The 111,990-nt window shown below is 36.4% G+C and overlaps 5 protein-coding genes across 5 annotated transcripts; 3 read left to right on the top strand and 2 right to left on the bottom strand.

The window, feature by feature from the left end:
- The first annotated feature begins 3,809 nt into the window (after positions 1–3,809).
- On the top strand, positions 3,810–9,854 carry LOC121420133 (40S ribosomal protein S19-like). Its single transcript, XM_041614669.1, has 4 exons — positions 3,810–3,871; positions 6,988–7,165; positions 8,103–8,171; positions 9,360–9,854. The coding sequence occupies exons 2-4, from the start codon at positions 6,988–6,990 to the stop codon at positions 9,554–9,556; spliced, it is 444 nt and encodes a 147-aa protein (XP_041470603.1). The 5' UTR covers positions 3,810–3,871; the 3' UTR covers positions 9,557–9,854.
- An 8,034-nt stretch (positions 9,855–17,888) lies between these two features.
- On the bottom strand, positions 17,889–27,273 carry LOC121420131 (tethering factor for nuclear proteasome STS1-like). Its single transcript, XM_041614668.1, has 7 exons — positions 26,830–27,273; positions 25,632–25,814; positions 24,203–24,531; positions 23,589–23,750; positions 21,561–21,664; positions 19,429–19,551; positions 17,889–18,321 (listed from the first exon to the last, which is right to left on the bottom strand). Exons 1-7 carry the CDS (start codon positions 26,894–26,896, stop codon positions 18,234–18,236), a joined length of 1,056 nt encoding a protein of 351 aa, XP_041470602.1. The 5' UTR covers positions 26,897–27,273; the 3' UTR covers positions 17,889–18,233.
- Positions 27,274–34,019: 6,746 nt separating this feature from the next.
- Positions 34,020–59,141, top strand: LOC121420130 (fibropellin-1-like). The gene is made up of 6 exons (XM_041614667.1): positions 34,020–34,657; positions 38,432–38,536; positions 51,160–51,270; positions 55,620–55,739; positions 57,663–57,785; positions 59,087–59,141. The coding sequence occupies exons 1-5, from the start codon at positions 34,588–34,590 to the stop codon at positions 57,764–57,766; spliced, it is 510 nt and encodes a 169-aa protein (XP_041470601.1). The 5' UTR covers positions 34,020–34,587; the 3' UTR covers positions 57,767–57,785; positions 59,087–59,141.
- A 3,319-nt stretch (positions 59,142–62,460) lies between these two features.
- On the top strand, positions 62,461–106,568 carry LOC121419550 (fibroblast growth factor receptor 3-like). The gene is made up of 17 exons (XM_041614005.1): positions 62,461–62,479; positions 63,708–63,812; positions 68,758–68,865; positions 70,940–71,041; positions 73,185–73,286; positions 75,125–75,241; positions 82,706–82,855; positions 87,904–88,017; positions 92,326–92,510; positions 93,067–93,292; positions 95,060–95,170; positions 96,401–96,591; positions 97,064–97,186; positions 101,164–101,275; positions 101,736–101,832; positions 102,649–102,748; positions 106,109–106,568. The coding sequence occupies exons 1-17, from the start codon at positions 62,461–62,463 to the stop codon at positions 106,208–106,210; spliced, it is 2,064 nt and encodes a 687-aa protein (XP_041469939.1). The 3' UTR covers positions 106,211–106,568.
- LOC121420129 (putative nuclease HARBI1) lies at positions 84,969–86,939 on the bottom strand. Its single transcript, XM_041614666.1, has 2 exons — positions 86,248–86,939; positions 84,969–86,142 (listed from the first exon to the last, which is right to left on the bottom strand). Exons 1-2 carry the CDS (start codon positions 86,658–86,660, stop codon positions 85,152–85,154), a joined length of 1,404 nt encoding a protein of 467 aa, XP_041470600.1. The 5' UTR covers positions 86,661–86,939; the 3' UTR covers positions 84,969–85,151.
- Positions 106,569–111,990: the final 5,422 nt, after the last annotated feature.

The raw sequence follows: 111,990 nt of genomic DNA, 5'->3' as shown, positions 1-111,990 counted from the left end.
CCCACCCACCCCCCCCCCCACGGTAAGGATTTTGTGTAAAAATGGAGTATAAAAGTTGCGTTTCTAAGTGCATTCAAAAATAAATTTCTTGAGAATTAAACAGTCTTGGAGTTCTTTTTGCTCCTTCTGTTTCCTCCCTCCTGACCCAGCCTGGTGTTTCTTCATGATGCAAGGTCGCAGTTCCAGCAAATTACGAGCCTTATTGCAAACGAAATTGTTTCAAACCAATGTAATATAGGCCTTTTAAAGACTTTAAGATGACAAACATGACCTTACGCAGCCGTGGGCCGCCGATCGAGAGGGCAAAATTCACAAAATTCACCCAAAGTGTGCACGAAATCCTTCAATTTTATTCTAGAAAATGCAAAAGCTCCCCCATCACAAATCCCCTCGCTCTTACGTTTCTTCAAAAATTTAGGTCTTGCAGCCCCACCCACTCCCGGTTTTTTTTTTTTATTTTTGCAAACGTCCATGAATAACAAAAGCTGGGATGAACCAGAGAACATAGCTGCCATCTCGATATGATTAGTAACAGGTAATGGGAATAAGTTTTGGAATCTAAAATACATAAGTGCTATATATGAGCTGAAATATTATCAGACAAGACGCCTTCCAATCATGCCAATGAAAAGGAATAGAGGAAAATATGGGGCTGTGAAAATATCTTAAGATTTTTTTTTATAGTAGAGCAGTACTGTAACTTATACTGCTTATTTTTTCTTTTATATTCTTTACATTTTTATTCATATCTCGGATAATATGAGTCCGGTCAGAAGACACTTTCACAGATGATTTTATTTTTTTCATGTCTAAACATCTCTAAGTTGCTTTCGAGTGGGATTCATCATTTTTACAAATTATAATCCTCTACACATGATTATTCTGAGTGTAATTTTCTGATATCATCTATATTGAGTTGAAATGACCTTGGTATTTTCTTTAGGGCACTGAATTGTTATTATTATTTGTTTGGCGTCACCTGTGCCTGAGAGGCGAAAAGCGAACTGAATCACTATGATCCACAGGTCTCTCCTCCCGATATAACTTACTGGGGGATGCAGGTGGACCTCGACACCGGGGTGTCCCCCTACTCTTATACGAATAGTGCAGTGGGTTCTTAACGTGCAAAGGTGGTGACTCTCCTCTTCACGGGGCCTCCATTTAACGTCCTATCCGAGGGACGGAGTGTTTTCCATTGTAACATAGCCTGTATCTATGAAACATGGGAGAGACGTTTACACACAACGCACTGACTTCAGTTACTATATCCGCCCAGGGTGGACTCGAACCCACGATCTTTGGTTCGAATTCGACGGGCAGACGCGTTATATACCGACTGAGCCATCACCGCTCTCTTGTTATCACTGTATTCACTCAATTCATATTTAGTTCAAAATGAAATAATTGAAACAAGTTTCTCGACATGTTATGATTTCTGGGCTTGACAGCTATGACATAGATTCCATATCTTGCTCGAGTAGTGTTCACGCGCGTTAGCGATATCGAGTCCGGTCTGAGCGTTTCTGGGCGACCGCGCGTTGTTAGACGACACAGCCAGCATCATAGAATTATAAACCTAATCATTGGTGGACCACTATCAATTTGCCATTCGCTTTTAGTCTGAAATGTATTCATTAAAAGGTTAAACGTTATCACACTGTAATAAGATGGAAAAGGGGCTTATCAAAGCTATGTTTCACAGAGGAACTGTTCGTCAAAAGACGCGATCAGGCTTACTATGATAATGTACTTGCCCCGTCAGGGGCAAATTTTTTCACTTTTGACAATGGAAATGACAATTTTCAGGCAGAAAAGTGCCTTCATTTACTTTTGTCCTTAAATAATTTATCATTTTTCATCTTTCAGGGGGGCACGTTGGGGGGGCAAAATCTCGTTTTGCCCCCCAAAAATTTTATTTGGGGGGGCAAGTGCCCCCCCTGCCCCCCCTCCGCTTCCGGCGCCCTTGCTGACTGATTAAAATTAAAATTGATTTAAAAAAAAATGATAAATTCGTTAAGCTGCATGTGGTTCGTTTCTCTCCACTCATTGTATTTTAATATTTAAATTAACTTTCATTGTTCATTCTTAAATTAACTATAGACAATATTAACGAAAACAAGGATGTTATTTGTAAGTGCAGTCCACTGGCGGATCCAGGGGGAGACAACGGGGACGTGCCCCCCCCCCCCTGAGAAGCAAAATTAAAATTTGTACTGTAAAACTGCCAGTAAAACAGAGATGTGCCACCTTATTTTCATTTGAAAACCTTTTTTTGCATGTCAAAATGTTCCTACGAAAAAAATTGCCCCCACCCCCTTTGCACAATCCTAGATGTGCCCCTGGTGCAGTCAGATTTCTTTATTGTCAAGATTGTCACGGTTGAATATTAATAATGAGTTTCATTTTCATTTAAATGAGAAGAAATTTGAAAGAAAGAAGGAAAGAGAGAAAGAAAGAAAGAAAGAAGGAAAGAAGGAAAGAAAGAAAGAAACATAGAGATATATTATGGCCAGAAATCACTATAACCGAGGGGGCGCTGTCCAGATTTACAAGCTTTACTATTAATTTCATTTACTTGCAATATTTGATATCGTCATTTATTAAAATTATTTTAATCTAAAAATAAAAAAAAAATGTATTAAATATTTGACAGAAAAGTATAAACAATCATTAATTTTCTTATATATATATATATATATATATATATATATATATATATATATATTTCTGTTTGAACTGATATAATGAATACGCACAGAATAGATCTGGATTGAATATGTGCGTTGGGGGACGGTACATATTTTGTTTTTGTTTGTATAAGGCCTATGTTCACCACCCCTTCTTCCTCCTCCTCTCCTTCTTCTTTTAGCTTCTTGTTTTTTATCTTCTTCTTTTTATTCTTAATCCTCCCATATCCTTTTTCTATATCCACCAGCTCCAAGAGGGGTGAAATCCCTGGTGGGGGCCGGGGGGGGGGGGATATTCAGTGATGGCTTGCTTTCGGTGATCATTATTTTTATAGTAAAACAAAAAATTGGAAAAAGATATATGACAGAAATTGTGTAGGCCTATGAATATACAAATATATATACTTGTCTTGAGTCGGCGTAGTACGCAGCTGCTTGCTGTACTCCGCCAACCGCGCTGAAAAAAGTGCCGAGTTGCATTATGTCTGAAGAGGCAGTCTAAATGGGAGGGGGGGGGGTGTCGGGCAACGAGCAAGCAGGTTATTTAGCTTAATTTATAAGCTTTTTCTAGGGACGGCCCGGGGAAGGGGGTTGGGGCACCCGGGTAAAATATGACGGAAAATACAAAAAGTTGGAATGTAGGGAGAAATTTAGTATAGGGAAACTAAAATGCTAAAATTATCATATGTGTAAAGGGGCTGACATATCCTCATTTTTTTTTAAATGTGCCACCCCAAACAATAACTCGGAACAAATTTACACTCAGAAAAGATAAATTCCACCAATTATATATAAGCACTGGCGTATAGATGGGTAGGGGAAACTTGGGGGCTATGAACCCTCCAAAGTTTTCACGACCCAGAAAAAAAAGAGAAAATGGGAAAAGGGAAATTAAAAGGGTGAATATTTCTTATTTTTTGTCAAAAGGTGAACAGTGGAAATTTCTGCTCGCTCTCCTCGCACCCTATTAGCTTTTTATTTACTTTTTATACCTCGGCTCATACTGTCTGGTCGCTTATTTTGGGGGCAGTACTGCCAAAAAGCACAGTTGTAATGGGATTCCACAAATTTGTAAAAAAAAATAAAAAATAAAAATAATAAAATAAAAAAAATCCACAAATCTCTGGCTCCCTCTAGTGTTCACCATTGTTAAGTCTTTTTCGTTGAACTCAACAGACAGCAAGGTACACGACTTGAAAATTATGGAAAAAATGATGAAATTGTATCATTTAGAACCTTGTATGCCGCCAATAAACATTACAGATTAGTTTACGAACTATCTTAGAGTGGGTCTATATACAAAATAAGAGGTTGTGTATGATATTTTGGGGATTATTGTGTAGATTTCGTAGGCAATGGAGAAATTACTGCTCTGCATGCTGTACCAAAACTACTATTGGCACACGTGTGTATGGAGTATGGTGCAGCTGCAGCGTGAATTTTTGCACAGTGCAACTTGCAATGCACGTCACGGAGAAAAACGACATGTAATGTGTATTCGTCATTTTCGTGCACTGCATTGAATCCAAGTGTCTTGTCGAATGAGTGCTGTGTGAAGTACGGTATTTGAATAAATTGTAAATGTAATTACCCTTTCGTCACCTTTACCGAGCTGCAGAGCAGTGTAACTGTGGCAGTAAGTCGGTGATGTCTGAATCAGTGAATGTTAAGGGTGTCAACTGTCATCAATTGATTTGAATTTGCCTGTTTGGTTTGATCCAGTCCGGGCATTTTCACCGACTCACGCCACTGGCATACAAATAATAGTTTCAAAAGACATGATAAAAATTAGAACAATGTAATGCTTCATGTGCTAGTGAGCATGGCAATTTTGTGGAGAGGGGGTAGGATAATTTTGAGATTTTGAACCAAAAATAAAACAAAAGAGTAGGCCTAGATGAAATTATTAAAAGAGAGAGGGGATGAGAAAGGGATTAAAGAAAGAAAAGACTTGACCATGGTCGAGCATGGTTATGTTATTTTTGTAACAAGCTTGTTTCTTGATCATGATCGACTCAAAGAGCTTTTTTGTGGGGGGAGGGGGTTGTGCGGAATTGTTATCTCCCAAAATCCATCACTAATTCTTACTATCGTATATTTGTAGGCCTACAGCTATTTCATGAAAAGTTTTTCACAGACCTGAGTTTTATATTTCTTAAAAAAAAATTATTTATTTTCAAAGATTTACATTGATTATGAAACTGATAATTAAATCTTCAATCATTAAAAAAAATCAATTTAATTTTATCAATTTTACGATAAAGAATATTTAACAGAGAAGAGAAATACGAATTCTAACAAAATGTGATTAACTCATTGAGTGCTTCGTGCACGCTACGTATCCTACTATAACATGCCACACTCGTGCTCGCACGCCTACTATTGATTGCTTTGTGCTTGCATTGTTTCCTACCCTTGCCTGCTTCGTGCATGACTGCGCACATTCGGAATTACAATCATTGTTACGCCGTTTTGCATTGTATTGCGCATCGCATGCATGCCGTAATTAGCACTATTGTGTGCAGTGCGAACTCTGCTTTTTGACAGATCAACTTACGCGGTTTACATTCGACTTTTTCGAGTATTTCTACATTTTTTAAAAGATATGGCTCCGCCTCTGAGAGGGAAGAGACCTAGGTTTTTTGATCCATACAAAACACTCCACTAAATGGAACTACTTGATACAACTCATATTTTAGCGGTAAAGATAATAACCAATCTATATAATGAGGACACCATTATAAGGGGTATGAAATTTCCTACAACTTTACTACACAATATTTTGTGGATAAACTAATCGTTAGAGAGTTATAAGCAATTGTAATCATGACTATTGAAAGGAGTGAATACGACTCGCGATCCCAAAATCAATGTGGCACAGGGGGGTTTTGTGGCTGGCACAGGGGATTAGCATCGGATTAGCACTGTGGCATTGGGTTAGTAGTGTGCTTGGCATGTTAAGAGTTAAAATGAAATGTAGACTATCATAATCAAGACTAGTTTGTGGCCATTATTAAATGATCTATTCAATAATATTTTAATTTTTTTATTGAAATATCAGGGTGAACTTCCCCTTTTAAAGAATAACAGAAAGTGTTAGGTCATTTTTAGTATTTGACAACAGGTCAAATGATAGCCAGCTCGTTAAAGCATACAATGTAATATAAGCTTTCCCAATCATAAATATAATGTAACCTGGCTACAAGTCATGTCACTGGTCTGTGCCATGGTTCCTTACCAGAGCTGAACTTTGCAGATAACTATGCCATGCAAGCTTACCTTTTTCATAATCTTTTAGAGCATTGGGTAGATACTGTATATCCAAAATGGGAGAGGTCTGTAAAAATTTGCCCTAGAGCTAATTATGAAATGATTTACTATTACACTTTAAGGGGAAGTTCACCCAGGAAAAACTTTGTTGTAAAAATAGCAGAAAAAATAGTAAAAAATATTGGTGAAGGTTTGAGGAAAATCCGTTAGAGTAAGAGAGCTATTAGAGTTCAAAGTTTTGGATTTGTGACGTCATAAACGAGCAGCTGCCCCATGTGTTATGTAATATAAAATGCATGAATTTAAAATTTTGTATGGTTCCTGATGACTTAATTTTTCTTTTCTATTCATGATCAGGTGTGAAATGATTGATCTATTTATATACAAAAGGTACAGTGAAAGCCATTTTCAATTTTCTGAGAATATGACATTTCATTGATTTTTTACCATTCGCTATACGTAGGAATGCTGCTCGCATATGACGTCACAAATCAAATAATTGAAATTCTAATAACTTTTTAAGTAGTTGATGAATTTTTCTCAAACCTTCGGCAATATTTTTTATTATTTTTTCTGCTATTTTTACAATAAACTTTTTGTTTATTTTTTTTGTCCCTTTAAGGGAATTTGATAAAAAAAGACTTGGGGGTTACTTTCTACAACCTTCTGCCTAAATCTGCAACATTGAATGTGCATTGCAGTGAACGGGGATTTTCTAGGGGTTTTTTCCTTCTATTTGGTTCTTTTGATCATTTCGGGGGCAAAATCGCCCCGAGACCCCGTGTAAATTTTCCCTGGTAGTGCAGGGGTGTGAGAGTTCAGATTTTTTTGTTTTGATTTTCAGCTTAATTTCAGCTTATTTTTGGCTTTCCTCTGTGCAAAAGTATGAGAGGTCTTTCTTTTTCAACACTTTAGATTTTTTCAGATTTTCTTTTTTGTGACCACTCACACCCCTGGTAGTGTTACACTTGTTTTTATTTGATCTAATCTGCCTATTCAGTTGACATAGACTATATTTTACTTTTTGCAGATGCCAGGCGGAGGTACGACCGTGAAGGACGTTGACCAGCAAGAGTTTGTGGTGGCGCTCGGCGCCTTCTTCAAGAAGTCTGGAAAGATGAAGGTCCCTGAGTGGGTCGATATCGTCAAGACCGGAACCCACAAGGAACTGGCTCCTGTTGATCCAGACTGGTTCTACACAAGGGCTGGTAAGTCCGAGCACACCTTAAAGGGGAATCCAGCCTTAGCCATAAAATGTTGTGTTCGAAAGAAGAAAAATAAATAAAACAGAATGGGGAAAGTTTGAAAGAGATCCTTAAGACTACATTATGTAGATTTCAAATGGGCAACTGGGTAAGTGAATTATGACAAGGGGCAAGGAGAACTTTCCCATTGGCCACATACTAATTATCAGAGGTTTGGGGTTTTTCTCCCAAATGGTCGTTGGCAGGGTACGGAAGGGGAGTGCCCCCAAAGGGGATCTTCATTTTCGATCTTGAAGACTGGAATAATGATGATCACAATTCATCAAATGGTATCAGTGTTGTACACAGAAGGTTACGCAGTTTCTTTTATACCACAAACAAACCCAGGCCTAGAAATGTCAATTTAATGCCCCTATTTAAGAAAATAAGCCAGTTCGTAGTTCCTTTCTGCGCATGATCAAAAGATTCTACGCATGATCAGAGGAAGGTCATTTGTACTAAAGTGACATGGTGGTTTAAAATCTAATGAGATAAGCACCAACTTTGATGTCTTGATTATTCATATATTCTTTTGAATTGTGGTTTTCATTTACATCCACAAAAAACAACAATGCGTCCACAAACGACTGGTATTTCACAGTTTGCCACGTACATTGTGCAACATGCTATGATTTGCATTCAAAGTAGAAATGCAACAAATACCTTCATAAAGTGTTCATTGGTGTGCTATTCTAGTCACCTGGTCTATTCAATTTCTTCATCCTGCTATGTAAGGCAAGCTTACGTAATATCTTGCTTTGAAATCTGCCTATCATAATGAAAGAAATGAAAGGTCATTTGACCAAAATTGTCCATGAAGTAACTACGAACTGGTCTATTGTACACTTTTCCTCCAGAAACATGACTAATATTTTCTTACTTCATTCACATTTCATTTTAGCTTCTACTGCCCGTCACCTTTACTACCGTGGTGGAGTAGGAGTCAATGCTATTGCCAGAATCTACGGAGGTAAGATAAGTCACTCGGTCTTTATTTTTCCAGAACCAAGATGAAAATAACCTGAGGGATGTTTCACAAAGAATTAAGTGTGATTAACAACCGTGCTTCAATGCTGACACGCACATGATATGTGTAACCCGTTATCTTATTGATTAATACGCAGTAGGGTGCATCCTCTCAACATGATTTAATCGATGCAATGATGTCTTCATCTGGGAATGTAAGTCTGAATCTAAGTCGCACTTGGATTTTTGTGAAACACCCCCCAGTATTCTCACTTTGTCATTCTGGATAAATGATACAATATTGAATTCATTCATTCTTTGGTACAACAGAAGACTATGGTGTAACAAAAGCAAGTTTCATTGACGCAATTTACATTTTGCACTCATTAGATACAGCTAGGTAGGACAAACATTGCTTGTTTGACCTTGAAACATTGCGGAATTCAGTGTACCGTAATTGAATTTCACATAAGAATTTGTGAAAATCTGTCTTGTAAGTGAATATGCAGCTGTCGACAAATAATAAGAATTATGTCACAATATTTTAATTCTATTCATCAACTTGAAAAAAAATGCAAATAGATTTATCAAAGTCAAATTTATCTTGACTATTTTGAGAGAGATTTGACTAAAGGGAGATGTCTGTTCGTACGTCAGTTTTTATGAGAGCAAAGAAAAATCATGAATAATGGTCTTGCAAAATTCCGTCAAAGAATGACAGAGTTATGAATTTGACAAGTTTTGATTTTCTTAATGTCACATTCAAGCAGCTCCTATGAAAAATGGGAGAGCATGTGATTTCACAAAATAAAAACCTTTTGAAATTTATGAGTTTATTATCATTTGATGGTGTTTTCATTAACCTGTAATGGATATTTTTCCAGTTTTCACTAAAATCAACATGTCAGGGTAGTGCCTCTGGTAAAAGAGTGGAAAAAAAACACTTTCAATTAAATTATTCTTGTATATATGTATTCAACTTGCACAGTAAACTATGCACAAGTCGACCAGATTGCATGTATGTAAGACGTTTTATTTACATTCTTTAAGTCGAATTCTAGTCGAACATATTTGTGTGAGCTGTCTAATGAGTTTTGACTAAAGGGTTACCAGTAGTAAGTTCATACCATGACCAGTTATGTTCAAATCATAGCCAAATAACAAACAATCGAATCATTCTTTCATCGTGTAGGACGCATGCGCCGTGGAACTCGCCCAAGCCATTTCAACAGGGGATCCACCTCCGTTGCCCGCAAGGTTCTCCAGGCTCTCGAAGGCCTCAACATCATCGAGAAGGAAGGCAACTGCGGACGTCGCCTTACTAGCCAAGGACAACGTGACCTTGACAGGATAGCAGCCCAGGTCAAATCAAAACAAGGAAGGAAGTAAAGTCACATGACTGACCAGCCTAGTCACATGACCATGCTATGTGATTAACAAGATCAAATGAACTTGACCATAACCCACATACTCCTGAGTCTCCTTTGACAATTCTTGAACTGTCAAATATCAACTAGTCACCATTACATCAATGACATGTTTATTTGATATGAGATGTTGTCATGGATACTCGTGCCCGATAAACTGACGATCATTTTCCCACAAACACCGCACAGTCTGTTGAAGAATTCAGGAACAGAAGGATTTGTTGAGAATTTTCAATAAATGCAGTCATTCATCAAATGTATTTCCCAATTTTTGCCTCTTATGTTTTTTAGATGAAATCTTGTGTAGTTGTGTGCATGATATTACATTCAGCTTTTTGTTTTTGCAAATTCAAGGTGGACATCGTAGTAGAGTCTGTCAGACCAGGTGGGTTTTTCATAAAGCTGTTCGTAAGTTAAGAGCAACTTAAAGAATGACTGGTGATCCTTTTTTTGCGGTAAATGGTATATTCATTGGAGAAGGTTGGCACGTAAAAAAGGTTCACCAGTCGTTCTTAACTTACGAACAGCTTTATGAAACAACACCCATGTGGGTGTTACATCAAGCTATTCATAAAGTTCCAAACAACTTTACAATTTATCGGAACATATTCTTAGCTGCAAGGTCGGTTTTAGGGGATATATCATACGGCAGTGGAAAGGGTCACCAGTCGTGCATACAGTCATTCGTAACTTACAAACAGCTTTATGAAACACCCACCAAAATGCTGAGAGCATGGTATTTACATCTTCTTGGTCAAATTTTGCGCAACTTCAACAGATCCCACCGATATGCAGATTCTACTGCAGAACCTTTGTTTGCAAAAAGGAGAAGTTCTCGAGAAACATTTGTCTGATAAAAGCTAGGTTACTTCAATCTGTGATGTGTTATTGCCTGATCTTGGTCCATGTTTTTACTGCGCAGAAGAACGACCAACTTTTGATGTGCAATACAAGTTCAGAAGAAAAAAACATCCTGCAACCATCTTCATTGTGGCATAATAAACAATGTTGTTATACATGTAGTATATTGCCCTTTTTACACAGGATTTTCTTAACCCCGGACTATCGCTAACCCCGTACTATCCTTTACCCCGTACTATTTTTTTTCCTTTTCACACATGCCAAATTGTTATTGCTAACCCCGGATAAGGAATGCTTGCTTTTCACACACGAAACTCGCTAACCCCGGACTAGTGGTTTTTGTCGATCATTCGTAGCACAAGTACTTCACTCGTACACTTTTTACACACGCTACAATTTCCTTAACCCCGTACTATAGGTGGGGCCAAATTGCCATTTAGCCCCACCTATAGTACGGGGTTAAGCTTAGCCCACTTTCGTTTTACACATGCGATCTTAACCCCGTACTATTGCTCTTAGCACCGCAATTGGTGGGATAACCCTGCTTTTTTGCAGGGCCAAATAATCCCGTACTATAGGTGGGGTTAGCCCACTTTGCAAAAATGCTGTGTAAAAAGAAAGTGGGCTAAGCTTAACCCCGTACTATAGGTGGGGCTAAATTGCCATTTAGCCCCACCTATAGTACGGGGTTAAGGAAATTTTAGCCTGTGTAAAAAGGGTATATAATTATTATGGCATCAGGGGCCTGTTTAAATGAAGACTTGTGGTTACTCTGCCATTATTGTAACTACCATGGAAACCTTGATTGTGATTGGCTGCTGAGCCCTGTTACCATGGTAGTTGCCAAAGTGGAAAAGAGTTCAAAATAATTTTTACTCTATGAAATAAGCCCAGGCCTTGTGGTCCCCATTTACAGTAATGTTGTTTGGTTGCACTCGAGAGGAAGGATAGATAGCAGTGAAGATAAGAAAGAGAACCTATAAGAGAAGGGGGGCAAGAGGATGATAGACTTGGAAACGGGCAAATCTAGGGGGTGTTTCACAAAGATTTAAGTTTGACTTGAGAGTCACACTTAAACGCTGAGTTTCTTGAGTTATAAAAGGCATGACCACATTGGTCAGATCATGCCAAGAGGACGTGCACTACTGCGTATTAATAAGATTATGTTGCATATTGTATATATGCGTCTGCATGTAAAGTGCGGCTCTAAGTCTTACTTAAATCTTTGTGAAACACCCCCCAGAAGGGTTAAAGTGAGTGAACCAGTGCGTGTGAACGAGGGAAAAATGGAAGGGAAATTACAAATGAAGAAGAGGAAAATGAAGCGATTATATATAGTAACATTTTCATTTAAAAAGAAGTGGGGCACTTATAAAAAAAAAAAAATCACCCCCTATCCTTTATCCCCCCCAAAGAAAAAAAACTGAACAAAATGGCTAGTATTCTGAAGTCTGGTTTAATTTGATAGACCATGGTCTAACTATGTGCTAAAATTATGGGAAGCCAAAAGTGTCAAAAGTTTTATGTTTCTTATATTTACTGTGCTCTTCCGTGATACTTCAATAGTGAAGACAATTATCTTTTTATACTTTCTAGACAATTATGAATGATTTGAATGCCAAATGAGCTGAAATATGACATCTCTACTGTTAGTGATTCATGAAAAATTGGCTATCCATACTTAAACAACTTTAAACCTGACTTTAAGTTAAACCGACTTCAGAATACGGGCCTATAACTTTGGCCCCTTAGTTCAGATCCTTCATATCTTATCACGAGTCTGCAGGCACAATCCTAATTGAAACTTTGATTAACAAGTGGGTCTATCCTACAAGACTTGCTAATGTGCTTGCTGTTACAATGTAGTCTGCAGGCACAGACCCTGATTGAAATTTTAATCAACAAGTGTGTCTCCATGCCAAGACTAGCTCATACAAAACTTGCTTTTTCAAAGCGAGAGGGCCTTCGGTACACAAGGCATTTATAGGCTGCGCACTCAGACCCTTAATTCGACTGAAGGGTATGCACAGCAGACTAGTTTCAATGAGCAAGGGTCTTCATTAACATACCAAGTCATTGTAGGCTGAGCATTCAGATCACTCAACTCAAAGTGAAGGATTTGCACAGCAGACTACCTTAATGTCTGCCCTGCCCCTCCCCTATCAACATCGTTTTTCTTCTGTGCCCCTCCCCTATCAACATCTCTATTCTTCTGTGCCCCTCCCCTATCAACATCTCTTTTCTTCTGTGCCCCTCCCCTATCAACATCGTTTTTCTTCTGTGCCCCTCCCCTATCAACATCGTTTTTCTTCTGTGCCCCTCCCCTATCAACATCGTTTTTCTTCTGTGCCCCTCCCCTATCAACATCTCTTTTCTTCTGTGCCCCTCCCCTATCAACATCTCTTTTCTTCTGTGCCCCTCCCCTATCAACATCTCTTTTCTTCTGTGCCCCTCCCCTATCAACATCGTTTTTCTTCTGTGCCCCTCCCCTATCAACATCGTTTTTCTTCTGTGCCCCTCCCCTATCAACATCGTTTTTCTTCTGTGCCCCTCCCCTATCAACATCTCTTTTCTTCTGTGCCCCTCCCCTATCAACATCTCTTTTGTTCTGTGCCCCTCCCCTATCAACATCTCTATTCTTCTGTGCCCCCCCCCCCCCATCCCCTCCTAATCTTTTTCTTTTCCTCTCCATCCCCCTCCTAGTCTGCAGTGCAAACCCTTCACTTGAGGAAACTTATCTGAATATGCAGCCTACATGTACATGTGAGGCCCCTACCAATGTCCAGTACAGCAAGTTGTATAGCGACAGTCTTGTGTGAAGACCCATTTACTGATCAAAGCAGGCAAACAAATCATTTTTTTGGGGGGGTACTTTTCACAAAAGAAATGACATGGGGGCTCGGGGCAAGTTTGCCTCCGAAATACTCAAAACAGCCCTGGAAAAAAATAACGAGCCCCCCAAATTCCCCAATCGCTATGTCAGAGCTTGTTCAATGATGCAGAATTAGGTAATTGGTTGTGAAAAATATCCCCCGAAAAGACACAAGCAAATTTTCCCGGTTACACAACCTACTGCCTATAACTACATGTGTCTGGATCATTTGGAAAAGCTTTTACATTGCAATGAATGGGATTTATCCAGAGCTTTTGAGCATTATTTTATTTTTACATTTTTATTTATTATTTTTTTTATTATGTTTTATTATTTTTTTGTGGGGGGGGGTGCCCGAGCCCCCATGTATGTTTTTGCCCCCTGGATCAAACTTCCAGTAAGGGTTTGAGCCTGCAGACCACCCTCTATCCCTACCAGTTTACCACACACTAAAATCTGGTCCTACATGTATTGTCTTGCACCAAAATACATGCCAACAACAGTCCCAAATAGAAATAAATGTAGATAGGCATATTTCTCTTTTTTGACATTTCTTTATTCAAACCCTGAAATCATTGATCAACAAGAATTCAATCAAAATACAATCGTCCATTAACAGACAACATACAGCTCCAATATGTACAATCATTCCAACAAATGCTAGAACTTCAACAATTATCAGTAAGTATTGATATCATACTGATGGTAAACTATGCTTTTCACATTGCCACTAGAACCACCTTAAAAGATTTTTCACTGAATGTGTGGAGTTTGGCTTACTGTAAATTTTCAAAATTAAATCAATATTTTGAAAGGAAGACATCATTGCATTAGTAAGGCATAGTTGGTTTAAAAGCAATCAATCACATCTTGATAAATTATTTTTCAGTTGCTAAAATTTTGAGTGTTCGAGCTTCATTTGTTCCAATCTATCCAATACTTTGTACATACCCTGTTTGTAGATGGACAACTTACATATCAAGTACACCTCCAAAAAGAAGTTTATTTGAATAAATAGTGAAATATCAAACATTCATTTCATTAAAATGGAATATTGAAATATTTCATTATCATAATGTGAAAAAGATTTGATTTCTCCCTGAAAATGTGGAATTATCATTGTTACATCATACAGTGATTCAATGACGAAAATTTTTTTTGTGGAATCTGCATAAACAGAAATATTCTACAATTCATATAGTATTACAAAAGAAATATTGTGTGACATCATAGGTTTATTTGCATATCAACCTTGCTTTACATGTAACTATTTTGTGAAACACTAAATGTCATAGCTTCCTTATTTAATCTGCTTCTGATAAAATTTCAGCATCATAATTTTTTTCTATTGATTCAAATCAACTTGTTGCGGGGGTGGACCCGACCTTTACATTGGCAAAGCCAACAAAGAGCCATAAGAAACGAGCCAAATTGAAGCGAAAATTCCCCTTTCAACTTCTAAACACATTTTACAATAACAAGCATAATAGAAAATATGTACTGAAATGGAAATACGTAATATCTTATCAATAATTCACAATAGCAATTATTTAAATATGTAATATCCTTCACTTGTATAGCACTTAATACATGTACGTTGTCATCTACATCTATCAATGTGCAAGAATACCACTCGATTCAATTGGGTAAAGATGAAATAAGCAATAAAGTCAGCTGAATTACATTTATATCTACATGAACATGTAGCCCTGGAAAGAAATTAGAAACAAAATGCAGAATGGAGAAAGAATAAAATGGAATGGAAAAAGAAATGTGGACTAGTCTGAAAGAAATGAATAGCTAGTATGACCAAAGAATTGCAAGGTGCAAAGTACATTAGAAAAGCAATAACAAATATTGAATATTCATGGTTTCATGAATATGTTGATATAACGCGATAAGTATGACAAAAATATTGCAACTAAATGAAAAATTAATCACTATTCATGCTGCTCTGTGTGGTTTGAATCCCGATTAGACCTTCATTTGTTGCAACCCAAATGAAGTTCTAATTGGGATTCAAACCACGCAGAGCAGCATAAGTAGCGAATAATTTTTCATTTAGTTGGCAATATTATTCTTGAAGAATTTCATGAAATTTATCTTTAAAAAAAAAGAATGAAAGATGTAGCACCGATGAAAGCCTTACTTTCATTTCCACCTTGCCTGCCTTCATGGAATTGCAGTTCATAATGAACTTACATGTATATAATGAATTTCCAGACCCGGTGATGTATGTGTTGTTGGCAATATCTTGCTTGCGACAATCAAATATCGACCAGCAATACTTGTCATTGAATAAAAAAACAACAAGACACGATAGTAAAAATATTATAAATTATAGTACATTCAAATGAGTCATTATCACTGAAGTACAGAAGAGGGAATGTTTGACTATTAAAGCCATGCGCAGCCATAATTTGAAAATGATGTATAAAGTCCCTGAACATATACATGTACCTCCAAAGACAAGTTTAGACAAATCCTGTACCTTGTAATTCTGTCACTAGTACTGTGTAAGAAGCGATTCGCTGAAAAATAAGCTTATTACAAGTTAAGGCACAATATTAATTGTAAGACAGTTACAATAGCTGAGACATAAATGAGTTTATCAGAAATATGATGACATAATGAAGTAAAACAGTAACATTGGCCAAGAAAAAAATAAGTTTATTAGAAATCAAGGCACAATAAGTTGGTAACATTATTAGCCCATGAAGAATCAATCTATCAGATATCAAGGCACAACTTTATCAAATATTAAGGCACAATAAAGGTTGGTAACAAATCATAATTCAAAATGAATTTATGCATTATAAATCAAAGTACAGTTAAGTACACATAATAGTACCATTGGCCAAGGAAGAATGAGTTTATCTTAGATTAAAGGACAAGTCCACCCCAACAAAAACTTGATTTGAATAAAAAGAGAAAAATTCAACAAGCATAACACTGAAAATTTCATCAAAATCGGATGTAAAATAAGAAAGTTATGACATTTCAAAGTTTCGCTTCATTTCACAAAAACAGTTATATGAACGAGCCAGCTACATCCAAATGAGAGAGTCAATGATGTCATTCACTCACTATTTCTTTTGTTTTTTGTTGTTTGAAATATGAAATATTTTGATTTTCTCGTCATTGTCATGTGAAATGAAGTTTCATTCCTCCCTGAACACGTGGAATTCCATTATTCTAACATTTTGTGCTTCAGGCAAGGAGGTCCTAATCGTCAAATTCGTAAAAATTGAAATATTGTATAATTCAAACAATAAAAAACAAAAGAAATAGTGAGTGAGTGACATCATCAACTCTCTCATTTGGATGTAACTGGCTCGTTCATATAACTATTTTGTTAAAAATAAGCGAAACTTTGAAATGTCATAACTTTCTTATTTTACATCCGATTTTGATGAAATCTTCAGCATTGTGCTTGTCTGATTTTTCTCTATTGATTCAAATCAACATTTTTTCTGAGGTGGACTTGACCTTTAAGGAAAAATAGTAGAACTTAATCAGTCAATAAGAATAAATTCATTACAAATCAAGACTTGACAGATGTCAAGAACTATTCCATACAAAGAAAATTTGTATTGGAGTACCATTCATATAGATACAGAGCACAGTATTAAAACATAATGTAAGTTTCAACTTCACACTATTTGTTTTAATTCAGCTGCCAGAAGTGTGCAAATTCAATGCACTATGAATAACTATTCCTTGCTACTTCTACAAAAAAAATTCATCTTCAGTAAAATGATGATCCAAGCCGAGAAAGTTCTCAATAGTATTCAACTGGAGTATAAACCAGTGTTCATAACGTTCACATACATGTACAACATTCAGGAAGTGTGACTACATCACAATTACATTTATTTCCAGTGCATGTTATTACCAATAGAGCATGTCCATAACAAACTTTGAATTTCAAAACTCTTAAAACCAATCGCTGTCTTTTATCATGTGCTTACATCACCATGGGAAGTCGAAAAGTGGATATCACTGTTTTAATAGGTCTCCATCTCCGACAGGCTGCTTGCACATTCAACTTGAATGACCCCGAAGCACCTTTCCTCTTTGTCTGGGTAAGTTTGCCCTTCTCTACGCCAGCCTTCAGAGCCTTTTGATGAATATGAGTTGTCGTTCCATCTGAACATCGAAGTTCTGCTCCATGCACTTCTTGATTGCCTGGAGCGAAGAGCCGCTGCGCTCCTTCAATTTGGTGATTGCTGTCAGAACCATCTTAGCAGCGGGCGGATGGGTTGCTGGTTTCTTCTTAGGAGCCTCCTTGGTGTCCTTCCCGGCCATCTTGGTATAAGTCTTTACAGTAGCGATGTGAACAAGATAAGTCAGAGACAGGTCTCTGCACTGATGATATCATCATCCTTCTCTAAAGGTCAACAATTATTAAGCTCACTGGCAGGGATGCAGTGGAGGCTGGCCTCGAGGCCACAACTTTCCGGCCTTGGCCCGAGTCAAATGTAAAAAGTCTATGGAAGAAGATTTCCTCCAGCAACCTCGTGACTAGAAAGTAGAGGCCTCTGCTACATCTCTGCTCACTGTTGAAGCTTCTCACCATCCTGTTCCTAAGTTTGCTCTTAATTAAACTTTCAAAGATGATGTTCAACTACTAAGTAGCAAGTCATGTCCAAAACCCAATCCTACAAAAATACAAAACCAAAACCTACACAACCTTCACTACAATTCCGATGGCTTTGCTGGTCATGAATGTTCAAACCCTCCAGACAAGCCAACATATCTGGAATTACAATCATCACAAAACTTCAAAGATGACATGCTGTACATCTGCGAAATAGTGACCAACATGTCCTAGACCCAATCCTACAAGAACTTGATTTTGTGACTCTCGAACTGCCAAACGAAGCAGGTAGTGTTCAGACCATCATTACGATTCTGATGACGTTTCCAACATGATGTTCAACCTCTGTAGACAAGCCGACATCTCTGGAGCAGCGCTGACCATAGCTTCAATCCTGTAAAACGATAAAAATAGAGGAAATAAGAATATGTGTGAATTGACCCATTGATCCACAATAGAGAACAGCATACAGATATCAGGAACGTTCATACAAGAAGAATTAAGTTCATCAACTATGCCTTACATGCAGAGGACGATAAAACTGCTGCCAATTTCAATATTCACCTCTCAGAAAGCAAGTACTAAGGAGGGATATCTTTCTCTATAACACACATTCCAATGACGGTAATCAATGTATGAAACAAGGAGATGTTGAATTTGATAACATTTTGTCGCTTAAAAATTTGTCCATTTTCAGGGAGTCTCCCCAACAATCAAGAAGACTTGGTAGCCATGCAGTTATATGCAGACAACATTTGGCGAAGATTTTGCACCCACTGATTACTTCCAATCAGACGTATAGCAACATACACATTTTTTGTGATTCATCATCGATCCTTGAGATTTTTACTGGCCGCACAGAAACGTTGTTAGGGCTAATAACGCATTAACAGAGGCCATGTTACAATCGGTAATATTGCAGCGATGCCAAATGTTACAACAATGCATTACATACATATTAAAATAACTGTTTTGATTTCACAATCCAAAAGATGTGACTGGGCTTACTGTTAGGCTAACAGTGTTTTGGTGTGGCCAAAAATTATCATTCAATACACTCCCACCAATCCATAGTGAAAAAAACCCAACAAAGCAATATCAATACAATACAACTATTGTGATTTATTCAATTCAATGTTATTTCTCCAAATGATATGAGCACTGAACAGTATTAGAAATTGAGATTACTCCAAACAAGAAAGCCAAACTGATCACAATACCCCATCTATTGTATCTAGACTGAGAAGTTAAAAGAAGGCAATCCACAAAATATTCAACCTTTTTGTATGTCCGACCCCATTTTTCTCAAGTCTAACTTCACTTCATGAACTGACCAAGTCATGGTCCTTTGAGAACATTACAGACTGTCAAAAGAAGGTCCCATATACATGTATAGGGGGTCGGATGTACATATTTTATGGAATTGCCCCTCAAGGGTTATGGCTGGTGAAGTGAAATGAATATAAATTGCATTGTTTTCTACTCAGTATTAAGCTCTTACTTTGGTTTGAATTCTTGCAATGTTTGTAAACTGAATGCTCCTTTCCTCAGAGACTCCACACACACGGCAGCAAGACCCAGATAACAGCTTGTCTTTAGACGATTGTGAGCAGGACATTCCCACCTATAAAGGAAGAATAAAAGAACAGAAGATTGATAATCAAAATAATATTTGGTTCTTGTATAGCACTTTAATATCATTTACCAACATCTCCAGGTGCTTTCATAAGGACTTGGATATCATAACAGTGGCTCTGGCTTTGGGAGTTAATTTCATATAACTAATTATTACATGATACTACATGTTTGAACAAAATTTTATGAAATAAAATCTTTCTAAAAAGAAGTGCAAGGTCCTGTTATCTCGAAATTGTATTTGCAGTTCATGTACCAAAACCTATGATAGAAAAAAATACTTATGAAGGCTGGACAGATTTGATCCATGGAAATATGTATTTTTTGTTTAAATACAGTGAAGTGCGATATGTTGGAGTGGAGCGTTGTGGCCCAGTGCAGAGCTGCCAACCTGAACAAGAACATTTCAGTATTTTGAAAGCTGAAAATCAGTATTTTGGCGAGGAAATCAGTATTTTCAAAGAAATACCATAGAACAACACATAAAACTGAAACTTGAGAAATCAGTATTTTGCATGAAACCATCAGTATTCTTCTCATTTTTCAGTACTAAATACTGAAAATCCGTACTACGTGGCAGCTCTGCCAGTGGATTAGTCTCCGGACTTTGAAACAGAGGGTTGTGGGTTCAAATCCCAGCCATGGCATAGTTTCATTCAGCAAGAAAATAATCCACATTGTGCTGAACTCAACCCAGGTGAGGTGAATGGGTACCTGGCAGGAATTTATTCCTTGAAATGCCGAGCGCGTAAAAGCTGCTTGAGCTACAGCCAGGGTAATAATATCCAAGTCCTTTGGAAGCGCATAGAGACATAAATTCGTAATGTGTTATGCGCTACACAAGAACTGACTATTATTATTATCATTATTGAGTAGTGTTGGGTGGTTGGGAAAGGACTTGATCATACAGGAAAAATACATGCTGAATAGAAATAAAAATTTGGTACAGCATCATGGTGTCTTGGGACTAGAGAAATCTGCTTGACTTTAATAGGCAAAATTAATGCATATTTTACATATTCTAATCAGAAATGCTACAACTAAGCCAGGCAATTATTTGATGTATGGAAGGTGCAATTTTGCAGTCTACTGTATTGTGGAGGTGCGACAGCTCAGTCGGAAGAGCGGGGTTTCGGATTCCGGTGACCCGGGTTTGACTCCCACTTAAAGCGCAATTGCCCTTTGGTAAGGCATTCATCTTCATAGCCAGGTCCCTCGGAGAGGACCTTAAGCCGCTGATCCTCTGGTTGCTTGATTTATTACAAGCATTCATGCTTTCTTAGCAATCAGGAAAAAAATCACCTTTTACCATATGCTTTAATTATCAACATCAAATTCCAAGAAATGCATGAGCCATACATGTATCTCAGTCTTTTCCACTGGAGGCCAATGCACTCCTACATGTAATACTTGCTGTTAAAGATTACACAGAGCATCAATTATTCTCCTTTTCAGCCAATTAGGCCAATTGTCCAATGCAGCTATTCAAAAGATTTCAAAAAGGCAAGTCTAGATCAACATCACAATAAAAGTTTCATCCTATAGAAAATGAATCCCCAAGCAAACTACTGTGGAAATGTTTTGAAGATTATTTGTAACATTAGGATTAACCATCCCTACAGTAAAGCCTCATTAAATGCATTAAAACCCCCTACTGACCACCAAACATTGACCTTTATATTCATAGTAACAAGTTGACCTTTTTATGAATGTACACAAGACAACCTGTATTATGGATGCTCTGTTGTTCATTTACAGCATATGATGTGGGCCAATATCTTCACACCTAAGAACTGAACTTCGGATTAAACATGAATTTTGTCAAATTCAAAAGAATTTCAGTAGATACTGTTCTTTACATTCTTAGAGAAGTGTGTTTGAGAATAAGAACTTATAGTCACTAATTCTTATGTCAAAGTTGACTTTTGTTTGAAAATCCAATCTTTAAAAACAAATTGTATGTCAAGTGAATTTCCCTCTTAACGAAATTATACTTACACAGGTAGTTTGTGGACCTGTTGCCAGGCAACCAGAACATATCTCATTGCAGCATCCCATGCTTTACACTTCACAAAATGGCGGCCATGTTGGATGCATTCTTTCTGTTTGGGCCAAAAAAAGAGAAGTTTTTTAAGAATTTAAATGTTGGTGGACGATGTCATCAGCTCTCTCAGTTACATAGTAACCAGTACGTGTATGTATGACTAGTGAAAGTTGAAAATATCATAACTTGTTTATTATCTCTCATCAGATGTTGGTAATTAACTAGTCACTGATTATACTTGCTTTATTTTCCTCTTTTCATTCGGACCAACTTCCTGCTGGGAGGAATTGACCTTAAAATACTTTCAGATATTGAACAAGGATTGAACAAGTATTTAAAAGCAATGCCAATTGTAAACATGTTTAATAGATCCAGATCTGACACAGGTTTACCTAACCTTGTGAAATTGCTTGTGGTGCCTATAATTAGGCAGTAATTAGGCAGTAATTTTACTGGATCCTATTCAAACTTATTATTTTTTTTTAGATTGGTACCACTATATAATGGGTTGAAATTTTTTTTTTGTAAATTATTGCAAGTTTTTAACCCAAATAACCCATGACATCTTTCAATTTTAATTTCAAAATTTTGGCAAAAATCATTCTTGTCATTTGGTTGGCCACTTTATTTGCTCTCTCAATAATAACAAAAAAATCCAATGCTTTTTAATATATATTAATAATACATTAATACATATCAACATTAATATATCAATATATATTAATACATTAATATATCAATATATTAATATATCGATTCAAATATATATTTGTGCCCCTGCCCCTCAAAATATATTTCTACATTCAGCCACAAATTACATGTAGCTACTAGCTAATGCAGCATTAACTCAACAGTCAGTTTGGACATGCATATTGAAATTCCAAACTGAAATTAGTCCCTTCATAACATCAATTTAAATCAATAGCTCTTTCCCTCACACACACACATCACATAGTTTTCTATCAAGGGCTTCGAAATACCTGCATTACATGTATAAATCTATCCCAGCTATTAGGGGTTGTGTCATGAAATTATTCCATCAACACATCACACAATGATGAATGCTTCACACAGTTCTTGGAAAGTCAACTTAATCCCTCTTTACATCACTCCCATTCACCAATGTCCAGCCTATAAACAATGGCTGGCATGGGCTCCCAACAATTCTCCCTCCACCTATTCACAGATGACCACCTCTGGACAATGGTCATCCAGATGACTCAGGCCAAGGTACAGTGTTTGGTCAAGATTAACAAATGACCTGTGTGGATTCAGAAACTCCTACACAGTAGCTGCAAGGTACCACTGCTAAATGCTTTGAACATTGGCCATTATTGTCCTAAGCTGAGAGACTTAACTTGTTATAACAATTAATGAGAATAAAAAAGGGGGTGGGGGTGGAAAATGAATGCTAATACCTCAAAGTATCAGCTACATTTCTGTAGCATGGCAACGTAGTAAAGGGGTAATGAATACCCCTTTACTACGTTGCCATGCTACAGAAATGTAGCTGATATTCAGATATCAAAAGGGAGACCGTTCCATCTATTATGTCAGCTGGATAATTTCATATTTTTTATAATTTCACACCTTTTTTGTTTCTACAAAAATCAGAAAAAAATTATTTCTTTCTGATTTTCTCTCTCCCTACTTTTGAAGATCAATTTTTATATGGAACCACCAACCTCTTCAAACATTTCATCTCCAAGATATATGTTATGAAGTGCAGATCAAAGTGCAGTATTTGTATCTTTTCTTGGATCAAATCAACATATGTGATAAATGCTATATTCTCGATTTAGATTGCAACATATATAATTACAACTGGAAAAGGACTTTCGGTTCGGACAAATTTGAGCTCAATAACTTGGGCCAGCCTATAAAAACATTTTGAAGGATGATTATAGCAATAGTTTCCCTATTTTCAAACTGGAGTGTTCATCACAGGAACAAGTAGTTAACATTTACTCAATTTTACTTACCTTGAATTTGATAATGTGTAGTCGGACCTGTCTGTATGTGAAAGCACTACGCGATGAGCTTAGTCTCTGTCGTGGCATAGCCCTGTAGATATTATGGAGCAGTTCACATATTTCTTCCTCGCATGATGATATATCGGGCTCCGGTATTAAATCTTGAAGGTCCTGAAAAAAGATGAAAGATGAAGAAATACATTCGGTTTAGTGCCGTTTAAATAATTTTGTACTAAACCTACAGTGTACTTTTAAAATGAAGGAATGCTTGGCCAAACTGATCAAAGTAACTTTTGACTGAAACTTCACCAGGGCATTTCACACTGTATGTATCACTGCTATATTGAGGGGGGGGGGGGGCTTGCCCCCCAAATGTTTCATGAGAAAAGAGAATAAAAGGGAAAGAGAGACAAAATTGTCATTTTTACAAAAATTAGATTTTTATAACAAAAGTTTTTTTCTGACACACGTAGCTTGACTTCAACTACTGTCTACTATCAATTCATCTTTAAAAAAAAAAAGAAATATTGCACATACAGCATCATGTCTGACCTCAAAAAGTTATGCTACTCCCGATTATTACTTTATAGGTCAGAATCACGAAAAAAGAAAGTACCCTGTACCTCTTCAAGATCAGGATGTTGTTTGATCAAGTCGCCAATGACTGTTGCAAGCTGATCGGCCGTCAGCGCCCTCAACCGTTTCACCAGGTCAGCCGATGACTCCCTCCTCTCCTTCCTCGCTTTCTTAGCCCTCCGTAACCACGAAACACTCTCCTGTAGGATACTCTCCTCTGCAGAACCAAGGTGGCTGTAGTAGCCCGACGATTGGTTGATGTTGCGTTTCCGTGGCGACGACCGGGGCGATGATCGGCAGGGTGAGGAAGGACCGGGGGTGCTGGACATCGGGGGTTTGAAGTCATCAAAGGTCGGCGAGACTGGGCGGTCAACATCTAAAAAATAATTTAAAGCAATGTTTTACAACATTCACCCTTTCAGAGAGAATTTACAGGGGAGATCTTTCTCGATTACACAAAATCCAAAGAAAAAAAATCAATGTACGAGTCAAGATGTTGAAAATATGCAGTTTTTCACTTGAAAAGCAGAGAATTTTCAGGGTCCCCTTGATAATCAGGGAGACTTGGCACTGTTTGTAAGTTAAGAGCGACTGGTGATTCTTTCTTATGGTAATTGATATTCACCATAAATGTTAATTGGTTATTATTTAGCGCATAAGAAATGTTCACCAGTCATTCTTAAAGTCGCTCTTAACTTACGAACAGCTTTATGAAACGGCTCCAGGTATAAGAAATAGACATTGGCAACAATAAAATGTAAACTTTTTAAATTACTGTGTATTTAAAACATTATAAATATTCGAAAAAAAAGACTTATACTTTTGAGTTTATTTCCTTGTCTCCAGTATACAAAGATTCAGGAGTCAGTAATAAGAAAAGACGGAGGATGGAGGAGAAAAGGATGACGAGTGAACAACTTGAGTGATTCCAAATTTCAACCACTTTATCAGAAGTCTAAATTATTGAGGATTTCTGTAAATTCATGATTTTATATCAAACTTGCATAACTATCGGTTAATAGAAAGACTGTGGAAGGGAAGGAGTTAACCAAAGGGATTCATTACAGGGGCGGATCAAGGATTTTCCAAAGGGGGGCACATTTTCCCCTGGAAAATTTGACAAGTAAAAAAAAAAAGTTATCAGTATCATCCGAAATGAAAGGTCATTTCGTATTTGCACCTAAGACAGTGGAGAATATGGACCCATGTTTAAGGCCAAAAATTGGGGTCATGTTTAGGGATTTTCCAGCATAAAACCATACCCCATATTTAGGGATTTCTTCCAAAAAAGCGAACAATGCCAACGGCACATTCCAGTGGCACATTCCCGTATGCCTTATTTTGTAAGTACCCCCCCCCCTGGACCAAGGTTTAGGGCTCAAACCTTGGACCTCAATATAGTCTGTAGGCCTAGACTGGATGGCAAAACATTGAGTTGAGGAATCCCATATTCCCATTTATGGCATGCATACTTACCAGGGTAAAGCTGTAGTCTTCTTCTGGTCCTGCCAGTCGCATAGAGATACTGGACCGGGGAGCAAAACGGTCCCTCTCCACCCATTGCATGGATCGGGATCCTAGGTGGACGATCAGGGCTCATCGTGATGATGGTGGTATTCCCCGATCGCATTGCTCTTCCAATGTTAGCATCACTGTCAACTGAAAAATAACGGGAGAACAATTGTAAGATCGAGTTTCAGAAGGTCTTTAACTAGATTTAACGTTAGCTGATACTTCCAGAGTTTTGGAGATTCCCGACTGATGCACTTCATTGGATTTGATCAATCTCTCAAATCTCACTTAACCAAATCTCATTCTCCGGTTAAAATGACTTGAGCATTATTTAAAGCAATGATCTTTTTCATTCTTGTATTTGTGACACTCACTTTTTCTTTACTTCCATAGTTAAGTCAAAGACTTTGTTTCTGTTGTAACTTTTCAACTTATACATCTACTACTGTTATAGACCTAAAGCTTCGGTCTCTGTTTTGTTGGTTGTTCAGCTGAACTCCGTTGGCTTCACTCACCAAATACAGAGAAGTTCTAGCACGATCTGTACAGGGGACTCAATGGCCATATGTTTATGTACTTAAGATCGGATAAAACGGGGAAGTGAATTTGCGCGACAGCCAAGGTAAGTCACTTTTTTTGTTCCTTTCAACTTCATTTTTCTGTTTTTTGGCAATTAATATCAAGAGGGAATATAAATTTGCATTTTGGTCGCGTTAATTTTCAAAATTTTTATTCATTAAAGACAAAAATTGAAGAGCCCCGACGGGGGATTTTGCAATTGCATTGCAAGTCCCTAATGGTGGCTGCACGATAGCGAGCCATCTGTGTACGAGGAGAAAAAAAAAGTTAAATGTTTAAAAAAACTCCTCGAAACAGACGGCTGCCAGCTGCCCGTCTACTAGTACTACTGTAGTTAGTGTTTGCTTTGTCTGAATTTTAACTTTAAAAATTATATACTTGACCTAGGCCTGCTTGGCCTTTGCCAAAGCCCGGCTTTGCTTAATGCCTTTATTTGTAGTGGCCCATACATCATGGACTGAGCCCACCAAGTCTTGCTCTTATTTTTAAATGGGCTAACTTACGGAAGTTACAATAACTTTTTTTTTATTTACTCTGACCCTCTGTCTGTGATTCTTTTATTCTTATTACTTATTCTACTTACTGCTTGAAACAGGTAGCTCCCGTAAGACTTCAGGTCTCGAGTTAGGATCAAACCTTCCTGGAAACATCTTGAATGCAGCTCAGGCAACAGCTTTTCCACGTCTAAGTCATGTAAGTGAAGAAAAGAATGAGATCCTTCGCTTCGCCCAGCGGTCAAGCCGGCGGTGAATGAACCCTGGACAACGACGGGGTCAATAAGCTAAGTTCAGGCAGCAAGCCCCCAATCGGAAACCTCAAAAATTATATTGCTTAACATTAACAATCAAACAACCATTGTATTCTCCTTCACCTAATCTTGATAAAGCAACAGTCGTAAACAAATATGTGGAATCAACGCAGTTTTAGAGTTAAATCTTGCCGTTAACGAGACCCAATGAGCCGCCAAAGTTCATGCTAAAAGGCCGATCTTCTATCCAGGACCATTCATTGTGTGTTGTCACCAAACAGCGCTAGCGCGGGATATAATGAGAGGCAGAATTTCGCGCGGGAGTGATCTTCAATGGGGTTGGTCAGCGCTTTGTCGTCATGATAAATATGCAAATTAATTACCCAAATTTCTTTTATAATTCACAGTTTTTGTCACAAAATCGTTTAATTATGCAATTCAATAAAGAAATCAACAATTTTTGAGGAATTTGGTATCTTCGAATATCGTATAGATTTGTAGATATAAAATTAACACGCGTTAAAAGAATGAATATCTAATGCATATTCAAAAGTTTAAAACCCATTTTGTGAATATCAAGTAGGGTGGGGAGGGAGAGGTGTGGACTCCGCGGAGTTCTCGGCAGAATAAAGGCCTACTATGATAATAAGAATTTAAAAAAAGTTTAAAAGAATGATTCCAGAAATAGATCAATTCATTTCAAGGAATGTTTAAGGATATATAGAACTCAAAAAACGAACAAAAATAAATAAACAAAGGCAAAAAAGAACATCTTAAAAATCTTTGCCATATTTTGGGAAATTATATATTACTACACTTTCAGTGTTGATCTTGCAATGGTACGTGAAAGTACTGAGTAAAGTTTCGCAGTTAGAAACAGCAAACTGCACCTCCGTATGTGCATGGATGTCAGTAGGTTGCAATGATCGTCAAAATCGAATACCCTAACATCCATTATTCTTTCTTAATCGCTTAGCTCGTATGTATAAACAAACAAGACTTTTTTTAAATAATCAAATTGACATCGAGTGCAAGAACCACCCCACCTCCTGAAAAATGATTGGAATTAAACTTTGAAGTTTGTTGTTGGAAAATCCTTATAATAAAATATCTTGAAATAAACAAATATTTGTTAAGGTAAGTCAACTTGGATAAAAGAGAGCGAGAAAAAAAAATAAACTAGCATAATGCAAAATATTTCATCAAAATTGGATGTAGAATAAGAAAGTTATGACATTTGTATTTCGCTTATTTAAACTAAGGTATATATCGTCGGCCTTATGCCAAAAGGGCCTTAACCCGATTTTAGGGGTTCTGAATATTTTATAATAAATTTAACACATTTCATGTAAAACTTAATAACTTAACACGTTTATCGAAATTGTCTTCAAAAGCAAAAAAACGACCACAAACTTTTGATTATTAGAGAGGCCAAAACCTTTATAAACGCCATTATCTCGGAATGGCCAAAAGCAGTTAAGGCCCTTTTGGCATAAGGCCGACGATATGCACAACTCAGTAATATGCAAATGACAGAGTTGATAATATCACTCACTATTTTGTATTTCGATTATTGAGTTATACAATATTTCTTCTTTTTTGTTGAAGATTTGAAAATATTAAAGCAGACAATTCAACAAATAATGGCAACTTTACGGATTCAACCTATGATTTAAATTATATTCAATGAGAAAATAAATAAATTTCGCATTTTGTGTAATAAAATACAACATGAATAGGCCTAATGGATGAGTGATGTCATTTCAATTTACCAACCAGAGTGTACACGTATACTGTTCATGTGAAATCTGAAAATAACTTTCCGACTTTGATGAAATATTTAGCATTTTCATTTTATTATCTATTTATTCATTTAGTTATTCACTTATCTATTAATTATTTTTTTTATTCATTTATCAATTGATTATTCATTTATTTGATTAATTAATAAACTAAATGATTAATATATTTATTCATTAATTTTATTCATTCATTTATTCATTTTTGTATTCAGGGCCTCGTCTTACGATCTTACGATTGACCCTAACCTTGCCTATATTGAAATCCATCATTTTTTTTCTACAGAAAATATTAACAACGTATTTTTGTAAACAAAGAGCAGGCTGAACTGTCAAGAAAACAGTGAATATGTAAAATATACATCATATTTTTATATCAAAGAAACATTTTGAACAAACAAACGCATTTTAGATGTTTATGTTGCTGGCTTTCCATAGTTGTGGTCAATTGGACCAATCGTAAGTCTTTGTGAGACATGACCCCGATCAACTACTAGTATTTTATTGAGGGTGGACTTGCCCTGTCAATTTTTAATATAACCCCCGACCCCCCCCCCCAAAAAAAAATGGACCCGAGAGGAATAAGCTTCAGATTGAATCGTACGATACTCGTTCATGGAGAGCGCCATCACACTAAATAGATTTCACCAATCACATGGTACACAACAAATATTGTCATTTTGGTACTTCTTGTATATAGTTACTATACAGTAAGTATGATTTTAGAAAGAAAATATTGATTTGAATAATGGTGTCAACCCGGAGGTCATAACAAGGTGGATACTGGCGTACAAATTATGTGGGGGTATATTGGTGACACTAACATTTTCACGACCAAGAAAAAAAAAGGGGAGGGGGATATCCAAGGAAATGGAATGAATTAGGCTTGTTATTTTCTGATTATTTTTATTTTCATTTTTTCATTCCAAATAAACATTTACTTTCTCCCATTTTCATAGGACATTATTTCAATATAAATTATACTACTATATTTTAATTATAGGGGAAGGCGGGGTAAGTTGTGACAGTTTTTGCTTTTTGCATGTTAGAATTGATATGATTAATAACCTTGTCGAAATAAGTACCTTGCCTTGAAATTTAATTCTTCTGAAATATTTTCCACCTTTATATAAATTTCTATCCCCACACTGAAAGTCATCGTGACCTTTGAAAAAAACGATGTCAAATGGCTCAACTTGCCCCATATATGGGGTAAGTTTGAGCCACCTTCTGGGGTAAGTTGAGCCACAAAAACTATGTACAAAATGTATGGGGGGAGAACCAGCATGTCAAATTAAAAAAAAAGTCTTTTCACTTGCTAATTCTCTATAAATACTAACATCCTGTAAAAGGAAAAGAGCAGTCATGTAAATTTGCTCCTTTCAGCCTGCATTTCAATCGATTTTTATGGTTTGTTTGTTTTTTAAGATACATTACCATAGGAATTACCATGGCTCAACTTGCCCCATGCTTTTTGGCTCAACTTACCCCAGTCCGAACTTAGTGCGATAATTTTGTATCCACACATTTATTATGCATCCATGATATAAAAGACTATGACAAGAATGAAGATCCATACCTAGACTAATAATGTTGTTATCATGTCTTTATTATATTTTAAGACGTGTCTTTATAAAGCACTTATCTATTTCACACTCTTTTTTACTTATTTGGCTGAAATTCACATTTTTCCCTCTAAAAAAACTACTTTTTGTTTCAAAGTTGGAAACAATGTGGTGGGGTGAGGGGTTATACTATGGGTCATCAATACATGACACCACCACAATGTCTGACTCATTCATTATTGGCCTGGGGCTGGTGGCTCAACTTGCCCCTATGCTCAACTTACCCCGCCTTCCCCTACATGTCAAATACATATTCAAATACATATGGCTGCATGTCAAAATCTATTTGATTATAGATTTTGCATCTGGTCAAAAGTTATGTGTGTTTTGGCGGGGGAGGGGGGGGGGGGGGTTGACCAAGCAAAAATTGCAATCATTATGAAAGATTTCTGCCTAAATGAGACAGAAAATCGTGTACAACTCTTGAACGCACACACAGGTCACGGAGTGACCCTGAGTGCAAACAGCTGACTGTGTTACAACTTAGGGGTGATACATTTTCTAAATAGGGGTGATCAAACTCACTGGAGGGACTTTAATTCACTTATAACAAAGAAATGTGTACTACAGTACTCCTGTTGAATGCTCTGATGAAAATTATATGAGTTTCACATTCATTTAAACGGGAGGACAAGATTATTGTATATATCGAGTGCATTATGCATAAATCATACTACCATTGCGACCCCTGCCCGGCCAATGGTTCAGGCATGACGATCCTGAGTGACGTCACCGATAGAGACCTCAAATGCCAGGAGAGCCTATTCGACAACTAACTTCATCTAAAAAACACGAATTGATCTAACATCCAATGGGGAAATGGCTTTCATTTTCGTGAAATATACACTCCATTCTTCAATAAATCTTTCACCCCGTCGTTAACTGCCCGTTCATTCTCGAGCAATGGGGGAATGAATACAGAGTGTCTCAAAGTTTGTGTGAAAAAAGGTGCATTTTCCATACAACTTCTGCCAAAAAGCAATGCGTAAGGGAAAGATTAGCCCCAAAACACGAATAGATGAGTCAATCAAATGGAATGAATCATAAAAATCAGTGAAATATAGTTTCTCCTGTACTCATTACTGAATACCCCGACTTGAGACGATTAATTTTTCCCCCTCTCCATCAACTTTTAAGAAAAAGGGTGCATATTTTCATAAAAATATAATGTGTTATATCGACGGACGCCCGTGCGTACGAGCAGGAGGAAGCCAAATGTCTCGTATTTTTCATAATGAAGTGGTATTTTTAAGGTGAGAGGGGGTAGGGGCCGGGGGCTGATCCCTTTTACAGCCCCCAGTTCAGCGGCCCCTGTGGTCTAAACCTGGACGTTAGTAATTATTTGTTTGGAAAATTAACCCCTACATCAGTCCTCTTCTTAGCTGGTGAATGTGAAAAGAGAGAGGACTGAAATGATGTAGGCCGGGTTTCCAAACAAATAGCTACTAACGTCCAGGGCCCAGTTTTACAAAGAGTTACGATTGATTCAATCAATCGTATCTCTATGGAAATCAATCAGTGTCATAATTTTTTCCACAGGAAAATTAGCAAAATGTCCTTTGTAAACAAAAGAAAACACACCAAATTGTCAAGAAATCAATGACTGTATGGATAAATATTCATATCTAGAATTTTTTTGAACAAGCATGCATTCTATATGTTGACTTTGCTGGCTTTCTATATAGTTGCGATTGGTCGGATCAACCGCAACTCTTTGTGTAGGATTGGCCCCAGATCTGATAAGTGGTATAAAAAAGAAAGGATTTTACTATTCATTCGGGTCATTTTTTTAATATATTGTGGTATATAAAGAGCAGACAACAAAGTTTCTGGGAATATTCTATTTTCATTTTTGACATTTTAAAGTTTTGCTTATATTTTTCACAAAACAGTTATAATTCTATGCACAACTCAGTGATATGCAAATGAGTCAGAGGGCACATGACGTCCCCACTCACCATTTCTTAGTTATTGTTTGAATTATACAATATTTCAGTTTTTACCAATGTGACAAAGGACCATTGACTGAACCATAAATGTTAAACCAATAAGGGAGAAAAAAATCTTTGCTTTACAGAGCAATGAGGAGAATTTTCATTTACAAGAGAAATGGTGAGTGGCTCTGGGTGACACCTTATTAGTCACCTCATTTGCATACTAACCAGGATGTGTATATACCATTTTCAGTGTTGCTTGTTGGATTTTTCTCTTTATTCAAATCATTTTTTTAGGGGGGTGGACTTGTCCTTTAAGGCCTAAATCTGGACAATGAGTACTTTTGAATTGAATAGGATCCCGGAGTAGGATGCATGTGTTAATATATTTTTATCAATTAATATATTAGCGCAAATCGCGAGCAGAAAATTTTAGTATACTGTCATGAAAATGGTATTTTTATGTAGTTTGTTAGAATTAATATAGGTCTGAACATGAATAACCTCCCAATCAAAATGTAAGCGCGCAGCTGATACGTTTTAATCAGGCCATGAAAGTGGGAAAATTTTTGATAACTTTATGGCATACTCAAATGGAGAATGTGTACTTGGCAAATAAAAAAAAATTGCAAGCGCGCGGTGCGTCGATTTTCATTTGCAGACCATAAAACGAACTTTTACACGGCAGAGCACTTTTAAAATCAATTTGTAAATCAAACTTTAATGAAGGCTGAAATATGTTTCGTATATTATATTGACTTCAAAACTTACATTTTATAAGCTCCAATATATGAACTTATTGAGCAAGATATCTCATTGAACAAGGCAATGCGATCCCGAACGAACATTTTAAACATGTATAGTGACATGAAAGATTTTTATTTTTTCCAAGCCTTCACCTCAGCTTCTTTTATTCACTTGGTTTCCTCCTCTATTTCCCCCTCCTTTTCTCCTCTCTTTTCCCTTCTTCTTCTTCTTCCTTCTTTACCCCCCCCCTTGGCCTTTATGCTCCGCCAATACTAGGGGGGGGGGGGGGGGGGAATAGCCTGCATGGATCCGCCTAAGTACACTCTTGTCAGTTTGTAGCATAGTTGTTTTGTATATTTTTTATAGTCACATATCCCCACTGGCGGCGGAAGCCAAAAAATTTAGAGGGGGGGGGGGGTCCACCTGAAATTTTGGGATGTACACACGGGTAAAAAATTTGACAAGCCAAAAAATAAAGATATTTACTGAATTTTGGGGAGGGAACACCAACATTTTTGGACAAGCAACCACAAAAAAGGGATACCAACCTAAATTTTAGGGGGGGGGGACCACAAATATTTTAGGGGGTCCACCTGAATTTAGGGGGGACGCAGGAAACAAACTTGACAAGCAAAAAAAAAGGTTATCAACAAAAATTAGGGGGGACCATCCCCCACCTCACATTTAAGGGGGGGGGGGGCCCCCGCTTTCGCCTCCTATGCATATCTCAAGAGGAAAAAAAGTCAGGTTTAGAAAAAAAATCACTGCGTCTAAATGACGTCAGGGCGAGATGATATACAATATCACCGTCTTTTGTATTCGGGAGACATCTATGATTGTTTACCTCAGATGAAAAGGGGATACGCTTCAACGGCCACACCCTTGCACCGCAAAACACCAACGTCCCCTATTCATTGAAACCTGATGCTAACGGGGCGACACGCCGGTGCACCGGTGTCGCGTACCGGGACGAAATGCAATCAATTCACTGGTCACACATTCTATTCTTAATACAGCTTCGCGTGGAACCAAAATCAATGAAACTTCTATTTCACGTATAAATAAGTGGCGCTATAATAAGCACAAGAAGAATTTCTACTTTTAGAATGTTGATAATTGAATGACATAGGTAGAACATCGCTAGGGGAGATTTCTCTATTGACGGAGAAGTTAGTCAGTGTAATAGTTGGAACCCGGAGTTGGAAAAGTTTGAAGAGCCAGCCGGTCGGGAGCTGCCTGCGGAACGCCCATAACTTTCGGAACGGAAACCACTTGCTTTGCAAAGCCGGTGCAGATCGAGGAGCAAAACATGTACCGGTAAACGGAATTATCAGTTCGTTTGACGATCGCGACTTGGAATTTATATTTGTATAATATACTTGAGAGCCGAAACAGAAGGAAAACATACCGAGTTTTGTCTTTGCAGACTGCACTGTCACTCTCTGTGCCGAGCGAGGTTATATTTTGAAGAAGGGAGAAAAAGAAAAGATGTCATCCAATATTTTGGGGTTCTACCTTTTGTTGGCATCAGTTAGCATGTTATGCATCTGCATAGATGGTAAATATGTTTATGTCATGGACATATATGATTCAGTTTATGTAAATATAAAGTGAATTGATATTCACAAATCGAGGTAAAAGGGGAGGGGCAGGGACACACCCATGGACACACCCAGGCTTGGACACACCCCTCTTGGGGAAGATACTGTGTCATGAATTTGGTGCTTGGAAGTTGATACACTGATACACGGCAAAAACTGTGGTGTTAACCGGTGTACATAGAGGACCACACCAGTTATTTTACACCGATGTTAAATTGGTGGTGTTAGTTTTACACATATAGGTGTTATTACAACACCTTTGGTTGTTACATTTACACTCTTTGGTGTTATGTTCAATCTCTAGGGTGTAATTCTAACACCTCAGGGTGTGGTCCACTATTAATACCAATTTGTGTCAGTTTTAACACCACAGTTTTTACAGTGTAGTGTATCTCGCATTTTAACTTGATTGTGGATCTACTGTGAATCCCCATTTATTTCAAAGCAAAGTCTACTGCAACAACAAAATGATGTCCCAATGATAAGATGCACTGAAAATGTCGTCAAAATCAAAATGTACTGTATGGCAGAGCTCTATGGCATATCAATGTTTTTCTTTCTACCAGTAAAGTAATAGCCCATTTGCCTAAAACGACAGTCATTTTGATTCAGTCTGCAGTTAATTTTGTTTATGATTTCAAAAAGTAAAAAATAATAAAAAAGATGCTTATTTAGAATTGATGTTTAACACATAATAATTGCTTTATAATACTTTAACTCTAAGATTATATACTGGAAAACATTTCTTCATATTTCAGGTAATATAACACATTTAAGATATAGTGAATGGTTTCTTCATGTGCATACTGTACCAGTCTGACATGTGCTATTTTGTGACTGATAAAATGAATAATAATTTTGAAGAAACATAGGCCTACTTACTATTACTGACAGTTTGAAGGTCAAGTCCACCCCGAGAAAATAGTTGATTTGAGTCGATAGAGAAAAATCAAACAAACATAACGCTGCAAATTTCATCGAAATAGGATGTAAAATAAGAAAGTTATGTCATTTAAAGTTTCGCTTATATTTCACAAAACGGTTAAATACACAACTCGACATATGCAAATGAGAGAGTCGATGATGTTCATCACTCACCATTTCTTTTGTTTTTTATTGTTTGAATTGTACAATATTTCAATTTTCACAGATTTGACAAGAAAGGACCAACTTAAACTGTTAAAATAATGGTAATTCTACATGTTCAGGGAGCATAAAACTTAGTGTCACTTGACAAGGAGGAGAAAATAAGAATATTTCATATTTCATAAGAAAATACAAAAAGTTGATTTAAAAAGAGAAAAATCCAACAAGCATGATACTAAAAATTTCATTTCAAAATCATATTTAAAATAAGAAAGTTATGGCATTTAAAGTTTCGCTTTAATTTCACAAAACAATTATAGGCATATTCTGGTCTGTATGCAATTGAATGGACTGATGATGTCATCCCTCACCATTTAATATTCTAATTTTCTCCTCCTGGAAAGACGTTTTATTTTTCCCTGAAAATGTGGAAGTACCATTGTTTTAACATTTTATGGTTAAGTCAAGTTGGTCCTTTTTGTCAAATTTGTAAAAATTGAAGTATAGTATATATCAAACAATAAAATACAAAAGAAATAGTGATTGAAATATATAACATCAACTCTCTCATTTGCAAGTCACCGACCTCTGCATCTAACTAATGTATTTTGTGAAAAATAAGCAAAATTTAAAATGTCATAACTTTCTCATTTTACATCCAATTTTGATAAAATGTTCAACATTATGCTTGTTGGATTTTTCTCTATTGATTCAAATCAGCATTTTGCTAGGGCGGACTTGACCTTTTAATAGTCATTATGCTCAGATCAAATGAGATCAAAAGTTTTCAAAGCCGAAACCAACACATATTTACGATGTAATCAATTTGAGGAAGGGGATCATGCCTTTTCTTTACATGTCAATCTGAACACTGTCTCTCGTTTTATGCCCATTGGAACACTATCTTGTCTTGAAATTAATAAACTTATGCATAAATATGAAAAGAAATACATGCTTTATCTTAAATCTATGGGTGTGCTGCTCATTTTGATTTTTTAAAAATTCAAGTCAAGCTATTTGGGGGTTAGACTTTATTCTACAAATTTTAGATTTGCATCTAAGAAAGCTATTCAGTCCTTCTATATGTAATTATAATAATGATGTTCACTGTGAAGATAACCATGATGATAGTAATATTAATACTATTCTTAAATATAACAATGATGATAATGGTGGTGGTGGTGATGATGATGATGGTGATGATGATGATGATGGCGATGATGATGAAGCTGATCATGATAGTGATAATGATGATGATAGTGATGATGATGATAGTGATGATGATGATCATTGATGATGATGGTGATGATGATGATGATGATGATGATGATGATAGTGATGATTATGATGATGATAGTGATGATTATGATGGTGGTGATGATGGTGATGATGATGATAGTGATGACTATGATGATGATAGTGATGATGAGGATGATGGTGATGATGATAATGGCAATGATGATGATGATAATGATGATAGTGATGATGATGATAGTGATGATGATGATGGTAATGATGGTGATAGTGATGATGATGGAAATGATGGTGATGATGATGATGATGATGATAATGATGGTAATGATGATGATGAGGAGGAGGATGATGGTGATGATGATGATGATGTCTGATTGTGATGATCAATGATGATGATTGTGATGATGATGATGATGATGATGATGGTATACAATGATAGGATGATAAGTGTTTCAAGAGACCAAAATGTCCTTCATTTTTTACCTATGACCTATTTTGTTTGGCTTGTCATATTTTTCAGAATACTTGCTGCACCCTTTAAAGGTCAAGTCCACCCCAGAAAAATGCTGACTTGAATAAATAGAGGAAAATCAAACTAGCATAGTGCTTAAAATTTCATCACAATCGGATGTAAAATAAAGTTATGACAATTTAAAGTTTTTCTTATTTTTCACAAAGCAGTGATATGCACAACTAGGTGAGTCAGTCCATGATGTCCATCACTCACTATTTTTTTTATATTGTTTGAATTATACAATATTTCATTTTTTATGGATTTGACAATAAGGACCAACTTGACTGAACCATATAGTATTAAACAATGCTAATTCCACATGTGCAGGGGAAATTGATCGTTGTATCACTTGACAATGAGGAGAAAATTAGAATATTTCAGATGTCATATGATAAAATACAAAAGAAATAGTGAGTGGATGACGTCATAGTCTCCTCATTTGCATGCCAGCCAGGATGTGCATAACTGTTATGTGAAATTAAGCGAAACTTTAAAATGTCATAACTTTCTTATGTAACATCCGATTTGAATGAAATTTAAAGTGTTTGTCACAATGCGACTGTAAGTCTATTTAGTGTTAACCCCTAGTAACCATTCAGCTTGTATATAATAAAAGGAATTTGGGTGGTTGGCTCTTGTCATAGTCCCAGAGTCAATCAACTGTGCTTGTTGGATTTTTCTCTCTTTATTCAAATCAACTTTTTTTGGGTTGGACTTGTCCTTTAAAGTGAGATTCCAACTCTGCACCTAGTATTGATATAAAATGATGATGATATTGATAATGAAATACTCTGCATACAATGTGTACTCAATAGCATTTCATACACTGAGAGTATTATTGACATTAATTCAATGAAACAAATGCAATATTTTACAGGTTTGACTTTTTGCGATGACAACACGGATTGCAGGAATGGAGGCGTTTGTTCATCTATGAATGTGTGCGAGTGCACCCCCACCTGGACGGGGCCTACATGTGAATGTAAGTATATATGATTTGATTTATTTATTTCTACATTCCAATAACAGAAGTACAAGTGTAAACATTTTTTTCTCAGCATAATATATCAATAAGCAAATGAATAACATACATGTATGCATATATACATATCAATGAATAACATGCATATGGTCATTTTCAAACAAAAGTGGACATGGGGGTGAAAATTAAAACTTCCTAGAAATCATTAGGCTTCAATGTTTTTTGAAACTAGACATCTTAAAGTATATTTTTCCATTTCATTTACATAAAATTATTAATTATGTCTTGAGATACAGTGAATTTTATGCAAGGGAAATTAAATGTTACAAAATGTTGATTTTTGCATTAAAATTCACATATTGCCTATCACAATATAAAATTTGTATTAGAAGCACATTTGTTGGCAAGATACAAGCTGTGTATTGTATCTAACTCCTAAAAAGCAAAAAAAAAAATTCTGTGAAGTGTTTTTCTGAAAAAAATTGGGTTTCAAAGTTTTCAAAACTGGTTGTCGTGTCACTCACGTTTTAAATGCAAAAAGTTTTCTAGAGCTGTGTATTCTGAAAATTAATTTATCCCAGTACTGGAGCAAATACAGTTTATCTGTACCTTATTGTATATGAAGTAACTTGGTCAAATATGTTAAGGTAAAGCTAAAATTAACTGTCAAAGTTGTGTCGTGTCACTCACAATGTCGTGTCACTCACAAAATGTTGTGTCACTCACGGTATTATATTGTGTATAAAAAAGGACATCCAGTAATTTTTGAAGCGTTTTACCAGGGATACAGTCAAAATGTTGTTCCTGACATCATTTAGGCCTATTTTAGGCTAATAATTTCCTCCATCTTCCTAATTTTACTTCTTTTTATGAAAATATTGAATTTGACATGGAGTTCATCTATTTTCTCTCCTCTCCGTGGTTGCCTTGGTTTAAAAAATCCTGACAATTTTCCATTGGTGTGAAGACTCGGATCCTAATTCATATTTTGGTGAATGTACTGTGATTAAGAATATTTGCAGGTACTGACTGCATCTTTCACCTTGTGGCTTTCCCTGGATTCCCGTGGTATGGTATATGATCAAATAATTAGCAATGAAAAGGCGCTTACAAATTCCAGCAAAAAGCATAGCTCTGAATTTTGGTACAGTGCCTACATGTACTGCCTTGGGAGGGTCCACATACAAGCAGTGTTCAGGAGAAAACCTATGCTTGTTGAGTTGAATTTCCAATTTTCTCAAGGCGATTTGCTGATAGTCCATCTGAAGTGTGCAGCAACGTGATTGTGGTTTGGTACCAAAAAAGACATTTAAACTGCCATGTCCTATTTGGACAATGCCTATAAAAATATTAAAGGAGGATAATATTGTAATCCAATATTTCAAGAAAAGGGAGTCATACATGACATCATTGGCTACCAGACCATGCCAGATGATGTGAGTGACTATTGAGAATACCTTTCTTACAAGGATGCTGAATTGTATAAACCTGTAAACTTTCATATACAGATAGGGAGAAAGAGTTAAAGTTTTGAATGATATCAGGCCACAAAAAGAATGTTTGAGTTGATGTCAATGCCAAGACCTCATAACACCTCCTTCAAGTGCCCCCTCCTCCTCTAAAGAGGAGAGTGGTAGAAGCCCTAGTGTGACAATGTGGTATGGTATAGGGAATGTGAGTTGATGGGCAAATATGACCATAAACCAAGAATAAAACATCAGGATGACATATTATGAACTTAAAAGAAAGCAGTTATTATGTAATTAAGCTTGTTTTTTGGTTAATGGTATTCTACTCTTCTACATCATGCAAAAAATACTTTCAATGTTGAGATAAATGTTGTATTTTTGCACTTGTCGTGTCACTCACGTTTTGGATGTCGTGTCACTCACGGTATATAGGAGGGTACCATTTTCCATAGAGAAGGTTTGATTGATTTTGACTATATGTGTTAGATAGGTACACTATTTATGTCCATTTACTGGTACTCACAGTACTCCATGACAACTACTTGGGCACGAATCTAACCATATGTGTTAGTGGTCAGAAACCCATGTCCAAAATTTGTCGTGTCACTCACGCACCGTTTTTTAATCATATCTACTAAACGAAATTGGTGAATTCAAATCAAAGTCGTAGTGGCCCATGCCAGTCCTACATTGTATATAATATAGTAGTCATGATTGATTCATAACCTTTAAGTTTGAAGATATGAGCCCTTAAACCTCTCCGATTGTCGTGTCACTCACGTTTGAAAATGACCATATATACATTCTAACAATCTAACTGGAAAAAATATTAATACCTGATAATTTTTCTTTTTTATTATTAAACAAATAGCAGAAAAAAAAATATATATAGTTATATATATATCAACATAATACATTTTGAAATGTGGGTGACCTCCATCTTAAGCTTAGAGCTTGAAATTGATAAAGACCTCGAAAGGAAAGGGGAAGGAAAACCAGACAAACAGTGCAATAAGTCCAATGTAAGTATATCAAACTCATTCCAAGGTGGTTAGTCTTCAAGTACTATGTATGTCTATTGTTTAGAGTTTAGACTTGACTCCAAACCCAATGTCATCAATAACTAATACACTTTGACATTAGGGTATTAAGCATCAGTGATCAAGTGGTCTGAGTTTCAGGAGAAATAATTAATGTCAAAGTTCATTTAGTGTCAATGAACTTGGACCATATTGTGATATGGATATATATAGATTTATCCAAAGACTGAGATTTTGAAGTTTTAAGATGAGTTTTAAATCGTTGGTTCAAGTGGCTCGAGTTTCAGGAGAGATAATTAAAGTCAAAGGTCATTTAGGGTCATTGAAGTTCGACCATGTTGTGGTATCCACATAAAACACGAGTTTATCCAAAGATTAAATTTTTTAATTTTCAAGATAAGTTTGAAATCTTTGGTCTTTATTCTATTACACTTTGATGGTAATCAAGTATATCCTTTACATATTACATGTAAATGGGCAATAATAAAGAGATAATATTTTATATTTCATTGTCACAAAGTCAAATACTCCTCTTGCAGGCCTATTGAATTGCAAAATGCAAAGAGATTGACATGGGTGTTCCACTTGTTATGTTGAAACCATGAATAGGGTAAAAAACAATAAGAGTGGTGTGTGCTTGTTTAAAAACCCTTTCATTATGTGAGTACATGTATTGTACAGCAAGTTCACGGGAAATGGCTTTCTGCACTTTTGAATAAAAAAATTATTATGTTTGCTAAATTTTTGCAACAAAATTCATGTTTGCCAGCGGGGGATTCATAAGCCACACTGATTGAGTCAATATTTGCATGAGTCACTTTATTGCTGGTAATTGTGGCCAAGCTTGTAGCTAAATTGAAAAAAACACAATAATTGGTCACAGGTCATAAGGTGGCCCAATTCTGTGAACAGGGTAAAAATTGTCAAAAAGTTATTTTTCTTATATGTTATAGGTATTACCATTCTTCAAATAATGGAGGATTTTATCCTAAAATTCCTTTATTTTTTCTTAAAATGACTAATTTGTATCTAATTAATACATTGACGTCAATGTAAATTTGAATTTTCAAATGCGTTTTTTCTCAAATTGCACCTTCTGCACATAAAATGGTGTAAAAAATTAATGCTACATTGGATCACCCTAGTATTTTGCAGTTGTATTATTTGAACATCAATGCTTACATCCATAACAAAGAAAATGATAATCTCTTATTGCATGCATATTAATTACATCTAATTTTAATGATGTTTAATTTTGCAATTTTTTCCAAAAAAGTGACACTCACCTTGTATGCCTTGCAAATTCACTACATCATGAATAGAAAAAGTTTTTTTTGCAATGATACAAGACTTTAGAATAGTATAAATGAAGTTTACAAATCAAATAATTAACAAATTTTTTGCTAAAATTTACTAATTAGATAGGTTACAGATTGGAGCTAACATGCACATGTAGGTAATTCTTGAATATTTCAAAGTTATCAAATTTGAATAAAACTTAGTTGTTCTTTGCATTTAAACTGACTAGAAATATGAGACTGAAAGTCAGTATGTATTGGTATTGGTTCTTATCAGTCAGATGTTGGGTTTAGTGCAACAAATTTGCAATTAATTACGAGTCCATTTTAGGTCCTAAAATCAGTAGGATTAGTCTTGTTTTAATAATAATAATGATGTAGAGCTGTAGTGTGAACAGCATTTCAAGAATAGTTAATGTTATTCATAGATGTGTTCTTCATTATTCTTGATCATCCTCTCAAACTTCCATCTTTTTTCCATCACCTTCTTTACAGTATTACTTGAAGCGCTTTTTCAAAAGTTACAATTGTTGTGATTGCTTACTATCTGTCTCTTGCAACAGCAGTAGCTAAGTGTTTTTTTTTTTATAGTTAGTTGAGTAGGCTGTTACTGCATGCATAAGACCTGCTTTTACAATGTAGTGGTTCCACTGTACATAATATGGGCTTCAGTGAAATAATGAATATTTATATAGTGCATGTATCCATCTTGTTAGGTTCTCTAGGCGCTCCTATATTACCCCGGCTATTAAGCTAGTCTACTGATTCTGGTGCTCACAGCTTTTGTGAGGAATTTTTTCCTGCCGGTACCCATTTACCTCACCTGGGTTGAGTGCGGCATGATATGGGTAAATTTCTTGCTGAAGGAAAACACGCCATGGCTGGGTCTCGAACCCACATCCCTCAGATTGAAAGATGAGAGTCTTAACCACTAGACCATGACACCCCAATATGGCCAAGTGGCCAAGTTGATATAGTTGGAAAATTGGTATACCATCAATTAATTCAATTCAATTTATGTAATAATAATATTAATAATAATGCTCAATTCTTGTATAGCGCATCAAACATAGCATAGCATAAAATATGTATCATACAGTGTACATAATTATGCAATAAATAGTACAAAATATGGTTAGGACCATAAAAAAGCGAACTGTTTGTAGAGAATGGCCCCCAAAGCAATAGCATTGACAAAATTTACAATCAGAAACAGAAAACTAAAATACAAACAAACTTTATCAGCAGGTATAAATGCAAATACATAAACATACACACACACATACGCACCCACACAACAAACCCTGGTAATTTTATAGATTTTCCATTAAGTAGGCCCTACACATTTTTGTAAAAATGGGATGCAGTTGAGCAATCTTTTAGGGAAGTTTATTAAAAAAGTTAATATCCCATATTTTGATGGATTCAAAGTGTTATCCTTGTTTGATCTTTTAAAAATCTGTTTATTCATATCAACTTGTTGGGGTACGTAGTCTTGGCCATTTAAAGCTAATTTCAAGATTTGGTGTTGATATCAAATTCTGATAGGAAAAGATTGGAAGCAGTCCTTAAGTGTTTATTTTATTTTTATTTTATATATGTGAGCCAACCCAAATCCTGCACCTTGTCACCTCCATTGGCACATGACATTATCGACATCCCAGTATAGCTTCCAAGGAGCTGCGTTTTGGGATTATTGCGACAAGTAACAAGTGTTTAGCCAGAATGCTTACATGTATGTAAAACAAAAAAAAAGTTTAATTAAAATAATTGAGGTTTGCTTGAAATTTTATTTATTTCATTACCACATGTGTGCTTATCCTGGTAGGCCTATAACTAACACAGGAAACAACATGTGGGACCACACTTGAAATGGAAGGGAATTTTTCAGTAACTTTTCTAATCTTCATGTGCTCATTACTCTGTATTTGTATATTTACCTGAAAACTTGTTTGGAAGATGCCATTTATTTATATATTTTTTTTAATTCTGTGAAAGTTTTAAATTCTAAAGATTTTTAAAAATATTTTCTATTGTTACCAGTACCAGAGTTTTTCTTTACAAAGATGATTTAAATGGTGGGATGATATCCTAAACAAAGCTTTATCATTGTTCATTTTTATTTTCATTCATTGGTTTCTGCAACTTTCTTTCATAAACACATTAACAAAGAAAATACAATATTAATAATGTATAACTGACAAGCAAAGCATTCAACCAATTTGCATTTTCTATTAATATGTACATATCAATTTTTAGAAGGCTGCAGGGGTTGCCAACTTGCAAAGTAAGCTAAACTTGACTGCGTGGCAATTTTGTTGGTCCAATTGCTAGGCGAATACTTCACATTCTAGAATTTCATCTTAAAAATTATTTGTGAATAACTGGAGTCAACTGGACAAAAAGTCATTAAAAAAGATGTAAGCAAATAATACCCTTTTCATAAACCTATCCTCCAATTAGCCGCCTAAGAGTAATGCAGATAATTCAATGAAAATTGCGTTCACAAACTCCGAAAATAAGCCACATTATTTTTACGAGCGCTCATCCTGAAAAAGGCGGATAATCGTCATGACAACTGGACACGCCCCCTCCGATGCGGTTGTGTTGGAAAAGGGTGACCTTGTGACCGCACCATGGCATTTATCCGCATTATTTGGAAATGCGTTCATAAACTCAAAATCTTGTCCCGATGCTGCTGTTATACTGATAATAGCAGCATCAAAATAATGCGGATTACTCTTGTCCTCCAATTTTACGACCAAATTATGCTGCTATTAGCCGCATAATTGGGTTTATGAAAGGGGTATAAGAGTACTGGGAAGAATATTGAAATATTTTTGATGTATAGTCCTTTTACTCATAGGATTAAGGTATCCATGCTTCACCTCTGAAATTCATAGAATTAAATAAAAGACATTGATCTGATATTAATTTCTCAGCCCATGATTCTACGTCATGATACTAGGTGGAAGTGGCCTTGCCACTTTTCAGCTTTTGTCAAAACTTTGTGAGGTGTAACCTCAATGGGCAAATACCGTGCCTTGCACCGTGGTTGTGATTTCATTACTGCACAGATATCAGTTATACGTAGGTAGGTTGCTTTTTTACCCTCCCAATATCAAAAAGTACCCCAAAACCAGGTCTCGTGAATGCCAATTATTTTGGTTGTTTACACTCACCAGAGGAACGCATCACCATTCCCCCCCCCACAACAGACATATTTCTTTGATTGGCTGAGTAAATGTTTATAGATAAAACAGGATTTGTCTGATAAAACATCTGACACGTTCTTTCGTGAAATGTTCTCATAACCAGGCACAGGTCCTGAACTCCCTGTATGAGCTGCAATAAAACAAAGATGCATTTCATAAGTCATTACATAAGATTTGCTTTCATATTTCCTGTCACATCTAAACATACATGGTTATTTCCTTTCACACTTCAAAACTCCTTGCGACTTTGAGGAAATCCTTGTGAAAAAAAACTTGAAGATGTTTCTTTATGGGATGTTATGATGTTGTTGTTGTTCGCTTGGGTTTTAAGGCGCGTGTCATTCAGATATGAATATTTACGCCTATATCAATTTGTCGTTTTTGTGGTTATAAAATTTTGACGCATAATGGATTAGCGCTGCTTTCAGTAAATTTGAATGAGATCGTGAAAGGCGGCTCATCACAAATCCTTGATTGTTTGAATAGTATTTTCTGGCCAACCCGGATCAGTAATTTGAACGGGCTTCTCAGCATGCGCGTGGTTGCTATTAAAAACAAGCACTGCCTAGGCCCCCCCAATACCCAATCAAGACAGTGTGATGCCTGTCAACAGACCTCTCCTTCCGAAGTTTGAAAAGAGAACAATAAAAGTGTGTAATATAAAATACATGATGTATGGTATACCATAACCAATATAAGGACACAATTAATGCAGACATTCTGGGCTTGTGCTCGGTGCAATTAATGTCATGTGTTATTATTATGAGTAAGCTGCATGTGTAGCCTATATACAAGGGGCCCGTTGCATAAAAAAATTTACCTGAGAAAACTCAGGTTGTTTTTACCAGAGTTTTTGCCCTGTGTTAAAGTCAATGGCAGAAATCAGACTAACCTTAGTTTTCAGTTTTTACCAGAGTTTTCTCAGGTACAAAGTTTTATGCAACAGGCCTATATACAAGGTCAAATATTTATACCTAGCATTTTTTTAATCAGACAATCAGAGTAATAACAGGCAGGTATAAGCTGTTTGTCAGATGCAAGCAATTTTATGAACGACTGGTGACTACCCCAGATTTTCATTGTGGTTCATTCAGTTCCTAAAAAAGGCCACCAGTCATTCGCAAATTCACACATAACTTACAAACAGATTTATGAAACACCCACCAGGCACCAGGTATTTTCGATGATGAAGTTGGTATGAAACCACCATTTTTTTTTCTCAAACCACCTTTATGACCTCGTTTTGTATCAGGTCATATTGACAATTAGTGTTTATCATGCTGTTGAATGAAAATATTTCCACTGACATCAATGGTTGCACATGTTATTTTCAGTGATTCTATGAATTGGGTTTTTATTCAAAAGTGATATTGCTCAGTCTGTTTATAGGTACCTGAGTATTATGCTATTCAAGTAAATTATTTAGGCTTAAATATTGGAATTTGCACTTTAAATTTCTTAGTAATATGGTATTCTTTTTATTGTGATCATTATTTCTTGAATTTTTCTGTAAATATTAGTATGGTTACTTGAGTATTCCTAGTAATTTGTTATGAATCCACATCTTTTATTGTGAACTGGTTTCTTGAAATTTATTCAATCTTAGGAAATGTTCTGGTATACATTAAAGTATGAAAGGATTTGCCACATAACTTTTTATATTGTGGTGCAATGAATTGAGGTTTTATTCGAATAAACTTCACCTTCTTGTTGAATTAATAGAATAGGTGGCCATTATCTTGTAATTCATTTGAGATATGAACTTTTTGTGTTTTTCCTGGTAAACACTGGATAACATTTTTAATAAAATGGCGCAATGTGGATCTGCTTTCTACTCATTATTGAAGACACATCTATGTAGGATAGGAGTAACCAAAATAAAGTACAGTGCAGCCACTATAGAGATAGGGGCAGCACTGTACAGTGTGTCCCACAAAAAGGAAACCTGTTTTCAGTGATAGATTTCACAATTATTAAACATGTTTTGTACTATAATATTTTTAGAGTGTATGTAAGTAAAGTATCATAATTTGGTTTTGAGGAAAAAAAGACATGGGAATCCCAGTTTCCTTTTTTATGGGATGCACTGTACAATTTTATCATTAAGTAGACCTACTAGTATCTTGGCTAGTCTATGCTGATGCCCACACCAGTAAATACCCCTATGCCAAACTTAAATTTGTCCAAGAAATGAAGATAGGTTTTTTTTTCTTTTTATGTTGTATGACTTTTCAAGGTTGATAATGAATATATATACAGGTACTTATTAAATGACATACTAGAACAATTTTGACCCGTATTTATGTGTGATTAAAGATGGTGCCTGTTTTATACACCTTATTAAGGTCATTGCATATTCATGTACAAAGAGTATTGAATTACGGTCCAGGAAAGGATTGTTGTTTAAAGCACATGGATACAAATTTCAAGTCTCTATTCAGAAGGAGAAGAAAATGAGGGAAAAGCTAGATATATAAATAGTTTTCATATCTTGGTGTTTCTAGAAACAGAAAATTCTGAAATCATGGAGTTGTTATGAATAACACCACACTCATGTCACCTACCAAATAATCTCAATATACAGTTCTTACCAGTGGCATACGCATTTCACAGGGGGTGGTTACAGGTGTTCACCCCCCACCCCCCCCCTCTAAGCCTGAACCCCCCCTTCAAAAATCCTGCGTACGCCACTGCTTCTTACAGCATTTTCCAGAAAGAAGGAAACTTATTTTCAGATATCAATCATTAATGTTGAGCCCTAATACACGTTTGTGTATATAGTGAACCGTTTGGGAAGGCAGATTGCAAACAATGAATAAATGGCATAGTATACAGTTTGTAAGAAACAATTTGTACAGAAACTCGAGTGTTATTCCAACTCATCCACTCCCTCTTAACTAAGTCTAAGAAAACATTTAATGCTCTTTAGCAGTCCTTCCAGCCAAATCATTGCCTCCTAAACGAAATCCTAACTTATTTGTCTTGCAATTTGCTTTTGACATTTAGATGTATCAAACTCTATATTTGTTCATATTATTGCATTAACATTTCTCATATGCTGTGTATAAGTCAATGGATACCTTGGAAGAACAGTGGCATTATGTTAATGCCTCTGAAATGGGCTTCCCACCATACCATATATCATTTGTTAATTTTGGACATGTTTATTTGTGTATATTTGAATAGGAAATGAATACAAACAAAGATAAAATTCTTTATTTAATTTCCATTCTTAATACAAAGTAATGTAAATCAGATACATTGACATCATATTACATGTAGGTTTAAAAGTATTAAATGTAGAAACATGAAGTTTATCAATTATTACATGCTATAAAACATTTACTGATGAATAAAAAGTAGGCTTATACATAAAGGAATCACAGTTTTCCTTTTTCGGGACACACTGTAGAATACCTCATCAACATAAACATACATGTTTATATTCTAATTAGTTTAATGTGCATTCTTTACTCTCTAACATCCTTCAAATGTACGTGTTCTTAATTGAAGAAAATGAACCCTTAATTTATCCAGTGATTGGCTAAAATCTGTTATGAATTACTAATGACTGATGAATAATACTATTACCTACGTTGCACTAATCACTGGTACTATTATCCAGAACTAACAACTGCTTAATTGCTTCATGGCCACTCGATTATAGGATTCAAATAAATGCGAATGGAGATCCAATCTGTAGGGAAATTTCTGCATAAATTCTGTTTTATATTTAGAAAGTTTGGTGTTTCGTTGTCAAATGCGTTTGGAGTATTGGATGTGATGTTCAAATTTTTGCTATGCTACTGTGGCTTATGAAATTCCAGAAACTTGGAAAAGATTAAAAATTGTGACTTTGTAGGGAGATAGAACAGGTTAAAATGCAAGGTTCTGCACCAAGAGGTGAGTAGGCCTACACATTCTACGTCTTCAGTTGAAATTGTCAATGGTTTCAATGTTTTTGCTATCAGTAAATGTGACAGACTTGAAGTTTGGGTTCATTTGTGTATAAATTCAAGTTTGAATTCATTTGTGTATAAATTCAAGTTTGAATTCAGATATGTGACATTTCATCAAAATACTCTGTGGTTTCAATTTTAATTTTTTTTGCATCCATTAATTTGAAAAGCCTTTTTTCAACATTTTTTTGTTGAAGTTTTGTGGTCTACCTGTTCATACTCTCATCTTGCAAATCAGAGGGTCGTGTGATCAAATCCCATGGGGACTAGCATCCTTTGGCAAGGCATCAATCCACACTTTGCTTCTCTCCACCCAAGTGTTAAATGAGTACCCGGTAGGATGTGAAAGCTTATAATGTAGAATGCCTAGAAATTGAGTCTTTGAACTCTAAATAGAATGCTCCTCAGTGAGTGGAGAAAGGGCATGCATTGTGGGCAGGTATGCAAGGATTCAATGACAGTGGTAATGATAATTACAATGTATCATTTTGGTGCACATAACCTTTCAGGACATTTAATTTGCTCCTGGGACGATTGCTCTAGCCGAATAAAACTAAGTTTCAAACCTTGACTCCTAATCCTCAGGCTCATACGATACTTAACCAAATTCCTCTCACAACCTAACTTACTTTAAACTCACTTTGGATCCTCAGACATTAGCGGAGCAATTGTCGTAAGAGTGAATATCACATTACCCAAGTCAGTTCCATGACATTTGCTCTGGCAATAATTACTCTGATGTAAGTTAGTTCAACATTTTAATGAAATAATCAACTTCAACCCTGGATTCAACACTTGACCCTATCCTAATTAAGCCTAAGAGCCTAGACGTGACATTAAACTCTGTTGCAACCCTAACCCTTCAGGCTACGACGCTACGTAAGCTTTTAGAATGCACTTGCTAGTCAGGCAAGTAAAGGTTTGAATAGTTGGAATATACATGCCCCAAAATCTATTTCACTTGCCCGAAAAAAATCCTAGAAAAAAAAGTTTAACCTCTTCAAAAGAAAGTTTTGCGGTTTTATAAACCATTGACCTTTTTTCTCTTTTGACATGAACTGATCTACCTTATTGCATTTCTTTTTCGAAAGTGATTTTGTCTTGCCTGCCATGACCAAAATTAGGTTAAATTGTCATATCATAGCGACCCTAATTTTGGTCATTCTACTGTGAAAATTTTGCTTTCTACTGTGTGAATTATGCTTACCCAACTTGGGCAAGTAGTTTTTTGTCTTTACTTCAAAACACTTGCCCGACTCTAACTTTTACTTGCCCCGGGTAATCGGGCAAGGGCTTATGCAGCACCCTGCCCTTTAACATAGACAAAATAACACCTGGAGCAACTGTCACCGGAGCTACAGTTAATGTTGTTTCACCTCCAAGTCATGCATTACATATGTATAGATACATGTGAACATCATACCTTGAATCTGATAATTCATAGCTTGAAACTTGCTAACAATTGAAAATTATATCGCTTGAAACTTACTAACAAACAACTTTATTTTTTTCTCTATCTCTCACATGGCTGATGTTAATTTCTTTCTACATGAACCTTTCATCTTCAACTCTGCAAACGCCTGACCTTTGAACTCTGACCTCTCTTCCATACTGTTCTCTCCATTGTGGCTGGGTCTGTCAGCTCCCAACCCGTGTGGAAGCAGTCCTTGTCTGCATGGGGGTACTTGTGAGGCCAATGGTGGGAATTATACATGTCTGTGTCGAACCCCTCATAAAGGAACCAACTGTGAATGTAAGTTTACACAGATGACTCCAATTTTTAACGAAGACCTTTTAAGGAGAATGAAACCTTTGGAACAAGATAGCTTGTATGTGAAAACAGAAAAATCAAAGAAACTAAAGTTTGAGAAAAATCAAATAGTGAAAAAGTAATGAGCATTTGAATATTGTAATCACTAATGCTATGCACATCCTCAAATTGGCAATGCGACAAAGATGTGTGATGTCACTTGTGAACAACTCTCCCCATTACTTTATATTTCACTTAAATTGCCTCTTTTATCACATCTATCAGTTAGATTGTGTGTTCTCTCTATAGGAGGGCATGTACAGATTTTTAAAGAATACATCATGGATTGACGGTTTGCATCACCAAAAGAAAAAGCAAAAAGAGACATTTTGAGGTTTTTTTTATAGTCTATCAAAGGGAAACTTGTTCACATGTGACATCACACATCCTTGTCGCATTGCCAATTTGAGGATCTCCATGGCATGAATGATTGCAATATTCAAATGCTCACAACTTTCTCAGTATTTGTCAGATTTTTCTCAAACTTTCTTTGTTCTTATTCTTTGATTTTTCTGTTTCGACACAAGCCTATTTGCTCCAAAGGTTTCATTCCCCTTTAATCACAAAATAAAATGAAAGTAATTTGGAAATGCTAAGTGTGAACACATCACTGCAAGCATATATCCAAATAATTTGCATTCAGGAATTATCTATGACTGTAAAGGATTGTTTTTCAGATGTTTTTACATTTATGATATGATAACTACCCCCAGAAAGAAAAAAAAGAAGAAATAGAAATTATCTTTTTTTTTGGTTTTTGGACATACAATAGTCCTGGAGGAGTGGCAAAAACCTGTCTACCAGGAAGAAAATAAGATATTGAATGAAGAACGTGGGTGATGCATCTATTCTCCCATTTTAGATCAGTAAAACTGGATCTCACTGAACATGGACAGAGATTTTCATCCATAATAGACCAGTTCATAGTTACTCATGGACAATTTTGATCAAATGACCTTTAATTTCTTTCATTATGATAGGCAGATTTCAAAGCAAGCTATTATGTAAGCTTGCCTTACATAGCAGGATGAAGAAATTGAATAGACCAGGTGGCTAGAAGAGCACACCAATGAACACTTTATGAATGTATTTGGTGCATTCCTATTTGAATGCATATCATAGCATGTTGCACAATGTACTTGGCAAACTGAAATACCAGTCGTTCGTGAATGCATTGTTGTTTTTCTTGGATGTAAATGAAAACCACTATTCAAAAGAATATATGAATAATCAAGACATCAAACTTGGTGCTTATCTCATTAGATTTTAAACCACCATGTCACTTTAGTACAAATAACCCTTCTCTGATCATGCGTAAAATATTTTGATCATGCGCAGAAAGGAACTACGAACTGGCTTATTGACTATTGCATCTCCATGTTCAGTGTATTTGATTCTCCCTACAAATTTCCTTTCACAATTCGATTTCTCAATCTGCACTGTATCCTGTCCCTTGAAGAGGACATTAAAGTTTTCAGTCCTCTTTGCTTTCTTACAAGCGCTCTTGCTTTCTTAGCACTTAAGTAAAGCTTACCACCACAAATATCACCCCCATATATATTATTACTTTTGATTCTTATCTGTAGCCATATGGATATTCTTTGTCAAATTAACTGATACACCTTTTTTTTCAGGCAAATTGCAGTAATTTAAATACAACTCAGTAAGAAAATCCTATCAAATTCCTGAATGCACGTTTGGATAAGCCTTACGCCAAGGCAATGACTATTATTTCCCCTAAATGCGCATGAATACAGAGACTACAATGCAATGTGCAGTTCAGTCCGGCAATCACTGCTGTTCTGCACACTGTCCTAGTCTATTTTCAAAACCTGTTTGGCAGACAGTGCTTAGGCTTACCCAAACAAAGGCTACACTCTAAATTTCAAGGATTTAAAATAAATCCACATCGGCTGTTAATATCGACCAGCCAAATATTAGATTTATTTTTAAACCTTGTATATTTAAATCTGAATTTAAATTATGAATTTAAATTGAAATCTTTTGAGATTTAAAGTTAATCCCTAAGTTTTAAAATTAGCTCAAAATTTGGCTTGTCACTATTCACAGCCAATCTGGATATATCTAAAATCCTTGGAATTTAGAGTGTAGCATCTGATTGGCTCTAAATCAATTCATATTTGACCTTTTGAGTTGTATTTTCATTGCAACACTTTCAGCGATAGCCAGCTGTCTTCTTCATATTTGTCTTTCCATTATCATTTATTATTAAAATTTTATAGTAAATAAAAAATCTTTAGCATTGAAGCATTTGATTTTGTCACAGTCTTCATTTTCTACCGTTTTTTTCTACTGTTTAAAGTCTATTTCTATGTTTTATCATCATGGTAATTGTGTAGTCATTGCTGATTCTCATTGAAGGAATGGTCCAGGCTGGAAATATTTCTATCTCTATAAATAGAGTAAAATTCACAAAGCAAAATGCTGAAAATTTGATCAAAATCGGATAACAAATAACAAAGTTATTGAATTTTAAAGATTTACTTTATTCCGGTGAAACAGTTCTAGGCATGTCTTTATGAATATTCATGAGGTGGGCTGATGATGTTATATCTCCACTTGTTCTGTTGTATTTCATTATATGAAATAAGATTTATTCAAAATTTTTCTACCAAGAACTAAAACAATTGGATTGAGAACTGATTAAGTGCATTAGTTTTGTACTGCCACAACTTATTTACACATGTATGAAAAAATGAAACATTCATGATTTCATGTAATAACATGAAAATGGGAAAGTGGGGATAGGACATTATCAGCTTACCTAATGAATATTCATGATGATGTGCATTCACAAAATATTGATAGAACTTAAATTTCAATAACTTCGTTATTTGTTATCCGATTTTGATGAAATTTTCAGCATTTTACTCTGTGAATTTTATTCTTTTTATATTTAGCCTGGACCATCCCATTAATCTATATATTTTCATTATTTTTATGCTTTACATCCATCAGGTATCAAGAAGATCATGAGTGAAGGCCCAACAGTGGTGTTTGTAGGGGGGAGTGGGGGGGGGTACAAACCCCCTCTAAATTTTTTTTGGAGAACTTTAAAAAAAAAAATTGTGCTCATAAATTTTTTGATGTATGAAACAAAGTTAAATTTTTGTTGAAGACCTTTTTTTTGCTTGTCAATTTTGTTTGAGAAGGAAGCAACCTACAATTGGTGGTGAAGACCTTTTTTTTTGTTTTTTGGTTGTCAACATTTCATTCACCTTGAACCCCCCCTTTAACAAAAATCCTGCATACGCTACTGAGGCCCACTGCTCTTTAAAAAACAAGATATTAATTTGTTTTTTTTTTAGGCAAAAATACTTCCGCTGGCTACCTAACTTCCTTAAAAACTGTCCCTGGTTCCTAGCATAAAAAAATATCTATTTGACACCTTTGTCTTTAGCAAATTGCTCCAAATTAAAACCAAACCTTCTTTGTCTTGACTCATTTTATTTTCTCAGATTTTCATCTGCCAGTGTTTTTATTAAAAAAAATCTTGATTCCTATGGTCCATAAAAAGAAAAGGAATCAACATGTATTTTTGTACTTGTATCATATCATAACATTCAGGTACTGAAGACGTGTTTAATTTTTTTTTTGGGGGGTGACACATTTCGCGTGAAATTCGAAACCGCATCCTAGGCAGTCTACAAACACTGTAGAGATCGATTTTTCGATTTGCATTTAAAGGGGAAGTTCACCCTGACAAAAAGTTTATTGTAAAAATAGCAGAAAAAATAATAAAACATATTGCCAAAGGTTTGAGGAAAATTCATCAAATACTTAAAAAGTTATTAGAATTTCAATTATTTGATTTGTGACGTCATATGCGAGCAGCATCCCTACATAGCGAATGGTAAAAAATCAATGAAATTTCATTTTCTCAGAAAATTGAAAATGGTTTTCGCTGTACCTTTTGTATATCAATAGACAAATCATTTCACATCCGACCGTGAATAGAAAACAAAATTAAGTCATAAGGAACCATACAAAATATGAAATTCATGCATTCTATATTACATAACACATGGGGAAGCTGCTCGTTTATGACGTCACAAATCCAAAACTTTGAACTCTAATAACTTTCTTACTCTTTAACGGATTTTCCTCAAACCTTCACCAATATTTTTTACTATTTTTTCTGCTATTTTTACAACAAAGTTTTCTTCAGGGTGAACTTCCCCTTTAAACGCAACTCTTTCTGCAATGAAACCCTGGAGAAAGGTGCTATATTTATAATCCAAGCAGCTACCATTGGAAATGTTTTCTTTCAGATCTAGCTGCGTCTTCCTCTTGTGATCCGACTCCATGTGTGGCGGGGGAGTGCATCGATGACTTGAATGGCAATGTGTATTGTGAATGTACACCATTTACCACAGGAGCTTTCTGTGAACGTAAGTGCTGGCAAATTGATTAGCGAAACTTTGTTGAGGGGTAATGCAGAGGGGAAGGGAGGGGGGGGGGGGGGGTGGACATTTAAATATTGCATTTCAGTGATAGACAAACATTCATATTTACATATATTCAAGTTTTATAACCAAAGTTTTTGTGCATTCATGTGTAGATTTGTGACAAATGATTCTTAGAGAAAATCAATGTTTTCAGATTTCAGATGTTTTCCAGATTTCAGAATTATTTTTTCCTAAACACTGACAATACACATTCCCACATATGCTTATCTGTGTCAGAGATTTCAGCGTAATCAGGATTGAGGCAAGATTCCATTACCTTATTTGTTAGCACATTCCTTAACCGTTGTATGGTAATATGACAGTGCAATACCCATTTTTTAGAAAATGTGTAGATCTCAACTACAATGCACTTTTTTATTTTTTTTGTACTTTGATTCTCTTTAAAATCTAAAAATTAATATTTTGATCAACATGCACTGATCAGTGGGAGGGTTCAGATGAATGTTGATGATATGTCATGACATTTGTCGATGAAGGTGTGGTAACACTTATCACGATTTTATATACTTTCTTTTGGAATCATTGCTCGTTACAGCTTAGAGAAGAATAGATTGCTTGAAATCTGATAAATTGATCAAACAGAATATTTAAAGCAACAGATAAATAAATGTGAGAAACATTAAATAATTAATAAGAAAGTAAATGAATGCTGCAGCATTGCCAATAGTATTAGCTTTCTTGACATTCAAATGCATATGATAACTTTGTGTTGTAATTTTCTCAAACTTTTCAAACTTTTTTAAAAATTATTTTCTGATTTCTGTTTTCTTTCTGTGCTCAATAGAATCATGATTATTATATCATCATTACTTAGCCTTGACCACATTACTCAACAAACGTCAACACTTTCCAAATTCAAGCTCTCTTCAAAAAGACTGTACTTTTCTAAAATGAATTCATGCTGAGTTACAATGTGTTTGTTATCTGTATGATGTTAAATTCTCATTCTCTTTTCATTAATTGTAAATTGTATTTATCAATACTCTTTCCTTTCTTCCTCTTCCATCCTTACTGTCTCCCTCCCCTCTCTTTCCATTTTCTCTCTCTCTAATTTCTGTCTTTACATATGTGTGTTTTTATTGTTACATATTTATTTTTGATGAATAATTTGTTTTATAATATAATGTATAATGTTATGTGTTGTAAATATGAATTTGATTTTTTACTGATATGGAAATAAAGACATTGAACTGCTTACAAGCACTGTTTATTAAAGGGGAAGTTCACCCTGACAAAAAGTTTATTGTAAAAATAGCAGAAAAAATAATGAAAAATATTGCCGAAGGTTTGAGAAAAATTCATCAAATAATTAAAAAGTTATTAGAATTTCAATGATTTGATTTGTGACGTCATATGCGAGCAGCATTCCTACATAGTGAATGGTAAAAAAATCAAGGAAATGTCATTTTCTCAGAAAATTGAAAATGGATTTCACTGTACCTTTTGTATACCAATAGACAAATCATTTCACACCCAATCATGAATAGAAAACAAAATTAAGTCATCTGGAACCATACAAAATTTGAAATTCATGCATTTTATATTACATAACAAATTGGGCAGCTTCTCGTTTATGACGTCACAAATCCAAAATTTTGAACTCTAATAACTTTCTTACTCTTTAACGGATTTTCCTCAAACCTTCACCAATATTTTTTTACTATTTTTTCTGCTATTTTTACAACAAAGTTTTCTTCAGGGTGAACTTCCCCTTTAAGGGTAACCCTCCATTTTTAAACAATATGTATTTGTATGTATTTCATGTCAGATTTTTATGTACACTTATCTTTCAAGATGGTAAATAATTTGTAATTGAAATTGAAAATTGAAATACTTTATTTATAGGAACCCCAAACTGCAGCAACAGAGACCCATGCCGACATGGCGGTGTGTGTGTGGATGGACAGACTGCTAATGATTCATCATCATGTGACTGTAACAATGACTGAGAAGGAGAGGTTTGTGAAAGTGAGTCGTCGACATTTGCTCCTGTCTTAACCCTTCGAACCCTAAATTACTTGGGGCGGCTGTGGCCTGTACCCTGAATTATTGGCAAGCACGTGTCGACTATATTCATAAATTTTTGAACAAATTTTGGGCATTGCTCCTGTTTGCATATTAATGAGTCAGAAAGAAGAGGATTGAGGGTATTTGAATTCCAGTTCATCGTGGCTTAGCCGTGAACCAGAATAGCCTGGTGGTTAAGTCGCTGCCCGGAAAGCAGTAGATGGCAGGTTCGAATCCCACTGGTTCCAATTTTTTCTGACTTATGATTTTCATTACAGATCGAGCATAGCGATGTTGAAAAATAGGAGTAATGCCGAAAATTTGTCAAATTATAATTTCCTCCTATAAAAAAAATCCTCTTTATTTACTATATTCATAAACTCCCACGTTTGAGCCCCAATTACATCTTCCCCTGTCAGTAGTGAATTACAGGTGTAACACAGTATGTGACCAGCCATACCAAAACAGACGATAAGAGGCCCAAAACTATTTTTTTTTTATTTAGCCTGCCACTTACTTTATGTTGATCAGTGACTCTACCACCACCAAGCCATCACTGGTTCATCATGGTATAGTCATGAAGAATTAGGTGCGAGTTCAGGGACAAGTGGGATGACACATCAATGTTCTACTTATAGAAATGAACTGATGACATCACTCACTCACTATTTCTTTTGTATTTTATTACATGAAATATGAAATATTTTTATTTTCTCGTCATTGTCATGTGAAATTAAATTTCATTCCTCCCTGAACATGTGGAATTCCATTATTTTAACATTTGTGCTTCAGGCAAGGAGGTCCTAATCGTCAAATTCGTAAAAATTAAAATATTGTATAATTCAAACAATAAAAAGCAAAAGAAATAGTGAGTGACATCATCGACTCTCTCATTGGAATGTTACTGGCTCGTTCATATAACCATTTTGTTAAAAATAAGCGAAATTTCGAAATATCAACTTTCTTATTTTACATCCGATTTTGATGAAATTTTCAGCATTGTGCTTGTCTGATTTTTCTCTATTGATTCAAATCAACATTTGTTTGAGGTGGACTTTACCTTTAAACCAGAGTTAAATCAAACCCGACTGCAGAATACGGGCCTATGATTTTAGATAAACCAGGATTCAGTATGCATGTGCATGTCAACTCATTTTGTTACGATATTTGCTTCTAAAACATGATTATTTGAAATCCATTGCAAACAAGCTCTTCGTGCACCAAAACAGGTTAAAACTTTTTTTATTCTTTATCTCGTCTAGTTCCATTGAGATGTAATGCAAACACTTGTCGTAACGGCGGCACTTGTAGCCCCCCATTGTCATCAGGTGATTCTGCAACTTGTGAGTGTACAGTCGAGTGGGATGGATGGACTTGTGAAGGTATGTGTCACTTGTTTTGGGAGGGAATTTTGGTCTGTATATATTCCTCTGTAAAGGGCTATATAAGGCCCGGTTCTCAGTGTCCTTTATTAATAGTGCTTTCTTTAAAGCATTAAAGAAAAGAAGTGCAGAATATCACTGACGAGCGTTCATCTCCTCATTTGGTTTCAAGAACCACTTCTTGTCAAGTGGTCTTGTTGCTATGGTTTCGCACAAAATTTTAAATCGCAGCGTAGGCATTCTACTCACTGTGTGTATTGAGTAGTGCATGCAGTGTGCTCACATTCTCGTAATTTTACAGAGAGTCGGGGCAAATTCCACCAGAGAGCTCTCACGAAGGCTCTGCCAAATTAGCCTAGCTGGAAAAGTAAAAGTTAGCCCTTGAAATTCCAATAAGGTCCTGTGAAATGGTTGGTGAGGTAAATAGTAAACCCAGAAATTGTTTCTCTGTAGAATATGTATGTCTGTATGTACTATGCATGCATGTCCACATGAGTGGTTGCGTGTATAAATATGATAAATATGTGTGCAAACAGATCATCATTCAGTTAAAGGAAGAGGAATGACGCTATGGATATTTCAACATTGTTTGGGCATTGCAGTGGCTGATTATTGTTGAAAACCTGCAGTTAAACAACACCACAGTTCTCAAAATCTAGTATAGCAGACTGGAAGCCACATTTTCTTTTGTAAATACTGGTAGGATTGGTGTTACTTGTCCAAACAATGAAAAAATCAGATCAAGGACTTTTCATGATTGAATGGGCATGTATATGATATGATCACTCATCCAGTGTACAGTCTCATTCACACACAGCCTCCGTACACCAATGCCTGTTGTGTTTATTGGTGTATATGACATAGAGGACCACACTTATCATTTTACCCTGGGGTTAAGTCTATGCTGCCAGTTCAACACATGTAAAGCTTTAAACAGGGACTAATTTTGCTTTACAAATTTGAACAGCATTTTTGGTCATAAGAGAAAAGCTTTCAACTATAAAGTAATGTACAGTACTACGTAAAAATATGCTAAACAAAACACTTTATGCATAGCAGTCTTTCAAAAATGTGGAGCAAATTACGATGCGATACCAGGAAAATGATTCCCTGTAAATGTAATAAATATATCGCAGAAACTATGTGCATATATTCTTCTGCGCTGTCATTAAGATCCCCTGAAATGCTTGAAAACAAGCGAAAGTGTTATGGATATTATTGTAAAAGATTTTTAGTCCAATTTTTAAACGTTTCTAATAACAGGTTGAAGGTAATTATAGAGCGAGCAAGATGAATATGACAAATGATATCTTTACTCCTCTATTCTTTTTCTGTGAGTTCTGTTTTTTTTCTAATCTTTGGACACAATTAGCACTGTTTAGAGTAGAAAGTATCATGTACGTCAAAAGAAACATTATGGCCCAAATTATCACAAAGTTGGTTTTGAAAACCCATAGTTGAATCCTGTACATATTCCGCTTAGTTTTGCTTGTATCGGGCACGTGTATAAGAAAGGTCCAATGCTGATGCCGGCTTTTGTCACAGTGCACCAAATTGACTCCTGTTACCATGGTTAGATTCCTGTACATGTATGGTATTTTATTCACGAGTCCACTATTTGAAGAGTAGACTTATAAATTCAAAATAGTGGACTCATGAATAAAGAAGCGTGGATAACCATGGCAACTGGCGCCAATTTGTCACACTGTGACAAAAGCGCGCATCAGCCTTTGACATTTATTCATATGTGCAGTAAAATAATTTATACAGGAAACCTGCATAAAGCTTGGACTCAGCCGTGGGTTTTCAAAACCACCTTTGTGAATTTGGGCCAACATCCCTATCATGTGATATCACATCACACCCGTTTACATAAATGCAACACCAAGTTTTATTCTAAATCAGTGCTTGATGCCTCATTTGTGATGCTTAGAGTTAAGGCATGCAATTAAGTAGAATTGCTATCTGTCTTTCGATGATAGACTCCATTATCAGGTTGCCATGGTTACAAGGTGTAATCATCAGAGGAACTGTGCTTTAAAATACCTTTAGCTTATGGCAAAAGAAACCTTTTAGTCTCATTGGTCTGGGCAATCAATTACTGTGCCTTAATTGTGATTTGTCTGCATATAGCAGAGTGAGACTATAGGCGCCGTTTTTCCAACGGCGGCGGCGTCAACATCAAATCCTAACCAATGGTTAAGTTTTTGAAATGACAGCATAACTTAGAAGGTATATGAACCTAGTTCATGAAACTTGGCCATAAGGTTAATCAAGGATTACTGAACATCCTGCCTGAGTTTCATGTCACATGACCAAGGTCAAAGGTCATTTAGGGTCAATGAACTTTGGCCAAATTGGGGGTATATGTTGAATTACCATCATGACTTTGAGGGTTTATGGATCTGATTCATGAAACTTGGACATAATAGTGATCAAGTATCACTTAACATTCTGTGCAATTTTCAGGTCACATGATTACGGTCAAAGGTCATTTAGGGTCAATGAACTTTCGCCAAGTTGGAGGTATTTGTTGAATTACCATCATAACTTTAAAGGAATATTGGTCCAGTTCATAAAACTTTGACATACAGTAAGAGTAATCAAGTATCACTGAACATTCTGTGCGCACTTCAGGTCACATGAACAAGGTCAACTAACTTTGGTCATAATGGGGGTATCTATTGAATTACCATCATAACTTTGAAAGATAATGGATTGAAGTCATGAAATGTGGACTTATATTTATAGTTGTTTTCAAACTCAGCAGTATATTAAATGGCATAATAGTTCCAGAGCCCCCTATTAATTTTTTTATTTAGTTGTGACGCATAGTTATCATGTTATAATTCAAATGTCCCCCCTCCTGGAATATGATTGAAAAATGTTTGCTTTAATCAAATTCAAATATTTGTTGCCACCCTTTTACATGTATCTCACCAGACGATCGAATTGTCTGGTCTGATATTTGTCTCGCCTGCATGATGGACATGAATAGGGCAGCAAATATGAATACTTATTGTGATCCTCGGCTATAAAAACCATGTACCGATATATTATCCCCAATGTATAGTCAAAGTACATGTAGACATTATTTTTTATTTTTCTTGTGCATGTACCACCTTTTTCAACTAGGACTAACAGAATGAAAATAGGGGAATAAAATATTTATTAGGGTTTGTATTTTTATGTACCTTTTCCAAGGATGGTGGTCGGTTAGATACAGAAAACCCTCTTTTTTTAGAGCATTAATAATGGCAGAGTTGGATGGGAGTAATGGAAGGAACCCCTCTTTTGTATAGCATTAACAGGGAAGTTCACCCTGACAATTGAACATTCTTGGGACTTGTATAATTCAAAAGATTCCATTATTATAAGACAGAGTTTGAGTTTACTCTTCATAATTGACTTGAGAGGATTACGTCAATAAGCAAGAAATTATAAAAAAATATTTATAATAAACAATACAATATAAAATCTGCCATTATTAAAGTGTAGTTAACCTTGAAGAGAAGTTCTTTGTAAAAATAGCAGAAAAAATGAAAAATATTGGCGAAGGTTTGAGAAAAATCCATCAAAAGAATAAAAAAGATATTAGAAATTTCATTATTTGATTTCTGACGTCATATGCAAGCAGCTTTCTTACATCGCGTATGGTAAAAAGTAATCAAATGTCATTTTCTCAGAAAATGTTAAATGGTTTTTACTGTACTGCAGTATGTATTCACACAAACCTGTTCCTAAGGAGAAAACAAAACTAAGTCATCACGAACCATTGAAAAATGGAAATTTATGAATTTTATATTACATAACTTATGGGGCAGCTGCTCGTTTATGATGTCACAAATCTAAAATTTAAGCTTGAAATATATTTAGTGGATTTTCCTCAAACCTTCACCTTTATTCTTTAATAATTTTTTGTCCTATTAAAAAAAAATCTTCAAGGTGAACTTCCCTTTAATAATGGCAGATTTGATATTGTATTGTTTATTGTAAATTTTGTAATAGTTTCTTGCTTATTAACATCATTATCCTCTTGAGTCAATTATGAAGAGTAAACTCAAACTCTGTCTTATACTGATGGAATCTTTTGAATTATACAACTCCCAAGAACGTTCTGTAATCTGATTGGCCCAAATGAAATGATATTCAGCGAATTGCACTCTGATGTCATACATGTACCAAATGTCCTATCCTGCACTCTCACGTCAGAGTGCAGGATAGTGGAATTGTCTGATGTTGTCTAGAATTTAGATCAAATATATCATCCGGGACAACTCAGTAACATGGGGAGGGGGGTTGTATAAAACAAACAATGCACGATGAACTCTGTGCTCGACTCGCCAAATTGATATACTGCTCTCGGTCCTGCGGACCTCGGTGCACTATATCCATTGGCTCTTCTCGCACATCGTTTATTATTTGGCCCTGCCTGCACGCGCTTATGTGCATTATTTGTTTATTAATGTAGTTTGATGAATTGTTTCCTATTATTTCCTAGACCCTGTGGAGACGTGTTCCACCGTTGGTTGTGAGAACGGAGGGACCTGCAATGGAGGAGTGTGTGAATGCACTGAATCGTACACAGGAGATTTCTGTGAATCTGGTTAGTATATACATATTTTCCGCACATTGTAGGCATAGGGACTTTCACACAGGAAATTCAACACTCTACACTGCACCACAGTAGTGATTGAATTAAATCACGAGGGTGACAATAGGGCAACGCCACATATTTGATACAAGCGTTCAGTTAATGGTGTTATTTCAACACTCAACGGTATTATCGTATGATTTCGATCATGTTTTATTTCATCCTAATTTAGATTTCGAAATTGAAATGTAGCTATAACTTTTGGGAATTTTCATGCAGTGGAAATTCAGCACCGTACACTATTATGGTGATCAAACTACTCCACTGGTGTGCATGTATATAGGACCACACCAATGTTTTGACACCAGTGTTGAATTAATGGTGTTATTTCAACACTCAAAGGTGTGATCCCATATTTTTTAACCTTTTATTCTCACAGGTTATCTCAAAAAGTAGAATGCAGCCAACTTTAGGGACTTTTCGCAAGGAGGAAAGTAAAAAAATGTGCACTGAAAGTATGATGGTGTTCAAGCTACATCACCGGTGTACTTATATAGAGGACTATGCCAATCTAATATACAAGTGTATAATTGATGCAATTATTTCAAAGGTGTTATGATGTTCAAACTGCATCACTGGTGTCCATATTGAACACCAAACCCAGCTTATATACAAGTGTATTATTAATGGAGTCATTTCAAAGGTGGTATCACATGTTGCTTTCATCTTTCTTTCTTTCCCATGTCATATCTCAAAAGTAGAATGTGGCTAAACTTTAAGGACTTTTCACACAGAGGAAATTTAACAGGGTACACTGAAAGTACACTCCGTGGAATAGTTTTTACACTGCTTAGTTCTAGGTGATCATGGACATAAACTCTAGATTTCCAAAGGGAAAGTTCACCTTGTTGTAAGATTACCACAAAAAATGATATAAAAAAATTGGTAAAGGTTTGAGGAAAATACATGAAAGATTAAGAAAGTTATTAATATTAAGTTTTTGATCTGTGGCATCATATATAACGTCATAAATCAGAAACTTATGACAAAAAATGTGACCAACAACCTCCAAATCATCAATAGATTTTAATATCTTAATATTTGATTGATTTTCTTCAAAGCTTCACCAATATTTTTCTGGTATTTTTAGAACAAATTTTTTGTGAAAATGCACTTCCTCTCCAACGGTCTATAGTTTGTGATAGACCTAACATTTTTTTTTTTTTTGGGGGGGGATGTCTGGGATATGGCAAGGATATTGCTGATTGCTGAAATGAAGCTGAACTAGTCTCTAAAACCATCAATAAGTTACCAAGGAAGTTTCTCTGTAAATGGCCAAACCACTAGTTATTTGGTCTTCATAAAGCAAATATGCGAAAACTAATTACTCTGAAAGAGTAATTATTCTTCATTTTGTCCAAATCTAAATTTGCGAAGTTGAAGAAAATTTTAAATACTAAAGTTTTTCTTCTTACACCATTTTTGTCTCACCTGCGAAGCAGAGTAAGACTATAGGCGCTGCTTTTCCGACAGCAACGGTGGTGGTGTCAACACCAAATCTTAACCTAAGGATAAGTTTTTGAAATGACAGCATAACTTAGAAAGCATATGGACCTACTTCACAAAACTTGGCCATAAGGTTAATCAAGTATTACTGAAAATCCTGCCTGAGTTTTGAGTCACATGACCAAGGTCAAAGGTCATTTATTGTCAATGAACTTTGGCCAAATTTGTTGACCATCATAACTTTAAAAGTTTATGGAACTGATTCATGAAACTTGGACATAAGAGTAATCAAGTACCACTTCGCATCCTGTTCGAATTTCAGGTCACATGATCTAGGTCAAAGGTTATTTAAGGTCAATGAACTTTAACCGAATTCGGGGTATTTGTTCAATTACCATAATAACTTTGAAAGTTTATTGGTCTAGTTCATAAAACTTGGACAAAGAGTAATCAAGTATCACTGGACATCTTGTGCGCATTTCAGGTCACATGACTAAGGTCAAAGGTCATGTAAGGTCAATGAACTTTGGCCAAGTTGGGGGTATTTGTTGAATTTCCATCATGACTGAAAGTTTATGGATATGATTCATGAAACTTGGACATAAGAGTAACCATAATGCTGAACATCTTGTCCGAGTTTCAGGTCACATGACCTTTCAAAGTTTTAGATATAGTGTATAAAATGTGGATATAGGGGTAATCGAGTATCACTGACAAGTTTTAGGTCACATGATCGAGATCAAATGTCAATAAACGTTGTATTGTATCATACATGAATGTTGTGTTTTGTGAGTAATTATTTTATAGTAGTTTTCAAAGTCAGCACTGCTGCTATGTTAATCGCGTGATGCAGGTGAGACCGCCAGAGGCATTCCACTTGTTGATTGTGCCAGGTAGAAAAGGCAGAGGTAAGAGGTTAAAAGAAGCTTCGAACCTTTTTGAAGACTTCTTGGAAGTTTCACAGACATTTCACAGTGACAGTGTGCACATCTCATGCTTGAGTAGACTCAAACTTCAGACCTTGTGATCTCCTTATTTGACAGGTTATATCATTTGAAAGCTTAGGATGTGCTTTAACAGGCCTTATAAAATGTCCTAATTGTATCCCCTGAACAGAGTTCGGGGGATACTATGGATTTGGCCTCGTAAATAAAGAGGCCTTAATAGGAGGAAATCATAATTTGAAAGCAAATTTTCGGCATTATACTCCTATGTATTAAGATCGCATGCTCGATGTTTAATGAAAATCATAAGTCAGAAAAATTTGGAACCAGTGGGATTCGAAACTGCCATCTACTGCTTTCCGGGCAGCGACTTAACCACCAGGCTATTCTGGTTCACGGCTAAATCACGATGAACTGGAATTCATATACCCTCGATCCTCTTCTTTCTGACTCATTAATATGCATAATATGCAAATGTAGTCCGCCCTGGACAATAGATAGTAAATAAAGAGGCCTTAATTGGAGGAAATCATAATTTGTAAACAAATTTTTTGGCCTCGTCTCGCCGCTTCTGCCGCTGCAGAGATTTCCTTGTGAGCGCATTATCAACCGCATTTCTTCTCTGATCATCTTCAAATTTGGCTTGAAGGTCGAGTATGGTATAGTGAAGCTGCCTATCGATTAAAGTGTGGGCGTAGACAACGTTGCCATGGTAACAAGAGTTTTTGGTGGAAATAGCAGATATGTCCTTGTGAGCGCTCTACCAGTTGCATTTCTTTTCCGATCATCTTAAAATGTGGCATGAAGGTCCATTATGGTAAAGCGGAGCCACCTATTGATTTTGGGTGGGGGGAGAGTTTGTTGCCATGGTAACAAGAGTTTTTGTTGAAATAGCAGAGATGTCATTGTGAGTGCTCTACCAGCTGCATTACCTCTCCGATCATCTTCAAATGTGGCATGAAGGTCCATGATGGTAAAGCGAAGCCGCCTATTGATTTTGGTGTGCGCAGAGACTTTGTTGCCATGGTAACAAGAGTTTTTGTGGAAATAGAAGAGATGTCCTTGTGGGCACTCTAAAATTTGCATTAATTCTCTGATCATCTTCAAATGTGGCATGAAGGACCATTATGGTAAAACAAATGTGCCTTTTGATTTTAGTGTGGACGGAGACATCGTTACCATGTTAACATGTTTAGTGGAAATAGCAGAGATGTCCTTGTGAGCACTCTACTAGCTGCATTTCTTCCCTGATCATCGTCAAATGTGGCATGAAGGTCCATTGCGGTAAAGCAAAGCCACGTATTGATTGTGGTGTGGCGGGGACTTCGTTGCCATGGTAACAAAAGTTTTTGTGGAAATAGCAGAGATGTCCTTTTGAGCTCTCTACCAGCTGCATTACTTCTCCGATCATCTTCAAATGTTCCATAAAGATCCATTCTAGAACAAAGCCGCCTATTGACTTTAGTGTGAGTAGACACATAATTGCCATGGTAACAAGTTTTGTGGAAATAGCGGAGATGTCCTTTTGAGCACTCTACCAGTTTCATTTCTTCTCCGATAATCTTCAAATGTGGCATGAAGGTCCATTGCCGTAGAGCAAAGCCACGTATTGATTGTGGTGTGGGCGGAGACTTTGTTGCCATGGTAACAAGAGTTTTTGAGGAAATTAGCAGAGATGACCTTGTGAGCGCTCTACCAGTTGCATTTCTTCTCCGATCATCTTCAAATGTGGCATGAAGGTCTATTAAGCAAAGCTGCCTATCGATTTCGGTGTGGATGGAGACATCATTGCCATGGTAACAAGAGTTTTTGTTGAAATAGCAGAGATGGCCGTGTGAGTGCTCTACAGGCTGCATTTTTTCTCCAATTATCTTCAAATTTGTCATGAAGGTCCATTATGGTAAAGCATAGAGGCCTAATGATTTTTTGAGTGGGTGGAGACATGGTTGGCATGGTAGCCATATTACTTGTAAGTTCTGCTGTTTTTCCAGTTTGTCATAACAGTTGGTACACAGAAGCAATATTAGAAGGTGAAGCGAAGATGCCTATTATTTTGGTGGGGGGTCTTACTCTTAGGGATAGGTTTACAAAATATATCCAGATTGCTCTATAATTGTATTCCCCAACAGGTGATACTGGACAATACTTAGGTTCTGCAGAGTCATGCTGCTACGTCATGTTATTGTCATCAAATTTGGTACCCATGTATGCACAATGAGAGCAGGGTCATTTTCGCCATGATAATTGTATTTATTTGTCAAATTTCTGTGTGAGCTTTATATATTGCAATGACGGATGACGCGATGGGTTTGGGGGATACATGTGCTCGGCCGTGCGACCCGCCGAACATCTCTAGTTTATTTTGAAAACTTAGTGTTGGTTTTGGGTGATTGGTCACATATGAATGGTTATGCTAGTGTGAACAAATGATGCTGCCATCACCATCAAGGCCCCTACTTATGAACATTAAAACTCTTAACATAAGATATTTTCTTCTTGATAAACAGCTTTCTGCGGAACAGATATCTGTTACAACGGAGGTTCATGTATAGGTGCTGGAACATCCTCTTATTGTTTTTGTGGCCTAGATTTCACTGGAGTATTTTGTGAGAATGGTAAGACTTTGTTAACATGATGGGAAAATACCATGGAAATGTTTAATATAAAAATATGTTAACCCTATCTAGGCCGGGGTATTTTGGGAGTTCATATGGCCGGGGGGGGGGGGCTTCCCAGGCCCCCTTTTAGGAACTCGGCCATCGGCCGCGCAATCGCGCTGCAAATTGGCACGTAGGTTGCCTGGGACATAATCTACAAGATCTTATAGTAATTTATTTCATGCGAATTGCTATTAAGTGATTATGCTAATTTATGCGTAATTAGTGGAGCGTTGTGGCCCAGTGGATTAGTCTTCGGACTTTGAAACAGAGGGTCGTGGGTTCGAATCCCAGCCATGGCGTAATTTCTTTCAGCAAGAAATTTATCCACACTGTGCTGTACTCAACCCAGGTGAGATGAATGGGTATCCGGTAGGAAGAAATTCCTTGAATGCTTTGAGCGCCTAGGCAGCCCAGCTAAAGCCGGTTAATAATAATAGCAGGGCCCGCTGTGAGAACAGTTTTTGGAACTGAAGCGGCTTCCCTGGGTATATATACCTATATTATTATTATTAGTAGTAGTAGTATGCGAAATCATACATTTTCCTCTAACTCCCTAAATAAAGCTCCAAATGTACTAATTCTTGGTACAGAAACTTTTTGTGGTGTTCTTAGCAAGTGTACATGAAAAAAATTGCGATATCAAATCATTTTGTTATGTATTATATTGTTTTTTTGCAATTTCTTATGTATATCCTTGTTTTTTGACCTATTGTTTTCATTTTTTTTTTCAATGAAATTTGTTGGGGACTCTTCTGTGATCATAAAAAGCATAAAATAAATTCATTGAGACCAGCAAAACTAAAAATAATCATGCATTTATGAATTTTGGTTGAAAACACAATTTGCATTAACTTTGTACACGAAATCAAGTTTTTGAGCAATTTTTGGTATGACATGCTCTTACATAATGTTGCATAATTTCGGAACCACGTACCCAGGTGACGCAAAATTGGTCTCAAAAGTTGCTCAAGACTTGAAAGTAAAAAGTCTGCGAGCGGTGAGGTCAAAAAATTTCTCACGGCGAAAATATCGCGCGATTTGTTGAGTGGGGCCTCCGAGGCCCCCCCGGCCTAGATAGGGTTAAAAACGGGATGGGGGGGGGGGTCACAAAATGCTAAGTGTGACTTAAGTTGCTTGCAGTATTATAATTATGCACCTTCCCATTAGCAAGATACTACTGAGAAAATCAAATAAAAAAAAACTATCAATGAAATTACGAGTCAAATATTCTGTGCTCGTCAAAACAAAAAGTTCTAAAAAAAATGTGACCAACCACCCCCAAATCATCAATAGATTTTAATATCTTTATCTTTCATAGATTTTCATCAAAGCTTTACCAATATTTTTCTGGTATTTTTAGAACAAATTTTTTGTCGAGATGCACTTCCCCTCTAACGGTCTAAAGTTTGTGATAGACCTAACATTTTTTGGGGATGTCTGTGGCAAGGATATTGCTGACATGAAGATGAACTAGGATCCAAAACTATCAATAAGTTACCAAGGAAGTTTCTCTGTAAATGGCCAAACTATTAGTTATTTGGTCTTCATAAAGCAAATATGAGAAAACTATTTTTCTTCATTTTGTCAATATTCAAGTTTGCGAAGTTGGAGAAAATTCAAAATACAAATGTTTCGCTTTTGACCCATTTTTTATTGTGCCTGGTAAAAATGGCACATGTAATTATGGCAGGGGCAAGAACAGTAGAGGTAGAAAAGGCTCCGAACCTTTTTGAAGACTTCTTGGAAGTTTTACAGACATTGCACAGTAACTGTGTGCACATCTTATGCTTGAGTAGACTCGAACTTCAGACCTTGTGATCTTATTTGGCAGGTTGTATCATTTGAAAGCTTTTACAGGCCGTACAAAAACATCCTACTTTATTTTGGCAACTTAGTTTTGGTTTTGGGGTGATTGGTCACATATGAATGGTTGTGCTAATGTGAACAAATGATGCTGAGTTCACCATCAAGGCACATACTGATGAACATTAAAACTCTTAACATAAGATATTTCCTTCTTGATAAACAGCTTACTGCGGAACAGATATCTGTTATAACGGCGGAACATGCGCAGATGCTGGATCATATTGTGTTTGTGGCCTAGATTTCACTGGAGCATTTTGTGAGGATGGTAAGACTTTGTTAACATGATGGGAAAATACCATGGAAGTGTTTGATATGGAAATGTGCTAAGAATGGGAAGGGGGTGGTTCACAAAATGCTAAGTGTGACTTAAGTTGCTTTGCAGTAATGCACCTCTTATTAGTAAGATACTATTCAGAAGATCCTTAAGAAAACTATCAATAAAGTTGCGAGTCAAATATTATGTGCACATTAGGCCTTTACCCCTTGCCTACAGGGACAGTTCTAGGCCCCATCTTACAAAGAGTTGCTATTGATCCGATCAATCACAACTATGGATGGCCAGCAGCATCACCATCTACTTTGCATGTTTGTTCATAATATTTTTCTAACAATGATGTCTATTCATGCATTCATTGTTTTCCTGAAAGTTCTGTGTTTTCTCTTTGTGTATAAAGGACATAGTGCAAATTTCCTGTAGAAAAATTTTACACTGATGGATTTCCATAGAGTTATGAATGATTGGATCAACCGTGACTCTTTGTAAGCTGAGGCCCTGGTGGTCCCTATAGAAAGCCCGTCGGAATTACAGACTTTGTATTCAAATGCGTCTTTTGCTGCAAGGACCATGGAAGGGTCGCTTCATCGTTTATTCTCACATGTTTCCCATTGACAAAGAAATGGGAAACGCTTGAATGGTGCATCAGGGAAAGACACCTTTTGCATTATTATTGGATATCTTCGGTTGAAAAATTATGGCTCGGACTTTTCAAAAGGTGGCTAGAGCCGGTCTTTAGGTCAACCCTAAATACCCCAATTTCTCTTGTCACCCTTCTTTTCAGTAATAATTCCTATTTAAAGACCTACCTTTGTGCTTTACCATGACTAATAATAGATATTGTACTAATTCGGTATTCTCTTCAATTTAATTTTCTTGATGTACATGATATTTCCAGTAACTAATACAGTAATTTTATTGTACACTCTTATTTTTGTATTCCTTTTTCTAATTTGCATGACTAGTAACACAATTCTTTATAATTCAGCATTGTTTTCAATTCATTTTTCAATATTTACAGGATATTCCCAGTTATATGTTCAGTCACTATACTGTACACTTGTATTTTTATATATTTTTCTAATGTGTATGTTTCATAATATATTGTACTAAATTGGCATTCTTTTCATTTTTCTTTATTAATATGTGTGTGGTATTTACATTTTCAGTCATTTTATTGTATACTTGGTATATGTATTATATCTAATTTTGTCATGTCTAGTAGAACAATCCAATAATGAGTATTGATTAGAGGTGCATGGGGGGGGGGTATCGGGATGTATAAAAACTTTCTTATAGACTTTGTACAACAACTGATAACAAATCAAACCCCTCCTCCCATTATCAGCCGTGACAAAAATATCCCAAGGGATTTACAAGTAGATCCTCAACACCACTCTAATGCTTGATTCAGCAGACAAAATTCAACACCGGCAATAAAACTTCCGGAGAAACGTCATATTTTCACAGGTCGAGTTGTCACAACACCAGCGTCATTTCAAGTATGGTATTGCTGTTATTTCTATCTAGTCAAACCATTGTCAAAGTATGAAAACGTTTATGCTTTTAACAGTCATTTGAACAGCATTTAAATTTTTGACTTGGCCCTCCTATGTCCCCTTAAAGGTATTGTTTAACTTTGTGAGCAGCAGATTTAAAAAATTCTCAAACCAAGATGAAACATGTGCACAAGTGCATGTATGAGAACTAATAAACCCTGAAAACAACCATTATTGAGAATGAAAAGCCAAAACTACAAGGCAAACCCCGATTTTGTAAATAGGTGTCTTATAGACGCCTAAATAGTACACATAAGTGTATGGGACGAAATTAAGAAGGTGTTTCTGGTCACTTTATACTTCAATTTTTGAAGCACTAAATAATTATTTTCGAACGCAATTTTTTCTGGGCTTCATTTTTGTAACATATCAGGACACAGGTGACAAGTGTGACCTTCCAGCTCAGATTTTTTAAAAGTCAAACCAATGTTAACCAATCACTTTAAGTATGTAACACATTCTGTTTTCTCCTCTTCCCTCGATCCTCTGTGAAGACCAATGGTCCTTTAAGAATCTCATCAGTGCATTTCACTGATGAATTTGAATCTCCATAAGATATTTCTTTCTAAAAACAGCCATATGTGGATCAATGATATGTTACAACGGCGGGGTGTGTTCAGAGTCTTTTCTCGTCTGTGAGTGTCCTGAGGGCTTCACTGGAATATCTTGTGAGACTGGTAAGGCTTTGTAAACATAGTGGAAATAAACATGGAATGTAATTTCACAGTGTCTTGAAACCGGGAGGGAGGGATCGTGGGAGGGAGGGATCCTTTCAAACTGCTTTTTAATACTCTTTAAACTTTTAGTCACAGAAAAGATAATCCTTTCAAACTGGGCTTTTTATGTAATCGTGAAGATTTGTGAGACATAAAATTAAAAAATGAACTCATTGTGGGGAGAAACTTATTTTGGATTGAACTTGTCTCATAGTATTGTCCCACTGCTCATGATATTTGTCATAAACTGTGTCTTTGGGTAAAGATGTGTGTGACTTTCTATTTCCCTAACGTATTGTAGCATGTGTTGTCACAGTAACTTCATATTCCTTGGGTGTTTTTCACCTTCAGTGATTTTTCTGAATTCTTATTATTTTATTATCATTTTCTTATTATCATTATCATCAATATCAGGTGGTCTTTGATATTTAGGAGAGCTGACCTTCTAATTTAATCAGAATTTTTGTTCTTTAAGTATTTTTGAGACCAAGTTTTATCAAATCTCAAAATTGTCCTTATCACTTACTATCCTTTTACGCCATAATAAGAGGTCACTTTTGACATGTGCTAGACCATTTCAAGGTCATCAATACATGTTGGTGTCATCCATGAGCCGCATTGAACAATTCTATAAATTGACCATATCGCAACCAATCATCAAAATCCTTTATATTTGCATCACATTAATTTCATGTCAAGTGTCGGTAGGTCATCATCACAGGTCAGGAAAAAGGTCATGACCTGTACATGCATCAATTTTTGTTTAAAAGCTTTGAAATTATCCATGAACAATGAAATATTTCAATTATTCTTTTACAGCACTGCATTGATTACATAATTCTGATCAGCTATCCATATACAACCATTAGTCAAGGAATTAACATCCATGAAATATCAAAGTATACATCGATCAGCCTGTGGTATTCTCATAAATCAAGGCTTAAATATGCCTGTAGATGAAAATTTCATTGTAGCTCTGATCTACAGATCAAATAGGGATCCCCTTTTCACATTCGGATAGAATAAGAATTTTTTTTGTATCCCCTGAACAGAGTTCGGAGGATACTATGGATTTGGCCTTGTCGCGCCGCGTCCGCTGCCGCAGCAGAGATTTCCTTGTGAGCACTCTGTCAGCTGCATTTCTTCTCTGATCATCTTCAAATTCGGAATGAAGGCCAACTAGCGAAGCCGCCTATCGATTTTGGTGTGGGCGGAGGTCACATGGTAAGGTCAAAGGTCATTTTCAGGTCAACATTAAAGTTTACATGCAAGACTCTTATGACACCTAACTTTGCAACTGTAAGTCACTTTTCAACCAAACTTGGATGGTAGATGGACTTGGGGGACCTGCATGCTATGCTGCAGTCTGAGGTCAAAGGTCATTTTCAGGTCAACGTTGGAGTTTACATGCAAGACTCTTTCTCCGCATCCATAAGTCACTTTTCAACCACACTTGGATGGTAGATGGGCTTGGGGGACCTGGATGCTAGGGTCATTGTCGCCATGATAATTGTATTTATTTGTCAAATTTCTGTCTGAGCTCTATATATCGCAATGACGGATGACGTGGTGGGTTCGGGGGATACATGTGCTCGGCTGCGCGACCTGCCGAGCATCTCTAGTTATCATTGTTTTTATAAAATTTTATAAGTTTGATTTAAAATCTAATTGTCACTAGTATTGTCATTATTATTGTTATTATAAGTTTTTTATCATGATTATTATTGTTATTATCATTTGATCATGATTATTTCCAGTTTATTTTCATTGTAATATGACATCAATTTTTCTTATGACAGAACTGTGCTTGGGGTACACATGCCAAACATACTACCCTAATATAACATGTATTCCTGACGATTGGATATGCGACAATGAAACTGATTGCATTGATAGTAGCGATGAAGTAGGTTGCGGTGAGTTTTCAACTTCACATGATTAACGACTCCACATGCTGCATCTGTTTTCAAACTTTGATTGATAAAATTTGTAAAATTCATTCTTGTGAATTTGAAATTTTGGCGACACTTTACTATGGAGAAATAAAGGCATATTCTGGAATTCGCTTGGCTTGATTTGGTTCTCTTCAAGAACAATCATGCTAATTGCCTCAATATTTTGTTCCCAATCTTTCAAATTTTGCAAGGTTAGAAATCAATCAGGCAGCTTGTCGTGTGGAAGAGCAACTACGAGCTCGGTGCCAGCTAATGTTCTAGGCCAGCAGAATGTTATGTAATTGGCCTTAGCATAGGCGGCGGAAGCAGGGGGGGGGGACGGGGGGACAGGTCCCCCCTAAACTTGTGGTTGGGGATGGTCCCCCTAAATTTTTGTTGATTACCTTTTTTTTTTTTGGCTTGTCAAATTTTTTATCTGTGTCCACAAAATTTCAGGTGGACCCCCCCTAATTTTTTTGGCTTCCGCCGCCAATTGGCTTTAGTATTGCTAGACATGGACCTATTGTAAGTCCATGGCCTGGAGAAGAAAGTGAAAAAATTGGTATAGACTAAATCAGGGTGATATAAGAATCAAATTACCTTGTATAAGTCTAGGACTTACCATTATTGAAAACCTGAAGAAAATGACGTTCCAGAGTTCAGTTGAATTCGTACTGTCCGAATCTTTACCACATTAAGTCCAATGGGCTCGCATGACAAACAAATTTCCCCATGGTTCGGCACTTGCATCCCCCTTCAGAGTAGCTATCAAACATTCATAAAACTGTCCTACTGTAAGAGAATACTCAAGGTAACAATCGTATAACGACTGTATAATGAACAAACAGCCCCCCGGGGCAAGTGCTATTATTGTGCCCCTTTCAAAGTGTATCATATTTATATATAAAGTGTGAATATATTTCTCTACATCTGCATTTAAGCCGATTTTTTTGTCTTCTTTCAATGTTCGTAATGCGCCTAACGCCCTCTACCTTCGTCTTTACGTCTATATGTGTATTATGACGGAATAAACCCATTTATAGACTTTGCCCTTTCGTAGGATGTATGCATTTAGATATAGTCTACACTATTTCAATACACATAGAACATGCCTATTTAGATGGGTAGATGGAATTTTCATTGCAGCTCTTCAGATCAAATAGGGGTCCCAATTTTGTCACATTTTGAATAGAAATTAATGTTATAACTTTTTTCATTAGTATAATTGTCATTATTATCATTATGTATAATTGCTGTTATCATGTCAATTATTATAATCATTTTGTCGTAATCATTTTCCATTTATTATCATTGTTATATATCATGGCATTTTTCCTGTGACAGAACCATGCCAGGGCTATGCATGCCCACTAATGTCCCCTTCCATTGCCCCACGCTGTATTCCTGACTATTGGGTCTGTGACGGTTTTAATGATTGCTTTGATGGTTCTGATGAATTTAATTGCACTGGTGAGTTTTCAATATACAAATAGCGAATAGGCATGAGTCAACGGTGCGAGATTTCGCATGATGTAAAAGCAGAAATATGCTCTATTCAACAAGGCGTAAGCTGAGTTGAATAGAGTGTCTCATTCTTTCACCGAATGCGAAATCTCGCACCATAGCACGAAAAAGAACATTCGCTATTTGTGTTGTACAACGCCTAGGAATTTTAGCGAAAATACGAAAAAACAAAGAGTTTTTCTGTGCAGTAATTTATGAGAAGGAAGCAAAAATATTGAAAGCGAAAAGCAAAATCCCACAAGCACACATGACCTTGGGCAGCATTGAGCATATAGCCAGCAGGCTTATACGGGTATTGCACCTTCATCTTTACTGAGCGCAATGAATTAAATCGTATTGTGACGTCACCTCCTAAAGCCGTGCAACGCTACATTTAGGACAGTACATTTTGGATAGTACGTCTTGTGTGCAACGGTATGAATGTTTGACATTCAGTCTCCCATTTGCTCACGTACAACAAGCTAAGTAGGCGTTGTACAACTCTGTATAATAAATGACTGTATTCAATATGCTGTGAGCGATTTCCAACTTGCAATTACAATGTTGTAAACTTTATTTAGATAAATCCAAAGACATCTTTAAAAACACTTCATTGATAAATCTATGTGGGAAGTGTACCGGTAGGCATTGTCCGGAACATGGATTAAAAAAAAAGAATAGTCTTGCTAATAAGTGCTATGATTCATCGCCCAGTCTTTCAAAGTTTGCCCGATTAATTATCAATCAGGTCAATTTTTTGATGGAAACACAATTACAAGTGGTGCCAGCCACCATGGTCTAGGACTGGAGCATTTATGTAATCAGTTTCCATATGTTTCAGAAAGAAAATACAGGAAATCGGTTTAGACTTGTGAAACAGAAGTTACTTTGAAACATTATTTCATGATGCAGGGTGTACTTGATTTATAGGGATCAAATTACCTGGTAAAAGTCTAGGACTTGAGGTATTGAAAAATTTGAAAACCTGAAGTAAATGATGATCCTGAGTTCAGTTTGCCGTGTTAATAGCAACAATGATATTGGTTGCAGTTTCATTATATTCTATCCAATTCCTTCTGAACAGAGGTGTGTTTTGTAGGCTTTTGTATGAATGGAGGAACGTGCCTGGCAGTGCCCTCCCTATCCTGCATTTGTCCGACAGATTTCACTGGGGAATTTTGTGAAGAAAGTAAGATATGATGAAATTAAACATACATAAATAACCTTCCATAAACCCACAAATTCGGATATTTTTATATTTCATTTTGCCCATGAAAAGTGGACTGATTACTAAGATTATACATAACTTGTTGAAACTGAACACTATTAATTCTATACTTCTAGTATTACTTCTACTACTATTATTCTACTACTACTACTACTACTACTACTACTACTACTACTACTACTACTACTACTACTACTACTACTACTACTACTACTACTACTACTACTACTGCTACTGCTACTACTACTACTACTACTACTACTACTACTACTACTACTACTACTACTACTACTACTATTACTACTGCTTCTATCACTGATACTCCACCTACTATTGCTAATGCCGCTACTTCTACTACTACTACTGCTGCTGCTACTACTTCTACTACTACTACTGCTACTACCATCACCACCACCACCACCACCTCTACTACTACTAGCACTGCTGCTGCTACTACTGCTACTTCTTCTACCACCACTGCTGCTGCTGCTACTAGTACTACTACTACTACTACTACTACTACTACTACTACTACTACTACTACTACTACTACTACTACTACTACTACTACTACTCCTACTACTACTACTACTACTACTTCTACTACTACTACTTCTACTACTACTACTACTACTACTACTACTACTACTACTACTACTACTATTACTACTACTACTACTACTACTACTTCTACTACTTCTACTACTACTACTACTACTGTTACTCCGAGTGCTGCAGCTGCTTATTGTTTTCACCTGTGTAAAGGATTTTTGTGTATGAAGCTTTTGCTCTGTGTATTATGTAACCATGATGCTTGCTATCATAATGGGATGACTGGTTAACATCATGCCTAAAATGTATCTTGCGACTGATCTTGAATTCTTAGATGGTGTAACCCTAAACAGAGCTTGGTGGCCTCATAGCTTGCATCGTATGAACCATAGTCATCAACAATTGACCGGTCAATTTTTTCCTTTGTTGTAAAAGTGGATTGATGACATTGCAGGTGTCTTGTTGTTTTGTCATCTTTCATGCACTGTGTGGTAGCTATCAGTGGTTTGAGGTGGATGGGTGATGATGCAGCAAAAAGCTTGGGATCAGGTGGGTGTTTCATAAAGCTGCTCGTAAGTTAAGAGCTACTTTAAGAACGACTGGTGATCCCTTCTTGCGGTAAGTGGTATATGGAATTGGCGATGGTTGAGCGCGTAAGAAAGGTTCACCAGTCGTTCTTAAAGTCGCTCTTATCTTACGAACAGCTTTATGAAATGGCCCCCTCGTATTGGATGGCTTAAGAGTAAATTAAGCGAAGACAAAAGATTGCATGGAAAGAAGTGAAGAAGGAAAGCTACTGGGTCGGCCTTAAAATAAGGAGGATGCTCAAGACATAAAGCAGTGGAAAGAGGGAGGGAGTTTTGTCATAGCGTAGGATTCAGTAACCCTTTTTGAGAGGGAATGATGATACTGCAAATGATCAAGTGATGCATTTGAGACTTCACTTGTAGTAGGGTCCCCGGGAGTTAGGGAGGGGTGGGTGTCTGGACACTTAGAAATTTTAGACGTTGGTGCATCGTGGCTCATATCAGACTAAAACACAATCACCCATCGCAAGGGGTGGTGATTCACGACTGAATGACTTGACACTGAATGCCTACTGCAATCGATCACAAGTGATGGTAAATGATTACCCGATTGCTAAGAAAGCATGAATGCTTGTATGAGCAGGCAGGCAGAGGACGGACGGCTTTAGGTTCCCTCCAAAGAACTTTGAAATGAGGATTAAAATGCCTTGCCAAATGGCACTAGCGCACCAAGTGGGAATCAAACGTGGGTCACTGGAATCCGAAAACCCCGCTCTGCCGACTGAGCTATAGCACCTCCCTGATATCCTGGGAGATTGATTAACCACTCTATATGCCATGCATAAAGCACTGCTTATATTTCAAAATGATTGCGTACCTCAGTTAAACAACACAATTACTCTGGGATTGCACGTATAATTTATCTTTTTTTTCTTCCCTGGGCTTGGGGTATGTCATTAAGTTAATTAAAAAAAATTTTGTTCAATTCTCATTTATGATGTGTGCTTTATATGCTTGTAATATAGACATGCAATATCGACCCATACAAGGAAAAAGCAATGTAAGAAATGATGTCATATTTTACCAAGGCCCACTTTAATTTCGAGAAACTGTTCTCCCACCCAGCAGGCTCAAGCCTGCTTAACATGATGATGATATTATTAGCCCCGCCTTATTTAGCACAGCTATTTTTTCGGATGCTCGGGCATTCAAGGAATTTCTTCCTACCCACTCACCTCACCTGGGTTGAGTGCAGCACAACCTGGGTTAGTTTCCTGCTGAAGGAAACCATGCCATGGTGGTTTGAAAGACGAAAGTCAAATCCACAAGATCATGACACCCCCACGTTGGTGTCTCTGACTGTCTTATAATAACAATGAACGTTGGTGATGGTGCAGTGTATTAAGATGTATATATTAACATCCTATCATCTTTTTATTGCAGAGACACATTCAATTATGATTGATTATCAATTGCAGAAGGGGATCACGTGCTGGTGAAAACCTTCCCATTTTTTTTTACGTGAGATTGCTGGTGAAGGCACAATCTTATTTTGCAGATCTATGTTACCATTGGCGAATCATGCTTTGTAAAGGACAGAGTTTTGGGCTTTTATAATCTGCATTTGCGGGACAAATTTAGTGGCGTATGAACATGTTTAATAATCTATTTTTATTTTCTAATGCTTCAAACATTTGTGAAGTTTGTTTATTCTAAGCCCATGAAGACATGTCTTCAACCAAAATGTTTTATGTCATTTATGTTTGTATTATTGGTGTACTAATCCAAATACCCTCTCACACTCAATTGTGATTTACTTGTTGTCTACTTTCATATATATGCCTTTGTGATTCTTGTTACATATATTTATATATATTTATCTGCCTATTTGTATATATTTATCTGCCTATCATACTCTAATATATCATGTAGTTATAATGGCATTATATCGTTATCTTTTTTATATATCTACCTTTGTAATTTGTAATTCTTGTTACATTGCTCTCTATATATCTATCTGCTTTTATATGTATGTATCATACTCTAATATTTCATGTACTTGTATGTACCATACTATACTATTGATAATTATCATGGCTTTAGGTTTACTGGATTGGACCTGATGTTTAAGAAATAACCCGTGGTGGTGTTCTTTATTAACTGCTTCTCCTTTTTTGTTTGATCCCTTTTCCATAATTCCTTTTATGCAGAGCATTAAATCAAGGTTTATGTGATTGTCATAGCTCTTGTAATGTGATGAGATGAATTGCACATTAAACAATTCATATGACTTATGATTGAGTTTTAAAAAAATTTTCCACAGAAATTGATTGTACAATTAATGGCTTCTTTTATTTTACAGGACAATTGTTAGACAATGTGTTTCATTGAAAAAAAAAAGATCTAAAGGCAAAGCTTGCTAATATTGGGACATACAACAATAATGTTTCCCAGGCAATGTTAAATTCTGGGGCCAGTCTTACAAAGAGTTGTGATTGATCTGATCAATCGCAGCTATGGACGCCCAGCAACATCAACATCTATTAACGTTTTTAAAAAATATTTTCTAACTTTGATGTCCATTCATTCATTGTTTTCTTGAAAATTCACGGTGCTCTATATGCTTACGCTTCTTTTTGTTTACAAAGTACATTGTGCAAATTTCTTGTAGGAAAAATTATGACACTGATAAATTTCCATAGAGTTACGATCGATCCAATCAATTGTAACTCTTTGTAAGACGGGGTTCTGGACTTGTATGCTCGCAGGACAAAATATATCTCAAGCGTGGTGATGAAATACTAGTAAATGTACAATAAATGATAGTAACCAGGCAGATATATTGGCCCTCTGTTCATTATATCTTACATTGATTTAATGCAAATATTTACCAACCCTCTACTCATTAATCATTTCTCTTTTTGCAGAATATCAAAGAAGTACGAAGTAATCTACCTATCATGTAAACGTAACTTCACCAAGGCAAATTAAGCAAATTTTTTATACATAAAAATCCCTATTTGGGTCCGAACAGTTTAATTGACATTCATATTCTTTTTATGAAAACTTCCTCATGCTTATAAAAATTACCTTTGTCCTCTTTCCTCTGCTTTGATATGGATTTCATGAAAGTATGTATGTGGTAGTGCGTGATCTGACCAATGCAGTGATGCATTTTATACCACAGATTATTTGGAATTTAAGTGTGATTTTTAGTCAGACTTCATTCTATGTGAAACCAACCCCTGGTCTTAAGAATTATGAAAGGTTAGTTTTTGCAAGTTTACTTGTGTCACAAAGATTTAAGTAATGAATTAGAGTTGCACTTAAATGCATACATATAAAAGGCATAACCGTAGGGATCAGATTACATGCCAAGAGAACGAGCACTACTGCGTATTAATAGGATTGCCTGTTGTGGGGTCCGTTGCAGAAAGAGTTGCGCTTAAACGCAAGCCAAAAAATCAATCGCAAGTCCAAAATGCACGCTGTTGATTGGTTGAAAATCAAGTTGCGCATGAATTTTAGTGTTGCGATTGATTGCAACTCTTTCTGCAAAGGGCCCCATATCATTTAAGTGTGACTCTGAGTCATACTCAAATCTTTGTGAAACACCCCCTTGATTTTGTTTTGCAGTTATCTCAATATCACCATGCACATCTGATGCCTGTCTTAATGGAGGGACTTGCGTGGAGATTCCTTCTTCTTCAACCCCTGGTCCTACTGCCGCTTCGAGTTCGTATTACTGTGAATGCCCTAGTGGCTTTGGTGGTGCCTTCTGTGAAAGTGAGTATCCCAATGACTGAGGTGAATTTGCTGACTGGTCTACTCCCGGGCCCCGTCTTACAAAGAGTTACAATTGATCCGATCAATCGTAACTGTTTGTAAGACGGGGCCCTGATTTGTCTAGTTTGTCGACGTTTGGTCTTATCCCATGTGGTCTAATCCTAGTTTGCTGAAACCTAGTTTGTCTACTAACCATTTAGTCTAATCACCAACCAGTGCATTTATCATTTGGTTTAATGTCCAGATCGCTGATTCACATTTTGTCTGATATCCACTTGTGGGGAGTTGCAAGAAACATGCACTCAATTGCAAGACTAATTTTGGTTCCTAAATCAATCATATGTCTTGCAATTAATTGCAAATTTGCTCCATGAAACAAGGAGTTTATTCTGATTTGCTATAACTCACGTTGATCTATCAATTGTAAAATTGCAACAGAAAATTTGCAATTGATCGCAAATATTTTCTTGAAACACCCCACTGTGAATGCCCTAGTGGCTTTGGTGGTGCCGACTGTGAAAGTGAGTACCCCAATAACTGAGGTGAATTTGCTGATTGGTCTACTCCCGATTGGTCTATGTTTGGTCTTATCCCATGTGGTCTAATCCTAGTTTGCTAGACCACTTAGTCTAATCACCACCCTGCCCATTTGTCATTTGGTTCAATGTCCAGATAGCTGATTCACATTTTGTCTAATATCCACTTGGACTATATTAGCATATTCTGGTAAGCTGAATTGTTTATGAATGAGATTTTCATTTGACTTGAAACAGAATGAATAACAGATGAAGTGCAAATTAGACCATCCAGGCTTTAGTCTTGAATGAGAATTACGTCAGATGTGTATAGGGTTACCAAGGGTGTGTTAAATCTTGATTTCCAAAGTTAAACAGCAACATGGAAAATGCAATTACAAAATGTGGATGTAATGTGAAACAAAGGTGTTTAATGCCCCCATTCCAGGTAGTGATAGTAAATGTCTTTCAGATCTTACGACCTTCAGCATCTCGAATGCAATGAAATACGACACTGAACACGTTTTAGTTTTGAATAGACAAAAGATTTGCCCTTGCAGTGGAAGTCTACACAAGCACGTGCCAGAATTAACCTTTCTTGTGATGGGTCAAACTGCGCAGTGAGCTGCATTTACGAGGGCGGGAACTTTAAAGACCATTTGTCTCTGAACGGTGCACCGCTGCTCATATTTGTGTTATTTTGAAAGTCGACATTGAACGTACACCAACTGTAATGCCTAGGTCACATAGCCCGGCCGATGAGGTTCCGATGAGCCAGCGATGCGATTTTAGCCGGACACCGCCGGACTCCCGTGGTCACCGGCCGGCGTTTGGGGCTAAAAACCGCATCGGTGGCAGCTCGGCGAAATTTAACTTAGGAGTTAAAAATTCGACGGGCTCTCACCGAGCTCCCTCATCGCAGCCCCATCCTTACCACAATCGGAATACGCATCGGCCGGTGTACGACCGAGTATCGGCCGGTGTCCCGTGCCAGTTTATGTTTATTGCCATATTTATTGTGTATGTGGTAACATCCAAGGTATGAAAACTAAAGTTCTGTCGTTGTCTTTATTGTTTTTATCTTTTTAACATCTTAGAGCAATAAACTGAGAACTCAAAAGGTAAAACAAAGTTAATTTAGAAGGAAAGAAAATGTCATTTAGAAGGTTTTATAGAACACACCATAAAAATTGGTTAATTTTAACAAAGTTGCATAGATCAAAAGTTAAACAGTACTCAAGTAAAAATTAATATTTCGTAAGATTTTATCTGATATGTAAACAATGGAGATCCTTCCTCATTATGAAAAAACACATACTTTTTAAAAGGTGAAAACATATTGATGGGCAATCATTTGAAGCCTATTACAAAATTACAAAGCTAATCATATTGGTTGATACAAGTGTTTTTCTTTATGAAAGGTTAGTTTTTAAAGGTGAAAGAAAAGATACAATGACGATTATTCTTTGATTAAAAATAATTCAATCACAATGAATGTGTTGCTGTTGTATTATTTACACACATCTCATCTTATTCATACTGGTGTATTTTAATATTGATTTATTCTTTCAAACAGGTTTGATTTCTTTTGGCATTTATTACTAGTGTTCAAATTAAAAAGAGCAAAGGCAATGTTTTAAGATTACCCAATAACAGATTTATTTGCAAACAACATACTGAATAATGGAAAGTATAACACATCAAAAATGCATTAAGTCCTGAGAAGAATAATGGAATGTCTGTGGCTGCATCCGGTATACTGTAACAATATTAGACACAAGTTACTGCTGGTTTATTGCCACATCTTGCCATGGCACACTCCCGGCAGGACTGCAAAAGTAATTCTTGAGGTATGCGCGCAGTTCTTTGCCTGGTCGGGTCAATCTTGGCCCGTGCCCTGCTGCTTGCACATCTTCGAGCACGGCTTGGTCTCGCCATGCACCCGCGATGATCTGACCCTGCTCATCTTCCCGGTCGAGGTCAGCATTCTGAAGGTTGGGGTAACGAGTCCTCATGAGGTTGTGAAGGGTCATGCAGGCCTTGACGATCTTGGTAACTTTCGACGGTCTCAATCCCAGGGTTGTTAGCAGACATCTGAAGCGATTGGCGAATATACCAAACGCGTTTTCAACCACACGGCGTGCCCTGGAACACCGGTAGTTGTAGATCCGCTCGTCCCGTTTCAGGTGCCGATGAGGGTAAGGCTTCATCATGTATGGCCGTAGGGGGAAGGCGTCGTCTCCGACCATGTAGTAGGGTGTGCCCTGGTCGTCATTTGGTAGGGGATCCGGCTGGGGTAGTCCGATCGTTCCCTCACGCAGACCTGGCTCCAGTCGCGACCGGTTAAAGATGCCGGCGTCGGAATACGACCCTGGTGACCCCACATCCGCCCAGATGAACTTGTAGTCAGAGTTTACCACTGCAAGCATGACGATGGAAAAGAAGCCTTTGTAGTTGTAGTAAAGTGAGCCGCTCTTGGGGGGCTTCTTGATGGCGACATGTTTCCCATCGATCGCGCCACAACAGTGGGGAAAGTTCCATCTGTCTCCGAATCCCTCGGCTACCGGGCGCCACTCATCTTCTGTCTGGGGAGTGGCCCACATCTCGTCCTCGTATTCGTCGTAGATGGCCTGACAGACCTCGGGGACGAACAGAGAGATGGTGTTGTGTGGGACACGAAACGCGAACGCCAGATCATGATAGCTGCTTCCGGTCGCCAAGAACCTCAAGGTGATCGCCAGCTTCAGCCCAGGATCCAAGGGGGTTCGATGCCTGCAACAGAAGAGGGTGAAATATGAATAAAATCAAACTAGAATAAATATGGATGGAAGACATTTCAGCACAATTTGACAGTAGGTTCATAAAGTGTAAACTTACGTTGTGGTCTTGGCAATGCGGGGGCCAACTCGGTCAAGGAACTCATAGAACATCTGTGGCACCATGCGGAGGTAGGATTTGAAGTCGGCAGCGTGCTCGGCCTCGAGTTCCCTCATGAGCGTCTCATACTGGCCGAAACGAGGTCTGCGTAGGATCCACTCGCGCACCCACCAACGTCTTATTCTTCTGCCGGCCCTCTGTCGCTCCCTCTCGGCTTCTTCGAGCAGTGCTGCCAGGACCAAGTTGTACTGGAACCTCGCCTGAGCTAGCTCGTGTTCTAACAACGCCATTCGTAGTCTTCTCGGTGCAGCCATAGTGATGAACTGACCATTCCAGGTAGGGTGGACATATATATACAGGTATGGAATAGCTGACCATCGGCCCCCCAAGTCCGAGGTACACCGGCCGAACATCGGCCGGGCAGTGTTCGAAGCCCGTTAACAACCCGGCCGGTGATCGCACGGTGTCCTTTAACCTGCTCGGGTACCGGCCGTATACCCCCCGATGTCCGGCCGACCATCGGCCGGACATCGGCCGGTAGTTGCTGCCACATCGGCCGAAAAAAATCTCCACTTTTGAGACAGACTCCGGACGGTCATCGGCCGGTGTTTGGTCGGTCGCCTGTAGATTTCCGGACGGAGCCCGGTCACGTCACCGAGCTATGCCACCGATGAGGGGAGCTCGGCGACACCTCAAAATCCACCGAGCTCCACCGATGCCGGACACCGGCCGGGCTATGTGACCTAGGCTTAATACGCCAAGACAAATGAAAATTAGACCAAATTGATAAGGTAAATTGCCAATTTGTCTACTGCCAACTCGTCCACTCACCACATGGTCTACTTTCATTTCAATCATCACTTCGTCTAATCACCATTTTGTCTGTGACAATTTCATCTCATAGCCATTTAGTCTAATATCCATTTCAATTTCATCCATTTTGCACAATCTACACTTTGTCCAATTAGATAAAATGGTACATAGACTAAATGGCTTTTGGACCAACTGGTTATTAGACCAAATGGTGAGTGGACGAATTGGCATTTAGATCATGTGGATAGTGGACGAACTGATGGTAGACCAAATGATAGTAGACGAGTTGGCAATCGGACGAATCAGTATTTAGACGAATTGGGAATAAACCATTGATAATAGGCCAGTTTGGAGTGGTACATGTACTAGTATTAGGCTATGAGAATGAGACCAGCTAATTGTAGACCAATATAAAGCTCAAGTGATACAAGTCCATGTACTATAAAGATGTAGAATTGATGTTTTCAGTATTTTTTTTAACCCTTTGGCCTGTAAACTGATGTCAGGTTTAACTAAGACCATGGTCGAACTCTGTGCGAAAAATTACGGGGGGGGGGACAAAAAACTAAGAAAATCTGATTTTATTTTGTATCTCTTATATTTACTATTTTGTTTAAAAGGAAATGGGAAGATCCAATTGTTGCAATTGTTGAACGTAATTGTACGAATACTTATCATTGTAACAATAGCATGCAAGCTGTTCAAATAACTTTGCATTCGGGTTACATTCCTGTTAAAGTAACCAACCTTGATTGGCAAGTCCTTTTTATTTCTTGACTATAAGCGATTCTCTTGAACTAAAATGCTAAAGTTTCTTATTTCTATAATTTTTATATTTTTCAGGGAAAACACCATGCACTCCTAATCCTTGCCTCAATGGTGGTATGTGTGTCAACGTCAATGGAATGCCATCATGTAACTGTCAAAATGGATTCCAAGGAGACTTCTGTAATACTAGTATGTATTTTATGAAAAGTCAATAGCAAGTTTTCATACTGCCATGCAGAATGAATTAAAAAAACACTGTAATTGTATTGAAATGCAAACCAAACCGTAATGAAAAGCTGGGAGGCCTTTGTCGAAAATAACTGAACTGGAACGGCAGATCGACCTGAGTTTCGGACCTGAAGAAAAATTGCAAAAATATGGTTTGTTCTGGACAAAACTGCTGTTTTGTTTCACCTGTTTTTGATAAAGACTTTGATGGTGCTCATTTGTCATGAAGGGCACTCTACATTAATTCTCTATGGTCTTCAAGGTGTTCTGCATTGCAGTGCGAAAACTTTTTATTGCCACAGAGATGCCAACCTTTTTTAACAAAAAAAGTATTCGTAGAAGGAAAGTGGTTTTAGTCAGAAAAGCATTTTTGAAAACTCTTTCACCTTAACGATTGCCAACGTGTAGCTGTCGGATCACACAACAAGAAGACGTAAGCGGCCAAAGTGATCTATGCGTCCGGTCGCTGTAAACAAGAAGTTTGAGAATGCGTGCCCATGACCAGACATAAGTGCTGTGGCTCTGTCTATACAAAGCAGATCGTGCATATTACATCATTATCAGCCTTTGGCACATACCCTGTAGTCAATGATCACAAATTAAGAAAGGAGTAAGATAGACAAACAAAATTATAGCCCAATGCATAGCAAAATAAATTAATGAATATGGCATCTATCATCTAGTCAGATAATTGTTTTGAAAGGCTGGCCATTGTGTGCAGACATTATGGCGAGTGAAATAAGATAGTATCAAATTAGTTTACATGTGCTAATGTAAAAGAGATGTGGAAGACTTGCATTTGCCAGTGAATGTTTTTAGTCATACAAAATTCTGGGAAATCTCTACATTTCATGAGATGATTGACAGGTAATGAAATCGGGAGGCTAAATTCCATGTAAAATTAAAGAAAATGTTGCGTTAAATTGTCATTTTTTGTTTGTTTCAGGATATTTCATCAAATTTTCCTTGCTTGTCCTGATGATTTGACCATCTTACATACCAAATTATTTCAGAAGTTGACACAGTCATGTAGATTTAAGAAATATTTTTTAGTTTTTGCTATTGGCATGTTATTTCACAATTTTCCCCTTTCTATTGTGTTTTAATATTTTCTTTTTATTAATCGTTTCCGTTACACTTCATTATAATATTTGTTATTTTTCTACTGTTAATAACCTTAGTTTGTATCTTGCAAAAATGGTAATTGACTGCAGAAACAATTGTATTTTTCCAGTAGATTGGATATAAATTTTTGCATTATATTTTTACTCTTATATTGAAAAAAAAATGTTTGAAATTATTTTCAGGTCCATTGGCCCTACCCCAAATTCAGAGAAATGACAGTGAGGATAAACATTTAATATTTTTAAATAAAAACATGAATCTTTCTTGAATAAAAACAATCTAGATTCTAGAGTAAAAGAAAATAGGTTAGAATTTTAGAAAATTTTTTTTTTTTATGCCTGTTAGGATAAAAGTTTACTGTTTTCAAATGAAAACATGTTTTGTTTACTAAATGAATTTAGTTCTTAGAGAAATTTGCATAAATAGATTAGAAAGGTATGTTTTAATTCACATGATTTTGAAATCCCAATATTAATGAACATTGTGCAATACAACAAAAACACTGCACGTCATCAAGTTTAAAGCAGTTATCTCCAAAATTTGTCAAGCCTCTGTTATTTCATTCCAATACATTTTTAGTGAACTTTTCATAGTAAGGCGCCTCCTTTATTTTGAAACAAATTTCTGCCACTGGTGGCAGAGGGGTTGTGGATCAGTGGATAAGTCTCCGGACTTTGAACCACAAGGTCCGGGGTTTGAATCCCCTGCAGCACTCTTGCCCTTTGGCAAGGCATTTATCAACAATAGCTACTCATCACTCTTGTGTAGTAAAAGGGTACCTGGTAGGAAGAAATTTGTTGAATGCTCGAGTGCTTAATTGGAGTAGCCGTGCTAAAGCCAGGGTAATAGTATACAGCACTTAGAAACATTGTATGAAGCACTATATAAATGTTGCATATTCTTCATATTACTCATCCTGTCTGGTTAGTACAATTATTCCATGTTTATCTGTTGCAAGCATGTACTTAAGCATTGTGATAGAATGAAACCATAGTGACAGATGCATGCATTAGAATAGTTTCGTCTGTTACAAAAGTGTATGTAGTGAAAGTTGTTATTTCTCTTTTGAGGGCAAATAGTATGTTAAAGTGAATGAAACCATTGGAACAAGATAGCTTGTGTGAAAACAGAAAAATCAAAGAAACAGATCAACGAAAGTTTGAGAAAAATCGGACAAATAATGAGAAAGTTATGAGCATTTGAATATTGCGATCACTAATGCTATGGAGATAGCAAATTGGCAATGCGACAAAGATGTGTGATGTCACTTGTGAACAACTCTCCCCATTACTTTAGTATATATTTCACTTGAATTGCCTCTTTTATCACATCTATCCATAAATCATGTGTTCTTTCTACATGAGGGCATGTAATACATATTTTTAAGAATACATCATGGATAAAGAGTTTGTATCATCATAAGAAAAAGCAAAAAGAGACATTTTGAGGGTATTTTATAGTCCACCAAAGGGAAAGTTGTTCATCAGTGACATCACACATCCTTGTCGCATTGCTAATGTGAGGATCTCCATAGCATTAGTGATTGCAATATTCAAATGCTCATAACTTTCTCACTATTTGTCCGATTTTTCTTAAACTTTCTTTATTCTTATTCTTTGATTTTTCTGTTTCTACACAAACCTATTTGTTCCAAAGGTTTCATTCCCCTTTAACAGTTAATACTACATGTATATAGTAATACATGTACATTGGGCTGTGGTGAAGTCGTCTGAAGGCAGCCTTTAATGCTCATGATTTGCATGATTGTGTATCTTTCTTTACATCCCTCTGAATGTTATCATCACATGTTTAAATACAGTATTTTTAACTCGGGTTTAAATTACACCCTGGTTTAAAGTTGTGCTTTAAGTATGGAGAGCCAATTGGAGCACAAATCTCTTACAGTACACATTCAATTTACTAACTCATATGACACTCTGTTGTTCATAATTGTTTGGGAATTATAAATCAAGTATTTTTCTTCATTATGAAAGCAGAAGGAAACAAGATAGTAAACATATAAATATACAATATAAACAGAAATTTAGAATTTTTGGCTTCCCATGCACATAGTTACACTGTGGTCTATAAAGTTAAACCTGACTTCAGAATAGGGGCCTCAATGTTCTTCTGATCATGCGCAAAATGGAACTAGAAACCGGCCCATCTTTGTACGCTAGTCTCCTGCCTAAAGGCTTGGTCCCACTGCACTTATGGATGCAGAGAAGATATAAAATGGAAAAGAATCTTGCCATCCATTGGAAAACGTCATGTATCTGTTGCGTACTCTTTGCATACGTGTTTCACCCATCCGTTGTGATATCATTGTTCGCCCATTTTGTCCAATGTCTGGAGCGGATGAAAACGGATAGAGCCACCCCAAAATTTTGCTTGTTCGCTGTACATCCATTATGAATACGTTTTGTGTCCGTTGGCAAGTGGGACCAGGCCTTAGTGTTTGTAGTAGAGGTGCTAACAATTAAGTATAACACTTTAATACTAACACCATTGTAAAATATTACTTTGAAAGATGCTTGACAGAAATGTTGATAGATAGAAATGTAGATGTATGTCCCTAGCTTTTATTTTGGTATTTTTCCATGAAATAAACAAGTACATATTTCATAAACTTTATAATTTTTGTGTAATTACAACTTATACATGTACATTTAGACATTGGGTGTTTGAATGTTTGCTTGTACATGTATTCCTGCATCCAAAATAAAATACAATGCATACATTAGTATAAAATGTGTTACATATATGATATAGATAAAACATAATAAAAGATATGGTCATAATATATAATGAATTCAAAATAACAATGTTGATATGAACTTAAAAAAAAATTATAAATCTAAATTCAGTCTTTGAGTTCCATGCTCAGTCCCATATAATTTATGTAAATTTTGTTCACCTGACATTTTCTGTAAATCTAATGGATGAATAGTTTATTTTCTGAGATCTTAAAATTTTAAGAAATTTTATGTGCATAGGTAAAACTCGAAAATTATAGCATCTCTCAATATGAGGTCAACGTTATTTCTTAATCCACTAAAATATGCTCTTTATTGTCTCTAACCCTGACGGCTTCTGTGTTTTTTATTCTTTATGTTTATGATATTTTTTTTTTATTTCTTTCAGGTCCTCCACCATCAAGCGGTCTCTCTCAGCAAACCATCAGTATCATCGCTGGGTCAGCCGCAGCAGGGGTGGTCGTTATCGTCCTCATTATTGTTATCGCTTGCTGCTGTTGCCGTAGAAACGGAACTGATGATACTGATAGGCTCACTGGTCTTGAAATGGGGCCCGGAAATCAGCGAAGGCGGGTGAGAATCAGCGCTCTCTATTTGTTGAAGTTTTACAGTTTCAATGGAATTTGAAATACAAAGAACAATTCTTTTGTGTGTTTCCTAAAGTGGTTTGTAAACTACCACCTACCTTTGCACTAAATGGTGATTCTTTCTTGCGAGTTAAATCAACACCAAGGCATTGAAAGAAAACATTAAATAGCCGTCTAGAGTACAAAGCCTCATTCTGCATCAATCATCTGCATATCAACATTTTATTAGCTTGTTTCACTGCATTGTGTTGTTGTTCGAATGGGTTTGTCAGCAACCGGGCAATATGCAACTGGCATGCAAGCATAAAATGCAATGGCCAGGTTTAAGCATAATAGAATACTTTATATTCAATAATTCAGTTGATTCTTTTTATTAATCCCTTAGCTTTATTTTTCAAGACACCTTATCATTCGATTCAGTCGGACATTGTGTTTTCATGTACTTGTAATCCATATCCTTTGATAAAGTCCCGCGTAGTTATTTTTGTGTTCTTATGATCCAGATCGTTTGATTCAGTCCCACATTGTTTTCATGTGTACAGAGATCCCATGATTACACCCCATCCCCTGCCAAGTCCCTCATGCCAGCAATCCCCAATCTCAGGATCTCAAAGATGCGGGATGAGACCAAGATGGAGTTCCCTCGCAATCGATTGACTCTCCTGAACAAGCTCGGAAGCGGATCGTTCGCTGACGTCTACAAAGCTGAAGCCATGGGTATCTCACCAAAGGAGGAGAAATCTATAGTAGCTGTGAAGAGATTAAAAGGTATGTGATTGATCATATTGCTGACATGGGGGCCGTTTCATAAAGCTGTTTGTTAGTTAAGAACGGCCTTAAAAATGACTGATGAACCTTGCGTACGCGCTAAATAATCACCAACGTACATTTAATGGTGAATATTATTTATCACAAGAAAGGATCCAAAGTCTTTCTTTAAAGGAGAATGAAACCATTGGAACAAGATAGCTTGTGTGAAAACAGAAAAATCAAAGAAACAGATCAACAAAAGTTAGAGAAAAATCTGACAAATAATGAGAAAGTTATGAGCATTTGAATATTGCGATCACTAATGCTATGGAGATAGCAAATTGGCAATGCGACAAAGATGTGTGATGTGTCACTTGTGAACAACTCTCCCCATTACTTTAGTATATATTTCACTTGAATTGCCTCTTTTATCACATCTATCCATAGATCATGTGTTCTTTCTACATGAGGGCATGTATTACATATTTTTTAAGAATACATCATGGATAAAGAGTTTGTATCATCATTAGAAAAAGCAAAAAGAGACATTTTGAGGGTATTTTATAGTCCACCAAAGGGAAAGTTTTTCATCAGTGACATCACACATCCTTGTCGCATTGCCAATGGGAGGATCTCCATAGCATTAGTGATTGCAATATTCAAATGCTCATAACTTTCTCATTATTTGTCCGATTTTTCTCAAACTTTCTTTATTCTTATTCTTTGATTTTTCTGTTTCTACACAAGTCTATTTGTTCCAAAGGTTTCATTCCCCTTTAAGTCACTCTTACAAAGAGCTTTATGAAATGCCCCCCAGCCTTGTATTACCGAATGCGTGTATCATACGCTAAGAAGTTTGTAACCTCATTCCATTAGGAATTTGAATAGAAATATTTTTCAAAACTGTTCAATAACACATTCTCAGTGTCTTCATTTTCTCAAAGTAAGTTTTCAATATTTTCCCCCAGAAAATGTGTGTAAATCAATACGATACTATTTTCAAGTGACCAAAACATTTCATGTGCAATCGCAAACTAATATTGTAAAAAAGAAAGTTGATTTTGGGGAAAATTTTGTATCTCTTATATTTTGTAGGCATTTGTGTATTTATGGTGGAAGTAATTTGAGAATATAAGAGAATATATGAAAAGTGTTCAGTAATATGATCCACCCCACACCCTCCCCGCCCAAAAAAGAACCATACATTAAAGCTTGAAATCTCCATATTTTTTCCCTGAAGTTCCCCTGAAGTACAAAGAGTGCCTCACTTCTTTCCAGATATAGCACACTTCCATGGACATTTGCAAAGTTTTAGAATTAGGTATACTAAAGAAGAAGAAAGAAAGATTTAGGATGGAGGTCCATATATTAGATTTCAAATCATCATAATGTGTATGGTAAAACATTTGGTGAAAAAACAACAACGATCCGGCTTGTGAAGTCCGGTTTAATTAAAGCCAAGGCCTAAATCTGTGCTTAACTTATGGGAAGCCAAAAATGCAAAATATGTTAACATTGGATGTTTCTAATGTTCACTGTGCTCTTTCATCATGCAATGCATTAATTCAGTTATTATTCCCAGACAGTTCTAAATTAACTGAGTGACAGATAGCCAATACATCAAACCTGTACTGTTTATACTGTTAGATATTTGTGTAACAATTGGCTTTCCATAGTTACACCACAACTTTAGACCAGAGTTTGACCTAAACCCGAGTTAAGAATATGGGCCAATAAATTCATCCTGACTCTCTATCATCCTTGCTTGTTTCCGATTTCTCATAGATACTGCCACAGAGAATGATAAGAGTGATTTATCCAAGGAGATTAGTCTCTTTATGTTTCTTGATCCTCATCCTAATATTGTCAATATTCTAGGATGCTGCACTGATGAGGGTAAGTAAAGTTGAATTGGTGAACTTCTCTGTGGAATTATAATCCAAGTGAACATTAAACATGATAATGATATAATTATATGTCCATCTATATAGCGCAGCTACTATGTGCATATACTCAACTGCGCTTTGATACTTGGTATCATATTATTACCCTGGCTATAGCTGAGCCGCCATATTAATAGGCGCTAAAGCGTTCAATGAATAAATCCTACCGGGTACCCATTCACCTCACCTGGGTCGAGTGCAGCACAATGTGGATAAATTTCTTGCCGAAGGAAATTACGCCATGGCTGGGATTTGAACCCACGACCCTAGCTCGGTTTCAAAGTCTGGAGACTAATCCACTGGGCCAGAACGCAATAGGGGGGGGGGGGTTACTATAATAAAGGTGTGCGACTGTGAATTCCAAACCATGTCTAAGGATTGTAAACTGTAGATGTTACATTTTTTTAGCTGCAACATGATAAAATGACAAGATATTGTCAATATTCTAGGATGCTGCACCGATATGGGTAGGAGAAGTTGAATTCGTGAAATTCTCAGGAATTTTAAATATAATCCAACTGAACATAAGATATAATCAGGGGGGGGGGGAGGGGTTACTATAATAATAGCTAGACGGGATATGCGACTGGCAACTACCAACCCATGTCTAAGTATTTTAAACTTTAGATCCAACAATAGCTTAAAATGACTAAACATTTTGTAGTTTCTTGAAAAGGATTTTTTGTGAAATATGTGATGAAAATGGGGGCCAAATTTAAAGACTTTTGAGTTCCTATTGTGGCCCAAACTGTTTCTTCTATATACTTTCATGAAACTTCAAAAGAAGGCTTTCATCTGTGCCTGTCAATGAAAAGTGGGCATTTGGGAACCAGCTTAGGTTTTGATTTTGTTAAAAACAACATAGAGCAGAATTTTGGTCAATGAACTAACAGAGATTAACTTTTGATAATCAAAAATATTTTGGTCGTTTCGTATTACAGCAAGATATCGACATAATCATAAAACCGTTATCGAATATTCAATATATTTTCAATATCGCATAATTTCGATAATGTAAAGATAACGCCCAGCATTACAAATTTCCATCACCATTGTGAGGGCCATTAAGGCCAGTCATTAGGGCTTCAAATACCTAGGATTTTGATGGTTTTCTGTCAAACCATGTTATTATTGATGCATATATTGTAATATCATTTTTGATTCTTGATTTTCACTTCTGTAGATCCCTGGTACATCCTGATGGAATACCTACCGAATGGTAATCTACAGGGCTACCTAAGACAGATAAGGACAGGGGATTCCATGGCTGAAGAATATCGGTACCTCAAGAAGCAGAAAGATATTCCACCCAATGATCTTCTTAATTTTGGTGTTCAAATTGCGAGAGGAATGGAGTACCTAGCCTCTAGACAAGTAAGTCTTAAAATTTTGCTATTTTTATGTTGTCTGGTTTCATAAGTTTGTTATTGATTGGTTGATTGATTGATCGATTGATGGATTCGTTCATTCGTTCGTTTGTTCGATCGTTCACTCACTCGCTTGCTCACTCACTCACTATATTGAATCGCGGGATGCAGGCGAGACCGCCAGAGGCATTCCACTTGTTAATTTCTCTGGTTTTATGTATTCATTGATTGGTTGATGGATGGATGATTCATTAGATTGATTGATTGATCGATTGATCCATTCATTCACTCACTCACTCACTTATCCATTCATTCATTCATACTTATACATATATTTATTCATTAAATTGTAATAATTTTGGGGATGGATTGGATCCACCTCTGCAGGTTCTTAACTAATCTGTTAGAGTTTATGGTGAGGGTTGCAATAGGGTTTTATGTGATATTATGAACTCTGTGATATTTCTTCTTTATTTCAGTGCATCCATCGTGATCTAGCTGCTAGGAACATTCTTCTGGGAGAAGGGTGGGTCTGCAAGGTGTCTGATTTTGGTCTTGCGAGAGACTTGGAGGACGGACAGACTTACGAGATGAAATCACAGGTGAGTTCCTTCAAGGCTTTAATGAAGTATTAGTCGATTTGACAGTCTCATCGGCTCAATACACCAACCTAGAAATGTTATTTCCGATGAAGTTTTTTTCTTGATTCGTGTTCCTAAGGGGTCCTAGAACAAATTCAGCTTGGTTGCCAAAAGTTGCCGTTTGGGCAATTTTGCTAATTTGCATAAATCCAAAATGGCCGCCAGATGCCATCTTGAAAACCTAACTTTTGAACCCCTGTCCACAAAATGATGAGTAATGACTCGTTTTAGGGGTTTAGAGATGTGTAGAACTGATTTCTGTAATCATTTTTGCAATATAAGGTCATCTTCAGGTCAAATCCAAGATGGCCGCCATATGCAATCTTGAAAAATTGACTTTTGTTCCCCTTGCCCAAGAATGACGAGTAATACCTCTACTTAGGGGTTTTGGGGTGTGCAGAATCCATTTCTGCTTTCTATTTTGCAATATAATGTCATCTTCAGGTCAAATCCAAGATGGCCGCCATATGACACCATCTTGAAATATCAATTTTTGAACCCTTTGCCCCAGAATCATGCATAATAACTCTATTCATGAGTCATTAGGTATGTTGATTCAATTCATGTAGTTATTTTGCACAAAGGATAATCTTCAGATAAAATCCAAGATGGCCGCCAACCGCCATCTTGAAAAATTACTGTCTGAGGCTTATACGTGTTAGAATTAATGTAAAGGGATTTCAGTAAGATACTCATTTCTTTTATTAATTCTCAAGTTCTTGTCCCAGAATCATGAATAATATCCCTCTTTTCGTGAGTTATTTGGTATGTTTATTCAATTTCTGTTCATAATTTTGCAATGTAGGATCATCTCCAGGTCAAAATAATCCAACATGACCACTAAACGCCATATTAAGAAAAAAAAAACTACTTCCGAGACTATTGAACCTTGAAGAAGTGCTGTCCCTAATAAGGTTGTTGTTATGTATTGGAGCTCATGTAAGGGGATTTCAGTGAGAATGATTCATTTCTTTTAATCACTCCATTTTTAGTTCGAGGTCAAGTCATGTCTAAGATGGTCAGATGGTTGATAGATTTCGTCGTTAACCGCTTACTTTAGAATTAAACCATTCAAAGTTTGGGCTGTGATTTCAGGAGTTTTGATCCCTTTTTTATTTCTGTGCAACCATACTTTTCCAGTGAAATGACTTAAAAGTATTATTTGAATCAAAAAATGATTTCTCCGTACTTTTTTTTTCAAAAAAATTGATTTGATAATTAACTTCCTTTATAATTATTATTGGACTTTTCCTCCTGACAAGAGCCATTGACTTGGTCAGCAGGAGTGCACTCTTTAGCCTCCTGCAGAAGATAGGCTCCCCAAGACTGTTCCATGGTCAGGATTGTTCTCATTCGTGAAATGTTTTACGGAAACGATGTCGCCCCTGCCTCTCAAGAAGTGGGAGTACAAGACCTAGTCATACATAACAGCTGCCTGTCTTGTGCATGTAAGGGGTTTGGACCATCCATCAGACTTTGAGACAGTCAGAAATCCTGATAGACTCAAGACACCGACTGTCCTCCAGATATGTATATCAACAGCACACACTCGTGTGGTTATGGTGGACTCCTCACCTACCTTGGACCGACTATATGTATCTTGTCCCCTTTCACAGGACAAGCATATAAGCATCAGGATTGTAAAATCTGTCACAGTCATGGCCAAGCTCCTGCACGGAAGTAAGTCCTGGAAAAAGTACGCCGACCAAGAAAAGTGGCTAAACACCTTCCATGTCAGCTGCCTCGGACGTATCATGCACGTTAAATGGCAGGACAAAGTGAAAAATACAGAGGCCCTTCAGCGTACGTGCTGGCATCAAAAGCTTATTCTCACTCCTTAGTCAAAGGCACCTCGGGTGGTTGGGGCATTTTTGCCCCATGAAACCTTGGCGAATCCCTTCTTGGATTCGCCAAGGTAAGGTAAGCTGTGTGATTGGTCTCACCCCATCGATAGATCACACCTCCGTTTTAAAGACACATGCAAATATGACATAAAACTTGCCGGCATAGACACTAACACTTATGAAGGTGTAGATGATAGTCGCCATCCATTCTATGGAGAGCTACTAAGTACAGGGGTCAAGACGTCAGAAAATAATCGGAATGCTAAATTGGCAGACCAAAGGCCTAGGAGGAAGGCTAGGGCAGCATCTATATATGAACGTGTCTCAGCGCCATCCTCCTTCATCTGTAAAAATTTGCTCTAGAGACTGCCACTCTAGAGTGGAGCTCTATAGTCACTCTCGAAAATGTAAGGCCTAGCGCTATACACCATCGTCTTTTAAGGCGAACTGATGCCTACCAATCATTGGACACATTGATTTAGAAAAATAATATTGATAAAACACTTTCAAATTGAAATAAGACCCTAAAAGCCTCTTCAGTACAAAGGTATGAATGGACCTTAAAAAAATACACTCGAAATGGATAGCCCAAACCTAAAGAGGATTCATTCGAGGTTGAGCAATTAATGTTGAAAAGAACTTGAGAATTAATAAAAGAAATGAGTATTCTTACTGAAATCCCTTTACATTAGTTCTAACACGTATAAGCCTCAGACAGTAATTTTTCAAGATGGCGGTTGGCGGCCATCTTGGATTTGATCTGAAGATTATCTTTTGTGCAAAATAACTACATGAATTGAATCAACATACCTAATGACTCATGAATAGAGTTATTATTCATGATTCTGGGGCAAAGGGTTCAACAATTGATATTTCAAGATGGCGTCATATGGCGGCCATCTTGGATTTGACCTGAAGATGACATTATATTGCAAAATAGAAAGCAGAAATGGATTCTGCACACCCCAAAACCCCTAAATAGAGGTATTACTCGTCATTCTGGGGCAAGGGGAACGCAAGTCAATTTTTCAAGATTGCATATGGCGGCCATCTTGGATTTGACCTAAAGATGACCTTATATTGCAAAAATGATTACAGAAATCAGTTCTACACATCTCTAAACCCCTAAAACGAGTCATTACTCATCATTTTGTGGACAGGGGTTCAAAAGTTAGGTTTTCAAGATGGCATCTGGCGGCCATTTTGGATTTATGCAAATTAGCAAAATTGCCCAAACGGCAACTTTTGGCAACCAAGCTGAATTTGTTCTAGGACCCCATAGGAACACGAATCAAGAAAAAAACTTCATCGGAAAGAACATTTCTAGGTTCGGAAAATGTCAAATCGACTATATCATTTTGCTAACCTTTGCTGATAAATTTACCACTAGCTAGTCAGATGTAGTTATTGCTGTATCTTGTAATATATGTATCAGATGCATTGAATAAGGTACATTTAATTTTTGAAAAAAAAAAGAAATATTGCAAACTATAACATTTGTGCTGCTCACTTTTAAATTGATTTTTATATAATATATTATTCAATGGCGGTTGTTGTTGTTGATTAGTTTTAACGGCTCTGTCATTAAAAAAGAATATTCCTAGTGAACGGTTTTCATTGATTTTTAAGTGGTTGAATAAAATGTGTTTACAGGTAAAAGAGACGTATCCTACAGCAGATTATAATAAATTGGCGACATGAAAGACGGTCCTTGCAACGATCCTTTAGTAAAATCTGTTTATGTTTATGTTACGGTAAATCCTGTATGAATACGGCAGGACACCTTTTTGCTATAATGCCAAGCTGGTAAAAATTTCTAATACTATCATCAAAAAAATTATGGGAGTGTACATTAGCCAGTGTGAGAGAGGTTCTGGTGTGGTTCCTGCCAAAAGATGTAGTACAGACTTTTTGTAAGATGCCCTAGCTATGCATCTACATTTTATTATATCATTTGATAATTTTATGCAGTCCTTATGCAGACCAGTTAATTTTCACATTCCTGCAGAAGAAAAGTGAATTTCCAGTAAATACTCTGAGCTCATATTTTTAGCACTTTTTTTTAAACCAACCCTTATCTCTTCTTACCTATAGGGTCGTGTTCCTGTACGCTGGATGTCTCCAGAGTCCTTGCTTCATAATTCATACACCTCCCAGAGTGATGTTTGGTCATTCGCTATTCTTATATGGGAGATTGTCACATTAGGTGAGCGTAAATGTGATTCTTTAACCTTAACCGAAACATAAGTGGAGCGTTGTGGCCCAGTGGATTAGTCTTCTGACCTTGAAACAGAAGGTCATGAGTTCGAATCCTTGCCAATTCCTATCCTGGCATAATTTCCTTCAAGAAATCTATCCACATCGTGCTGCACTCAACCCAGGTGAGGTGAATGGGTAACCCGATAGGAAGAAATTCCTTGAATGCTTGAGCGCCTAGGCAGGCCAGCTAAAGCCGGGGTAATGATAATAGCAGGGCGCACTGGGAGAAAAGTTTTCAGAACTGAAGCGGCTTCACTGGGTAAATGCACCTGTAGTATTATTATTATTATAACTTAAACAATTTACAAATTATTTGGTCTTGAATAAAATAAGGGATTTCATTCTTACTATTCATGGTAAATTTATGATCAAACACGGTAAAAATGTGATTTTAATTTCTCGTGCAGGATCTCACCCATACCCTGGTATGTCATCAAAGCAGGTCGTCAAGGAGATCTCCGCTGGGTACAGGTTACCTAGACCTGAACATTGTAGTCAAGATATGTAAGTATATTAATATACCTGGTGGGTGTTTCATAAATCTGTTTGTAAGTTACTAGCAGTTTCATGGTGATCTTTTCTTAAACCTTATAGGCCGGGGGGGGGGGGGGTTATGCAGGATCCTCCCCTCAACATTTCTCAGGATAAATCTGCCATTTGAATTTTTTTTACCACGCTGCTCGCTGAATTTCTACTTTCGTGTCCCATGCAACTTTTTAGACCAAATTTGTGGCGCCCGGGCTACAAAATTATTCAACATTATGGAAGTGCATGTCAGAACCAAATTGCTCAAAAATAAAAACAAAAATTGTAAGCCTACTATTCCATTGATTATGGTTATTTGTCCTTAATTTATGCAGGCCATTAAAATTCTGCTCTGAATCAAAAGGTAAAGGTTCAAATATCAAAATTTTGGGTCCAAGGGCCATTTTTCTATGATTGATTGCATTTACCAAAATATACATGTACAATCAGTCGTCAAAACCAAGCGTACGATTGATCGCTAACCTTTATATTACAGAGCCCAGATATTCTTTGGTGCTCTCTATGTAAATCTAATATGAAAATAAGTTGCAATATCAAAAATAATTTTCCTATGTCTTATTTTTTATGACTTTTCATGTATTTTCCATGTTTTTCAAATGTGTGTTTTTTTAATGGATACTAGCTGGCAACACTTTTTCAATCGCTAACAAAATTTCAGTGAGTGGAAAGAGTGGAAGTGTACATAATTATGCTTGCCTGATATAGACATTGACATACATGTAGTTGCATTACTTCTGCCATATTGATTTCATCTCTGTTTTGTTACACCCCCAGATATGATTTAATGAAGGAATGTTGGGCTTATGATCCTGATGAGAGACCGACCTTCAGCAAGGTTAAAGCCAGATTAGAGAATATGTTAGCCGATGCCCAGGTAAGTCATCTATCGGTGCATTCATAAAATGATTGCATGTTGTGCAGTCAAATAAAGGAAGTCATCAAACTTCAATCAAAGCTTAGTTTATTGATAAAGTCAGGTTAAAGCATATGGTAGCCCTTGCCCAGGTAAGTCAACTATTAATGCATTCATAAAATGATTGCATGTTGTGCAGTCAAATTAAGGAAGTCATCAAACTTCAATCAAAGCTTGTTTATTGATAAAGCCAGATTAGAGAATATGTTAGCCCTTGCCCAGGTAAGTCATCTATTGATGCATTCATAAAATTATTGCATGTTGTTCAATCTCATCAGCCTGCAATCAAAGCTTGGTTTATAGATAAAGCTAGATAAGAGAATATGCTAATTGATGATCAGGTAAGAGAGCTATTGTTACATCAAAAGAATGATGGAACATGATGGCATGTTATACCATCAAATAAAGGATGTCATCAACCTGCAATCAAACTTGAGATTATCGATAAATCAGATAAGAGAATATTATTTTAATTGATGTTCAGCTCAGTCAACTGTCATTGCGTTAAAAAAATAAAAGGAACCAGATGACATGTTAAGTAATCAAATAAAGGAAGTTATTAACATGTGATCAAAGCTTAGTTTGTCATTAATGCCAGCTAAGAGAATTTATTAATTGATGTTCAGGTGAGTCAGCTTTAATGTCATCATGATTGCATGCTATGCAGTCAAATAAAGGAAGTGATCAATCTTCAATCAAAGCTTAGTTTAATAAAGCAAGATTAGAGAAATAGCATCAATTGTTGTGCATCAAATAAAGGAAGTCATCAAAATGAAATCAAAGCTATTAATAAAAACAGGTAAGAGAATATGTTAATTGATGCTTAAGTCAACTGTCATTGCATTAAAAGAATAAAAGTAACAAAATGACATGTTATGTAATCAAATAAAGGAAGTTATCAACCTGCGATCAAAGCTTAGTTTATTAGTTATGCCAGATACATGTAAGAGAATATATTAATTGATGCTCAGGTGAGTCAGCTGTAATGTCAACATGATTGCATGTTATGCAATCAAATAAAGGAGTTATAAATCTGCAATCAAAGCATAGGTTGATAAAGCAAGATTAGAGAATGTATTAGCCAAGGCTTAGGTAAGTCCACTGTTGATGCATTCATAGAATGATGAAATGTGATAGCATATTATGCACTTAAATCAAGCATTGCTGATGTGGTTTACGGTACACCATGTGGAGTGTTATAGAAGCAGTGGATAGAAGAAGAGAAGGAAGTGGATAGGCGAGAAAGTGGAGATTTGAGAATAGAGTATTCTTTCTTGAGAATAGTCCTGAAAAGGACTGTAAACCAGAAGGAATGTTGAGTGAGAACAGCTTGAGTAGTAGAGCTGATGAGGAGATGCTGGCTTGCGTCGGCGAGTAGAGATGATGAGTAGTAGAGAGACTCGACGTTTCGGACAGGTTGACTGTCCGTCTTCAGGAGTGAGTGTTCGCTCGGCGTGCGGCGGTACTTATGGCGTGCGGACGTGGGGGAAAGCTCTAGGCCGGCGGTCACGGCGGGCTGACGTCGTAGGTGGCGCTCTGTGTGTGGGTCGGCGGTTTTGGCGGGAAACGAGTGGGCGTCGTATGCGGACGTGGTGAGTAGACGGCGGCGTGAGTTACGGCGGCGTGTGTGTGTGTCGGCGGTGTGTACATCAATGGTGGCGTTCTGTGCGTGTTGGTCGGCGGACTCGTCGGGTGAGCTTCGGCGGGAGTGAGTGGGTGGCCTGGTGTACGGATGAGGTGTTGGGTCGTCGGCGGAGGTTGTAGCGAGGTGTCGGCGGCGGTGGTGTGTGTGTCGGCGGAGTCCCTGGTTGAGTTGGTGATGCAATCAGACTGCTGTTTTGGGTAGGAGGGCTCGGTGGAGTGACGGTGGACGGCTGGTTGTTTGTGGATTGGTTAGAAGTTTGATGGTGACGTAGGATTGGGTGCCAGATGCTGTTGATGTGGAGGCCAGGGTCTTGAGGCACAGTGTTGTGTTGATGTATCTCAATGGCTTCCCTGACCCTTCTGGTATTCCAGTGCCGGATGTTGGTGATTAGGTGGCTCCTTTCCCATTCTCTCTACTAATCATCTCTACTCGCCGACGCAAGCCAGCATCTCCTCATCAGCTCTACTACTCAAGCTGTTCTCACTCAACATTCCTTCTGGTTTACAGTCCTTTTCAGGACTATTCTCAAGAAAGAATACTCTATTCTCAAATCTCCACTTTCTCGCCTATCCACTTCCTTCTCTTCTTCTATCCACTGCTTCTATAACACTCCACATGGTGTACCGTAAACCACATCAGCAATTGTACATGCCACCATGCAAACCTTCAAACAACATAAATCAAGCATGTCATCAACCTGCAATCAAAGCTGAGTTTTATTAAGAAATCAGATAAGTGAATATGCTAATTAAAAGAATAAAATGAACATGATAGCATGTTATGCAATCAAATTAAGGAAAATATCATTCTGCAGTCAAAGCTAGTAATAAATCTAGAAAGGAGAATATGTTAATTGATGCCCATGAGGGTCAGCTATTGTTGCATTAAAAGAATGACAAAACATGATGGCATGTTATGCAATCAAATTTAAACAGGAAAATATGTTAATTGATGCTCACGAAGGTCAGCTATTGTTGCATTAAAAGAATGACAAAACATGATGGCATGTTATGCAATCAAATTCAAAGTTATCGATCTGCAATCAAAACTTAGTTTATAAATAAAGCCAGATGATAGAATATAATAATTTAAAATAGAATATTCATACATTGATGTCCATTTATAAGTTATACCTCTTAGAGAGGTACAATGCTGGATCGTACTGATGACTGCAAATAATAATTATAATTGTTTTTTTTTTATTTTTCTTTACTTTCTATTATTCATCCCTTGACCCCCCCCCCTCCGTCTCTTTGGTCGTTTTCCAATTTCATTTTATCTTACTATTTTTATTTTTATTTTTTTTCTACTTCATCATTTTCTGGTATTTTGATGCCTTTCGATATATTTTGTGTAAAACAATCTATGTAATTAATATGTATTCCGTTTCCACATTTGTTCGCTCAAAGTAACAACTTACATTTTTTCCCCATTCGGAGCCTAATTTTCTACAACCTCTGCTTTTTATTTAGGCTTCTCACCTTTTTTAGATTTTGTAGTGTACCTTATGCTTAAATACTTATGTTAGACACTTAATTTGATCATTTATACACTATGTTTATAAATACATTTGTTATGTATATTATGATATTTGTTTTAAAGTGGAATCAATAAACGAATGAATGAAATTTGCTTGATGGCCACCTCAATCACTTTTAATTGTATTTTATTTACAGGGTTATCTTGTGATGACAAGTTTCAATGGTGATGACTACATATATCTTGACCCAGACCAACACACCGGAGAACAAGACAACGAGGGATTCTCTCACCTGTAATAATGACAAACACCCCTCCAGCTGAAATAGGATAATCAAGATGTCTGTGGAATGATGATCATATGGAACATTCCAAAGTAGTAAATAGGGGTGCTCAATTTTTTATCATGATAATGAAATATGTTTTTGATATGCTGAATTCTACTTTTTCTGTTTTTTATTTTAGTATTCATGTGAGGTGTATCTGTAGAAGTTTGCAAGTAAATTATTTATACATATAGCAAGTTTATAATGTTTTCATTTGCTGTGTGTGATATTTCTTCATAATGATACAGATCATGACTGAGATATGCAAGTAAGGCCTAGCATTTTTTGCAATTTTTAAACAGATGCTTCTTTTCGGTCAGTTAGCCTTTTTTTCTAATCTAACACAACACATAGCCCCAAAATAGAAGTAAACTTTGTAGCAGTAGGAATAATTTACTTCAAAGCTATGCATGCATGTTATATTTTTTAAATGAAATACTTCACATTTTATTACATTTTTGTCAATACCTTTTATTACAAGACTTTATATTTTTATACATTTCTGAATGTACTTGCATATTATGAGCAGTGCTTTTGTAACATAGAGATTTATACCTATTACAACTTAATCGTTATCAAAAAATACTATATAGTGATATAATAGAATAACCATAATGGCTGGAATTATACAGCGCTTTTTGCCCGAGGATACAAAGCGCTGCTATTATTACCCCGACTTTAGCTCAAGCTACCATCACTGGCACTCAGTGCATTCAAGGTATTAATCCTGCCGAGTACCCATTCACCTTACCTGCATCATGTGTGGCACAGTGTGGATAAAAGTCTTGCTGAAGGAAAGTATGCCATGGCTTGGATTTGAACCCATGACTCTACGTTTGAAAGGCGAGAGTCAGAACCACTGGACCACGATGTGCCCACGATAGAGCCATATCATGAAGTTTGGTTGCGAGAATCACTATTTAAAGACAGTACACCATGTTTACTTCAAACAGTACTATCTCAAGACATAAACTACTCTTCTAGACCCCGGATTATTACCCAGGATGCATTGTTTTTTATTATAGTCTTCAAATTTATGCCAACTAAATGTACATTAATTTTCTGCTACACCAACACCAAATTCATAATCACACGATGATCTGTCTGCCTTTTCTATTTTTGATGGACAGTGTGGAAACTGTTATTCTCATCTCTACTTGTATAGCCTCTAAATGCCATTATCAACTCAGGCCCTTTGCGTTTAACTCTAGTTAACTCAAATCGTATTTGAAATGTGTGTCAGATGATCACTTGTCTTAATTTTTGTAATTTTTAACATTCTTTTGATGCTAAGACCAACTTCATGTCATTGTGGTAAATAATATTGAATGTAAACTGTACATTTATTTAATGTGTGGTACATATTACTGGTAATATATACATGTATCAGAGATTTTTATAGGGTGATATCAAATGTGTATAATGCATCATGTATTTTAATATTCCACAAAGTTTGAATATTTTGTTACACCAGTCAACTCAATTGATTGTTTGACTAATATAATTTGTGTCAAATTTAGCACTCTTTCAATCAAAATACCCCTTATTTAGTTTATAATTTGATTGTTATTTAAATAGTTCGGTGATATTGGGGTTCTTATTAATTAGTTTCACATAATCAGATTGAGGTTTTTAACCTCAGTTTTACAAATAGAATATCAAACACTGACTATATTATCTCAATATCCTGGCATGCGTTGATCAGTGGTAGAGCATCCACCTCATGGACAGTAGGTCGTGTGTTTGATCCTTAGTTGAGTCATACCAAAGACTTATAAAAATGGGACCTTCTGCCTTCTTCCTCGGTGCTCTGCATTTAGATTGGAAAAGGATAATAATAACATTATTATGTTATGCAGGGACTGCTGGTAGAGAAGTTTCCTAACTAAAATGGTTTCCTGGTTGAATAAAACACAGTTTATTATGGTTTATTTCCAATTCGTTTAATGCCAATTCATCCAACTGCCAACTCGTCTACTATCATTTGGTCTATCATCAGTTAGTCCACTCACCACATGGTCCACTTTTATTTAGTCTAATGCCATTCTGTCTAATAACCAGTTGGTCAAATGGCCATTTAGTCCATACACTATTTGGTCTAATTGGACTAAGCGTTAAAGTGTGCAAAATGAATGAAAATGAAATGGATATTAGACCAACTGGTTATGAGACGAAATGGTACTAGATGAAATGGTGGTTAGACAAAGTGATGATTGGACCAGATGGTTGTTAGACGAAATGTTGATGGACGGAATGGCATTAGACTAAATGAAGGTACACCATGTGGTGAGTGGACAAACTGGCAATTTACCTTTATGACTATGTTGTTTTTAGAGTATATGCCACTTTGCCTACACACGATCTCTGTTTTATTCTCTTATCTTTAATATTGCTGAAAATATTTTATACATTTTCTTAAGGTGACAGTGTTGTTGATTTTTACTTTGTGCTAATCTTGTGCTTCCTCATGGGAACATTTCATGAAACATATTATCAGCGTTTTTTACTGACTACTGTTATAAGCTACCAAAATCCTTGCTTCTGATTGGTCCAGAGAATATTAGTCAGTAAAAATCACTGACTGCTTCTTTCATGAAACTTTCTACCACAATATTACTTGTGAGGATATGATATATATGTGAACCAATAATTGTATATTTTTCATTGCCATGTCTTTCATAAGAAGACACTATTATTATTATCTTGTAATTATCTATGTTATTGTTTGAATATTTTTGTGTCTTTATTACCTTGTGAATACATCGCAATTCGGCCTTTGCCGCGATGATGTTTTGATTTTTATTAATAAACCATTTATCATCTCTTCTTCAACTTTCCAACAAAAAGTACTACAAATAGCACATAAAGTAATATCATAGGTGAAACACTGAAAATTTCATCAAAACAGAACAAGTTTCAATAAAGCTATGACATTTAAAAGTTATTCTGGTGAAAAAAATTCTATGCATTTGTTTATGAATATGCAATGAGCAAGCTGATGATATCGTAACACCACTTATTTTTTTACATTTTATGATATAAAATTTGTATTTATTCAAATGTTATCTTCCAAGAATGAAGGAATGGATTGACTCATGAATTAATGTGTAAGACAATCATTGCTGCAACCTATCTTGTTACAAGGAAGAGATACCATACACAGGTATAAAAATTATATGAAATAAATGATTTCATATTAATGTAGGACAAAGGAAAGGGGAAAATAGCATCGTCAGCCAACCTATTTTCATGACTGTATGCATATGATTGTTTTTAAAAAATATTGCTGAACTTTTAAATTCAATAAGCTTATTATTTGTTATGAAATTTTGATGAAGTTTTCAGTATTTCATTCTGAATTTTCCTCTATTTAGATGAATTATTTTTAGCCCTGAGTACCCCTTCAAAGAGTTATGCTTGGTCTCATCGTTCCACACCTGGGGAGTGTTTCATGAATGGTTTGGTTAGTGAAAGATGTTATAAGCTACTGAAATCCTTGCATCTGATTGGCTGATAGCAAATTAGTCAATGAAAATACACTGATGAAATTGTTCATGAAATGCTCCCCTGATGTGAGGCTGTACGAATGCCTTCTCCATGTTATGTTTTAGCATGTATTATACAAAATATGAACTCAGAGTGTGTAAGTTTTTATATGGGTATAAATATATACAAGATATATATATATATATACATATAGTATATGAAATCATGATGTCAATTCAGAAATCATTTATCTGTATAGTGCAATGATGTACTTCCTACCTGTATAAAGAACAGTACTTGTTGTTTGTTATGACATGGGCAATTTGTAGAGGATAGCTTAGTTAATGGGTATATAATACAAAGTCGCAAACAAATAGAAAAGCCTCAGAAATTCAGAAAGTATGATATGGTAGCTTCAAAGCACCTGCAAATTCCTGCAAAGAAAAAGTGATGAGAATATGACCTATTTATTTCACAATAAAAAATGTATACAAACAAAATCATTGACATAACAAGATAAATACATGTGGAAGGGTTATAGGAAGGGTATTATATTTGTATAGATATGCACCTCTTACCTATGCACCTAAGAAGATTGTCTAAATTCATGCATGAATTCATGAAAACTTTTGGGGTAATCAAAGACTGGGTCCGGTTTCATAAGGACTTGTTGAAATAATAAATGCTCAATTTATATGACAAATTTAATTATAAGACAATCAGATTGAATGATTTCTGTAAATTTGTTCTTAATAAGAAATTTACAATAACAGGTGGGTGTTTCATAAAGCTGTTCGTAAGATACGAATGACTTTACGCTCAACTGGTGATCCTTTTTTGTACAATGTGATATCCCTGTATAATTGATTTATGACCTAAGAACATGTTCCAGTCGTTCGTAAAGATGTGCGTAACTTTACGAACAGCTTTATGAAACACCCACCAGTTCCGTTTTGTGAAACAGACCTCTGTATTTTGCTGACTATGATTCTTATACATGCCACACATGAAGGACAGATATTTAAAATGTTTAATTGTTTTTCTATTCATCTCTGTAATATGCAAAATTTGTAATATGCAATAAGATCACATAGACAAGTAAATTAGTTTGTTTTATACAAAGCAGTTCATCATTATTTGGTTATATAAAATTCATATGTTCTTTAGTGATGTGTACAAAGCATATCACTAAACAATTTTGAATATCAACATTTGTTTTGAATATACTTTCTGAATATGCAAAACACATGCAATCATTTGCTATTAGATTTCCTGCTTATGTGTGTGGTTTTCTTTAATCTGGTTTTACCTTATGACGTTTCTGCTGTATGTTAAAAATCAAATTCAGCTTTTTGCCATCATATCCTATTCTTTGAAAATGTTATTCCGTGTTTTTACCAAATTCCCCCACATTTCTGTTGCCGATTTGCGGAAAACTTGAATCATACCAGAGAGACAATAGCCAATGGGACTTCTGTTTTATAGAAGTAACCATGGAAATTTACTATATTTGGATATAAAAATGTCAAACATAATTGTATAATATGCACTGGCCTGTATGTTTATACTATTAAAATAAAAGGCTGAATTGTGATATTGTTAAGAAATTTGGGTAATTTACAGTACATTGTGCATGGAAAGTGATCGAAATTGAGGGTAAATAGAAATTATTTATATTAGGTATGCTAGATTAGCATAAATAGTTTGTTTGTTGTTGTAGGGTGAAGGTTTTGGTCTTTGGAAATGTCCAATTAAACAACAGTACTCTGTATAGATCATGTGTATCTTTTGATGCAGTAAAACCACAGAGGCCTTATGAGTGGTATATAACAAACTGAGAAATATTATAATGAACCAATACATGCCAATTGTTGGCTTTAGAGAAATGAAGCAACTTAGTATTTTTTAGCTGCATGGGTCTACTTTACCATATTTTCCTATATTATATATATATTTAAATGGCAGATCATGAAAATGCAATTAAAAATCATGTGCTTGTAGAAATGTCTTTTAATTCTGAATAGGGCATACATGTACATTTTCCCCCTAAATTGTGTGATTTATTTGTTAAAAAGTGGTGCTCATGAAATCTCATATCACATACATTTGAAAGGTTTGTAATCTGGCATCCTCTATAATATATTTCTCAAAATGCAAATTGTACCACTGGAAAACAAATGGTTACATTGAGTCAATTAGATCACTCTAAAGTTACTGAATATTTGTTATTTTCTCATTTTAAAATGTACAGTGTCATATTTATTCAA

Source organism: Lytechinus variegatus, chromosome 8, assembly GCF_018143015.1.
Source record: "Lytechinus variegatus isolate NC3 chromosome 8, Lvar_3.0, whole genome shotgun sequence".
In the NCBI taxonomy this organism is placed as follows: Eukaryota; Metazoa; Echinodermata; class Echinoidea; order Temnopleuroida; family Toxopneustidae; genus Lytechinus; species Lytechinus variegatus.
Note: the sequence above shows the minus strand (reverse complement) of the source record. Positions and strands in the feature narration are given on the sequence as shown.

Coding starts and splice junctions, on each gene's coding strand:
- LOC121420131 (XM_041614668.1), bottom strand. CDS start 26,896: ATGTTTCCAGGAAGGTTTGATCCTAACTCGAGACCTGAAGTCTTACGG. Junction 24,532..25,631: donor AAGACTACAGCTTTACCCTG/GTAAGTATGCAT, acceptor ATTATTTTTTAG/ATGTTGACCGCCCAGTCTCG. Junction 21,665..23,588: donor TACACATTATCAAATTCAAG/GTAAGTAAAATT, acceptor TGGCCCAAACAG/AAAGAATGCATCCAACATGG.
- LOC121419550 (XM_041614005.1), top strand. Junction 63,813..68,757: donor AGGAGATTTCTGTGAATCTG/GTTAGTATATAC, acceptor CTTGATAAACAG/CTTTCTGCGGAACAGATATC. Junction 88,018..92,325: donor AGGAGACTTCTGTAATACTA/GTATGTATTTTA, acceptor TATTTCTTTCAG/GTCCTCCACCATCAAGCGGT.
- LOC121420129 (XM_041614666.1), bottom strand. CDS start 86,660: ATGTTCGGCCGGTGTACCTCGGACTTGGGGGGCCGATGGTCAGCTATT. Junction 86,143..86,247: donor CGCATTGCCAAGACCACAAC/GTAAGTTTACAC, acceptor CTTCTGTTGCAG/GCATCGAACCCCCTTGGATC.
- LOC121420130 (XM_041614667.1), top strand. CDS start 34,588: ATGTCATCCAATATTTTGGGGTTCTACCTTTTGTTGGCATCAGTTAGC. Junction 34,658..38,431: donor GTTATGCATCTGCATAGATG/GTAAATATGTTT, acceptor AATATTTTACAG/GTTTGACTTTTTGCGATGAC. Junction 55,740..57,662: donor CACAGGAGCTTTCTGTGAAC/GTAAGTGCTGGC, acceptor CTTTATTTATAG/GAACCCCAAACTGCAGCAAC.
- LOC121420133 (XM_041614669.1), top strand. CDS start 6,988: ATGCCAGGCGGAGGTACGACCGTGAAGGACGTTGACCAGCAAGAGTTT. Junction 7,166..8,102: donor CTGGTTCTACACAAGGGCTG/GTAAGTCCGAGC, acceptor ATTTCATTTTAG/CTTCTACTGCCCGTCACCTT. Junction 8,172..9,359: donor TATTGCCAGAATCTACGGAG/GTAAGATAAGTC, acceptor TTCATCGTGTAG/GACGCATGCGCCGTGGAACT.